A 144,179-nucleotide genomic window follows, 5' to 3' on the forward strand; every position below is an offset into this window, starting at 1 on the left:
TTTTGGGTATGTTCTCTGTATTTACAGTTGAATGTGTTACTGAGGTTCTGAGAATTTGTACTATTTCAGACAAGATGATGATGCATTTGTAGGACTGACACAAGCTTCTTTAAACATTTTCCTTTTCTAGCTTTTTGCTCAGCGCTCCATCTCACCCACTCATTTCTGCCTTCTGTGATCCGCATCTGTGAACAAGCGTCAAAGGGCCGTTGATTGAATACTTGAGCGAATGAGTGAATGAGAACACGATAGCATATTCAGGGCTGAAGCCACCAGCCACAATCTAATCACATGTGATTATTTTAAGGGAATCATTGGTGTTTTGTAGGGTCCTAGGGTTAACCTTGAGCATTCTAGCCATCGCTACTCTGAAGAGTTCAGACTGTTAAAATGCCAGATTAATTCCAAAGAGGTCCTTAGTTCACCTTGCAAGCATGTGGGTCTGCAGATGCATTACAGTAAATGCGCAGTCAGGTGGCTGTGGTTATCCTGTTCCCGGAGAGTGGGGTCTGGGATTTCTGCTGCCATCCCATGCCGCTTTGCTTCCCGTCGTGGTGCCTGTATTTCTAGGTGACTGTGCTTACCTGACTAAAGAACTTCACACATCGGAAGCTTCCTCACTGAGCCAAAGAGTTCCTGTGTTCGTATTTTATTATTTTATTTATTTTATTTTATTTTATATTTTATATTTTATTTTATTTATTTTATATTTTATTTTATTTTATATTTTATTTTATTTTATATTCTATTTTATTTCATTTTATTGTATTTTACTCTATTCTATTCTACTCTATTCTTTTTAGCAGTTGGCGCTCCGAAGCAACACTGAACAGATGATAGCATTGCCAAAAAGTCCCTGCATGACTTTGGATAATCACCAGCATATTCTTAATGGTACTAATAGCTTTTGATAATCACTAGCACATTCTTAGCGGTGCTAATCACTGTTAAATTAGCTTTGCGTAGGGCTTAGAGAGTACTTAGTCAAACAAGTTTATTAAGTACCTATCAGAACTTAGGCACTGAGGATAGAACAGAATTAGACAAAGTCTTTTCCCCAAGGTTGCTTTCAGACGAATAGACGTACACATAAAAGCATAATAAATTGTAGTTTCTATAAGAGAACTTTACACAGGGTGCAGTGAGGGCTCAGCAGATGAGGTGGCCAGTTAGCTCCAAGAGTCACAGAAGAGTCATAGGATGCACCCTACTTTATACTTAAGGTAAGATAGTTGGGAGTTCGTCAGGCAGGCACAGATGGGAAAGGACAGGCATTCCAGTAGACGGAATAGCATGAGCCAAGGCTTGGAGCTGTTAAGCAGCCAGGAAGTTTCCACAGACTTTAGCTTCTAAGAATAGAGGAGGCAGGTGGTCGGGAAGCATCATGGGAGATGAGGCTGATAAGGTGGATAAAAGGCAACACACATAGACCTTGAGTGTCCTGCAAAGGAAACTGGCCTTTACCAATTACAAAGGTACACCTGACCCCGTAGCCTGTTGCCAGTGGTGCTGATAAAACAACTTCTGATAAAACAACCACCGGGCGCTATAATCCCAAATGGGCATGTGGACGCCATAATTCCAAGACAGACACTCCACGTAGGCAGCAGAAATCACCCCGTCTCATCCGATGCTTTCCTAATCCAGGATCCCAGATCCCGCCAGCATCAGTCACCGCTACTCACACTTTGCTTTCTTCATATGGAGGCGAGACACTTCAAGGACTTTGGGTTTTACAAAACCCATCCCGTTTCTCCTCCCCAACCTCCCACGACACATCCTGGCTCTGCATTCACAGTCAACAACCTTTCCATTCATAGCTCACTCTTTGGCTTCTTCTAGTCAGGAAAAAAAAAATTTTTTTTTTAAACACCTACTGGGAATAGAGAGCCACTGAATTTTAAGCATGTGTGTGACATGATCGGTTTTTCATTTTAGAAAGATCACTTGATCACAGCACTCAGGCTGGGTTGGAGATGGGAGACAGTTGGAACCCTGCTGTAACCCAAGTAGGAAATTGTTCAGCCTCAGTTACACAGCAGGGGTGGGCGCAGAGGAGAGCCCAGGACTTGCTCCCTAGTCGATGCAGAAGCAGGACACAACGGAATGGCTGTAAGATTTCTGGCTCGAACACTGCCAGAGGGGGATACCTCTTCCCCACTCCTCTGCTTCTATGAAGAAGGATCATTTCCTACATGCTGCTGGCCTTTTGCCTAAACCTTACTCCTGTCCTGAGATAGAGCGAGTTACCTGGTTAGTGGGTAACAGACCTTTGTCCAGATTTCTTGGGGTGAAGTTCTTGGGGCTGAAGTTAGTGTGGAGGGTCTGGTTTTTTTCTCTTCTCCTCCATCCTCGCCCACTGAAAGGCAATGGCCTTGGTCCTCTCTACAAGTCTGATTCCCTTGGGGAGCCCGCAGTTGGAGGCAGGAAGCTTGGGAAGCCCATTCTTCTCATATCTAGTCTCCAAATTGCCGCTCTTCTGTAATAATGGTGATTATTAATTATTATTATTAATTACTAACATTGCACTGCTGACTTCTTGACCTAATTTGGGGGGAGATCTTTAAAGCCCCCAAACTGTGTTGATCTTAGGTGCCTAGGGGACCTCCAGATGAAGCTGTCCAGGAGAGATGGTTGGGGTGAGGGGTTTGAAAACAGGAGAGCCTGGCTAGAGACACACGATGCTGGTAACCACAGGCTGAGTGAGATCACCTGGGGGAGTGGATGAGCCGTGGTTCCTAGCCTTGGCTTGTGTCAGTCCCCAGTGACTCTAAAATGTAGATGGTCAGTCTCCAGTTCTGTAGATGGCACATCAGGGTGTCTGGGCTCGAGACGGGCATCTGTGTTTTCTAAATAAGCTTGGAGGACAATATTCTGATGCTCGCTGAGCAGGGTGGAGAATCCCGGTGGGAGTGGGAAGTTGGAAGGCAGAGCCCCAGGACCCACCAGCACTTACGAGGGGTGAGTATGTCTGCATGTATCAGGATTGTTGATCAAAAGCTACTTGGTAATGATCTATGACAAATGACATTACTAGTATGGGCTTCCTGCATTATACACACTAGGGCCTGGACAGTACACAGCCTTATTGTGGAAAAGATCAGCTCATTTCTAGCTATGAGATGTTACTTAAAAAAATACACTGAAAATGATTGTGCATTCTGGATAGCACAATGAATTTTTTCCCCGACAGGATGGCCAGAACTTGCAGTTCTAATTAACCTCCATTTCAAATATGGAATAAGTTGAGTATGGCCTCCAGGGAAGGAATATCTTGGCTTAAGCAGCGAAAAGAATTGTGGGAAATTCACTTGCGTCCATCTCAGGACACCATCCAAGGAAAAGAACTGGGATCCTTTGATTGCTTAATTTAAGGAATTTGATTTAGTTTAAATCCTTGATTTCAGTATAAAAATGAAGTTACATTTATACTCCTTTAAAGTGTTTGTGTGGCCCTGGGAAAATTCCTTGGGCCCTCTGAGTCTTCGCTTCCTCATCTGTAAAATGGGGAGAATAAGAACTTTGTGAGGATTAAATGACATAATACATGTAAAGCACATAGCATCGTGCTCCAGGCACATACCAAACATTCAATAAATACCAGCTCAAGAGGTTTTAGACCAATAACTAAACAGCACTACTACATACAAACGGTACTAACTTAACACTCAGTGCTTCTAATATGGGAGTACCACGACATGATTTAGACTTAATGCATATTACTCAGCCTCCAGGAACAGGGAATTTTTCCTGGGCTGGAGAACAGACCACTTTCATGACAGACCACATTCCTTGACTACTTGAAAGATTAGCTTCAAAGATTGCTTTGAAAATTTACCTCCCCAAGAGCTTATTAGAGGTGTGGTTGGGTCTGGCTGGGTCACAACATAGTCCAGCTTGGGAAGTGTCTGCCTTGCTTTGTGAAGGGGAGGCCTTGTAAGCATTGTTATCCAACAGCGCTGGGGAATGATACGTATTCTGGTGAATCAATCATTCACCCACCAGTTCAAGAAACGAGTGTGTACTTTGTGCTGGATAAAGTGCTAGTTGCTGAGGATACAAAGATAAATAAATTCCTTGCTTCCAAGAAGCCTACAATTTACTGAAAAGACAGGCACATAAATATGTGTTACAATTTAAATGATTTTTTAAGTTCATTTATTCTGAGAGAGAGAGAGAGAGAGAGAGCACAGGAAGGGCAGAGAAAGAGAGAGAGGGAGAGAGAATCCCAAGCAGGCTTTGCACTGTCAGCACAGAGCCCAGCGTGGGGCTCGAACCATGAACCCGAGACGAAACCAAGAGTCGGATGCTCAACCGACCAAGCCACCCAGGCACTCCTATGCGTTACAGTTAAGGACAATTTCCATGGTTTGGGGTATGCACAAAATTCCATGGTTGCAGAGGGGAAGGCAGCCCCTTCAGATCACCTTGACAATTGGATACACAGTGATACCACTCTTCCAATATGGGACTCCATGAAGAGGAGGAGGAGAAGTTTAGGGGAGAAGGTAATGAGTTGGGGTTTTGCCATGTTGTTTGCATTGCTTGTGCAACATCCAAACCAAGATGAATGGGGTCTAAAACTAAGAGAGTGGTCAAGGTTAGAGACCCAGACTTGGACGTCATTAGCCCACAGGTGGTAGCTGATGGGCACAGATGATAGTACCTTGGAAGAAAGTTAGAGTCAAGAGATACTGTGAAACACTATCATTTAAAGGGCAGGCAGGGAAAGAGGGGCCAGAAAGGAAAACAGAGGGAACAGAGAGGTAGGACAGGAACCAAGAAAAAATGCACAGGATCAGGAAAACCAAGCGAGGATTTCCAAGATAGTCTCAATATTTTCAAAGTATAAGTTTAATGGCAGTGTTAGTTGGCTACTATTCCATACAAGGATTACCCTATTTCCAAAGCATTTGCACCGTGTCTTACACGTGTTAAAAGATTGAGAAAATAAATTAGAACATTATAATGCACACTTACTGCTAAAACTATCAAGCACAATGTAACTTCTAGATAGTTTTGAAGGCACTTTGGGATTCTCTCAGTTCCTGAGGGCGCCATTATGAACTCTAGCTATTGTCCTGTGCAAGTGTGGGAGGGCTGACAAATGGAGCATTGGTTGACCTCTAGATAAACCAACTTTCAGTCCCCAAGGGAGGGCTCACTAGCAGCAACAGAGAAGGGTATCTAGATCCCAGTTCAGACTAGGAAGCCAGCTGACTCAATCAGGGGCATGAACCCAGAAGAAAAAATTAAAAACCTGTAATCCTCCCACTTTCCCCACCCCCTTGTGCATAGTGCAAGATTTGTCATCGCTAAAGGGAAGTTCAGAAAGCAAATCTGCCTCCGATCCCAGATCCTAACGTACTAGAAATGATGGTGATATCTGTACACATGGGGTTCAAGGCCTCCGGTAGCTATCCCAACACTTGGATCTGAGCTCATAATGGTCTCACCTACATTTGAAAGAATCAGTTTAACTGATTTATAAACTCGTTTCTAAGGCTGAGCCCTCCCTAAGAGAGAACCTCTTGCCTTGAGGAGGGATCCCCACTGATGTTCTAGGCACGGGAACCAAATGGATTAATTTCGGGTCTCCCTGGGCTCCGACTGTAAGGTCACTCTATGCTCGGAGTTTGCCAGCTGTCCATTCTGTTACCGTCACATCAAAGACAACAAGTAAACTTGAGTAGCGGTGTCAGGGGATTGTTCGACCAGACCACTGGATTCCTGCACTGCTACAGCCGCTGACGGTCTGGCAAAGAACAAGAGTTTTTCCAAGACAATCAAGACAGTCCACATGGCAATAATTCCCCCACTTGTTCCTGCTGAGTGGGATTACTGGGTTTAGAGGCATTTGCTGAATGGTACAGCTCCTGATGAGAAGGGGTTGGGTAAAGGGATGGGCAAGGGGGAAGGAGCTGGCGGGCGGAGGCCAGGGCTGTGTGCTGTCCCCCGCTGTGCTGTCTGCATGGTCGTGTAGCTGTGATTTTGCTTTTATCAGTCATCCGGGGTGGGGGCTACTCATCATCATCATCGCTGTCATCATTATCCTCATCAGAATTGTCGTCATCGTCATCGTCATCCTCGTCATCATCCCTGTCATCCTCATCTTCATTGTCGTCGTCTTCAGTGTTTATCTTCCCGGAAAGCACATCCTCGATCCAGTCTTCCAGCTCCTCAGCTGTGGGCAGGTCGTCATCATCTGGGATCTCCATCCAGACGCTGTCGGCCTGCAGCGAGGGACGGAGGGACCAAGGGACCGAGTGAGTGAGTGAGTGAGTGCAGGAAGGACGAGTCAGACCAGAGGGGTCCAAGCAGCCTGGCTCAGTTGTCAGGGACGTGTGCACACTGTTAAATGCGAAAGCCTCAATGCAGAACACTCTGGGTAGTATCATATTTGTGCAAGATAAAAGGAGGTGTGTGTGTGTGTGTGTGTGTGTGTGTGTGTGTGTAGTTTGTGCAGAACGGTTTCTGGGGAAGGAGGAAGAGTGTGGAGGCAGGGCTGTGGAGGGTTGGCAGGGGAATGGGCGGAGCCCAGCATGCTGAGACTGGCAGCTGCTTCAACCCAGCCCCTCCTTAAGATGCCACCTCCCCCCACCCACACACCCCGAATTTCTTCCTTGCTTCTCCACCCTGGAGTAGTTCCTCCAGATCCCCAGCACTCCCCACCCTAACCTGCCTGCTCTCCTTATCCCAAGCATTAGGTCGTTACTGTGGAAAGTGCTTGGGATGGGGAGGCAGGCCAGGATTGGGGCGGTTTCCAGGGGTATTGAAATCAAGTATTATTATGAGTTGTAATTATGTTTGCACTGTTTTTTTTTTCCCTCTGATTACATGAGCATATCTACAAGACACCTATTTAATAAGAACAAACATGTATATGACATTTCCGGTAGGATGGCCATGAAACCACTTACCAGTGGTTCCCTCGGGGAACGGGAAAAAGAAGAAGGTCAGGGCAGTGGGAAATACTTTTGCTTTTCACCTTATCGTCTGCTGTTTTACTTAAAAATGTTTTAACTTGAGCAAATTTTAAAACTTGTTTATTATTATTAATTTAAAAGGCAGTTTCGAAAATAAATAAGTACAGAATTCCCCCGGTGACCAGACGCCCAGCAACAGGGTAAAAGGACATTGCTACCTGGGCCCCATTCACAAGCATTTCCACCGCCATTAATTAGGGCTCTAATGACTTCTCTGTGACCATCTCTTTCTGTCCATTGTTTGCCCATTATCTGTTGTATCTGTACCCCTTTCTGGGTTTTTTTTGTTTTTTTTTTTGTTTTTTTTTTTTGTTTTTTTTTTTTTGGTGGAGTTGTATCAGACATCTGGGCTGAGATCTAAAATTCCTCCTGCTCTGCCAGTCCGCCACACCAGCTTGCCTCCCTGCCCTCAGTTCAGTGGTGCCTGCATGGTGAGAAGAGGCCCCCTCTTCCTATGTGATCTTCCTCCCCTTCTCCTGTAGCCCCCTTGCTGATCAGCCACTGTGCAATGGAAGCTTCATGTGTGGGTTCTTTTGCATTAAAACAGTTTGTTGTTGTGCTTGGGGAGAAAATTCACAGGAGAGGTTACTTGGGTGGAAAGCTCCAAATAGTAAAACAGGACAGCTGGCCCTGTAAGCAAGGAAACATGGCCATACATTTCCAAGGAAGTGCCCATGGAAGCGAATCATGAAACCATAGATTAAGACTGGCTCAGACACTAGGCTTGGGCCACACTGGCAAGTTTTTCATTTCAGGACAGGCTAGACTCGTATACGTGGTGGCCCAGTCAGGATGGGACAGTCTGAGGGTGCCTGAGCAAGCTTTCATGGGGTATACTCACATCTGTCACATTCACCACCCCAATCTGTGGCTTGAATAGATCAATCTTGAAAGTCTTTTCCCAATAGGCAACAAGCTGAAGCAACAACAAAAAAAAATGAGATTAGACAGCAGACAGAGGGCATTCCCTGTTAAAGCCACATTTTGTGGCTGGACCCACCTGCCATCCCATCATCATAGGTCACCATTGATTAAAGGTCTCCAAAACATCTGCGGGCACTTTGAAAACTGAAGACTTGGCCTCAGCCCTCAAGCACTTTAAATAAGTATGAAAACAAGATGTTATAACACAAACTATGAAAACACGTAATATAAAATCTTCTACAGCTGTAAGGAAGTATGTTACAGAGATGGTCTGACGTTGATTCCCAAATTACTTGTGGCTCTTTTATAGTTTATGTGTGGCGAGAGAGCCATTTTCCCCCACTTCTCTTTCAGTGGCCCATTTAAAAATCCCTTACCTTGCACTACTCTGATCCACGAGGTGGCTGGGAAGGTAGTGAAGTGCCATCCAATTAAAAGGGTTGGTGGCGGGGGAGGCGTACGTTGCCAGGCTTGGGATCCACATGGACTAGACTGGGGGGGGACTGAAGGAGTAAGGGGCCGTGGGGCTAAGACAGTGCAAATGTTCAGTGACAGAAAGTCTCCAAGGCAAATATATGGCTTGATGGGGACCAGGGATAGTCAGGAACCTGGATGTCGGGAGAGTCTAAAGATTTCTCCTTTGTAAAAACCAAGATAAACAAACACACAGGGCAGGTTGGGAGAACTGCTGGCCATCTGCAAGCCTGCATAACAAAACAGTCCAGGTAAACTAGAAATACAGTCTGGCAGAGGCTAACTAAAAAATGTCATAATATCTAGGATCTTAGGAGGCCATGACTCTGTTACGATTACCCAGAATGATGACAGTGACCTCAGGTGTCAGGAGAGTCTCTGCCTTCGATTCACTTACTCTGTATGTAGGGTTGGGTTTCAGGACCCTCAAACTCATGAAATCCCCTCCATTTTGACTATTTAATCATGATATGATCCGTCGTGTCCTATGCAACAAATGGTAATTTCGGGAAGAAGACAGGTTATCGTTTATAATCTAATGATAACTAAATGTGTACTGGTCACCAGCAGCTGGCTCATCCTAAAGTCCACTGACTAGCAGACAAAATTTTGGCATCACATAATCCTGGGTCAGGATATCACGTCTACCGCATCGTAGCTTCAACCTCGCCAGCTGTTTTTCTTTTCATCTGTCAGACAGGGATTATGATAGCCCCTACTTCATAGTGTTGTCAGGAGGATTAGATGAGATGGTCCGTGTGAAGAATTTACTATGGTTCCAAGCATACAGTAGAGTAAATTAGCTACATCCATTATCACGACCACTGGGCTCGTGTGCTGTATGAATTCTGTTTATTATTCTCTTTAAAAGTAAGCATAACCCTCTCTCTCTCAAATAAAATTTGAAAAAATTGGCTCAGGTCACGATACCAGGGTCGTGAGATCGAGCACCCCCATCGGGCTCCACGCTGAGTGTGGAGCCTGCTTGGGATTCTCTCTCTCTTTCCCTCTGCCCCCTCTCCTTCTCCCTCTCTCTTTCTGTCTCAAACAAATTAAAAAAATAAATAAAAATAGGCATAATCAAGGTTTTCTGGCCGTTGATCACTGACACCAGCAAGAGTTTGGGACTTTAATTTTCTTATACATTCAACATGTGCTAGATACAACAATGCTAGAACCTGGGAGAACACAATGCACGTGGCAGATGGTCTTTGCCCTCCAAGAACTTGCTCCTTCTCTCCATGAAGTTCTTAACTCCATGCAAAATGTTCAGGTCTGATTTTAATTTCTTAGTAACTCTGGTTCCCTTGGAATGACGTTCCCCCCTCCCCCAGAACATGAAGGAGGCGATAGCAAGGGAGGTGGTGGGATGGGGACAGCAATGGACGTGCTAGCAGAAGAAATTCACCCTGCTCACTCGCGTGGGTGGGCCAGAGGAACCCCTGGTCTCCAGGGAGGTGAGTGCTGGGTCTAATCGTGTCAGTGCGAAAGTCAGTGTTGCCCCAGTGGCCAAGGTCTCCCACACTGGATGGGGGTGGTCATCGTGTTTCTGCAAGTGCGTCTCCTGATTCACACCCTGCTTTGTGCTCCTGGGGCTCACACTAAACACAAGCATGAGACTGTGAAGGTGACCGCCAAAGGTGCCGGGGTCTGAGCCACTCACCAGAGGAAAGTCATCCGGGTCAATCCACACGATGCTCAGGTCAGGGTTGTCCGTGTTGTCCCTGGCAACCTGTTTCAGGATTTCCAGGAACTCGTAACCATCTGAAGCAGGATTCGAGAAGGCTGAGTAACCCCAGCACAGACATGGCTTCCAACACCAAGAGCAGGGAGTGTGGTTTTTCCACGAGGGTTTCTTAGGCCTATTTGGTGCATACCCTTAATTATAGGATTATTCTATAAAATGAGTCAGATGAGAACTCCAGCAGCAAAGCAGCTTCCTCAAAGGAAATGATAAAAATTTTAAATAAAAAAATTAAAAGTTCACAGGGAAGTGGCTGCTTCTTAACTCAAAGCTGGGCTCCATTGGCTAATCTGCACGTGAAAACTGACCAGGCTTGAGTCAGCAAGTACAATCCCAGATCAGAGGAACCCCTGCCTGGTCCCCGGTGCCCTGTGACCTCTTTGGAAACCAGTAATTTGCCATCCCTGAGTTCTACATACCAAGAACATGTAGCCTGGATGCTTAATTTTCTACAACCTGGAATTTCTAAAACTTTCAAACTATGCTTCTGATTTACAGCTGGTTTCATAGCTTTGAGATAGCAAATAGGGTTTCTCTTCCTCCCTCACCATTTCCTTGTATGTCTGCCTTCCCCCAGCCAGGCAGCAGCATTCATTGCCCCCAGGGGAAGGATGATTCATAAGAAAAGCAGAGACAAGCCTTGTGAGCCTCAAGAACACAGTTTTTTGTTTTTTGTTTTTTTTTTTTTTGTAATAAAAATAAAAAATTAAGCCTAAACCTTTAAGGACTGGGAGCATAAAATTTATACCAGAAACAAAAAGTTTTGGAAGAATGTTTAGTAAGAAAAAGCACACCCTAACCCCACTACATCCCCACCCGACTCCAAACTAGAAACAAAGAGTGGAGACTCTGGGAAGTATCTGAGAATGAGCTCTGTGCCTGTGCGTATGTGTTTGCGCATACGTGTTTGTATGTGCGTGTGCACAGATGTAAGCTGGTGTGTACATGTGTGTCCACACACAGAAACTCCACACTTCCAGGGAAAATCAGACCATAGGGGCCTCAGGCTTTGTTTCAGAATGAAACTCAGGAAAATGGAAAGGCCCCCGAATCTCCTGGAGGACCCCTCAGTGCAGGAGCACTGGGGCAGAAAGGTCTGTCCCGAGGCCCCACCGAGTTCTCTGTGGTTTCTGAGGAACATGGACGATGCCACCGTTGGGATGGACAGGACCAGAGGTGACCTGCTGGGAACAAGGGCTGGAGACCATATGCAACCACAGCCGACACCGACCAGGTGAATAGTGCACCTTGTCTGTGCCCCCGGGAAGCGGCAAGACCCCGGACCTCTAGGGATGGTGGGGTGAGGGTTGGGGTGGGGGGCATCGATGATCAGACCCAGTTCCCACTGGGTACAATTCAGGTTTGGTTCTAGACAATAAAGTTCCATGTCTGGCCTAGCTGATGTGTGGCCTGAAATGTACACCCTCTCTACAAGCAACTGGCCACCTGACTCCTAATTCAGTCTGGTAACTGCACTTTCATTGTAAAGGTTTCTTCTTGTGCTGAGGTCCCAGGCACTTTGTGCTCTTCTCTGTTTAACAAGCCTCGCCCCTCTCCAGGAGCTCTAGCCTTTGCTTGGTAAAGATTTTTCTCTGCCCTTCCTCATCTCCAATACATTCCAGGCAAAATGCATGCCATCCTTAGCAATTTGGCTCTGAGTGGGTGGAGTCACTCACACTGTCACTAGCTCACACTGCTAACTGTTAGATTCAGACGGGGCCCCCTCAGGCCTTGCTATCTGGAGAGCAGAGTTACTGCTAGTAGTCAAGAGGCCGCAGACTCTTCCAGCAGAGATATGCTCTGCCTGGGTGATTTTTCCACCTAGTTTCTGAATTACAGGTCTCCCTTGATATCCAAAAGTAGAACGTTCCTATGAACCAAAATGCTGTAAAGCGAAGAAGCAATAACATTTTATAAAATCCAAAATCCTCTTTGGATCTCTCTTCATTAGCAAAAGCAGGTATTAACACAGGACTTTTGTAAAAGCAATGTGATGTAAAGCAAATGTTCTGTTAGCGAGGGAAAACTGGAGATCACGAGTTACCTTCTAGGACAGACCCTTGTAAGGAATAGGGCCGCAGGCTTTAGAGTTCATTTTCATTGTGGGGATTGGATGGGGTTGGGTCTGGGGATATTACTTCTGGTGCCTGTAGGAGAGGCTGAGAAGGTCGAGCACTGTGTATTATGATACATAACCCACAGATTCCCTGTTCTGTGGCACAGTTCTATTTCCTGATATCTGGACACCACGGATCTCCCTTCTTTGGGGACAGAACTGTGCCACAGAACAGGGAATCTGTGGGGTATATATCATTACACAGACCACAAGGGGGAATTCTCCAAAAACACTTCCCATGACTAGTTTTAGCAGCCAGAAGGAAGTACTCTGGAAGGTAAGAATCAAATTTAAAAGTGAATTTGAGGAGCACCTGGGTGGTTTAGTAGGTTAAGTGTCTGACTCTTGACTTCGGCTCAGGTTGTGATCTCACGGTTTGTGGGATCAAGCCCTGCCTTGGGCTCTCTGCTGATAACACGGAGTCTACTTGGGATTCTCTGTCTCCCTCTTTCTGCCCCTCCCCCACACTCACTCATGCTCTCTTGCTCTCTCTCAAAATAAATAAACTTTTTTTTTTTAAAGTGAACTTGACAAATCAGAAATTCACAAAGAGGATGAAATTCAATGACACAGACCCTGATTCGAGTAGAAACTAAACTCGAGATACAAAAGATGAACTCACATAAAGGGAGGCAAGAAGCCAGTTGGACACTATATTGCAAAGGGGCAAGGGTGTCACCAGAACTACGACTAAACAGGGGCGCCTGGGTGGCTCAGTCGGTTGAGCGTCCGACTTCGGCTCAGGTCATGATCTCATGGTCCGTGAGTTCGAGCGGGCTCTGTGCTGACAGCTCAGAGCCTGGAGCCCGCTTTGGATTCTGTATGTCCCTCCCTCTCTCTCTCTCTCTCTCTCTCTCTCTCTCTCTGCCCCTCCCCCACTCATGCTCTGCCTCTCTCTGTCAAAAATAAATTTAAAAAAAAACTTAAAAAAATACGACTAAACACACAAGATAGCACTATAGTTTTCTGATGGAAAACCCTACAGAATGTTGGAATAAATACAAAGAAATGCTATGTACAGGAACCTTTTCTATTCTACATGCTAGAGCAGGCTTGGAGATAAAAATAAAAAAACCGAAGGAATAAAAATTGGGTTCTGCAAGAAAAATCAAATGGACTGGAGTTTTTACATAAACAAGAGAAGTGAAAGTTTTGGCTTAATGCTTCTTTTTAGGAATATAAAAGATTTTTGCATCTATAGAGGAGTAAGGAAATCTCAGAAAACATTCACAGTAATAAATGGATAAATGAGGTTGACATTAAAGCAAGAGAAACCTCATCCAGATCCAAAGGCAGCTTTTTGACTTTCAGGATGACGAATTCCATAATGGTCATAATCCTTCTCCTCCCTGGACAGAACAGACGGAAGGAGCCTGGCATGATGCTTAAACACACGGACCCTTGGGGCAAACAACCTTGGTCCAAATCCAGGTTCCGCCATTTTGAGTGTGACTTAGGGCAAGTCTTGGTTCCTCATCTGTAAAGATGGGATGATGATAATCATAGTACCTGTTTCATAAGGTGGTTGTAGGTTACGTGAGTTCATACCTCTAAAGCACTGAGATGGTGCGTGGCACATAGTAAGCTTTAGCCGTTATTCCTAAATCACCTGGATTCTTCTGCTTGAATACAAGGAATTTGACCATTCATCTCTCCATTCAATGCATCGGTAATAAATACAATGATCTGGGCACAAGTGGTGGGTTAGATACAGTCTTGGCCCCATGCAATAGAGAAGACAGACTCATAGGAAGTTACACAGGGAGACAGTATGTGATGGGGTGGTTCCTTCTGGCCCCTGTTAATGACTCTATGACTGAAGGCTTCAGGGTGGCTGTGCCAGTAGGTGTAGCTATGAGAATCTTGCCTCGATATGTGGGTTAGAGCAAGATTTGTCTCCTTTGTCCTAAAGTCATTAAGCTAACTTGGATATTCCTGATTCAAGGTTCACAGCCTGATAGATACATTCTCTCCCCTTTATCCCAGCCTTGAATGTAGACCTCCTGGAATGGATTCTCATGCATCTGGGAAAGCTGGGTTAAGGTAGCTAGATTGGTTTCCCAGGCATTTAGTTGCTAAAATTGTAAGTTACAAGTTCAATTTCCTCTTAGGGACAGCTTCTGTTTCTTTGTAAAACAGGTGTCCAAGCAGGTGTCTTGGGAAAGGGAAACAGCCATGATGGACCCTCCCTTTCTGACCAGGAAGGCAGGCGTAGGAAGACATATTTCACTTTTGTTATTCAATGTAAAGCAGAAGATGAGCCCACAATTGGAATCACATGAAAAATAGGTGGATTTGAAATGAATAAATGTTTACTTCATCAGTGATGCACTAAGCTTAGAGACCTTGTAAGAGTGTGGCTGTATATCTTTAATTGTTTTTTTGGGGGGGGGACAGAGAGAATGTGTGTGCAGAGTGGGCGTGTGTGTGCATGGGGGAGGGGCAGAGGGAGAAGGAGAGAGAGAATCTCTCAGGCAGAGCCTACGAGGGGCTCAATCTCACAACCGTGACATTATGACCTGAGCCAAAATCAAGAAGTGGATGCTTAACCGACTGAGCCGCCCGGGCACCCCCATGTAACTTTCAGAAGGAATAGTCCACGATTTTTTAAAAAGCTAGATTTAAAAAAAAAAAAAGGAGGAAATATTATTCTGTGCTTTTGGGGGGCCAGTAGTTATTTAGACACCAAAACAACTACAGGACTAGTCTCTGCATTTAATCTTCACATCTGGTCCTGATGGGGTTAGGAAGATCTTAGTATCTCCATTTTAAAGAGGATGGAATTGAGACACAAGGAGAGTATGTGGCTTGCCCGGCGTCACCTGAGAGCAAGGGGCAGAGCCAGGACTGTAACTCAGGTTTTGGGGCTGCACGTCTAGAGCCATTTCCGCTGTCGTTTTCCCTCTGAGAGTTCGGCACTCCTACCAAAGCTGTTGCCATCTTCTTCCCTCAAAGTTGTGCCTTAGATTTGCAAGCTGTGAAAGCTTCAATAGCAGGGAAGCACGGGGCTCCAGGAAACAGCATGGGGGCAGCGTCCTCTGGAGCAGGTGCACAGGGCCGCGCCCCTCTTCCTCCCAGCCCCAGTGTATTTGGTTGGCTAACTCAGCGGTGTCCCTGAGTGTGACTGGAGTCTCAGAGATCGACCTAAATAAAGAAGAGGGACCTGGCACTGTGAGAACTGTGACTCCCTCCCTGCCACACAGGCTTGGAACCTGACGTCCCATGACCCAGCGCTGAGGGCCAGTGTGGAGCCAGGTTTCCCACGGCAGGCGAGAGGCCTCTGGGAATCACAGCTCTGTGGGAGGGGAAACTGGTGATTATGCTCTCCTCCTCCCAGGCAGGGAGGATCTGGTGGGAATGAGGCTGGACCAAGCCCTGGGGGACAGTCCCAGCCATGACAGGAGCCAGGGCTCTGTCTGGCAGAGACCTGTGTATCTCAGAGCCAAGCCCAGGGGCTGGGGGCCTGGATTTGAGCCCCAGTTCGACCACTTCTTAGCTATGTGACCTGGTGACGTTATTTAAGTTCTCCATACCTTTGTTTCCTCATCTGTACATCAGGGAAGATGATAAGGACCATACCTAGTACATAGGGTTGTGATACATGCACAGTTAGCACTTAGCAAGAACCCCAAATGCTAAGTTCGATAAATCAGATTTGCATTTGGAAGCTCAAATAAGCAGTCAGCATGCCCACTGCAGACAACTGGTCTCAAAAGCATTTCGTAAGAACCTCAGGTGGTTGCAATCCGGTTGGAACAGGGCTTGGAGACGTTCATTCTGGGGCCAATCCGCGCCTGCACACGGCAGCCCGTCCTTGCGTTTCCAGCTTGTTAGTGCGAATATTCCCTGGGCCCTTGGAGGATATCCATCCAGCATGCGCTCATGTAGAAACGCCAGTCTGCGAACCTTTCAGCAGGTGTTATAAAGAAGATGTCAGCCTGATGCAGACACATCTAGGGGCAGCAGAGGAGAGGCGTTCGTTTTCAAACCTGTCAAACTGTGGCTCCGGGGGCATCCTGAGCGCAGGAGCGGGAGAGGCTCTGGAGGAGGAAGACGGAGCCGCACACAGGGCCTGGGATCTGGGGCGAGAGCAGAGCGCCAGACGTGTCCTTCCAGGGCCCAGAGAGTAGGCACTGAAGTCTGGGAACCAAGCTCACAGCTGGCATTGTCAGGATGGGTCGGAGAAGAGCCCTTGAGGGACCCAGATCACTAGGATAGACGGTCGTATTCCAAATCTGGGAACATCAGTGGACAGCGGGGAGGACGGCTGACCTCCCTCCTTTACTTGGCACTCTCTTCTCACTTCCCCCTTTCTCCTGCCCTCCCTGCCCACCCCTCCCTGCCCCCTCCCCATCTCCACGTTCCAGCTGCATTGCGCATGCTCAGAGCCCGTCTAGGGCCAGGTGGCCCGGCAGGTAGGGTGCTCAGCTGCGCCGGCAAGAAATCGAAGCTCCTGTGTCTGCTCTGCCTCTGGCCATGTGATCTCGAGCACACACTATGGAACTTCTCTGTGTCTTTCACATGGTGGAGGTGGAGGGGGTGGTGAAGGGCAGCAGAGAGGAAGGAGGGCGGGCCGAGTGATCACTGGAGGCCATTGAGGTGGTAACTGGGAGGGGCCCCCCAAGTCTGCAGCAAGGCCTTCCTGCGAAGGAAGCCTTCACAGCTCATTCCTGCTCTGCATCCCCCAGCAGGCCACCCTGGCCTCAGCTTCCTCAGTTGTAAAATGGGAACAAAACGAGGGACGCCAGCGTGGGGTTCTGTCTCATAAGCAGACAAGTGATCATGACCATTTATTTCATCATAATCAGGACGGATTCGGAGGTCAAGAAAGCCTGCTGGAATTTGAATCTTGGCTTAGATACAGCAAGTGATTTGGGTCATTTAACTTCTAAAACCCGCTTTTCTCATCTGAGCTGGGTTGACAATAATCGCACATATATCGTAGCGTGGCATTGGGGACCGGATGAGGTCATCTCCGTATAGCGCGTTTCCTCAAGACTGTTAGCTCTTTAAGGAGAATCGTATGCACTTCCTGGACGTATGTTCGTTCTTTGGCCAGCGGGTAAGGATTTGGTTGGGGCAATCGGCCATGTACAGCTTGTTAGCAAGAGCAAAGGTATATGAGCAACCACTGTCTGGGCAGGAATGAAATTCCTAGTCCTGCAGCCAGGCCCCTCAGCCCCGGGTTACACATCAGTGACCTTCGGATAATGACTGACTAGCCACACAGTCTGGCTTTCGCAGAAAAGCCTTTCCCTTTCCTAGGCCTGAGTGGGCCAGGCCCTCCCTTGATGAAAAAATCTGCTACGAGACCACACGCCCCCTCTTTCAGTGCATTTCTTCCCGCTTCTCAGTAACAAGCCCAAGCTTGGGCTCCTTTGGGGAAAGACACAGCTTCAGGCCCAGGGATATTTGTGCAGGGAGGAGGTGAAAGTAGTTTCAGGAGCTTGATTCATTACAGCAGCAATCTCTGTCAAACAGGTTCCTACAACTTCTTGGAGGCCTCTTTGTTCCATTGTTCCGAAGAGCCAGACAGGCTTCCCCCACCATCCTGGAAGGGAGCAGGTGGGGCAGGGTGGGGGGGGGGGAAGGAGGAAGCCCCCCCCACCCCCACCCTGAGTCTGGCCAGCACACTGCTGCTGATGGCAATTCCATCTCTGTTCACACAACACCAGGAATCCGACTCTGTTTGATTATACCTTGTAAACCCTGGGCAATTGGCTTCCTTTGCTATTTTCTCCTCCAGGGGCAGAGGGGTAGCCAGAAACTGTGGAGAGAAGCTGGAACCATTCGGGCTTTTCTTTTTCAGTCAAAGACTAGATATCCTGGGAGAGTTTTTTCAACTCTGCAAGTCAGTGATGGGAAAACTGAGACAGAGTGGACGTTCAGAACTTTTAATAAAAAAAAAAGGGAGGAGGAAACCCTCAGATAATTTGGAGCATACATTTGGTCTTGATACAATGGAACAGTGTTTGGCCCTAACACGGAGTGAATTACTGATGCATGCATGCTACATAATGGAGAACCTCGAACACATTAGGCCAAGCGAAAGGTGCCGGGCGTAAAAGGCCACAGATTACATAATTCCACTTCTATGACATGTCCAGAATAATCAAATCCATGGAGATAGAAAGTGGAGTAGTGGCTGCCCGGGCCTGGGGGAGGAGAAACGGGAGCCACTGCTGATGGGCGTGGGCTTTCCTTCTGAGGGCCTGAAAACATTCTGGAACTAGATAGAACACAGCTTTGTGAATATATTAAAGCTACACCGAATCACACACTTTAAAAAGGTGAATACTGTCGGGGCGCCCGGGTGGCTCAGTCGGTTAAAGCACCCAACTTTGGCTCAGGTCATGATCTCATGGCCCGTGAGTTCGAGCCCCATGTCGCGCTCTGTGCTGACAGCTTAGAGCCTGGAGCCTGCTTCGGATTCTGTGTCTCCCTCTCTCTCTCTGCCCCTCCCTGCTCCCACTCTCTCTCTCAAAAATAAATAAGCAATAAAAACAATTTTTTAAAGTGAATATTGTCATGTAGGGATTATCTCTCAAGTTTGATTAAAAATTGTATGATAACAACATTTAAGTCTCAATCTGCAAGAACTACGCAGGCTGATAATGTATTAACAGCATGCCAGTGGAGTCTTGGGGCTCAGTCTTGGTCAGTCACGTGCTGATCTGATCACCTCCCGACAGCTGTTTATTGAGTATCTACTATTCGTCAAGGCACTGCACAAGGACCAGGTAAGCACGGATGGCCAAGACCATCTCTGGCTCCCTCATGACCTACCACTAATTCCTTGTGCCCTCATGGGAAGTTTGCTCAGCTTCTCGGAGCTTCCCGGTCGTCTCTATGAGTATACAAGAGGCCCCAGGCAAAGGCCACAGTCCTACATTGCCTGGAGCGGCAGTTCCCAAACCCAATGCTGTGTTAACTAACTCACCTCGGAGTTCTGTGAAATTACAGGTTTCTGAAGGTCCTGTTATAACCAGCCCCAGGTGGCTTTGGTGCTTGTGCTTCTCTGTACTGGCAGGTTTGGAATCCCTGCCCGGGCACCTTATGGCCCAAGGCCTGGCTGTTTAGCCATCCTAAATGAAATTCCCTGCCTTCCCTGGTTGCAATCTGGATTTGCCAGGTCTCCCCAAACACACTTCAGAATGTCCACTCACACTTTCCCTTTGGGGATGATTTATCTCACAGGGCATTGCCAAAGGGACCTAGCATTTTACCGCCAGCAATATTCATTTTTCCTGCACTTCACTCTTCACGGATGTGAAAAAGAGTGAAGCCAAGGGGCATCTGGGTGCTCAGTCGGTTAAGCGTCTGACTCTTGATCACAGCTCAGGTCATGATCTCACGGTTGGGTTCTGTGCAGACAGCACTGAGACTGCTTGGGATTCTATCCCTCTCTCTGCCCCCAACCCCCACTCAAAATAAATAAATTAATTAAAAAAAAAAAAGAGTGAAGCCAGGAAATAGTCATCCAGGTTCCCAAATAAAACCAAGTTACTCATCCATTAATAGGGTTATTTTGCACTTTAGAAATTAACTGCTAGTTTTGTCCAGTTCTCATTATTTGAGGGAATATTTTCTATAAAGTTTCCCAAGCACATACAGGATTTTACAAACCAAAGGGTACATTTGTTGTAATTCTAACGTAGGATTGTTATTTATATAGGCTAGATCACAACACTGGTAAATGAACTTTCAATGTGAACAGAAGTTCTCTCTCTCTCTCTCTCTCTCTCTCTCACACACACACACACACACACACACACACACACCCTGTAAAGCTAGGATGTTTTCATATCCTCCCCAGTACTCAGTGCTCCTTCCTAGTTTGGCCAGCTAAGCAGAACAGAATGAAGTCCTACGCAACAAGCGACCACCAGGGGGTGCCCAATATCTTGCAGTGGCCTTGCAGACAGGAAGTGAGGGAAGAGAAAGGAATGAGGGCCGGCAAAGGTGAGAGGGCAGATCTTGCTCAAGGTGCAAAGGGGAAGATTGGGGGTTTCCTACCTGGGTCACTCCTCTCTGCAAAGGCCACAATGTGGATCCCATTCAAATCATCTTCCTGGAGGAGAAAAGAATCAAAGGTTACGCTCCCAGGGGGAGAGATACTAAGGAGCAAGTCAGAGACAGACAGGGAGGCTGGAACGGAAATGGGCAGCGGGAAGATGGCGGAGGGGCAGTGGACACGGGGGCCAGGGGAACAGAGGGGCACACAGTAAGGAAGGAAATATTGACGAGCAACTGGGAGGAACACGTGCTGTTTGATAAATGGGTTTGCGAGACAGGAAAACACCACTACACACATCAGCACTGACAGGGCCTCACTCCCATGGGCTGCTGGGTCCAGGAGAGCTGCAGTAAAAGGCACAAGGAGGAAAAACGTGAGTCTGGCCCGTCAGGCACTCTGAGGGCAGCAAGCACTCTGCACCTAGCTCAGTAAACGCCGTTGTCAGCCTGTGTTTCGAGAATTCACCGCCAGAACCAGCTATTAGGGGAACTTCTGAATGCTGCTGACGGACCCTGCAACCAGCCGCAAACTGACAGCAGACAGGACTCTGAGGCAAATTAGGACGTGGGTCTGTTCTGTTCACACAAGAATCATATACAAGCGTAGGGCTTCTCCGCTAACACACCTCCTGTTGAAGAACATTTGTAGTCAGTAAGGGGCACCTTGCTGACGTTGACTTTCCGGGTTTCCTTCCTTGGGGTCCTTTCTGCTTGAGTCCCAAAGCTTGCCGAAGCAGTAAAGGCCTGTAACGGATTTCTATGAGTGTCGGGGGCTGTGGGAAGAGTGGATGTGGGAGCTAGCAAAAGGTGAGGGTATGACACTGACAAGTGGGTGTGGCTGTGGAGGCCCGGGCCAGGCCAAGAATCGAGCAGTTATTTCACATTTGTGGGCAAGTGGCACTCCATGTTTCTACATCCTGGACAGAAAGGACCATACACCTGTGTCTCCTTCGCATCAATCCATCCCATCCCATCCATAGCAGGAGCTTTGGAGGACCCTCTGTGATGAGAACCGTGATTCCCCAAAAAACATGGAGAGGAAGATGTATAAGAAGGAGGCACCGGGGACAAATCTGAGTGAATACTAATGAAAGGGAGTCACTGGGCACCCTGGCTGTCACACTAGAATCATCCTATAGAAGAAACTCCAGGCATCTCAACCCTCCCATGATCCTCTGTTTTCATTTCAATTGATTTTAATGCTGGTGCAATCCTATCTAAATGCTAATTTTTTTCCCTTTGAGTTTGGAATGGACAAAACCTCCAAAAATTCTAAGAGAGATTAAATGGAAAATATTATTGTTAAAAACAAGAGAGTGGGCCTGGGCTTGGTCAGATGCCCTGGGGAATTGAATTGTACGGATATATACGTGTGTGCGCGCGTCTGTGTGCAAGTTTATTACACAAATCCGACAGCAACCAGAAGGGGAGTCTGAGGTTTGACTGTTTTACATTTGCTATTATCGCCAAAGAGAATATCCTGATCAGTTCTCATTAGGCGATCCTGTGTCTCTTGTCTCCTGCCATCAGCTGGAAGTGAGCAGTATTAACTCTGTGGAGCAGGCTTCATTTCTGTGTGTGCTTCTGGAATGCATTTGGAAATTGGTTTTGGAATTAAGAATCTATATTTGTTTGCTAAGAGTCTGCTCATAATATGCCTGTCACTCCCCAGGCCTAAGACGGTGCCTGGATGGCGGACTGATGGGGCTCAAAGATTCAGCACACAGCCCTGTGCTTAACACTTGCAAAGAAGCGGGTGCATGTCGGCTGCCAGATATTTTCAGTAATAAACTCACAGAGCGAGAATCCACGGGCAAGTCTAGAAATCAGGGTTGCTCAGTGAGAACCCAACATGCATGAGTGAGGAAGGACCAAGATGGCCACCCACACGACTGAGACCACCCAGGGGCTTTCTCCGAACCCCACAGCCTTCGCTCCAGATCACCCATTTGGTCTTTGGATCATATTGCCTTGGAAACTATCTTTTTAATAGCACCAATATTCCCTTCTCAACCAGATGGCAAGCTCTCGCAGGGAAGGAATTATGCCTTGAAATAACAATGGTTAAAACGGCCACAATAGTATCTGCCACTTGCCATTTTTTGTATCAGTACTTTGTAAGTACATTATTTCGAAATCTCAAATGAAAGTCTTATTCCTGTTTAGTGCTTGAAGAATTGAAGTGACTTACCTAAAGCCACAGAACTAGCATGGACATGGCTGGGATTCCAGTCAGTTCTGTGTGGCCCCACATGCTTGTACTTTCTCACTGAAGGAGGTCCAGAATAAGCCACTGTGGCATAAAAATTACTTTGAGCCGAAGGCATATGAATTCCTGAAATCCTTTACCTACCTAAAAACAGAGCCGCCCACAAGAATTCAATTGTCATCAACCCGCTCCCCGAAAGTAGCTCTAATTTCTCAGATAGATATTATCACAAAACTATCAAATCTCCCATCTATTCCCCAAGGGCCCATTTCTCTTTCAAAAAAAGTCATTTGTTTTTCCATAAGTTCTCTTTTACCTCAACCTTCTAACAGGTCACCTATTCTCCCAGAACTGCCCCCTGCCTCTTCCATTTCCAATTAAGATGCTAAGCCCCTTCTTGAGTCACATTTCCTTGTAAACTTCCATGCATAATCGGTCATTAAATCTGTTTTTTGCTCATGCTAATCTGTATTTTGTCAGTTTAATTTGCAGGCCTTCAATACTGAACAAAAGAGGGTAGAGGAAAGTTTTCTTCCTTGACATCACCTAAAGCAGTAGAATGGGTTCCATGAATCTGTTGTCCCCTGCAGGGTGTGTAGGTGTTTCAAACTCAGATTAGTGACTCTTAAGTTAAAGGAGGCTGATAAGGGGCCTTTATGTAAAGTGACTGAGCCCCAGATCCCCCAAAGAACTGGAGATCTAGAATTACTTTGGTGAATACTTTACTCTGAATTCTCTTTCACTTTGTATGTCCATCTGTCATAGCATCAACACACTGGACTGGTTTATACATTTTGAGACTGTTTCATTTGCTCAACCTTGAACTCCTAAGGACATGACAGCAATGTTCATTTTTATAACCCCTGTGCTTAGCACAATGTAATAGGTTCTTATTAATGCCCATTGACTTTAAAAAAAAAAAAGAATATGGTGATGAGAATCTTAAACACTTGTTGAAAAATCTATAAAATATTAGATTCCAAGAAGAAACTAGTTACCCACCAACCAGATAAATTAATTACCACTGTTCCTGTTTTGCTCTGTTTCCTTCCAGGTTCTGTTGAAGGTTTGTTACTCTCGTTGAGTGGAGAGATGCAAAGGAAAAAAACATGCACTTAAAACTGAAGACTCCCTGGTGCAATGGGATGCTCCAGGGGCTTATCTGGAAGTTTCTGCCTCACCCCCACCCCTTTTAGAAGTACTACTTTGTTACTGCCACAGACAGAGGATTATTTTCTAAGGAACTATTGACTCCCATCCCTGTGGGCTTTTTCCCGGGACTCTGACCACTTGCCAGCATGGCGAGCCGGTTGGAAGATAAAGTGTCAAAGAGGAAGGACACGTCAGCACTCAGTCTGGACCACCTTGCCCCACCTTGATATTCTTTAAATATTCTAAATAAACAAATAGCTATTCGATTTATACACAGCAAGTATAGCTGGCCACCAATTTCTTTAGTAATATTCAATTCTGTGTTTTTTATGGCTTGCTGCTTTAAAAACCCGCACAGCTGGGGAAAGAGAAAAGCCGCTAGTTGCTCTAGCTTGACTTAGTTTTTCTATCTTATTTAAATATTTTGCAATGTCTAGGGAAGTGGGTGGTGAAGTTAAAGGCTTCCAAGTTCATTAACTGGTCACTTTCTCCAGCATCTGTAGTTTCATTTGCTGCAGCCAAGTGGCCCATGGAGGTGCTGTTCTTTGGAGCAGAGCTCTTCTAGGTGGGCAAAGGTAGACGGGGAAGGTGCATGGAGGGTGGCTCCCCAGAAATCCCTCTGACTTCTCCTTTTTACGGATGGAAAGATGATGCTGGAAGGGTCTGTCCTGGCTTCCCACCCTAGATGGAGACTTGGGACTGGTTAGGTCTGGTTATGGCCTCTGGGGAAGTCATGTGGGTTTTCCATGAAGGGGTGTAGGAAAGAAGGAAACCAGTCTAGCTGCCCTTTCCTCTAGCAGGTTTAATACACAGCCCTTTCCTGATTAGAAAACAACTGAATATATAATAATGTAGAAAATACCAGCCGTCATTGTTATATCATAGCAAAAGGCTGTAACGTACCTTTTTCCTTAAGTGAAAAGGAAGCAGAGAATGACTTCCAGTGAAGCCAGACGGTGGAAGGGTCTTTCTGAACATCTGCCTCTGACATAATGAGAAGGAGCATTTCTACTGGGCGGCTTGGGGTGGCAGGGTGTTTGTGGTCAGGGGGAGGGGCAGGACACAGGCTCTTGTGCCATAGCACGTGGTGTCTTGGGTGTGATATGCTGTGTCAGTGAGAAAAGGCTTGAAGGCAGGGCATCTCTTAGGGATGAAGAAAATAAAAAGAACTAAGAATAAAGGCCATAGCACAATAGAACAGTGAGAATCACTCTCAATTTAAAATGGTACTTTGTGGGGGCCCCTGGGCGGCTCAGTGGGTTAAGCATCCAGGTTTGGCTCAGGTCATGATCTTACGGTTGTGAGTTTGAGCCCCGTGTCGGGCTCTGTGCTGACAGCCTGGAGCGTGGAGTCTGCTTCAGATTCTGTATCTCCCTCTCTCTCTGCCCCTCCCCTGCTCACGCTCTGTCTCTCTCTCAAAAATAAATAAACACTTTTAAAAAAATCATAATTAAAAAATAAAATGAATAAAATAAAATGGTACTTTGTGGGGTGCCTGGGTGGCTCAGTTGGTTGAGCCACCTGAGTGGCTCAGTTGGTTGAAAGCATCCTGATTTCAACTCAGGTCATGATCCCAGTGTCATGAGATCAAGCCCCGAGCTGGGGTCTGTGCTGAGCATGGAGCTGCTTAAGATTTTCTCTCTCTCCCTCTGCCCCTCCCCTGCTCACGTGCGCTCTCTTGCTTTTTCTCAAAGATAAGATGAGATGAGATGAGATGAGATGAGATGAGATAAATAATAAAACGAAATAAAATAAAATAAAATAAAATAAAATAAAATAAAATAAAATAATAAAATAAAACAAAATAAAATAAAATATAAAATGGTACTTTGTGTCATGAAATATAAACATCAAGAGCCTATTTGGGATTAAAGACAATTTAGAGAAACATAACAACAAAGTATGAATGTGAGATCCAAGATCAGATCCTGGGCCAGGAAAAAAATATATAGGTATATATATATATATTTTGTGCTATACAGGGCACTAGTGAGACACTGGTCAATTTGAATACGGTCCATAGATGAAATAGAATTTTACTAATTTCCTGATTTTGGTAAGTATATTGTGGTTATGAGAGAAATTTGTTGTTTTTAGAAAACGTCTGAAGTATTTAGAGGTAAGGGGAGTTGTATCTGCTACTTACTCTCAAATAACTCAGCGGGAAAAAAGTCTATATCTGTATCTGTCCAGAAGTGTGTGATAAAGCAAAGGAGATAAAATGCTAACATTCGGGGAATCTGGTAAACAGATCATGGAATTCTTTACATTATTTTTTGTAAGTCTGAAATTATTTTAAGTAAAAGGTAAAAATGTTTTTAAAGGAATATTATTTTTAAAGCACTGTTATACACTTTTGTTATTTTTAAGTCTTGTCACAAGACCTCCTAAAGGTTAAATTTTTGAGGGGCGCCTGGGTGGGCTCAGTCGGTTAAGCGTGCGACCTCAGCTCAGGTCATGATCTCACGGTCCTTCCATGGGTTCGAGCCCCGCATCGGGCTCTGTGCTGACAGCTCAGAGCCTGGAGCCTGTTTTGGATTCTGTGTCTCCCTCTCTTCCTCTGCCCCTCCCCTGCTCATGCTCTGTCTCTCTCTCAAAAATAAATAAACATTAAAAAAAAAAAATTTTAAGGTTAAATTTTTGAAAGGTTTAAATGTTAGGAAAATATGTTGCCAAAGCACTGGGTTGTTCTTAAATAGGCCGCTCCTCCAGACGGGATTATTTGCTCTTCTGTGTCCCATGAAATGTTTGCTCTGCCCTCAGATGTACAAATAAGTTACCAGGCAGTAAAACACAAAGTGTTAAGTTACTCCATGGTTCTGTTCATCTGTCACTTTGGGCTCTGAATTAAAGAATAAATAAATAAATAAGTGCCTCCATATTAATTCCTTTCTCCTCCCCCAACAGCCCCTGACAAAATGGTGCCTTATGGGGACATGGCTTCCTCCAGGGGACTCTACTAAAGAGAACATGAGATTTGGCTCCAAACGATCTAAACTGAAGTCCCAAGATCTAATGCTTATTAGTTTTGTATCGTTGAGTAGTTAACTTAATCCACATGACCACCAGTTGCCCCATGTAAAATGACGTTAAATATGACCTGTTCTACATCACTCTTTGGAACTGTTGAAACATCCAGCTTAAGAGGATACATGCTTTGAAAAATGCTCCACAGACTTTGGTTGTTACCGTTTAGGGAATTTTGTGTAAAGCTGAGGTAGGAGGGGAGGTGCACCTCCATGGCCATCTTTCAATATCTATCTTTTTGACCCACCTGACGCATCATCTATGACACAGACCCAGGGAATAATCTGAATTAGCGCTTTCCAGCGCCTTGAGTTGACATTTATGAAAAGGGCTACCGTTGACCGGCCAAACACCTACCACGCTCTGGGTTCTTCGCACTGCTCGTCCCTAACAAAAAGCCCTGATTTGAGAAGCAGAAACTAACTGAAGCTCAGAAGGATAACATAACTTGATGCAGGATGCAGACCTACCAGGTAGCAGATTCTGGATTTGAACCCACGTCTCTATCACCCCCACAGCCTGAGCTCCTTCCATTATATGACCCCGGGTCTCTGGTTGCCAGTCAACAGAAGCCAGTAGTCACTGTGGGAAACCAACTCAGAGATGGAGTAATCTTACCTAGTGGGTGGTACCAAAGACTCTTCAACCGGGTCCATGGAGAACCGGGCTTTAATTTAACTTAATTTAAATGTTGTCCACATTTCAAATACTCCACCCTCCAGACATCCATTCCAGCACAATAAAACTTGGTTTAAGTTTGGGGACTCCCCTCTTGGGGAATATACTCGTGTCTAAAAAGGCAGAAAGGGTTTGCCACTTTCTTACCCATGTTTCAAACATATCTTCTGGGCGCAGGCGACGTAAGGTGGGTCTGAAAAAAATAAAGGTGAGCTTCTTTGAGGAGGGATTTCCAAGGCAGACGCTGCAGCCTCAGCCCAGCGAAATGTACAATGAGATGCAGGTTCATCTGCAAGGGCATGAAGGGGGTGAAGAGCTCTAGAAATCTCCCCTAAGGAGACAGAGCTATTCTACCCTGCTTGGTCACACACAGAGCTGAGCCTGAAGCTCCCAGCCTTTTCACAGACCCATGTGATCCAAGGATTACAAACAGTGGGTCAGAGGGCTCAGGCTGGGCTCATTCCCTGGGCAAGAAGCCATTTCCTTCCCCATTGACAGGGGACACTCCTGAGAACCCAGAACAGGCCCAGAATGAGGACACCTGGGAGAGAAAACAAAAGTCTTGGTTTTTCCAGCCCAGAACTGCATTGTCTTGTCATTGGGTCATCACCCAAAAGCTCTTTAGGGATGTTTAGGAAGAACAGGCAAAACTCTATTTTGCTCATGGTTTTATGTCTTTCTGAATGTTGGCAAATAGTGCTGGACACGTTGATATTTGCTCCTCCAAATGCCACCTCCCGTGGGGACCAGGACGACCGGGTGATGCAATCATAATGCTCCAGGTTCAATGAACAATGTGGGCACGTGTTGGAGAAGGTGGGTGGTGAGGCGGTGAACCCACCCCCATGTTCCGTGTTTCAATATTGTCCCTCCCTCAAGAGCAGGGGTCAGCAAACTAGAGCTGGCGGGCAAATCCAGCCAGTGCCTCCTGTATTTGTAAATAAGCTTTTATTGGGAAACAGCCACACCCATTCGTTTACATGCTGTCTACAGCTGCTTTCACACTACAACAGTAGAGCTGAGTATTACAACAGAAACCATCTGGCCCGGGGAGCCTGAAATATTTATTCTCTGGCCCTTTATGGGAAAAGTTGGCCGATCTGTGCTACAGCGACTCTAAGTCGTATCAAATATTCCTCTCCCAGAAGTTCTGTGTATAAAATGTTCAGCCATGGCTAAGCTACTTAACTACTCGTAGCCCAATTCCTTGATCTGTAAAATTGGGATAATACTAATTACTCCATAATGTTGAATGTTAGATAAATAGTTTCCATAAGCACTTAGCATGGTATTTGGTATTTGGCTGTCACTAAATCACTTCTGTCATTATTGTGGAATTTGACTTGTATCTTACTATGGCTTAGGGGGGATTTGCTGATTGTGGGGAGGTGGTCTAACCCCATTTGCAGGTGTAGACCCATATTTAGAAAAGGTAGCAACATCCCTGCCCAACTGATCAATGACCAACAAAGCCATACTACTGACGTCAGTTCTACTGGGGCAGTAACTCCAGGTTGTTGTTCTCGGGAGGCCCGCAATGTTAGGACCAAGAGGTTCTTCTCCCTTCCCCAGACCCTAGACCATGACCACCACCACCACCACCCCGTATCCCCTGCATGCCATCTGGGGCACCTTTGGTGCTCCTTGACAAACTCCACGAGCTCCTCTTCTGTGTAAGGTTTGTCGGGGATGGCAATGGGCTCTTCCATAAATGGCTCGTAGAAGTCAACCTCATTCATCTTCAAGGATAATTTCTTTGCAACCTGCAACATTCAGAAATCCAACAATAGTTTCCTTAAATGTCAGTTTAGAGTGGCAGTGGGTTGCCCATCTGTAAGGAGTGCGTGAGTTTTCTGGCAAAGACATGACAGTGTTCTTTACAGTTTTAACTTAAATGTTGAAGTAGTAGAGGGGTGCCTGGGTGGCTCAGTTGGTTAAGCGTCCGACTTCAGCTCAGGTCATGATCTTGCAGTCTGTGAATTCGAGCCCTGGGTCAGGCTCTGTGCTGACCGCTCAGAGCCTGGAGCCTGCTTCGGATTCTGTGTCTCCCTCTCTCTCTGTCCCTCCCCCACTCATGCTCTGTCTCTATCAAAAAATGAATAAATGTTAAAAAAATTTTTTTAAATGTTGAAATGGTAGAAACTCATCGCCGATGCTTAGCTCAACTGACTCGAGAAGGACCGACAGGAAGGAAAAAACCTATCTGGCAGATGAGGTCCAGGCAGGAGCAGGGAGCAGTGGGAATAAAAAGTGTGAAGTCTAATTGCACAATCGTCATCACGCCACTGTATTTGCCAGGGCTGGGGGAAGAAGCAAATGTCAACAGAGCAAGCTCAGTGTTCTGGGATGCATGGATTTAACTGAACCAATTTTGATAGCACAGGCAATTGATGGAAACCATTTAGAGCATACAAGTACTCAGAATCAGAGGTCAACCCATTAATCCGTCCTCAATCAGCCCCTACCCCCTCCTTTCGATTTAGGCTGAAAGCACTGGCCCTAGGGTTCTCTCTCAGTGCAGGGCTTGTCCTACGGGTTCTCAGGCTCTGGGAACTGCCCGCTTTGTTGCCAGGCAGAGGGTGACCAGCCATCCTGGTTGGTCCAGAGTGGAGGGCTTTCCCAGACTTCAGACTCTTAGTGCTAACACTGGGCTAGTACCCGGCAAGCCAGGGTGAACTGCTCACCCTCTACCAAATAACAAGCTCGGGGAGCCAGCCTGTAGCCCGGAAGACATCGGTGCTCTTGATTAAAGTGGCCGCACGGTCTGCTCTCAGGGCAGAATGGTTGCTGTGTTTGCCTGCAGAGCTGCTGAGCTCAAATCTCTTTTTGTGAAATGATTTGAGAGGGCTGGAATGTGCAACGCTTTGTAGAAAATCAAATGCCATTCTTTTCTAGTTCAGAGCTGTGGTCCAAGAAAGCACAGGGATGAACAGTGGTTCCCTTGAAACGAAAGAGGAATTGCCTAAGAGCTGACGCCCTGTGGTGGTAACTGATGGTACAGAGGCCCCGGGCAGCCGTGACTAATTGGGGAGGGGGAGGAACTGGGTATTACATAAGCTGTTATACAAGGAGGGCCATTCTGAGCCAACACTGGTGTCCCTATGGCTTTTGTCATCAATTGCTATTAATTCCAGGTCACTATATTCCAAAAGACATTTCTTAGGAACTACAGTCAGTCAAAAGAGATTTATGGTCATGTTGATTTTGAGGGACAGGGAAGTGTGGAGTTTTTTCTTACTGATCCCCCCCTCTTGTACGGGGCCGGGGGTGGTGTGGATGATGGGGTGGGGAGTGCAGGAGGGACCCAGCAACCACACAACCAGTGTCTGGGTTTTCAAACTGTTGTTTACAAAGCTGGGCCCGTCAGAGAATGGGCTTAAAATGACACTGGATTCTGGGTTTCTGACTTCACTTACTACATATGTTAGGAACCAGGGAACTGTGCTTATAGGAAGTGGGAATTGACAGGACGCAGGAAAACAGTAATAGTAGCAAGCACAAGGGGTGCTCACTGTGTGTCGGGCACTCGTGCAAGGTGCTTTCTGTTGAGTCCTTTATGAATCCTCACTTGGATTGCTGAGGTGAGAACCATCATTATACTTATTTTGCAGATAATGAGCCAGAGGCACAATCCGTGTATGCAATTTGTCAAGATCACATATGTGGAGGGGGATAGAGTCTGAATTTAAATCCAGGCAGTGTGTGTGTGTGTGTGTGTGTGTGTGTGTGTGTGTGTCCGGTCCGTGAGCGCCAGTGTCTGGCGTTGTGATGTTAAGATCATGAACGTAAAGTTGGATTGTGATGTTCTTAAGTTTCAGTCCTGGGAAACCCGAACAAAATTTTCCAGATAGTCACCATATCCCCGCCACCACCACCACAGAGTGCCCGCTCTGTATCCCTGAGAAGCCCTTTCTTCCACTCTTGCAGTGGTATCTTGGAGAGTAAGCCTGCCATCCTTAGCTCTTAGATTCTCTTGCTCCATTTGCTCCAGAGATGTTGTGGCTTGGTTTAGGATCAGGATGCGTAGATCAATCAGTACTGGTCCCAAACCTGTGGGCCAGGTAAAACTCCCCAGGGAGCTCTCTGAAAACACACATTCCTGGGCCTGGGCACAACCATAAAAAAACACCAACTTCTAGATGTAGGGCTCAGGAACCCATGATTTTAAAAGCTCCTTGGGGGATACCAATATGGACAGAGGTTGGAAACTACTAACTCCCAAATTTACATCAGCAGCCCTGACATCTCAGTGTCTTTATGGTTCTCTTACTCATATATTTAATATAACATATTTATTGGTTTGTTTATTTACTTTCTGTCTTCCCGTCTTCACCTCACCTCCTCCCCTGCCACATTAACTCTAAATTCTACAGGGACAGGAATCTGTATTGCTCGATGTTGAGTTCCTGGCGTCTAGAAGAGCTTCTGGCACATAAAAGGCACTCAATAAATATTCTCTGAATGAGAAAATGAATAAATAAATGAAAGCCATCTCTAGTTACACGTCTTCCCTGCTTGCAGAAAGAAAACTCATCAACCCCATCCTTATGTTGCTCAGTAGATTCTTCTTCCTAGATCCCCTAATGTTTTCAGTAGCTTCAAAGTCTTTGCTGTCTCGAAACAGAGACTTGCAATCTTATTTTTGAGTCTTCTCTTGGCTTTCTCTCCCTCACCTCAATAGTGGCCAAGTCCTCTTGTCATCTCGACCTCTGCCAGTTGGCTTTTCTTCTTTGAGACTATATGAATGCCTCCTTGCCCCTGGACTCTCCTGACTTCACACCTCTACAAAGCACCTCCGCTCTAGTGTGTCCCTCTGGGCTGCCATGCTGTCTCAACAAAAGGTTCTTCCAGCTCCCTCTTCTTCACTAGCGCCCCGTGCTGGACACCACTGAGGCAGCTGCTGGGAGCAGCCAAGCCTTCTGGACTTCACCATCTTCTTCTTGTCTTGGGCTCTGTCTCCCAACTGATGGGTGCAATTTTCAAGCCCCAAGTGACACTGAGTCCTCTAAGTGTGACTGCTTTTCTGTGTCCCATGTAGAGGAAGACAGGGTGTCTTTCTCTTTTTAAATGTTATAAAATCCAACCAGGCTATGTGAACGGGGACACTTATGACTCAGTGTCTTACAGAGTTTTGAGTGAAGAGGTTGCTGAGTTTTTAATTATAGCCTGACCTCACCTTCTTCATGGGCCACAGACACGAAGCCATATGGTTAGGCTGGGAGGCACGTCTGAAAACAAATACTACCCTGAACACAGCGTTGGGCCACCCTTCTCAGAACTGAGGCTTTGTTGCTTGGCCAAGCCCGTCTGCCTGGTTCTGTTCCCTCAGATGATTTCTTACCCAGGAGCCACGTCAGTCACTGCTGGCCTATCATAAATGAACATCAATGATGTATTCAGTTTAGGCTTCCCTGTACGTCCCCTTCTCTCTAAAATTATCTTCCAACCTCCATTTTCCTGGGCTTAGATGGCTGCCTTTTATGCTCAGCAGGACTAACATTTACTGAATGTTTACCATGTGCCAGACGCCAATGAAGTGCTTCACATGTATTGTTTCTTTCTCTGATGTACAGTAAGTAGTATATGGCATTGACTTTGAAGTCAGGCTGGGCTGAGGTTATATCAGGCTTGACTACTAACTCACTATGTGACCATGAGCAAATCACTTAATCTCTTGGTGCCTTGGTTTCATTCTGTGTTGACTGAGAATATTAATCCTCCCTTTATAGGCACGTTGAGATAATCGAAAACAGCTATGTAAAGCTCTCAGTACAAAGCCTGGCATGTAAAAAGTACTTAATAAGTGATAGTTACTCTTCTTCTTGGCATTCTTGCCCAAGATCTCTTTGGACTCTAATCCAACCAGTTACGGTACATTTTCTTCAAGTTTAGGTTACAAGACTCAGATTATAGACTCTCTTCTGGATCCTTTTTAATCCATAATTTTTATCCATAGAGGTGGTTCAATATACACATATACAAAGATTGAATACGATCTATTTTTGTCATACTCCTTCCCTGCTTCAGCACCTACAGGCTTCCTTACAGGCTTCCTCTTGTTCTTCACAGAATACTTGAACTTCTCATAGTATAAAGGTCCATCAGAACCCCTTCCCCCACTACGTTATTCCTCAGTAGGCCACTCTCTGCCTAACTTTTACTTGAATGTGATCAGGATTTAGTCTGTCCTAGATTTATTTGTTCTAGTAAATATGGTGATTTAGGGTTTTTAGTTGGTGTGTGTGTGTGTGTGGGTGTGTGTGTGTGTGAGAGAGAGAAAGAGAGAGAGAGAGAGAGAGAGAGATTGAGAGAGACAGAGAATCATATATGTGGAGGTGTGGATGTGAGTGTGAATGTGTGTATTGAGTATAGCTAGGTAAGTGTGGTGTGCATTTGAGTGTAAGTGTGTGTGAGGAGGTATGTGTTATGTTTGTGTGTTGTGTGAGTGTGTGTGTTGTATGTGTCTTGTGTGTTGTGTGCTTATGTGTGTGGTGTGTTATGTATGTGTGTTGGGTTTGTTGTATGTGTTATATGTGTGGTGGGTGTTTTATATGTGTGTTACGTATGAGTTTTTGTGTTATGTGTGTCTGCTATGTGAGTGTGGGTGTGTGGGCATGCACTCTGAATCTCAAGGGCAGGTACAGGGTATTCTGCTTAAGTGTGTGGTACCAACGAAAGGGCAGGGGTTTGGGGCATAGGCGGGGATCGCAGCACTACCATTAATTCACTGGAGACCTTGGTTATTACTGAATCTTTCTAACTCTGTTTTGTCATCTGGGACGTGGGACTTCTTACCTTTCAAAGTTGTTGAAATGATTAGAGATCATACAAATGCAATATTGCAAGTTGTACTCAATATATGGAAAGCCCTTGATAAATAGTAGCCATTGGAGTCAGAACTCCAACCACAGTAGACCCCAAATAAACTACCCATTGATTCGAAGTCCCTCACATAGGCCGTTCTTTGGCTTATGAAAGCACTTGCCACATCCAGAAAAGAAAGAACTGGATTATAGACAAGTACATCAAGGACTTCTCTTGAAGATGTAGGCAACTTACTGAAGCGCGCGAGGCTCCAAATGACCAGTGGTCCTCCCCATTCCATCCCATCCTAACTCAACAGAGCGGGGAGCATGCAACCCTGGGAAGGGGGAGAATCGCTCTAAAAACAAGGAAGCAGTGACCAGTGTCCTGTCACACTCCGCTGATGCATCTCCCACTCTTAGTGATCGAGGTGGCAAAGAGTGGTCCATCACTTTTCATGGACTGTTTTCAGAAATACTTTTCGATCCTCTGGATTTATCATCTTTGTACCCCTCTCCCATTCAAAAGTGATGTCCTGCCATATATCTAGCACTTCTGGAGAAAGTATTAATGGATGGAGGATGGTTAATGTTTCCAAAAGAAGAAAACAGTACTGTAAAGTTCAAATTTTAATCCTACTTGCCTACAAAAGTATTTAAATTGGGGTTTCACAGGTACTTACCCCTTTGTCGAACGTAGCAAAAAATTTGATGTAAGGTTGGAAGTGTTCAGCTGCCTCTTCAAAAGCCTTGTAATCTAAGAGGGAAAAAGATCAAAGAAAGAGACCTTTTCAAGATGCACACTGCAGACATTTATCTCTTTAAATAATGTCGAGAAAGTGGGGGGCCAATTAATCCTGACTGGATAATTATTCAGAAGATATTATTTAGATAGATAATGATTTAGTACTATTTAAACCCACAATTTCCCCCCAAGGAGTTTGAATTGACTGGTATTCACTTGAACTAAAGAAGAACACTTTACCACATTTTTATGTGTTTTTGGGAATTGGTAAATGGGAAGGAGAAAATGGAGGAAACTCAGAGAGGGAGGAAAATAGAATATTAGACTCTAAACCCAAGGGAAAAGTTCTTCCACTCAAACTCACCACTAGTTGTAAGTGTGCCCTCTAGAGAGAGTGCAGCTTACTATAAATGAGTGCTAAGAAGAAAATCCACCTTAGTATGTAAAGCAACCTCAATTAAAGATGACATCATGAAGGTACTTTAAACTTCTTAGCAAGAATACCCCTTTTGGTAAATCCTCATTTTTCTTTCCCTCTCATTAATGTTTTATTTTATTTTTGAGAGAGAAAGAGAGAGAGAGAGCGTGAACAGGGGAAGGGCAGTGAGAGAGGGAGACACAGAATCCAAAGCAGGCTCCAGGCTCCAAGCTGTCAGCATAGAGCCTGACGCGGGGCTCAAACCCACAGACTGTGAGATCATGACCTGAGCCAAAGTTGGATGCTTAACCGACTGAGGCACCCAGGCACCTCTCTTTCCCTCTTTTTAAGTTTTTGTTTTTATTCTGACCCCTTGGGAGGATGATTTAAAATTAATCAAGCCTATGCTTGACTCTGGTCCCAAACGTGAGTCCAAACTGGTCAAGAGAGGCATGAGACACATGAGGATGGCCATACTGTGCCTTACTACATCGGGATAGCTACCTGGCAAATACACTGGTCTTTCAGCCTTAGAGGTGAAGGTGATGGTGATGGTAATGATGGTGGTGGTGGCTCTGCATAATGTCTATAATCCTGAAAAGTGGTCATCCTATGATTCATTCTTAAGATTAGCTTTCTCCCATTTTGTGGAATCCCCTGTCTCTTAATCATTAGAAGCATAGGCTTTGGCTAGGATTCTAGGAGCATGCAGACTTCTCTAATAATCAATCAAAAACATTTCAAGAATAATACTGGCTCAGGGAACACCAAGATGTAAGACAAAGCCACTGATCTCAAAGGCTCACAACCCAGAGAGGGTATGGATCCTTAGAGAATCACAGTGCAATGTGGTTGCTAGAATAGAGGTAAACACAATAAACACAGATGGGGGGGGTTGAAAAATTTACAAGAATGCCTGTACAGACTGATACACATTCACACAAACCCACCCCCATAAAAGTAACTGGGTAGCCAGAAAATATATCCTATAGACTGATAGTTGGGGTAGAGAAGGGGGTGGAGGGAAAGAAGATGGGTGGGAGGTATGGAGAATGCATAAAGAGAAGGTGGGAGAGAATAGAAGTGTTTAAGCTATACCGAAGTCATTTATGTGTATCTAAAGCTGCAGTGGGCTCCATCAGAATCCTCCTTCCCTGACCCCCTTGTCCCTGATGAATCTCTCCCCACTTCCTTAACTTCTACCCTGATGGAAAGAATGGCCTAAACCTGTGTCCAGAGAATGCCCTTCTTCCCCTAGGGAACCAGTCTATATCCCTTTTAAGATGAAGAAGGTTAGATAGAGCAAGGCAAGTCCCCAGGGTGGTGCTTCAAACTGTGGCTGAACCTTTAACCTTGCCCAAACAGCAGCTGTCTTGCAGGGAACCTGGTCTAACCGCCTGCTCGGTCTCACCTCATGTGGTCCCAGGTATTTCCTGCCCTCACGTCCTGTTCTGATGCTGACCAGCTCCGTCCTGGCTCCTTCAGTTGGACCCTCCAGTTTCCCCTTCTGGAATAGGCTCCTCAACATTCAGCCTTCAACCTCCAGCTTACTGCAGCCTTATCTTAGCATTTCCTCACCTTTCTTCCCATCTCTCAGGGGTTTCTGTTCTGAGTATTGTACCACCCTCCCCCGCCCCCGCAAGCTCCAGATTTCCCCCAGTTTGGAATTCTTAACATCAGCTGAATTCCCCCCAGAGAGTTCCTATCATGCTCTTTCAACACTAGCATCCATAGCTACATGTTAAAGCCAGATGTGAACCTTTGTGTCCAACTTCCTTGGTAGATGTAGCCCCCCAGTTCTTCCAGGTCCTTTCTAATTTGGTCCCAAATCACTTAGGACCCTCTTCTCCCAAGACCATTCCAGTCTAACTATGTGTGAAACCCCTCCAATTCTCCATTGTCCCTCCATCATTCTTGCTCTATAGGATGGCTTGGGATCATTTGTAGGGCCAATGCTCTTGGTGCCATTAAAGTTCCCTGACCAATCACCCTCAAATTACAGCCGAAATACAGGACTGCTTCCCTTGGTGCCTTACCAACTCCTAGCTTCCCCATCCACGGACTCCATCCTCTTTTGCAGGGCAAGAAGAAACAGAGAGATGTGGATGCCTGATAGAACGTCGTGGTGCTTTCAGTCAGTGTGTGGTAGCAACCGGTGCGTCACAACAGCCTTGAAAGACATACATTTTCTTGTGGTGATAAACTTCCTACGTGCTTTCCACAACCATTCAAAATTCTACAGTAGTTAGTATTATATCTGAAAGTCATGGCCCCCTCTGTAAACTTCCTGCATTCTGGAACAATTATCTTCTGCCGAAGACGTCAGCAAGCATCACAGCTAAGACAGCCTTGGAGAGGCCACTCCCCTGACTTCCTCACTGGATCTTCTCAGGTGTTGTGATTGTGACCAAAGTCCACGTTTGTTCGTCATCAGTGATGTTTTTTGGTTTGTGACACTCTGTAAAATAGTCCATTTTTTCGGTTTTGATTTAATATACTCTAATGTTTGTATTTTCTACTAACATCAATGGAATGAATGTATGATTGCTCTTTTTTACTGTGTTCATCATCATCATAATCAGTATTATTAACCTGGTCTGGTATCAGGTATTCCTAAAGACAAACCGTGTCAATTTAAAGACAAAAATTCAGCCTTACAAAGGAGATTGAAATGGCTCACTAGTGATTTTATTATTTGAATCTTCAGGGGAAAAAAATGGTAAGACCAGGAGAGCAATATCTGTGTATTCCTAAGGAAATGCTTCATCATTATTTTCAAATATATAATATGGAAAGCTTTGAATTTGAAATCTATTCAGATTATCATAAGAATATTCCATTTATCGATGAAAAAGAAAGTAATGCCATGAGGGCTAAAAGAACGCTCACACCTTGGAAGGATAGTTTAGAGATTAGATTTCCTGAATTCTGTTCAGTGGTGAGAAAAGACCACTCATCCATCAAAGACAAAGCAATGACCATTGTCCTATCATTTGCCACCATCCAAAGTCTCTTGTCAATTGTGACCATCAAGAACAGAAGAGATCATTTAAACCCTTCACCGGGAATAGCATGTTGCTGTTTCAAAAGCTATCTCAAAAATCTAAAAATATTTTATTTGAAGGATTTATGCAATGCAATATTTGATAACTTTTCTCTTCTTTTATTATTATTATTATTATTATTATTATTATTATTGGTAACAGTAGTAGTATATAAAGAAAGCAAAAGAATGTTTTGTTTTGTTTTTCCACTAAGTCCAAATCCTTTCCAGTTTACTCCTATGGGCTGTATAAACATTCCCACGTTTTGTGTGTGCCATGGCGTGAAAAAAGTGTGTAAGTCTTGAAAGTACAAAACAGTGTTTAAGTGTGTCAGCTATAAAGTCATCGTGGCTCTACAGTTTACTTACTAGCTGTGGCTCTACAGTTTACTTACTAGCTGTTTAAGTGTGTCAGCTATAAAGTCATCGTGGCTCTACAGTTTACTTACTAGCTGTGTGACAGTGAGTTACTTTAACCTTTTTGTTCCTTTCATTTCCTCACCATTAAAATGCGGGTAATACGGTAACCACCCTACAGGCTAGTCATGAGAAAGAAATGAAGGCATCTGTATGGAGCTCCTGGCATAGGCCTTGGCCCATGACGTGTGTTTATTAAAGGAAGCTGTTTTTGTCAATTGGTTTAGTAGGGAGAATAGGAACTGAAAGATGTGCTCTTTATCCCAGTCTGGGCCTGGCCTCCCTCCTTATCTGCTATCCTGAGCTTAATGGAGGAGAGAGAAACAGAGGACAAAACAAACAGAGGGGTGGGGACAGAAAAGGAGAAAGTGAAATAGAAGGAAATTAAAGAGAAAGAAGAAGGGAGTAGGCAGAGCACCCCCACAGTAGTCAGCATCTAAAAGAAACAGAAAAATCGAAGTGAAATCACCCAAAGGACAGCTGGGCAAACCTCTTTGGCTAGCCACCTTCTGCAGGCACGCTGCTAAGGAGGGCGAGTGGAGAGGCTTTTATATAACACATGAGGAAACGGTTACGTTTGGTTACGGGGGAGGGAAAATAGGTGGGTTGATGGTGCAAAGACCAAGGATGCCAGCTGGCAGACGGGTAACAGCTTTGCAAAGGATTTTCAAAATATTTTCAAAATATTTTGGACTTTCCAGAAACATCATAAGCAGCCCTCCTTTGCATGTCCCCCATGCACTAATGCTACCATGGTTATGCCCACTCCTTCTATCACTCTCCTTCTCTCCACGGCTGAGACTTCAAGAAAAGGATTACTTCATTGGGTCATGCTGCCAAAGCTCTTTGGAAAGAGGTACTCCAGTAGTAGCCTTGCTGGTCCCTCCTCTTCCTGATTCCCCCTTTCTACCCTCTCACCCCTGTATGGGTGGCGGTAGCGCTATGAGGCATTCCTGTGCCCACCCAAAACCTGACCACAAAGCGTTCAAAGGGATTATACCCAAGGGTGAAGCTGTGCTGTTGCAGGGAGCCTTGGTGGTCAGCTGTGGGGTTGGCCAGCAATTTTCCACACTGTGCGGCAGCTGCTAAGCCCCGCCTACTCAAATTTTCCTCTAATCCTGTCCAAGTGACTGAGAAGCTCTCCAACCGGTGACCACAGGAGGGGCTAACATCAGGGAGAGAGAGCCTGCTATTTACTTATTTTAGGGGAGAGTCCCTCTGGTAGGTGGCCAGGTGGAAAAAGGGGAGGGAGACTTTTCTCTCTTCTGTAAAGCACTCACCGCCCCGCTTCAAGATCAGGGAACATGGCCCCAACCTTAATGCTCTTCCAGTATCCTTGCCTGTTTTGCATAATTCATGGACATGGGTCCCACCCATGGCAGAGGGTGCAAGAAAGATTCTCCCTCCATCCTACCCAGCACAGGATATGCAGATAGCCCATCTTCTTTATGGGTGACATGTAACATATCTGGTTGGGAATCTAGGCTTTAGACTCCCAGATGGGGCTGACAGACAACTTACACTCTGAGTCTTCACTCTTGAAAAAGCCAATGAGCTTGATGTGGTCCTCAATGCGTTCAAAGGCTTGGACTTCCAGTTTGCTGTTGATGATCTCCACGGGATCCTCAATTAGCTAGAATGCCACACACACACACGTGTATGGAATATGTTCCAACAAGAGAACTGTTCCTTCCTCAGTGGGGAAATCAGGCACACAAGTAAGCTACTTTGGCAGGAAGCTGTGGACCCCATGCATCCCCAGTGAGCACAGCGGCAGCGTCTTCTGAGGAATGGACTTGACTCAGGAGTAGGTCGACTGGGCAATTCTCTCTGTCTCCTCCTCTATTGAGTTTGGAATAGTCTGTGACTCAATTCTGGCCAATGGCTCTCGGGGTAGATTTGCTAAAAGCTTTGGGAAAGTTCTCCTTTCTTTTAAAGAGAACAAAGGAAGCCAGATCCTCCCCGCACCCCCGCCCTTACCTCCCATTGCATATAAATGAGATGTGAGTATCAGCTCCTGCCACTGGCTTTCTTGTAACCAACCTGAGAAGAGTCAGCTGGAGGACAAAACCAACACTATGAAAAGCAGACTACCTGTGATTTGTCAATAAGTCTAAAATCTGCCCTCTCTCTGCCCTTCCATTTGTGCTTCTAGGTAGCTGAATTTGGTTTCCATTATGTGCATCTAGAAGCCTCCACTTGGCTGACAGAGATGGGCCAGTGCTGGGTTGACCAGAGTTTTCTGTTGCCTCCTTCACATTTTTAGGGCTTGTAGGTATGGGTCCATGAGCGAGCCGAGAGACTCTTGGGTGCTTTTTTGCAGGAGGTGGCCTTCAACTCTCTTTTGACTCACTCTTTCTGGGTTTTTGAGGCCGTGAGGAAAAGGCCACAGGCCACTGTGCACTAGCTGGTAGAAAGGAAATCACCAGCGTAGATGTCATTTACCTGTACAGGTATCTGTTTGAAAGCATTCGACTTCACAGCTATTATTGAAAGTGTGAGTTTGTTTATGGATAACATATTTTTATAATGTCTGTTCCTCTATCTGCCTGAGCATATGGATCTATAGTGTCGTGCTTCTGTGGCTGAGAGGGAGTATGATATCGGGGGCTCATTAGTCCTGCCACCCTCAGTTGATTGTTATTCTATCTCTAAGCGATTACCCATCTCTCTTTCCCACTCTCTCCAGAAGCCCTGAAGCAAAGCCAAGGGGGCGTCAGGGGCTCCTGGTGTATAACTGCTAAGAAAACTAATGTGTTGCCTACACGATCCCGATTAGTGACCCTCTGGTCACTAATAAAACAGTTTCTAAGGTAACTTAAGGGCCGGCTTCCCAGTAGAAAATAGCACTGTGAAGTAGGTACTCCCAGATTTTTTGTGAAGCATGAGGAATCTGTCTTAGACCAGGACAGATTATCCAGCTTCTCTGTTTCTACTTTGGGGTTTTACATCCCCCTGTAGTTGAACCCAAACAGCTCCAAGCAGGGCCACTGTGCATAAATGCTTACGTCCAGGAGAAACTCCACCAGGACGTCAGCTGCAAATTCGCCATCAAACTCAATTGTGCGATCGCCCTTAAGAACATACAGACTTCCTTCTTCGTCAAAACCTGGAAGAAACAAAGAGTCCCCAAGACAAGGTCATCCTGATGCAAGAAAAATCATCCCCCGGGCTGAAGTCTGGCTCAAGATCTATGGAGCTAGCATTAACCTCAGGATCAGTTCCCCTTGAAACCACCCCTGTAAAGGACACCCTAAGTACACATTTAAAATGAAATAGTCAAGAACCAATGGCCTAACCTGGACTTTAACTTGATAGAAAAATCTATTCTCTACCCTACCACTGCTTTCATTTTCCAAATATGCTGCCAACCTCATTCTCCCTATAAAATGTTTCAGTGCCCACTGCACTCCCTATAAAATGTTTCAGTGCCCACCTGACTCCTTTTAGCCGGGCATTCCAGTCCCTCCATGACCTAGTGCCAATCCTACCCTTCACATTCTCCCTTGGGTAGACTCGCCCTCTTTGTGTGCTTCCCTCCTTCTTGCCCTCATGCTGATGTGAAAGAGTGTGTAAAGAAAAAGCCACAGAGTGTGGTTCTTTACACAGATGTTCTCCTGGTTCCTCAAATTTGGAGTGACCTCCAACCCTGCTCTCATCCTGGTCAGTTCCTTTGGATCTCGGCTTAGGACTCATCTTTCCCAAGAAGGCCACTCCAATCTCTCTCACCATCATTACTCTTCTCTCAGCTTCATTTACAGGTACTCACTGGAACAGTAAGGTCTCCAAAGGCAGGACCACTGTCACCTTGGTGTCCCCAGAAGCTTGCACAGAGCCTGGACACATCAGGCACCCCATAAATGTCCGTGGCCAGAATGAGTGGCTTGCTTTTCTATCGTGGCTGAATTCTGCACATCTTTTCCCAGTTAGCTGATAATGCTGCAAGGGAAAGTTCTGCCTCTTTTCTGCCCTCCATTGCTGCTGGTGTAATGCTATGCACTTTAACAAATGTTTGCTGGAAAACTATGTTTCCCTCCAGGAATGCTAAATAACTCAGGCTGGCATTTAGTCTAACTGCATGGCATCCTTAATTCCTTAGACAAATTGTTTTCAAACTCTCTATTAGCTGGAGAATGCTTTCTCCAAAGGAACTCTCCTGTAGAGCCTCTAGAGAAGAGGGCACATCCCAGGGCACATCTGAAAAACCCCAGACACATTCTGGAGCACCATTTGTAAATCTAAAGGGTCAAGGTGTCAAGTATCCTTGAAGCCAGCAATGACCAACAACAACGGGTAACTTGGGAACATCAGCCAGTGTCCTGATGTTGGAGTTTTCTCTGAGTGAAACTAGTTAGGAGACTTTTGTAGTAGTTCAGGCATAGCCTGACGGAGACCAAACTCAGGCAAATGGAAGGAAGGATGACGAAGAAAGAGCAGGTTCACAAAATACCACTGTCCTGTAAACTCTGAGAGCCAAACAGTCCAAAAGAATCTGCTCCAATTCCTCCAGGCTGAATGTAGAGAAAAGTTCGTTTAGATTTTTCAAGCTCTGTCCACTTGAGAATACCCACTGGTCCACTCTTATAAAAGCCTGTCCAGCATTTGCCTCCCACCGCCCTAAATTCTTAGATCACTGGAATACTAGTATTTTCCCCTAATTAAATTTACCGCAAATTCTCTCAAATTCAACTTTCCATGAAAGCAATGGGAAAGAAGACTAGGGTATCAATAGAATCTGGGGGCAGAGAAACAAGTCATTAAATTGCTTTTGACTAGGGAAACAGTTTAACATACTCTGTTCCCCCGACCAAAGGGGGAAAATATTCCTTAATTTATCCCCAGGGAAAGAGATACCCCAGACATTCTTAATAATCTGCTATCGTTTTATAACCATGAGTTCTTCTTTGTGTCCAACCTAAATACAATCTCATAAAATTTAAATCTTAAAAAAAAAAAAAAAAGCTGGTCTTCTTGAAAATAAAATAGAGAACAGTTGTTTGTAATGCTCTAAGATAATGAACCTTCGTGTACCTGAAGCCACTAATCTTTTTCCCCCCTGCGTTTACTACCCCAAATCCAATTAACCTTTCTTCAAAGGTCCTGTTTTATAAGCTCCTGCTATATTTAAATAGCCATTCTTCACTGGTCATGCAGAAAAGGCAAAATGGGCAGTACATGTGTGTGGGTGTTGGGAAACCAGAGGAGCTACCCATATTGTCTCTCCTTGGGATTAGGGGTGTGAGCGTCTTAAAGTGCACTTGAACTTGAGCGTGACGTATTGACACAAGAGATCACAACACGCACCGTGTGGTCACTTAACCATGCTGCGTCTAAATCCTCCCTCTCGCCCTTAATGATAATGCCCAGCTGGGGTTTAGCTTTACATTTAGAAACCACTGGGACCCCAGGGTCACTACTATTAACGTTATCTTGTGTTGGCTGCTTCAGCCAAGAGATAAGGAAATAATAGATGATGGAAGAAGAGATTTGCTCTCTTCCAGAGAGATAACCATGGCAGTGAGATGAAGAGGCTAGGCTTTTAGCCTGTTCTAGGAGCTGAAAAGAAAGGTTTGACTTCTTTGGTGTCAATTTCTATGGTGATACAAAGATATATTTGATGATTCATGTGAAATTCAATTCAATTCAATTCAATTCATTCACTACTTTCATGAAACTCATCCCCAACCCAAGACTAAGGTGTGCAGAATTGTTTTGTATTCATTGAAAAATAGTCCAGTTACCATGCAAGAAGAAATGAAACTGTACTTTTTTTTTGTTTGTTTTTTGCAAGACACATTTGTTTCTTCCTGGTATGCCTAAAGAAGTCCCACTTACCCAGTTTCTTGGCAAGCTTGGCTTCTTTCTTGGCATCCACCATCACAAAGCCTATATCTTTATGTTCCAGGACCTGGGCCACAAGCTGAAGGGAAAGACAAGCCAGACAGTAAGGGGACCAAGGGCAGAAAGATGGTACAATATGTTACGGGATAATATTCTGACATAACGACAAGAAGATTGTCCTCCATACATCCTGTTACTCTGACAATTCAAGCAGCAACAAAGAGATTCCATGCCATACCCCCAGGAGAAGGATGGTTTAGCAGAATGCTGAGAACCTAGGAGAAAAAATATGAGGACCAGACCTAAGATACAGGATTTGGAAGTACATCCACTGTCTCACACCCTCCTCTGCCCTTGAGGTAGATCAAGTTTGAACTGAGAGAAAGAAAAATCAAAAAGGAAGCAAGGAGTATTTGGACAGCCGCAGGTACATGACAATGGGCCCAGAGCCCTTCCCTTGCCACCAACCGAACATGGAGTCAGGTGGGGACACAAGATATCACAAGGTACACTTTGTGGTCACTTAACCATGCCTCATCTAAATCCTCCCTCTCATCCCTGAAGAAGCTGAGGAACCTTAAAATGAAGGAGACCTGTATCCCCAATACTCAAGCATGGTCCTTGAGTTCCTTCAGCCCCTGGGCTTGTGGAGTTGAAATGCCCACTGGGTGTATCTGGCCAATAGACCCAAGACGGCTTCTGACGCTTTCCCACAGCCCACTGAGAAAAAGAACCAGTGGAGGACCAGAATGGAACCATCAGCCCCAAAAGTGAAGAGGGTGCAGCAGGGTCCTAGGTGGACAGATGGTTGGACACCAGCACAGGACTGGCATCACGTTAATCTTCCTGACACTCAGATTTAAGGAAGCAGGGAGACCCTCAACTGACTGAGATCTATGTCCTGCCATCTGGTGAATGGGAGCTTAAATAGAAACAGTGAAGGAGATACTAGAGAGATCATGAAACATTAATGTCACTTTTCTTTAAATTAAAAAAATATGTTTATGTATTTATTTTGAGACAGAGAGTGAGAGCCAGAAGGGGGCAGGGAAAGGGGGGGAGAGAGAATCCCAAGCAGACTCCATGCTGTCAGCACAGAGTCCCACATGGGGCTCGATCTCATGAACCGTGAGATCATGACTTGAGCCACAATCAAGAACCGCATGCTCAGGGACGCCTGGGTGGCTCAGTCGGTTGAATGTCTGACTTCGGTCAGGTCATGATCTCACGGGTTCATGAGTTCTAGCCCCGCATCCGGCTCTGGAGCCTGCTTCCGATTCGGTGTCTCCCTCTCTCTTTGTCCCTCCCCCCCCTCGTGCTCTGTCTCTTTCTCTCAAAAATAAATAAATGTTAAAAAAAAATTAAAAAAAAAAAGAACCGGATGCTCAACCGACTGAGCCACCCAAACACCCCTTTCTTTAAACTTTTTAGAAAAGGTAATTATAGATTAATGTGCAATTCTAAGAAATGATACAGAGATCCCTTGCACATTTTACCCAGGTTCCCCCAAAGTAACATCTTGCAAAACGATAGTGCAATATCACAAACTAGACATTGGCTTTAATGTAGTTAAGATACAGAACATTTGCATAACCACAAGGACCCCTCATGTTATCCCTTTATAGTCACATCCTCTTTCTCCCAAACTCATCCCCTCCCTAAAAAGATTTCTACAACCTTTTCATTTGAAGAATGTTACCTAAGTTCAATCACATAGTATGTAGCCTTTTGGGAGTAGTTTCTTTAACTCATCATATTTCTCTGGAGATTCATCCAGATGCTTATGTATATCAAAAGGTCATTTGTTTTTTATGTGCTGAGTAGTATTTACATGGTATAGAAGTACTACAGTTGGTCAATTATTCATCCATTGAAGGACATCTGGGTTGTTTAAATTTGGGGCTATAATGAATAAAGTTGCTATAAACATTAACGTACAGGCTTTTTGTGAAGGTTGGTTTTCATTACTCTAGGATATATGCTCAGGAGTGTGGTTTCTGGGTATAGCAACTGCATGCTTAATGTTTAAAGAAACTGCCGAAGTGTTTTCCTGAGTAGCTGTACCACATGACATTCCCACCAGCAACGCAGTGATGAGCTGTCTCATTCTTCCACCTCCTTGCCAGAATTTGGAGTTGTCACTATTTTTAATTTTAGCCATTTTTACAGATGTGTAGTGATATTTTGTTATGGCTTTAATTTGCATTTCCCTAATGTCTAATGAGGCTGAACATTTTTTTCATGTGCTTATTTGGCATCTATATGTCTTTCTCCATGAAATCCTTATTCATGTCTCTGCTTATTTACTAAACAGGTTGTTTTTGATTGTTGAGTTTTGAGAGCTCTTTTAATATTAGTCCTTTTTCAGAGATGTGGTTTACAAACATTTCTCCCACTCTGTAGCTTATCTTTTTATCCTCTTAATAGGGTCCTTCACAGAAAAAAACATTTCAATTTTGATGAAGTCCAATTTATCGGTTTCTCCATTTATGAATTGTGCCTTTGGTGTTAAGTCTAAGAACTCTTTCTCTAGCCCTATATCCTGACATTTTCTCCTAATTCCTTTTCTAAACATTTTATAGTTTTAATTTTACTTTTGGGTTCATGAACCATTTTGAGCTACATTTCAGTAACGTGTGAGATTTATCTTGTTCTTTTTTGTTTTTTGGCCAGCACCATTGTTGAAAAGGCCATCTCTCCCCCATTGAATTGCTTTTACACCTTTGTCACAGATCATTTGACACAATTATGTGGATCTATTGCTGTTTTCTCTCATATGTCTGTCAATATCATATGGCCTTGATTACGGTAACTATATAATAGCTCCTGAAGGTGAGTAGACTGCCTCTTCCCACATGATTCTTCTTTTTCAAAATTGTTTTAGCTAGTTTAGTTCCTTTGCATTTCCATATAATCTTTAGAATAATCTTGTCTCTAATTATAAAAAAAAATATTTCTAGGATTTTCATAGGAATTACATTGAACCTTTTTTTTTTTTTTAATGTTTATTTTTGAGAGAGAGACAGAGCATGAGCAGGAGAAGGGCAGAGAGAGAGAGGGAGGCACAGAATCTGAGGCAGGTTCTAGGCTCTAAGCTGTCAGCGCAGAGCCTCACATGGGGCTCAAACTCACAAACCGCAAGATCATGACGTGAGCTGAAGTCAGACGCTTAACCGATTGAGCTATCCAGGTGCCCCTGCATTGAATCTTTAAATCTGTGTATTAACATGGGGAGAAGTGACATATTTACTATGTTGTCCTCCAACTCAGGAATATGGTATGCCTCTCCATTTATTTAGATCTGCTTTGGCTTCTCTCATCTGCATTGCGTAATTTTTAGCACACAAGATGTATGCATGTCTTGTTAGATTTATACCTAATTATTTAAATGTTTTGAGTGATTATTAATAGCATTTTAAATTTTGGTGGTCATGTGCTTATTGATGGTAAATAGGTATATAATTGCTTTTTCTTTTTTTTTTTAATTTTTTTTTTCAACGTTTATTTATTTTTGGGACAGAGAGAGACAGAGCATGAACAGGGGAGGGGCAGAGAGAGAGGGAGACATAGAATCGGAAACAGGCTCCAGGCTCTGAGCCATCAGCCCAGAGCCCGACGCGGGGCTCGAACTCACGGACCGCGAGATCGTGACCTGGGTGACCTGGCTGAAGTCGGACGCTTAACCGACTGCGCCACCCAGGCGCCCCTATAATTGCTTTTTCTATGTTTATGTTGTATCTTGCAACCCTGCTGAATTATGATTAATGCTAAGAGGTTTTTGTTTTGTTCTTTGCAGATTCTTTTGGATTTTTCTAGGTAGACAATCATGTCATTCACAAAGAGGGACAATTTTTTCCCCATATCTGTATGCCTTTCTTTTTTTGGGTTTCCTTATGGCACTGACAAGAGCTTCCAGCATTATGTTCAATAAAAGTGGCAAAAGCAGACATCTACACCTTGTTCTCAATCTTAGGACTTGGTCTACTTTTCCTTTCCGTTCTATCAGTTTTTGCTGCACACATTTTGCAGTTCTGCCCCTTTGTGCACATCCCTTTAGTATTTCCTGTTTTCTCTGTGGAGTGATCCTGGATCTATTTGGCTCTGCAGTTTGTGCTATAAATCCCTCTACTTCTTCTTCTGTGGTTGCTTCTCTCATTTTCTCTTCATTCCTACATCTGCCTTCATTTTTCCCGGCATCTCTGTCTTTTCCCTTGGATTTCCTTTCCTCTTATAACTTGAGGGCTTTCTTTGCCTCTTCACTCTTCCTTGCCATTTTCTTTCTTTCTCTCTGCTAACTACTTCTGTTCCTTTAAAGCTAAGGATATTGGTGGGAAGCACAGAAGCTGCTCTGTGGAGTGTCCCAGGTGACCAGGGGTGGAGGGGCAGACAACAAATGGCACCACCTGCCCCTAGGGCAGTTTTCTCTCCTTTCTTGGATTTTGGCTGAGAATAGGGAAAGCAGGCTTTGGATGAAAGACATCATTATCAGTGTTTATGTTATGACTCATCTTGATCTTTCCTGCAATACTTAAACAGGCTAATATTTCTGGAAAGTCACTTGGCTTTAGCCTATTGCATTCAATTCATTAGACAAGGTCGTTTTTGAAAGAGTTTTCTGGTTGTCATTACAAGCCACTCTGTCCTACTTAGTGCTATCAAAATGTTGATTTAAATGCCCCCTTGTCTATCATGCAAAGTTAATAATGATACTATTAAGTTTCCCTACTCCTACCGCAGGAGCCGTTAGCAGTGGCTCTTAAAGTATAGCATGCATTTAAATCACCAGTTAAAATGGGGCTTCCTGAGCCTCAGCACCAGAAAGTAGAGAACAGAGTTGGGTGGGGCTCAGAAATTTACATTTTTACAAGCCACACTACCACATCTCATGATTCTGACACAGCAGATTTCACACTACACTCTAGAAAGCACTGCTATAAATGATTGTCAGTTGATCCAAAAGTGATACGGTGTAATTTTTTTCACCTGTGACCCTCAGGCCCACATGTGGCTCTGTTGACCCCTCTACCTCAGGCATAGGAGAGACATATTAATAATAGTAAGAATATAAGAGATTAACTATGAGAATGAAACAGAAGTTTTAACTGACCTCTCCTAGGTATATGCCACCATGTTTTGTTGGGTTTTAAGCCGATGCAAAAACCCAGGCATGAAAAGCATAGCCTCCAATTACTTTATTGATATTTATATGTGACTTTTGAACCTATATGAGTGAGAGGTGCTATCTCAAATAAGCTGAGTTCTGTTTCTTGGGTTTCCTGTTTAACTAAGCATAGCCGGTCACTGTCCTAGGATCGGATGGATGGACAGAGCCGGCACTCACAGATGGGCCAGAAACCCGTGCTAGCTGAGACCTGCCCACCTCTTCCTTGGCACAGTCCCGACAGTGTCTGTCACTCTCGCCTCCCACCCTGATTAGGCCCAAAGCCTGCCCACTTGAGCTCTGTCATCGCTCCCATCAACCCTCGCAAGCACCCCTCATGGGCTGAGCCAAGGGTGGCCGGGGCTGGCAGCAACCCAAGAGAGAACAGTGAAACTGGGTTGGGGGGAACGTCTGTGGTGAAAGTCCGGGCCCCCCTGGGCTGAGTCCTGACATGACCCAGTCTCCCCAGGACCAAGAATCCCTGCCAGGCTGATGGGGGCTGGCCGGACATCGTTTGCCTCTCGCACTTGGCAACATCTTGCGTCGCCCTTGCTCCGATCCTAAATCTCCAGCTCATATGTTCCTTTCCCCACTCTCCCGCAGCCCAGCTCACTGCGCTCTCTCAGCTGCTGCCAGCCTTGGCGCCCCTGGCTGTAAAGCCAGCTCCAGGCTCATCTTTCACTCCAGCCTCCTTTCTGTGAATTCCAATAGCCCATGGCAGGGGCGTGGCTCTCTGACACTTATTTTGCAGTCAGAGTCATGTCTAAGTCTCTTCTGTTTTGTCCATCTCTCCTCCCTAAGGGGAAGGACCCCATTTTGTGCCTTGGGTCTCTCATCTAGCTCCTTAGAGATACTCGGCATGCTTTGGATGAATGGATGGATGGGCCCCTGCACTTCTTAAGTTCAAGGGACTGCTGAGCCAAAGTGGGAAGAGGCAATTGTCACTAATTACAGTGATTAAGAGTTACAAACATGAGGAAGAGAAAAAAATAGAGTCAATATGTCTCCTAAATTCCAAGAAAAATGGAATACTCTCATCCCATCTGACTGCAATTTTCTCCTGTTGACTTATCATCTTTCCCCTGCTGGTTTTGTTAGTTTGGTTGGTTGGTTACTTCTCTGTCGTCTGTCCTAGAGACTGGGGTCATCTCTTTTTGGTTGGCATATGCAGTCCTGGGCACTGGTGCAATGCTTATTCTTTCCAGAAACATTAGGATTTGCTTTGACCACAGATGATTCTATTTTTTTTAATTTAATTTTATTATTTTTTTAAGTTGGCTTCACACCCAGCACAGAGTCCAACACGGGGCTCAAACTCATGACCCTGAGATCAAGACCTGAGCTGAGATCAAGAGTCAGACGCTTAACTGACTGAACCGTGCAGACATCCCAGATGATTCTTTTGAGTACAAAACTAACTTCATAAAAAAAAAAAGTTGTACTAATTAATATGCACAATTCAGTGTAAATAAGCATATATGATAGTATACCCTTTCTCTCTAACTTTATATTGCATTGTATAGATATTTATTACACCAGTGTTACCTCTGTATTGATGGAATCAAAGTAGATCTCATCTTTAAATGAATTAATGAGTCTCTTCTTTAAATAGTTTATCCCAGTCATTAAGAATACAGCACTTGGCATCAGCGACCTGGATTCCTGACTTGGCCCTACGTGCTGTGACTCTGCTATAAAATATGGATGATTACAGCCTATTTCACAAGGCTGTTGTAAAGATTACATGAGATAATGCATGCAAAGTTGTTGACACAGCTTTGGGCATGCGGTAAGTGCCAAATAAATGTTATATTTTGTTCTTAATATTATGACAGCTGGATAAGGTTCTGGACCTTGTGCCAATTCCAAAGGATCAAAGCCGAATGGACTGGAATGGAAAGAAAGCAAGAACTATGAATTGAGGACCTGCTATGATCAAGGTACGTGCTAAACAAAAGTGTGTAAGACATGTTAGAGCATCAAGGACCGTGTGATTTCATTAAGGGAGAAGCTAATGAAAAATTACCTGGTAGGTACTAAAGAAAACAAGGGTTATGGAGACTTAGAGCTTGTGAGCAGGGAGGTCAAACCATGCAGAGCCTAGTGGGGGCTGTGATAAGCATCGTGGATTTAACTTCCACACACTCAGAATGAACTCTCAAATCCCTAACGTGGCCAACAGGGCCCTGCCCAGTTTGGCCTGCCTGCCTCTGCAACCTCATTTGGGGCCACTCAGCCTCTTACTTAATACCCTCTTCTTCAGTTCCTCAAAACGTCAAGCTGTCTCCTGCCTCAGGAGGTCTTTGTACAGGGTATCCTCGTTCAGCTGTGTCCCCACGCCCAAGGCTGGGCACCGGCTGCAGCTGTCTGCCAGAAATGCCTGGTTCTAGTCACACAAAGGCACGGAACGTGCCCTGCTTCCACGCCCCCACCCCTCTTCCAAGAAGAGCCTTTCCTTCATATTTCACCAACTCTTACTAGCCTTTTTTTTTAAATTCTTTTTTTTTTTAATGTTTTATTTATTTTTGAGAGAGAGAGAGAGAGAGAGGCAGGGGCAGAGAGAGAAGGAGACACGGAATCCGAAGCAGACTCCAGGCTCCGAGCTGTCAGCACAGAGCCTTGATGCGGGGCTCAAACCCATGAACTGAGAGATTACAACCTGAGCTGAAGACGGGCACTTAACCAACTGAGTCGCCGGGCACCCCTATCAACTTCTACTATCCTTGAAGTCTACACGTAAATGTCAGTTTCTCAAAAGGCATCCCCTGACCCCCAGTCTGAATTGGGTGCCTTCTGTACTCTTGTCCAAGGAAGCCTGGGCTTCTCCTTCATACCTCTTTCTCAGTTCATAAGCATACCTCAACCTACACAATCATTTGTCTATACCTACTCATTTGATAGCCTGTCAGCTCTCTGTCCACTTCTGTTTTTCTCCCCATACTCTCCTCAGTATAGTACCTGACCAGAATGGATCTCAAAAACCATTAGTTCCTTGCTTTTGGTATGATCTCATCTAAATGTAGAATCCAAAAACAAAACAAAACAAAAAACAAAACTGAACTCATAGATACAGAGAACAGATGGGTGGTTGCCAGAGGTGGGGTGGCAGGGAGGGGGGGTGGGTGAAATGAATGAAGGGGGTCAAAAGGTACAAATGTCCACTAATAAGACAAATAAGTCCTGGGGGTGTAATATAGAGCATAATGGGTATAGTTTTATATATATATTATACATATTTACATATATATTATCTATGTTTATATTATATATAATACTATATTGTATATATATATAATACTGTACTGTATATATATATATATATATAACTATATGTATACAATACTGTGTTGTATGTCTGAAAGTTGCTAAGAGAATAAGATCTGAAAAGTTCTCACAAGGAAAAAATTAGCAACTATTTGTGGTGATGGATGTGTTAACTAAACTTACCATGGTGATCATTTCACAATATATACATGTATCAAACCATTATATTGTATACCTAAATCAAATACAATGTTATATGGCAGTTATATCTTAATAATAATATATCTTAAGATTAATATATCTTAATAATTGTTTCATTGAATATTTTCATAAGACAAAAATAAGATATATTGAAGTCATCTGGTTACATTAACTGATGGATGTGTTATATTACTGAATTCATCTGTAAAATGAAAATATGATAAACACTGCCATACTTTTCGCCTATCATTTAAATCCCAAATTCATAGGATATCACATTCAACTCCTGATTTTCAGGAAAATCTATTTATACAGCCAAAATCTGTTCTGAAAAGTAGAATAGTTACTGTCTTTTGTATCCGCACATTGAATGTTACTATTTCACATCCATGTTGCACATGAAGTAACCTATAAATTGCAATTTTAAGGGACTATGGTAGGTACCATCTTTACAATATGGTGCACAAATTTCTAAATTAAGCACTTTCATATGGAAATTGAGATTTCTGACTTTCCTTGAAGTATCAGAAGAGCTAGAACTACATCTCTACTTTTTAGTAGATAAAAACACCATTTGTTTTTTAAGTAAATGAACGAATGAAAGAGGAGGCTCCTTGGAAAAGGAGAGGCCCACTAGACTTTGAACAAGGAGGAGTGTGTGGATAGGCAGAGGAGAGCAGCGAGGGCATCTCAGGAAGACAAAATGGCAGAAGTGGAGGTTTGGAGATGCAGACGTGCAGAGTGATGTAGAAGAGGCTGACTTACTTGAACAGAAAGCTTATTTGAGGGCACTGAATGGAGTGGTGTATTTAAGGTACACGAGAGAAAGAGTGTAAAGGATGTGAATATTAGGACGAGCAGTTCTGAGTTGGGGGTGTTTGGGTAAGAGAACGATATGGCTAATTTGAGCTTGAGGAGGGTTGATCTGAGGGCATAGCCCGGACAGACAGAAAGAAGAGTGGTGAGGAAAGGTGACCAGCTGAGAGGCTGATGCCATTGTCTGCATGGGAGATGACTGATCTCAGACTGAGGCAGCCGGAGTGGTGATGGAGTGGTGATGCCACAAGCGAAGAGTCCATCAGACTGGCCACTCTTCCATGGCTTTGGAGAGAGAAGGGAGGGAGACCACACAAAAAGAGGAGGCAAGATGACTCCAGGGTCTCCAGCCAGGGAACGGGGTGAAGGACAAAACAATGGCATCAGGAGGGCATGCCAGAACCGGAGGCAGGGTTCTCAGCTTGGATTTAGATGCAATGTGTTCATGGCAAAGTCCAGCCAAGAGCTCGAGGTGCCAAGCTGGCGCTCAGGGGGAGAGGGCCCAAATGGAGTGGTGGAGGTGAGAGGTGGAAGTTTAAGGGTGGGTGGCATCTTCAGGGACAACAGTGGGTAAGGAAACCACAGGGTCAAAGACTGACCACCTCATAGGAGGCAAGAGCAGGAAGAGAGAGGAGCCCGCTCTGGAGGTGGAGAGGAGTGGGGGGCAGAAATCAGAGAAGACAGGGAGCGTAGTGACTCCAAAGTCATGAGAGGAGAGTGTCTTGAGAAGAAGCAGGTGGTCGGTTCGAATATTGCAGGGAGGAGTCACGGACAGTAGGACCACCATGAGGTCTCCTATCAGGACTGGTAAGTCACTGGTGACCTTTTAGAGAAGAGCTGGGCCAGGAGCCAAAGCACTGGGAGTTAAGCATTTGAGTGGGTGGCAAGGACATGTTAGAGCAGGTGTGGATCACTTGTTTAAGAAGTTTGACCATGAAAGGTAGGAGAGAGTGGCACAGCAGCACTGGGAGGCACGTCGTGTGGGGCACGTCCCGTGGGCCTCAGGACACCATATGCGGAACACCAGGGCCCCATATTTGTCCCTCCAAGTCCAGTCCCTTTGTGGCATGCCTCAACTCCAGGGACAGATTGAAGAAAGTTACACTCATACTGCATTTCATGGTCAGAGGGAAGATGGGGAAGGCATGGGGTAGCAGAGGAAAGACAGTGGCTCCATTAAAGGGAACTGAGTGTGTGTGGGGGATACCTTCTGCAAAGTCAAGAATCCGAAGAAAAGGGAGGACTGAGGAGCCTGGGGAAAAGTATCACTGATCTTTGCTCCAAGTGAACGTCCCTCAGGCCAGTCATTAAAAATACCTTGGCTGCAATCCTGTTCTTCCCATGTAAGCCAAGAAGCAAACTGTTTTCACCCACTGTCCCTGATACCATCTGGCAACGTGTCAAGCAGTTCAACAACTGTGTGTCCTCCCTTGAAACCGGAGAGCTGATGTTTATCCCCGGTAATCTCCTGTCACTTTCCACCACCCTCAAATGAGGCCCGGGCTATGTATAGCTGGGCATTGCACGTGATGTCTCCACGCGGGGAGCAGGCAAGGGAATGGAACAGCTATTTTATGAGAGTGAAGTAAATATTGGGGCCTGTTGGGGCTGGAATGGGTGGCCTCTGATTACTGGGGTAAGAGGGAGGCTGTTGACTGTTTTATTGGCACTGTGAGGCTCTCACTTTGGTCAATGCCAGGGAAGAAACCCAAGGGCCAAGGCTGTGTGTTTTACACTCTGTCATGTTGAGAGCAGTAGAGCAACTATAATAAAAGTATCACCCATTGGGTGTTTGTTCTATGCTCCAAGGCCTTGCATGAATTATCTTATTGAATCTTCCCCAAACCCACATAAGAGTAGAAGTTTGCAGATGAGGAAGTGGAGGCATAGAGAGGTCAAACAACTTGCCTAAGGCCACACAGTGCTTAAGTAACATAGCTGGGTTCCCAACCTGACACTGTGGCTCCGGAGCCCCGGGTCTCCCCCATTACATTCTACTCCTGCACCTGGGTCTTAGAGAAACCCAGGCTCCAGTCATCAGCTGTGAGACTCTGAGCAGGTCACAACTTCTCCCATCTCAACTTTCTAGTCTACAGATGAGATCTCATTCTTGTAGAGGTTACATGGGAGCAAGTGCTTAAGGAAGGTTTGTTCCCTCTAAAGTCACTTGGGGCAACACCATGACATTGAGCTGGTAGTTAGTGAATCCGAGCCCACATCAGCATTACTTGGAGGAAGGTCTCGTGAAAACACAGATTTCCTGGGCCCACCTCAGAGTTTTTGACTCATCAGGTCTGGGATGGGATTTGTGACACGCACTTGCATTTATGATGAGCAATGCATCCCTGGCGACCCTGATGCTGCTGGTCCCAGGCCCACACATTGAGAACCACGGCTTACAACGGTCTCTAACCTATAATCACAATCTTTTATCACATAGCATCTTGCGATGTCCATACAGACTGAATGAGAAAGGCCAGGTTTTTCCCTTTTCACACTAAAAACATTGCTGGAATGGAATTTTTTTAAAAAAATGGCTTTGACTGACATGGGACCAGGCCGCGCCCTTTAACCTTGTTCTCAGTGGGGTTCTGTTGTGCCCCAGAGGCTGTGAAAATGACATCTGGCAGTCCGGGACCTGACCTCTTCTGGTAGCTCCCTCCTCAGCCTGCCTTAGAAGGGAGTCCCACAAAGTAGTCACTATGTTCTGGAAGCCAGAGAGACACCAGCCCTTTTCTTTTTAAAATTTTTTTTAACGTTTTTATTTATGTTTGAGAGAGAGAGAGAGAGCACGAGCACAAGAGGTGGGGGACAGAGAGAGAGGGAGATAAGAATCTGAAGCAGGCTCCAGGCTCTGAGCTGTCATCACAGAGCCTGACGCAGGGCTCGAACTCATGAGCCATGAGATCATGACCTGAGCTGAAGTTGGACGCTCAACCAATGGGGCCCCAGAGACCAGCCGTTTTCTAACTAAAACTTCCATAGTTTGGTGCACCTCATCCAAAAACAAACAAACACACACACAATGCAAGAGGTGCGTCAGCTGACGGAGAAGCTTCCTAAAGATAAAACAATGAGCAGACCAGGAGCTCTTTGACTTGTCGCTCCCAGAGCGCGTGGTGAAAAGCAGAAGAGAAGCCTGTTGCTGCTTGGCTGAACCATATCAAATGTCTGACCACTGTCTGTTCTGCTAGCATCTGCTAATGACAACAAATAGCATGGATATCCAAAGCGTGGGGACAGCAACATGCTCTCACGTACCCAATAGTTTCAAGAACAGCCCTTTGTTGTGCGCCAAACATGTTTCAGTCGCCTTACACATCCCCTTGTTTCTCTTTGTAAGAGCTCTGTGCTGAAGGTATTGCGGTTTCTAATTTTACAAAGGAAGGCTGGAGGAGTGAAGTGACCTGCCTGTGGTCACACACTAGTGCAAGGACTCCAACCAGGTGGGTCTAACTCCGAGCTGTGTGCTTCTCTGCCAGGGGATATTGAGGGCTCCCGTTTATGTGTTGTGTCCACTTTTTTCTTTGAGTCTGGGGGATGCTCTCATTGTCTTCATAAATAAATCGGGTGAGTGTGGTCAGATACGTTTGGTGTCCTGAGCCAACTTGGCCATGTGTGTCGGTGTGAGGTACAGGCAGGTGAGCATGTGAGGGAGTACCTGTTGGCTCGCCTGGCCCGCCTCCATGCCCAGCACACAGCAGATGGTGAGGAGAGGCCAGTCTGGCGTGGGGCACCGGGCAGCAGGCAGGCACTCCTGGAACAGGCTCTGCGGGCACTCAGAAGCGGGTCTGGCCGGCCCAGCCCAGCATGCTGCAAGATGGCGCACTGGCCATCTTCCTGCATGGCTGTCCAAACAGAAATGGCTTATCTGGATAAAATCACATCCAGTTTTCAGAAGAGGGAGCCTCTGAGGCTTTTTTGTACAGACTCAGTACTCTGGACGGCTGGCTTTCTTGGTGGAAGAAGTCATTTTAGATGTTAAGGCCGAGCTGTCAATTATACAAAAATCCTCCACACCAACCACTGAGACTCAAACTACAGGAGAGTGGGGCTGCTGCTTTTAAAGAAAAACTGAGTGATTATGAAACATTTTATTTTTGACTTTTTATTTTACTGCTTTATCTTATGATAGTTTTATAGTGGTGACTTTCATGGTATCTCACGTCTCCATTTAAACATGTTTAACTTTGGGAGAAGGTCTACCTAAGGGATTTGATGGCCAGACTTGAGTAACATAGTGAGAGAAGAAACTTCCAGTGGTTTAGAAGTTCTGAGTCAACAGTGTGTTTTCCATTTTGTGAATCTCTATTCCAACTCTATATGGAAGGAAGAATTTCACTGTCGTCAACTCAAGCCATGATCTTATAATAGCACTTCTGTCTTTCCAACATCTGCCCCTGGGAAGTGCACAGCAAATTCTCATCAAATATTTGGGCGGCACTTGGGCTCTAAGGAGATCTGCAATTTAAGAGTGGGCATGGTTATACATCGTGGGAGAGAGGACTGGCTTTATGTGAGGGTTCGTTCCCAAAGCCAAACCAAAATAAGCCTGACCTCATCCAGTTTTACAGAGGGCAGCAGGTGCAAGTTTGGAGAATGCCATTTTTGGGCAGTGAACAGTTGGAAGAAATACCTGAATCCTGTGTGTGTTGCTATTCTCTGCCCACAGCTCCCACATCATTCCATCTGTAGATTTACTCGACTCCAGCAACTTAATTTTGCCTTCCTCTCCTGGGGTTTAGGAATGCAATCATGGGGACATTTGCCAGTGCTAAATAGGTTTGAAGGCAGGGTCAGCCTCACAGAGCCCAGAAGTTTCTGCCCATGCTGGATATATACTTGGGACTGAGAGTCCCGTGGTTTAAAAAAAAAATCAGTTTTACCCCTATGTCAATGGGACTAAGCAAAGATGACAAACAGGTCCCTGAATCTGACAGAGTCAACCTAATTTTATACTATTCCACTCAATGCTTTTTTGGAATAAATTTCATGTTAAAAAGAGATCAAGGACAAATATATTTTCAATATAGGCAACACATTTATAATTGCTTGCCTTTCCCTCTCTTTCCATCCATCCATCCATCCATCCATCCATCCATCCATCGAGTGTTTTCTGGATTTTTATTAAATCCCAAGTAGGTGCTAAGCATTAGCCCATTTGCTCACACTGGTCATTTTGGTTCAACATAATCCAATTGTACAATTAAATGTTGCTCAAGCATGGGTGAGAATCCAGAATACAAGCTAAAGACTCTTGTCCCTTTTTAAGTTGGCCTTGCTTACAAACACAAAGCAATCCCTTTCAGCTGTTCCTTGGTTTAGTGGAAGGAACATGTCATTTGGAACCAAACAGACATGAATTCAAATCCTGAAACATGCTCTGCCATTTTATAGCTTTGTGACCTTGGGCAGTCTACTTTCAGGATCAGTTCTTTGCAGATGATGTGAACAAATGTTGTTAAGAGTTAAGCAAAGTAACATATATAAAGCGCCCATACTGGGTACGCTTCATGGCAAATTCATAACAAGTGCTATCTCCCTTCTCCTCCTTCTCTTCTGTTCACTTAACATTCACTCAACAAACACCGCTGAGTGCCCACCATGAGTCAGATGCTAATGTAGGTGCTGGCATACAGCAATGAAAAGAACATTTTGCCTCTGCCTTTGTGGATTTTACATTCTCTAAGGGCGTCACACAATGGGCACCGTGCCAGCCAAGCTCTATGGAGAAAAGACAGAGTAGGGAAGACAGGTCAAAAGGAATGCTCAGAGAGTGATCTGTGTAGGAGGTCAGGGAAATAACTTCTTTCATAAGATGCCATTTAAGCAAAGAACTAAAGTTCTTTGAAGGTGAGTTCTTAGCATTAATGAAAGAACATCTCCTTAGCTGTAAGGGGCCATGCCATCTGCATTTTGTAAGGAAGTGGGTATGAATATTTGATGGATCAATGAAAGGGTGAATGTTTCTCTTTGGGGAGCCATGGGCTAAGTTTCACATTATAGAACACTCACGAGTTTGCTGTAACCAGTTTTCTCATAGTTTCCTGTTAAACATGGTAACACCTTAGTATCCCCTATTCTCTAGGGTTCTCTGATTTGTCATTTCTTGGCAGAAAAGGGCAATGCAACACAGCAACCCAATAGATGTTTTTCGTCTTTCTGAAGGTAAATGCTGGACCCTGACTGAAGATTACTTTCTGATCTGACCTTAGAAAACCCTGTAACTCAAAGGGAAACCTCTCAGGTAGGGTAAGGCTTCCCATGAGCCCAGTCATTCCCTTTTAAGGAGGTCCAAAGTGTGAATCACTGACTGTTAGAGAGGACAGTGGGAGTGCACTGGGAGGCTTGGGTGAGACCCAGAGCAGATGTGAATCCCTACAGCCCCAGTAACCAACTTATCCCAGCAGTTCAAACCAGAGGTGTGCTAACCGGTCCAATAGCACTGGAGAGAGGCAAGAGACAAAGGGTCAAGCAATTACAACACGATTCTGGTCATCTAGAAAATTTCTCTAACCCAAGAGGCCAGTACTATGCTTTGGAAACTTTAACATGCCTATGAATCACTTGGGAAATGCCATTTAAATGCAACCAGCACCCAGGTGATGTCACTGGAACAGCTCTGGGTTCCACATTTTGAGCATCAAGTCTCAAGTGCCTGTAAACTTGGCTGCACACGAGAATCACCCAGGGAGCTTTTAAATTCTGTAGTACATAGATATCATCTCTTACCTCATCATCAATGAAATCAGGATCTGGGGGGAGAAGACCCAGGCACCAGTATTTTTAACAATTCTGTGGTGATTCCAATATGCAGCCAAGGTTGAGACCTATTGCAACCGGCCAAGAACACGGTCTAAATTTCGAGCAACAGGTGAAGAGAATTAGCAGTTGATAAGCACTGGGTATATATTTCAGACTCTCAATTAGGCATCCTACATAGATGAACCTCCTAAACAGTAATCAGCATAACCAAATAATAATACCTGATACGTGTACAGCTTCTTATAATGTTATCAGAAATTTCCATTCACCTGCTTTCATTGAAGTCTTCTCATTCACTGATAGAAACTACACGACTGGTTTAGCAGAGGAGCAAAATGCGGGGCTCATCTGTGACTTGCCCTGGATCCAAAAGCAAGTGTCAGGGAATTTCGGCACTCTGAACTCCAGTTGTCTGCTTTTCCTGAGCATGGCTCCCTCAACTGAGGTCAGATGTAAGGGGACGGCCATGCTCAGAAAGCGCACACGAGAGTCACGTCAATGACGCTGGGCGCACTGGCGGGTCTGAAGAGGTTGTGCTCCCAGCCAAAGATATTTCACCGATGTGCAAATCGATTAGGAGACTAGGTTCTGAATAGAGAAGGGAGCTCGGTCTGTTAGGGACCTTGGTAGACTCAGAGCAGCAGCAGCAAGAGATTTGCTTAAATAGTGGCAGAACCCAGAGGCTGACATGGCCCAGGATTCTGATCCTTGATTCTGCTACAGATGGTGGAACCGGCCTCCCCCAGCCCCATAGGGCCTCATGCATAATCTGTGCCAGAGTCACCATCTAAAATTATTGGAAAATAATCTGCTTACCAGTCCTGGAAAATTGGTCATAACAACAGGGTGTCTTCTTCCTGGTGGATAGGCCATTTCCAATAATTTTATGTGACCATCCTGCAATCAATATCTAAGAGGGCCCAGGACAAAGCCACTGGGCAGGTTGTGTGCGGATGGCAGCAACTTTCATGTGGTGAGTGGAAGTCGGACTTCCATAAGCAGGAAGAAGAGAAGGTCCCCAGGGGGGGACACAGAGGAGCAGCCTCGGACCTCACACCCCAGCTGAGGCCTGTTGAAAATAACAGGAATAGCAAGTCAACCTGGCATGAAACTACCAGGATGGTGTGGCTGTTCCTGCAGGACCCTGGGCTGCCCACCCTAGGGACTGCCTAAGGGACCTAGCTCCCCCTCAGCAACTGAACCGGTTTTCACTGTTCACAATGAGGAAGGCACAGCTCGTTCATCACTCGTTCACTGGCTCATTTGTTCATTTATTCATGCTAACGTTACTCAGAGTCTGGTAAGAGCAGTGGGTATTTGGTGAATTAATATTTCTGTTCAGGGATTCACGATACTTATTTTCATGTTCCAAATCGCTCAGTAACTTGCCTGAGAAGATCCCCCAAGGCTTCTCCTAATCCAATAAATATATATCGGTTATGGGTTGGCCTGTTTGCATGCTCCCACAAAACACATGTACACACTTAATAGTGTCAGCTTTGAACATGAGGGGTGCCTGGGTGGCTCGGTAGGCTGAGTGTCTGCACTGTGACTGAAAATGTGGAAGGGGTCTAGTTAATAAACGGTGTTGGCGAAGATTAGTGCATCAGGCACGGACTTGGCAAAGCCGGGGAGAGCAGAGGGAGAGCTGAACATGGGGAGGGGGTGCTTCAAGAATCTGTGATCATGGGCAAGCCACTCGTCCTCTCTGGGGCTTAGCTGCTTACGAAAAAGCAACATGGCACCGTGTCACAAATCCCGAGCTCTCTGAAAATGGCCTGGTGTCCTCAGTCTGTGAAGTGATAGGGTTAGGCTGGGGCCGTCTAAAATCGTGACTCAAGAGTGGAGTGCGGACTGCAAGTTGCCGGTATTTGTGAAGTACTTCCTGTTTGCCAGAAGCTGTGCTCTTGCCAAGCCACCACCGCCGTCTCTACGTCACCAACATGGAGCCCGAACGCAGAGGGGCATCTTCCTTGGGAACGGGGCCCCAGGTCTACCTGACTCGGAAGCCCATGTTAGAGCGCACCACTTCTCAAGTATTTCGACCCAAGACAGATGGGTGATGTTGGAGGACTTTCTTGTGACACCCTTTCTAGAGTGCGTGATAGCAGCAGTAACTTGCACGGCAGTTTCAAGGGAAAAGTAGAAGCAAGAAACAAAAGGACAAGGAGGAATCAAAATCACTGGGCACGTCCTCCTCCTGTGCCTGAGTCCGGTGAGGCTAACAGAATCTGGCTGCTATGGTGTAACTTAGTTATGGTCTGGGCTGAAGCTGGAGGAAACAGCATACAGCATGGCAACTCCCTTTATAATTGTGTTGACACCTCAACAGGAAAATGGGGGAAAGGCACCGAAAAATAATTCATGGGAGAAAGAAATATAAATGGCAGATAATTTTATGGGAACATTCCATCTCGCTAAAAATCAAAAAATTTTCATTAACACTACAATGAAAACCTCAACAGACAAAGATTTTTAAAACTGAAAATTATGTCAGCATCCCCAAATGGACAACTTATCTTAAGAATATGCATGGTCATACCATGGAGTGCTAGGCCAGCCTTAACATTGTTTGTCAAGAATATTAAACTCTTTCGTGACACAGAAATACAATGTACTGAAGTGAAAAAAGCAGGAAATAAAACTGTATTATTGGTATAAACCCACTGAAAACTGTACATTTACATATAGACAGAAAGTACGGGGGAGAAATCTATCAGAACGTGAACCGTGTTGCTTTCTGGGTGGATGCTTTTATTGCCTTCTTTTTCCTTTTCCATATATTCCAACATTTCTAAGTGAGCATGTGCTATTTTGTGGATAAAATGCCCAACCAGGAATCGGGATTCCCAGCTGCCTGAGTCCTGTCACTACAAAGCCACGGCTATGAAGTAAAGGTTCAGAACAATCTAGATGGTGTTCAAAGAGAACGTTTCATTGAACATGGCATCCATTCAGCCAGCCTCTACAGAACGTCTCTATAGAACTAGCTACCACGCACTGCCCCTGGTGCCCTCCAGAGCCAGACCCCGGCCAAACTGGAATACAGTTTGAGCTCGGTGTCACCTGGTGACATTTAATTTGCCCTTTCTCTGCCCAAGCTTTTAGTGACTTTCTATTCTTTCCCTACTCCTCTTCCCCCTTGTCAAACCCTGTTCCCGCACGGGACTCAAACGTGGTCAGATGCAGGTATAAGTGACTGGCAACATTTTAAAGGACTGCTACTCTCAGACGGGCTTAACTGTGTTTGGAGAAAAATCCTCCCCTAAAGGAATGAGATTCTCATGGGCAAATTTTAGGAAAATCGGGTGGGAAGATCCTTGAGGGCTGTCAGAATCCTTGCTCTTGCGGTTCCCTCCCCAGCCCTTGCTTATTGGCCTGGTAAATTTTCCTCGTTTTCACAAACCAGTTCTTCCTTGTTATACCTTCCGTGTCTCTCCTGGGAAGCAGGGCCCTTGTTCTTTGTGCTCTGGGAGTACCTTCTAAGTTGCTCTACTCTTAACAGTGACCCCATTGCATTACAGTTTTTTATTTGCCCTTCTTCCATAATAGGTCAAGAGCCACCTGAGGGTCTCATTTTCCTGTGTCCACAGCATCTATCCCAAGACCCAACCTCTAAGTAACAGACAAATGACTGATTGATCAGCATTCAAGACCCTGAGTCAGGGAGTGACCTGCTCACCCTGTGGAGGGGGATGTTTCTGGGTCATTTTTCTTGTCATCCCTTAGAACGGCAGGCAAAATATACACATGACCATAGTTCCTCTGGGTTTTTAGCAGAATGGGGTGGCCCTTACATGACAGGTCATGAGCTCCTAATCCCTAAAGATGTCTCAGGTGTTTCAACTGGGGGATAGCAACTAATAACTGTAGAATGAAATCAACTTAATAGGTTGGAATCAATATATTTTTTTTTAATGAAGACAAACAGAATAGACTAGAACAGAAAGAATAAAACAGAAGACAAAAGAATTTTGTTAAAAACCCACGTATTTCTCCAAATAATAATCAGTATTGTCCCATGAAATCTGTGTTTCCGTTGTGTATGTGTCCCTGAGTACTAGGTTGTGGCGAATTATGACACAGAGATACCAGAAGCCACCTTCCTGAACTGGCTGGAGGAGAGGAGCCAACTGTCCCCTGCACTGTCCACCCATGGCTGAGACCTCACTTCCTGTGGGCATTGGCTGGGGGCTGCGTCCTTGCCTCTTATCCCTCTAAAGCCACCGCGCTGGAACAGGCAGCGTACTTCCCTTCATGCAGGTCTCAGGTCCAGGGAATTCAGAGGACAAAATAACTGTTTTGACTATGAAGAAAATGCAGAGGCTTAAGTCACTCTCTTTCTACCCATGGGATTCTTGGAATCAGTTTTGTCCTGGACTCTGAGAAAGAGCCTGCACCTGACAGGTACCCCCAACACCCCCAAAACCTCCCTCCATTCCCACCCCTCACCTCCATCCTCACTAAGGGAGCATGGTCTCCTGCCTGGTCGGGGCATCTGCATAAGTAGTGCCTCCCTCCAGGGCTATGCGCTTCTCAACCGTGAGTGTGATACAGCTGGCCTCACCAGGTCTGGGCCCGCGGCAGAGCAACTCTAAGGCAGACTCAAAGCGATCCTCAACAGAGTATCTAGCAGCTACCTGAACACTGTCTCATTTGGTTCTAGCAATATTGCAGTGCAGGGGCTAAGACCACCTTTGCCTGCACTAGTTGGGTGACCCTGGGCAACTTACCTTCTCTGTGCCTCAGTATCCCCCTGTAAAATGGGGATGGGAACTGTACCTATGTCACAGAAATACTGTAAGGATTAAACTAGCTAACATATACAAAGTGCTTAGAACCGTCTCTGTAAACAGTAAGCATTCACTAAATCTTAATTATCGTTACATAATTATCTCTTAGGCCTATATGATGGTTTTTTCTATATTTATAGATGAGAAAATGAGACCCAGAGGAATTAAGCAACCTGCCCTATGTCATGTGCCCAGGAAAGGCAAAGCCAGAATATAAATCTAGATCTCCCAACCCCAAGTTCTGTGTCCTTTTCCCCTAAGGATGCCCACCTCAGCTTTAGCACCCTGCAGGGCACCAACTATGTCCTATGGGTCTCTGCCAGGCACTCTTGGATCAAAGGGGCGTGAAGGGATGGTGAGCCCAGGGGAAAGTGCCTTCTCAGGGCCCTAGGTCTTTGCGGGAGATACATTCTTGGGGGAGAGTGTGTGTACGTGTGTGCATGTGTAGGTGTGTGTGCACATGTGTTTTAATATGATGGGGCATCAGAAATGGGAAGTCATTGCTTGTACTGGCATTCTTTTTGAGTTCCAGGCTGCCAGACAGTGATGAGCATATAGGGTAGGATCTTTATGCCTTCAATTAACTTTTTCAGTCTCTCAATAACTGAGTATGGCAGTTTGATACAGAGACAATGATATGAGCAAGGATTTCAGGGGCTGAGTAGCAGCTGTGCTATACGTCCTGGTTTTTTTCCAGCCTGCAATGTTCCCATAGATAGCACAAAGATCTAAAAACTGTTCCTGCTTTCTCTTTGCATGCAACCCACAAGATGAACGTCCACTTGCAGCCCCCAGGATAAGCCTGAGACAAAACATAATGGTAGTGGTGATATTTTCTAAACGCTTAGTTTTTTGTCAACCTGAGCTCTCTGTAATGACCAGACCGCCACATATAAGTGCTCTGAGAATAGGTGCTTGTATGATGATCGGGAGACACTGAGGATTCTGAAGCATTTTTTAAAGTATCCAACATATTTAACTATATGTCACATGGCTTTCATGGAGTTTATTTGAATCTTTTTTTTTAAGATTCAAATCTATATGAGTTTCATACATGGTAACTCTCGTAATCACAATATTTGATTAAGCTGAGCTTTCTGAGGTGCTAGTTAACAAGCTGCTGTAATTCTCAAATGTCTCTTTCCACAGGTCTGTGCCTGGGCTGGGCACGGGGCTGATAAGGGATCTTGGTGACTACTAGAATTCCTGGCACTCACAGGTGCTCCTGAAGTGTAAGTGACCTTACACTGTCCAGGAGGCGCTGCAGGAATTGGCCCTGGAGCCCTCACCAAGGATTAGAGGATGGGCCCCACAGTGCCAGGCTTAACAGACAGGCCATGTAATGCAGATAAAACAAGAACTGACTTCAGCATCTGCCCTGAACTCACACCAAGAACTTTCTGAGGCAAAAAAAAAAAAAATTCCCGTTAATTAGTGAATGTGCAGCTAAAGATCTTCACACATGTACACTGTGCAATGTTGACTGAACCCAGATCACAAGAGACGAAGATCACTTAGTGATATTCCCCGGCTGACCCGTGGAGAGGAGCAAGGTCAAAAGCCTCCTGTCTCTCCAGGATTGCGGCAAAAGTTCAGGGAGCAGAGAGTGGGGAGTTAGCACACCAAATGAAACCAAAATCGTCTCTGAATTGCATTTCACCAAGCCACTTAACCAAACTTTTAAAATTATCTCAGAAAAATAGTTGCTGGGACTATTGCCCTTGAAAACTCAAGAGGACCATCATGGGACAGATTTTAAATCAGACCCATGCATTGTGCAACACATTCGATTGTCCCTATTTTAGGAGTCAGGCCCCACCCTGCGTTGTTCACACACCCCAGCTTTGCAACAAAAATATCTTCAGATTCACATGAGACTAAAATGCAGACGGACTTCAGGACACAGTCTCTGCTCCTGCGTTCCCACATCCCCAGGCCGCTGGCCAGCCCGTGCTTGCTGGGACAAGGTGGTCAGCATGCCCCCTGCTTACCTCCAGCACAATTTCTTTCAGTTGGAACTGTTTCTGCGCGACTTTGTCTGAAGACACGGGCTCGTGGTAGTAGAGGCAGAGCAAGTCGTATTTCTTCAAAACCTGCTTGAAGTTCTTCTCAGTGAGGCTTACCACGCGGTCCTTGCCGTCATACGTGGGGAAGTTGAGTCCCTCTTCTGCCCTGCAGGAGGACAGCAGGTAGACCCCCACGATGAACAGGTGCGTTCTCTTCATCTGGGAACAGTTTTCGTTTCACTTTCCCAGAAAGACTGAGGGCAAAAAAGTGGCCGGAAGACTCTCAGGGGTCTGGTTGCAAGAAGCGGGGGAGCAGAGAGGCAGATTTGGTCCCTCCTCTCTATCCCTCCTGGGCCCGGAGGACCAACTCTCCACTGCCTGGGCTCCAGCTACTAGTACTCCTGGGCACAGGACACAGGCGTGTGGAGACTGAGGGCCGGGCCGGGCCAGGCCCCAGATACCTCGCATAACTGGGCCCAGCCCCTGTCTCATCAGGAACTCCATTTTTAGGATGCAGTTGTCTCAGGCTAAAAATAAATCATGCAATGAATTAAAAAAAAGTTAGATATGACACTGTTGAGGGATTCGCTGATACAGTTTGTCAGAGGGGTAGCAAGGGAGGAGGCAGGAGGGAAAGAGGAGAACTCGTGCACAAGGAATAAGGAGGACAGCAAGGTCAGGGAAGAGAAACTCAAGGAGGGAGAAAAGATGAGAGGGGAGAGAGATGGGACCGTAAACGAGACAAGCTAGTGGAGACGTCTGCATGTACACAGGGCCACCCAGGCCTCAGAATCGTTCGATTAAGGAGAGAAGTCAGCCTGTTCCCTCTGGGTGGGCTGCCTGTCCCCCTACCTACTTACTGCTCACACAGTCCAGTCCAGGCGGACTTCACGTTCTGCACCTGCCTTTCCCTGCCCCCCATCCTCTCTTCTTGGGAACTGGGCCCCGGGTGGCCTCTGTGCCATGCTCACATGGCCTTGACAGGCACTGGGCAAGGGATACAGGGACACCTTCCCTGTCAGACCCCCCGCCCTGGGGCCTCAGTTCCTCTCCTTCCACCCCTGCCCACAGCTGAACACTGCTGACACCAGGAAAACCCATCTCCATTTTAAAATAAATTTAAAATACTTTAAATAAAGTAAAAGTTCAACAGTCTTCCTCAGAAACTCTCTTAAACTCTCTTAGATTATGACAGACCATCTCTGTTATATCTCTTTTTTTACCTTAACCCCTAATGTGTCATTTTGGTCCCTTTCCTCTTCATTAAAGACAGACTGGTAAACAGAGTCTGGAAGTTGGACAGATGACAGCTCCAATCCCCGTTCTGCCTTTTAATGGCTGGATGCACTTTGAAGCGTCACTCACTCTCTCTGGTTCTCAGTTCCTCCCCCTGCCTTGTCACATGAGGATAATTATGACTATATTGTAAGGTTTGGAACACAGAGATGGAAAAGCATTGTACAAAGCAGGTGCGTGGTAGCTATTATACTTACTTCATTCTCACTGGAGATGGTGGAACATAGGTTATTATAAGACTTGTCAGTTTCTAATAATAGTGGTTTGTGAATCCTTTCCGGTCCACTTTCTCCTTGAACCAAGCAGGCAATTGGGGCAGAGTTGATAAGCGCTCGTTTCACAGGTGAGCTAACTGAAATTCAGAGAGATCAGCAACTTGTCTGAAATAGCCTTCCTAACTGCCAGTGTGAGGATTTCAGGTGCTGCTGGCTGCTTTCACTATGACTCAGGGCAATTTCTTAAGTGGTTCCTCGACCATCCTTTCTGGTCAAACAACAGCCCAGTCATGTCTCTCCACTCTTTAGAGTGGTCTATGGCTCTTAAAATTTGGACCAAAGTTTTGTCTTCCTTTGGTTGGAAAATCAGCTTTGGAAAGAGTGAGGACTCATTCATGCACAACATTTACAGAGGATTGAAGGAAAAGAGGTTTGTCATCCTACTCGAGGAAGACCAGGCCCCTCCTCTACATCCAGAGGGCCTTATGCTGAGAAGTAGGGTGACAAGGAGCTGTCAGGACACTTTCATGTCCAGGAAGCCAGGACCTTGGAGAACCCATCAGTGAAAACGTGAAAACCTTCAGTTCTTTCTAAAGGTGAATTCTCTCTGCTTTTAAAAATGGAGCCAAAAATAGCCATTCTAAGGCGTGGTTAACTTTCCAGGTCATTGGCAAGCACCAGAGATCTCTGCTTTCTTTAGAAAATTTCCCAGGAACAAGATTTCTGAGTGAAACAATGTATGTCTTGTCTTTTCCAGGTCAGTTTCCCAAACCTGTTCCCATTGTCTCAATCTCACCGGGTTACCTTTATTTAGAATATGCCCCACTTTTCTTAATATGAAAGGTTTTTAAAATTTTACTGAAAAATTTGGAAATATTTAAAGTCAGAGTCTTTGAATTTCTTGACTTGAAACTGATAAAAAGTACCAAGGAAAAGAAATACATTTGGAAAATGTAGTTTAAGCCTTCAAGTCTGGCTTCTGACCAACTGCATGTTAACAGAAAGAAGCTCTAGTGTGGAAAGTTCCAGTCCCCAGATCCTGGACTCTACTGGGGGCTTTGCAGCTCAGCCCCGAGGACACATGTTGTAGAAATCAGGTTTCTCGCTGTCCACGGTCTATTTTTTAGGTACCAGTCATTTCTCTGGCTGCTTTTATTTTCCTCTTTTTGTTTTTCCTTTGCATTCTTGCTCACCAGCCTTAATTAATTCATTTTGTAAACAGGGAATGCTTCTGGACATTTCTGAGTCAATTTTGTGTCTATCTACGAAATCAGCCCTCTCATTCGGGTTTTAGCTGCTGCCCCAGTCAGTGTGTCACCCCCACACACTCCTAGTTTGTGATTGTGCAGAAGTGTGTGTATCCTTATGTGCCTGTAGCAGTATTTTCGTTTCGTTTTGTTTAAACCGGAAGGGATAAAACAAACAAAAAAAATGCAAATAGATGTTAATTATTATCACAATGCAGGCCCGTTGTTCTTGCCAGTTCTCCACTTTGTGAGAGGGCCCTACCTACAGTCCTTTAATCTAATCTAATCCCTTTCAATTCTTTATTCTCGTCAGGTGCCAGAGTGATTTTGCATATATTATTTAATTTGATCTTTACAATAATTTATTTCACAGATTAATCAGGACTTGAAGCCATGGTCTTCCCTCTATTTGTTAATTATATTTTTATTGGGCATCTTCTACTTACCAGACACTTCTCTGGGTACTGGGGATTGGTCGCTAACCTGATTTTACATGAGTTTATAACCTCGACGGACGATGATCAAACAAGCAAAACGTAAACGCGGGGTGTGCGCACGCATGCGCAAGCACATGAAGGTGTAGGTGCGCGCATGCGTGTAAGCCTGCGCGTGCGCGCATGGTGTGTGCATACGTAAGGACAAATAGAGGCACATGCTCTGAAGAACAACGGAGAACAACGGAGAGTCCGAGACCGTGGGTAAGTGGAGGCACCTTTGAACGGGTGGTTGAGGAAAGCTCCTCTGGGAGGGGACGTGGGAGCAGAAGAGAGGGAGCCGCGAGCAGGCTGCCCAGGGGGAAGGCGCGAGCCTCCATGCTCCAGACCTGGGGGACTCCACCAGCGGAGGGCTGTGTCCGCCCCCCCCCCTTCTTCCGCGCTCAGACTGCACCTCCCAGTGAAACATGTGGATGGGATCTCACCTGCACTGGAAGGTCTACAGGGCAGAGACCCCGTCTGAACGACCCGGAGGCAGCCCAGCGAGAGAGCTTCGGCAGACGACAGGCGGCCGGGGGACCTGGGTTCGGGGCTGGTCTGACGCAGCCTGGCAGTGCGACCTCGGTCAGGACTCCTCCCTCCCGTCTTGGCCCTCATATTTCTCATTTGTGGGGGGAAGGGTCAGACTCACTGGTCTCTCCTGGTCCCTCTTTGGCTCTCAAATTTTTAAATTTGCTGAGGCTCGTAGAGGATTTTCTTTTACCAGGAAAGGCCTTGGCACAGCCCTCAGGTTTGAGAAGTTTGATGACTGACTGCCTGCGGAGGAGGGTTTGATGGGCGTGACTCTGGACAAGTCTGGGCTTATCTTTCTCCCAGGGACTTCACTGCCTCCAAAGGTCCCTTCTTTGGCTAAAATACTCCACCCCGTGGATAAAGCGGAGCATGGCATCTTTCTTTCTTTGATCCGGTTCTTCCCTCCCACTGGGCTGGGCCAGTGGCCCGGGAGGTCAGCCTGCTGGCCTGATAGTCCCAGAAGCGCTTGTGTCTAGGGCCCGGTGCTCCCCGCTCTCAGGCTTCCTCTGGTGGATTGGAACAGGCCTGAATTCAGGCCGTCCCAGGAGCCTTCTTCCCAGCACCAGGAAACTCCTACTAAACAGCATCCAGCAGAAAAAGACCAGTGCTGGTTGAAAAAGAGCCCCAAAGTTTACCAATAATAAGTCCAAGTTGTAACTAATGACACGTCGTCAGGGAAGCGCCCAGTGTAGACCCCTGGCTGACTCACTGACCTTACACAATAGTTCTCCTTGGAAACATTTCTACCCTGGGGATTTGTTTCCCCCAGGTAGAATGAGCCTTAAAGTAGCCGTATAGTAGCATATTATTGTTAACAGTAATCCTCAAAGTCAGCCTGGCCTGTCACAGTTCTCACTAAATAGTCATTAAGTAAATTGGAAGCACTTAATTTGTGCTAGGCCTTATTTTAAAGTACTTTACAGGGGCACCTGGGTGGCTCGGTTGGTTAAGTGTCCAACTCTTGATTTCAGCTCAGGTCATGATCTCATGGTTTGTGAGTTTGAGCCCCACATCAGGCTCTATGTTGACAGTGCAGAGCCTGCTTGAGGTTCCCTCTCCCTCTCTGTCTGTTCCGTGCTTGTGCTCTTTCTCTCTCTAAATAAATAAGTAAACTTTAGAAAATTAAAAGAAAAAGTACTTTACAAATTTAACTCATTTAGTCTGAATGCTATGAAGTTGGTAATTTTAGTATCCCCGTTGAACAGATGGGTAAACTGAGGCACTGGGAGGTTAACTATAGGTGTAATTATCCCCATTTGACAAGGGGGGGGACTGAGAATCAGAGAATGAGTGATCCTCGAAAGTTTATTCAGCCATTAAAAGGCAGATTGGACAGAAACTCTCATCTGTCCAGCTTTCTAGACCCCGTGCCAGTCGTTTACGAGAATGTATGGAATCACATATTATCTGTTCTTTATTTTTTTAATCTGGCTTCTGCCACTCAGCATAATTATTTTTTTAGACTTGGTCATGTTGTTGCATATATTAATACCTCTCATTTTTATTGCCAACTAGAGTTATATTGTATCAGTATACACAGTGTGTTTATCCATTCCATATTGGTAGACATTTGGGTTTTTTTCATACATAAACCCTTAAATTTAGGTCTGTGATTTGAGTTAATTTTTTAATAAGTAATGGTGTGAAGTATATCAAATTCGTGGTGTTTTGTGTGTATGTGTATGCGTAAGGATATCCAATTGATTTTGCACCACTTAAAAAGTCTGTCCTCCACTGAATTACCTTTGCACCTTGTCAAAAATTAGTTTTATGTATACCTATAAGTCTATTACTGGGCTCTGTTTTGTACCTTTGATCTGTTTATCTTTTTAAAATATCGATACCACATAGACTTGATAATTGTAGCTTGGAGTGTTTTGAAATCAGAGTAGTTACCTTCCAACCTCCTCTTTCAAGTTGTTTTGTCTTTTCTAAGTTCTTTTCATTTCCATGTGAACTTTAGAATGAGCTCATCAAGTTAAAAAAGCTCATCAGAATTTTGATTGTGTCAAATGTATAAATCAATTTGGGGAGAACTAACATCCTTACAATACTGAGTTTTCTGGAACATGAATGAGCAAGGTAGATCTCTCCATAGATTTAGGTCTTTAATAATCTTTCAGCAGTGTTTTGTAAATTTCAGTATATTGTCAGATTTATTTGCAACTATTTCATGTTTTTGATGATTAAAATGATAAGCTTTTAAAATTTTGATTTCCATTTTTTGTTGATAGTATATAGAGATATACTTGGCTTTTGTATATTGGGCTTGTATCCTATAAACTTGCTAAACTCAATTTTGAGTTTCTAAAAGCTTTTTTTATGGACTCCACTGCATCTTCTGCATAGTCATGTCATCTGTAAATAGAGATCATTTCATTTCTTTATTTGAAATTATGATGCCTTCTGTTTCTTTTGCTTGCTTCATTGCACTGGCTGGAACCTTCAGTACCATGTTGATAGACATGGTGAGAGTAGATATCCTTGCCTTGTCTCTGATCATCTGAAAAGAGAATTCAGTCTTTCAGTGTTAAATATGACAGTAGCTATAGATTTTTTTTATAGATGCCCTTTATTAGGTTGAGGACGTTCATTTTTTTTTTTTTTTTAGTTGTCTGAGAATTTTCATCAGAAATGGATATTGAATTTACTTTTGGGGATAGGTGTTGAAAATATTTTTTCTGCATCTATTGAGTTGACCATATGGTTTTTCTTATTTACTTTGTTGATTAGGTGAATTACCAAATTGATTTTCAAAGTTAAATCGACTTTGGATTTCTAAGATAAACCCCATTTAGTCATGATATACTGTCCTTTTTATAAATTTTGGATTAAATGTACTAGAATTTTGTTTAAAATTCTTTCACCTTTGTTCATGAAGGATATTGGGCTGCACTGCTTTGTGAACATCCAGATTGCACATCTGTATTTTCCTTCTGCCCAAAGGACTCCCTTTGCCATTTCTGTGGTATCAGTTTGTTAACAATTGTTTTAGCTTTTGCCTGTCTCTAAATGTTTTCATTTTGCTTTTGTTTTTGAAAGATATTTTCATTGGATAAAAGTTCTAGGCTGTCAGTTTTTTGTTTTTGTTTTTTGGTTTTGTTTTTTTTTTTTAGTACCTCAGGGTTAGTCTGCCGTCATCTTGCTTGCATTGTGCCCTACAAGCAATTGCTGTCATCCTTGTCTTTGTTCCGTTGTACATAATTTTCTTTTTTACCTCGGGCTTTTCTTAAGATGGTCTTTTAATCCTTAGTGTTAATGCCATTTGGTTCTGACTTGTCTTGATTTAGTGACTTGGTGATTTAGTTTTCTTCATGTTCCTGGTGCTTGCAGTTTGTTGAGCTCTTTGGAACTTTGAGTTTATATTTTTCATCTAATTTGTTACATATTAAGCCACTATTTCTTCAAATATTTTTCTGCCTCCTCCCCTCTGAAGAACTCCACCCATACAAATAGAGTCACTTGGGTTGCCTCACAGCTCACTGATGCTCTTTCCATTTTCTAAACTTCTTTTTTCTGTTTCCTTTTGGATAGTTCTATTGCTGTGTCTTCAAGTTCACCAGTCTTTTCTTCTCCAAGATACAGGATTTGTTAATCCCAGCCAGTGTATTTTTCATCTCAGATATTAATAGCTTTCATTTCCTAAAAGTCTGGCTTCACTCTTTTTATGTCTTCCTTGAATTACTTTTTTGAATACATGGAATACAATTATAATAATTATCTTAATGTCCTTGTCTGCTAAGTCTAACATCTGTGTCATATCTGGGTCAGTTTCAATTTTCATCATTATGGGTCTTATTTTCTGCTTCTTTGAAAAAGCCAAATATTTGACCTGATGCCAGACTTTGTGAATTTTATTTAATTGGGTGCTGTGATAAGTCTTCTTGAACTTTGTTCTGTGATGAAGTTAATTTTGGCGGGGGGGGGGGGGGGTCGTTTAGTCTCCATTATAGTCTCAGTGTTAAGGTATTTTTTTGGCAGGACCAGAGCAACACTTGACCTGAGACTAATTATTCTCCATTGCCAAGGCAGGATTCTTCTGAGCAGTCTACCCAGTGTCTCACCATTACGAGGTTTTTCAGTTTGGCTAGTGGAAACTGGCCTTCTTAGGCCATATGAGCACTAGGTACTGTTCCTCCTAGTCTAATCCTTTGGAAATGTTCTTTTGCCTAGTCTCATGTGTTCTCCTTCTATACATGCACTCATCAGTATTCTGCTCAGGACTTGAGAAGGGCCCTCAGGACTTGACCTTCATGGTTCTCTCTCTGTGCAGCTCTCTTCTCTGCTGCAGCGGCCTGTGAACTGTGGCCTTCTTGCCGACCTGGACCCTCAGCTCCTCCTCCTCAGTGCAGAGGCCCTGCTCTGGTTATCCTTCCCTGTGCCACCACCTAGAAGCTCTCTCTGCAGGCAGTATATTGGGGCAGTTGTAAGGCTTACATCATTGGTTTCCTTTCTCGGGGATCACACTCTTTCATCGCCTAATGTGTAGTGTCTCAAAAACTATTATTTCCGGTGTTTTTATGGATTGTTTGCTGTTGTTTCAGGTACAAGTGTAAACTGGTCTTTGTTACTCCATTTTGGCTGGAAGCAAAAGTCTTGGAAAATTGAAATTAAGCTATGGGGTGTACAAACAAAATAGACAAAAACTGTTTTTATGACGTGATGTTGATCATTCTCATAGTTTGCAGTTAGCTCATTTAGTTTTTATAATTTTTTTTAGTTTGTTTCTAAATAGGAGAGCTAAAGCTAAGATTATGTTAGGATGCAAATAAGAAAAACCCAGTGCAAGCTGGTTTAGCTTGTTTTACTGAAGTGGGGAGGGTTGTAGGGTTGGTATGATTCATCTGCTTGACAGTGTCATCAGGATCTCTTCTGTTTCCATCTCTCTGTTCTACCTTCTCGTGTCTTCAACCATATTCTTATGGGCTGTGCCTGGTTGTTAAGAGATGACTGCCCACAACTCCTGGGCTCCATGTTTTCTCTTCCACTTCCAGGAGGACAGTGTGAGTTCTTTCCCCCCAGAAACCACCAGGAACCATCTTCTCCAATTTCTGAAGTTAAAATTAGGTCATGTCCCCACTTCTGAAAACCAGAGTCCAGAGGATGCACTTATACTGAATCACTGAGGCTCTGGTGGGATCAGCTTCCCCCAAAGCCCTGGACTGCCAGGAAGGCGTCATTGTCCGAAGTCAGAGAGGAATGGGGGGAAGCAATCACAGTGTCCACCTGGGTGAGTGCGTCAGGCTGTTTGTAAGCTCTTTGGGACAAGTAATACAACATAGTAGTCTCTTTAATCCTAATAAATGAACAGTTAAATTCACTATGATAGTATATTTCGGACTCTGACTTGAGAAACGTTGGCTGTATCTGGATATGTGAATTGGGATTTGGGTTGAATAAAGTAAACTCATGGATTTATGAAGATACATTTGTAGAATTAGTTAACATTCATATGCTTCCTCTTGTGTCTTAGCACCAGTGTTCCTTGTATTTTTTGTCTTTGCACAATAATGTGTTGTAGGCACAGGTTAGAAAACATGATGACTAAGAGTAAAGATAATTGAAAGCTCTGCAGTAGCCCAGACTGCTGTGGCAGCTGAGTGATAATCTGAGTGCCTGAGTCAGGAGCTGGCCTGTCTGACCCCACTAAGGGCCATGTGTACTCCTATTTAATTGGAGGCTCTCAAGCAGTTTTATTTTAAGTGGCAAGATATTTAAGTTATTATTTTGGGTACTTATAAAAAAAAAAAAGGAATCTTTGTGCCGTTAACGTCATGAACACTTGAACACTTGGAACACCGTCACAACCCGCCCCGACCGCCCCCCCCCCCCAGCTGACAAGTGCTAGAATAGATCATCTTTAGGGCTCACCATTTGCCAAACACTGTTCTGAGTGCGTCACATACAACAACAAATATATATCCTCAGATAACTCATGAAGTAGTCCCTGTGATTATCCATAGTTCACGGATAAAGAAACTGAGGTACAAAGAGATGAAATTCCCTTGCCCAATGCTACGCAGTAGTAAGCGATGAAGCTAGAATCTGAACAGCTGGGATTGATGCTCTGGATGGTGTGTAATTAACCACTACACTCTGTTAAGGGCTTGGGGCAAATTTTTATATAAGTAATGGCTTTTTGCTTCACAGGTATCAGTAAACCTACATAAATATGGGATTTTGAGCAGAGGTTCCTGTATTCTACACTGAGCTCTGAAGTCAGGAAATGTGATTGCTAGTGCCGTCAGTTTTTCTAAGGGCTAAGTCCAGAAGGCCAGATCAGTGGTTCTCAACCAAAGGCAATGTGACAACCCAGGAGCTGTTTGGCAGTGCCTGAATACCTTTTCAGTTGTCTCAAGTCACGGGGAGGGGATTGGCGTGTACTGGCACCTAGTGGACAGAAGCCAGTGATACATGAAACTTTCTACAATGCTCAAGACAGGTCCCCACAACAAGGAATTGTCTGTTCCCAAAATGTCACTAGGGCTAAGGTTGAGAAAACCCGGGCTAGACCAAAAGATTCCTGCTGATGTGCTGATCGAGACTCCCTCCATCTGGACATTACCCAGCATTGTGGTCTTTGTGACTTAAATAGCAATGGTCTTCATCTTGCTCACAGAATCTGAAGAGTATGTGAAGAACCTGAAGAATTGGTTCCTTGTTTGGTATGTGAGCACTGGCTTTGCCTCTGTCTCTAGCCTCACGGCTCGTTGTACAGCTTGTTGCTCTTTATAGCTCTGTCTCCTTGCCTCACAGGCTGCAGGATAAGTTTAGACCGGGAAAGACACCCTGTCCTTAACTGTTCCAAGACAAGCCCCCCCAGCCTGCCTGGTTCTTTTACCTTTCCTGTGGCCCTTTGATTAGTCCTTCTGCCTGTCCTGTTTGCTGGGTCCTTTGGTGGTAGCCACCCATTCTCTGAAACTCCCTGATTATCCCCATTCAGGACACAACCAGCCTGCTAGAGCGAGATGCTGAGTGTGTGTGAGATGTTGTCCTGTGGAGAGTTCTCAAGTGCTGAGGAGGGTGTGGACACATGACCAAAGAGGAACATGGGGCAGAGCCTTCTGCTGTTGTTGCGGTGGCACCCTGGGACTTGTGGGCTCTCAAGAGCAGGAATGACATCCTCTAGATCATCATCTCAGCAGTGTTCTGGGAACAGGCCACTGTACCTTGCAGTGTATGGTCTGGACTTGTAGCATCCAAAAACATTCCTCTGCCACTCCTTCCGAACGCAAAGGGACTGCTAATCCTTCCTCTGACTCATGACTAAAACCAGCTTCCAAAGCGGTGAGGTTCTAAAACTTGAAGGAGGGGCCTCATGGCCACAAATACCTCTTCCATCTGTTTGCTGCTCCAACAAATTCCTGCCCATTCAGTGAGCATTATCACTCAATCCCATTTTATAGGTGATCGTTCTTACACTCAGAGAAGTTAAGTGACTTTCCTGTGGTGACACAACTAATAAGCTGGATGGTCCACATCTACGTATTTCAAACTCCCTACTCTGTGGTAGGTTGTTCTAAGAAATTCCATGGCCTTATTAAGTACTGGGAAGGACCAGTCAAATTATTTAAGGGTCTAAATGACAAGAGTATGTCCCAGTAAAAAACTCAAATGGAGCTTCTAGACATGAAAAATAAAATGTCTGAAATGAAAAGTATACTAGATGGGATTAAAAGCAGATTAGTCATTGAAAAAGACAGTAAAAACTCAGGAATTAGAATAAGGGGAGGGATGAGTAGGCAGAGCAGAGGATCTTTAGGGCCGTGAAGATACTCTGTATGCTGTTATAATGACGGGTACGTGTTATTGTACACTTGTCCAAACCCACAGACTGGGCCACACCAAGAGTGAACCCTAATATAAACTGTGGACTTGAGGTGACTGGGGGTGTCAGTGTAGCTTTGTTACTTATATGTACCACTCTAGTGGAGAGTGTTGATAACTGGAGAAGTTATGCATGTGCAGGGGGAAGGGGGGGATGTGGAAGTTATCTGTACCTTCCCTTCAGTTTTGCTGTGGAGCTCAAACTGTTCTAAAAAATAAGGACTTTTAAAAAATACAGTGCTAGAAAACCTCTTTGGTCTTGGCCACAGCAACTTCTTACTCAACACCTCTCCAGGGGCAAGGGAAACAAAAGCAAAAATGAACTACTGGGACCTCATCAAAATAAAAAGCTTCTGCATGGTGAAGGAAACAATTAGCAAAACTAAAAGGCAGCCAACAGAATGGGAGAAGATATTTGCAAATGACATATCAGATAAAGGGTTAGTATCCAAAATCTATAAAGAACTTATCAAACTCAACACCCAAAAAACAAATAATCCAGTGAAGAAATGGGCAAAAGACATGAATAGACACTTCTCCAAAGAAGACATCCAGATGGCTAAGAGACACATGCAAACATGCTCAACATCACTCATCATCAGGGAAATACAAATCAAAACCACAATGAGATACCACCTCACACCTGTCAGAATGACAAAAATTAACAACTCAGGCAACAATAGATGTTGACAAGGATGCAGAGAAAGAGGATCTCTTTTGCACTGCTGGTGGGAAAGCAAACTGGTGTGGCCACTGTGGAACACAGTGTGAAGGTTCCTCAAAAAATTAAAAATAGAACTACCCTACGACCCAGCAATTGTACTACTATTTATCCGAAGGGTACACAAGTGCTGGTCCAAAGGGACACATGCACACCAATGTTTATAGCAGCACTATCAACAATAGCCAAAGTATGGAAAGAGCCCAAATGTGCATTGATGGATGAGTGGATAAAGAAAATGTGGTGTATATATATATATATATATATATATATATACATACAATGGAATATTATTCGGCAATCAAAATGAAAGAAATCTTGCCATTCGCAACTATGTGGATGAAACTGGAGGGTATTATGCTAAGTGAAATTAGAGAAAGACAAAAATCATACGACTTCACTCATGAGGACTTTAAGAGACAAAACAGATGAACATAAGGGACGGAAACATAACATAAAAACAGGGAGGGGGACAAAACAGAAGAGACTCATAAATATGGAGAACAATCTGAGGGTTACAGGAGGGGTTGTGGGAGGGGGGATGGGCTAAATGGGTAAGGGGCACTAAGGAATCTACTCCTGAAATCATTGTTGCACTATATGCTAACTAATTTGGATGTAAATTTTAAAAAATAAAAAATAAAACAAGTTTAAAAAATGCAAAAAAAAATACAGTGCTAGAAAAAATTGGATGTTTATAAGGGAAAACGGACCTCAAACCTCACTTCATACCATACACAAAAATTAAATAGACTTAAACATAAGAGCTAAAAAATAATAGTTTTAGTTATGTGGGGGAAAATATTTGTGTCTTTGGGTTGGGCAAAGATACTATTAAGAAAATAAGAGCCACAGACTGGGAGAACATTTTTATAAACCCTATATCTGATAAATAACTTGCATTCAGAATATATAAATAACGCTGACAACTCAGTAATAAAACAACTCCACAATAACAACCCAGTTGACAGTTGAGCACAAGATTTGAATTGGCACTTCACCAAAGACAGGTGAATGGCAGATAAGCACATGAGAAGGTTCTTAACATCAGTAGTTGTTAGAAAAGCGCTTATCAAGATCAGAGTAAGAGATCACTACACCACCTGCTAGAATGTCTAAAATTAGAAAGACTGATCACACTAAGTGTTCGAAAGCAAATGGAACAGCTGGAATTCTATATTCCTGATATGCATGCAAAATCGTAAGTGCACTTAGGAAAACCTTTATGTGGTTCCTTTTAAAAAATGTACACTCACCATAGAACACATCAGTCTTCTAGATATTTATCCAAGACAAGTGAAAACTTACGTCCACACAGAGACCTGTATGCAAATGTTTATAGCAACTTTATGCATAATAGTCAAAAACTAGAAACCAAAATTACGAATGAATGAAAATTTGTGGTGTTATTCACGTGATGTATACTATGTTTCATCAGTAAAAAGTAACAAACTACTGATGGATGCAATAACATGAATACATCTCAAAAGCATTATGCTTAGCAAAAGAAGCCAGATACAAGACGACTTACTGTATGATTCTATTTAAAAATGTGAAATTCTAGAAAAGTCAAAACCGTAGCTGTTAGTTTTCTAAGAATTTTATGAGATGATAATTAAACACTGCCAATATTAAAATAATATAAACTTTCAATTAAATTACATTAAACACAAAGTTAGTAAATACTCATAACTCGTAAACTTTCTGGGGCTCCTGAGTGACTCAATCGGTTAAGCGTCCAACTCTTGATATTGACTCAGGTCACAATCTCACGGTTGTGGGATCAAGGCCCACATCGGGCTGTGTGCTGACAACCCAGGGCCTGCTTAGGATTCTTTCTCCCCGTCTTTCTGCCCCTCCCCTGCTTGCATTCACTGTCTCTCTCAAAATAAATAAAAAAAATATGTATTAAAATTCATAAAGTTTCTAATTATTTTACTACAGTTTATTAACATATATGTTCTTGAGATTAGATCTGTTGTATTTGTATGGTGGGAATGCTATGGGAATTCTGTGTAATGTTGCTGTATTGCACACCTCTTTCCAGCTCTGCATTCAGTGACTGTCATGCTGAGAGCAGGAAATTGACCGTGGTGGGAGTAATTACACCATGGAAATTGACAAATGAAAAATCAGGGTTTTGTTTGATTCTTCGTTTTTCAAGGGAGCAGTTTTAAAACATTTTCCAACACACCACTGAAGGTACAGACAGGAGACCCTTTCTCCTGGAAAGGAAAGAATGTACAGGTTGGAAGAAGAGGCCTTTCTGGGGGAGTTTGAATTTGAACTATCCCTTGAAGAATGGTGAGATCGTAGACCAGCTGAGAAGGAAGGAAAGGGCATGTTAGGCAAGGGAGACAAAACAAAAGGCAAGAGACAGCCTAGTTTGGCTGGAGCGGAGGCTGTGTGCAGCCTTAATGAGCAGTAGTGCTTAAACACACAACGGACCCACACTGAGGAAGGTTCAGAATGGCAGATACGGTGGACATCTGCTGTTTTTCTTTTCCTTTCCTCTTTTCTTCCCTTTTCGTAACAGCCACATTGGAGCCAGCCATGTGGCTCCGGTGGATTCTACCCATCACAGAGGATACCCTGCTTTTGTCCTGAGCAGTAGATCCCAGGGAGGGATGCCCAGCCTAGGACGGTCCAAGCAGAGTCCTCCCTTTGATGTCCTTTAATGGACATGGTATGTCAGTGGGTATTTTACTCTTGTCTAATTACTAAGCTTGAAGAATGACTGTCCAGAACTGATGCTGCTTACTTCAGGAGGTGATAATGGGATCAACACATAACAGAAGCAGAGATAGAGGGAAGAGAGAGAAGTTTTGAAAGTTGCTTTTAGATCAGCTCCTCCTGTCCTTGAGGTTGGATATGTGAACCAATAAATTCTCCTTTTTTTGCCTAACATGGATGAAAATTTGTTTTTTGTCCCTTGCAAACAGACATTAGTGAACAGTACGCCGTGATCAGGATTTTGTTATCATGTATTCTTTTTTTTTTTTTTTAGTTTATTTATTTATTTGAGAGAGACAGAGACAGCACAAGTTGGGAAGGTGCAGAGAAAGAGGGAGAGAGAGAATTCAAGCAGGCTCCTCACTGTCAGTGCAGAGCCCGACGTGGGGCTTGATCTCACCAACCATGAGATCATGGCCAGAGCCAAAACCAAGAGTCAGACGCTTAACCTACTGAGCCACCCAGGTGTCCCTATCGTGTATTCTTTATTCCTGAAGACCTGAATCTATGTGTATAAGAGCAAAAAGGAAGGGCCCAAACCTTTCACAGACAGGTGTCCTACTGCTGGGAGAGCCTTAATTCCCACCTTTTATGCAGTCTTAGAGGGCATTCTTGCAAATGAGGTGATCTCTCCAGCTTGGAACAGGAGGGACCTTTGAGGTCATCTAGGGCAGAGGTTTGTTTTGGTTTGCAGACTGTGTCTTTTCAGCTGTTGGCTTCCACAGTGCCTCATGGATTGTTAAGGACCCTATAGAAAAGTTCTAGGCTCCCTGCTCCAATGAGAGAAGCTTTGCTTTTTTTTTTTTTTTTTTTTTTAAGTTTATTTATTTTGTGGTGAGGAGGGGCAGAGACAGAGGGAGGGAAAGAATCTGCACTGTCGGCGCAGAGCCCGCCACGGGGCTCCATCTCCTGAACCATGAGATCATGACCTGAGCCGAAATCAAGAGTTGGACACTTAGCCAGTTGAACCATCCAGGTGCCCAGCAGCTTTGCTTTTTTCTATTGGGTTCATCTTTAGACTTTATTTGACGAAAGGCTTCCACAGCTTAAAAGACAGGAAAACAAAGCAAAGGGATCGAATCCAGTTCTCTAATGCCCTTATGGGAAAAGTGAGGGTGATGGCCTGTCCGAGACAGACAGCCATCCAAGTGGCAGGCCCAGCATTGGGGCCCACAGGCTCTGGCTCCTAGGGGGACACTGTCCTGCCTGACTTGCTGGGTCTCTTAGACTTTGTTTCCACATTACCCCACGTGAATTCTTCTAGAGCCAGTACCCTGAGGTCAGTGTGCAAAACACCAAGGTTCACATCTGCCCCCTATTTCTAAGAAATGTGTGATTGCCTAGGAATACAAAGTCTGTGAGGGAAGACGGGGTTAGAATGCATTCCCATTGAATGCAGTGCACTGCTTTACAGCCTCTTCCATTTCTGAGCACTTCACAACAAAAATGATAAATCACAAATTAGAATCATACCTTGTACAGAAACCACATATGCAGTCTAAAATAGACCAAGACCTTGAAGGTAGGTGGTCGGTCCTCTGGTCACCTTCTGCACACAGCTGGAACCCTCCCTGCCCTCTCTCATCAGTAGTCCCTTCACTCCTTCTCTAGCACCTTCAGGAGCAGGAAGTGCAGTACATCAGAAACAGCCGTTTCATTGGCAGACAACTCCGGTTATAAGTGCTTTATAAGCAGATAAAGGTTAAATGAATTTAGTGAGGTTAGATCAGTTGAGATTGAGCCTGAATCCGCTTCTAAATAATGTTTCCCCTTTTCCCCGATTTGACTGGAAACCATATGCAGCCAGTCCTGACCCCACCAAAGCCTGACAAAAGGTTATCCCGTACTTTGACGTTTTGATACACCTAAAGTAGCAATTTCATTCCCTTCATTTCCTAGAAGGAACAGAACGAGGTTTCCAAATCCTTTGCTACTCAGAGTGTGTTTGATGGACTAGCAGGTCAAAACCTGGGAACTTGTTTAGAATGCAGACTCAACCCACCCCAGGCCCAGTGAATCAGAATCCATATTTTAACAAAACCCCTAAGTGATTCCTCAGCCCATTAAAGTTTGAGGAACGCTCTTGCAAATTGCAACCACTGGCTATAAGAAAGAATGGGGAGAGGTTCTGGCTACCCTTTGTGACACAGAGGTTGACCTGCGTTTTGAGTGTTAGTGACAGATCCTGACCGTCTCCAGCACTCCCTCTCAGGGACCAGTGTGGGAGTGTTTTATCAGTTTCCAGAGTTTCACTTTCTAAAATAAAAGTGTTGGTTAACTTCACTTGCCCTAGCTGGACATGAAGACATGCCTGAAACCTGGTGTGTAGGGCCCTGCCTTGATGGTTGGAGCAACTGGCAGTACTTATGGAGGCCTGTCTTGCTAATGGCAAGTCAGCTGGAAGCATTTTGGTTTAGGATGGATAGCACGTTGTTTCTACCATGCTGTAGCCTGACATGTCATGTACACTGAAACTGTTTTCTTATGAACTCAAACCCCAGAATCCTCCAAGGAGTGAGCAGAGAAGAATGCTGGAAGGAGAATCCATGCAAAGTGTGTGTGGGGGGGGGGGGGGTGGAGGGGGGAGGGGGGGTGACTACTGAACAAGAATTCTTAGAAACTGTTCCCCCGTGTTTCACCTCACTTGGGATTCTCACCCTGGGGTCCTTCAGTTCCATTTAAAATTCAGGCTCAAGGGTAGACAAAAGTGTTTCTCCTGGTTCTTCATAACAGCTGAGACAATCTGACATTTTCAAAAAGAATTTAACTAAACACTAAGGGAGAACAAAAAGGAAATAATAGCAGACAATACAAATAGTGAGTTTCCAGAGCACTAGTTTCTGATCCTAAAATAACCACATGCCGGTCTTAAGGATGGTGTAATAATTTGCATTATTGTTAAGCAAATATTCATTTCTTACCCTTCCCACTGTGTGTGCAATATACATCCTTGTCACATTGGTGTTGACTTTCACTATGTGACTTTCTTTGACCACTGGAATGTTAATAGACACAACATGAACAGAGGCCTTAAATGTGCTTGCATGGCTTGCTTTTGCATCCAGTGATCTGCCGTGACAAGGACATGCCTTGGGTAGCACTGAGTCTTCAGCCTGGATCTGAGCATGACACATGGAATGGGCCTGAACCCAACCTGAAGCCAGGAGCCCTGCTTGACCCACAGCCTGAAGCAAAGCCTCCCATGTAGCCCATTCTAGATCAGCTGAATAGCAGAAAAACTGTAGACCATGAACATAAATGCTAGGGTGGTGATGCACTGAGTGCCGAGCTGACTTGTTTTTCAGCATCATTGTGACAATAGCTGATATGGATGATGCAATGTCACAGGCCCTGTCCAGAATCCCTTCCGTGGAGCAAGTCCTGCCCATCTCACTGGCTGCTACCCACAAGCTATAGCAGAACCTCTTGACCTTGTTCCTGTTACCCAGACAGCAGGGTGAAACACAGGACCTGCCTCCAGCCCCCTTTGGAGGGTGACATTTACCATCCTACTCAGGCAGAACCTCTCCCTCATCACCCACCTCCATAGTAGAAAGCAGCCTTGCCTTGCAGCTAGCCTGGCCCTCTTCTGTTGACCTAGAGTATAAAATGTCTGAGCCACACAATAATTGATGCAGTGAATAGTAAGACCTACTTGCAATTGCAGAAGCCTTTTTTTTTGCCCACCTGTCCCAGCAGCTTGGAACGCTCCTCGTTCCCTTCCACATGGAGTGAACCCTACTTGTCCCCTCAACTCTCAGCTCTGGTGCCACTCTCTCAGGGGCCTTTCCCAACTGGATCAAGTCCCCCACGGCCAATCCCATAGCTCCTTGCTTCTTCATGGCACACAGAGATGCCGTTTTACATTTACTCGTGGGAAGATGCCGTGGCTGTTTGCCCCCCAGACTATAAGCTTCAGGAAAGCAAGGGTAAGCTTCTGGTTGTTTTTGCTCACTGCAAACTCCGTGCACAGCATGTACCTGGTATTCCAAGTCCTTAGTAACTACAAATCGAGTATAGCAGCCTCATTCTCCCTCTAAGCCTCAGAAATGCCCCTTTCCTAGGGAGTTATTTGATTTCTGGGCTTTCCTTCCTTCCTCTAGCACTTTTTATCCCACAGCTCATGAACTTACATGGTTCTCTCCTAATTTCAAGGTCCCTTCCAGCCCCCTAAGGACACACACATGCAGGAACAGAAATGGGATCTTCAATCCCAAGAAGATCTTAACCATCTGGATCTTGGATGTGAGAGCACATTCCTCTCAATTACAAAAGAGGGAAACTGAGGCACATTGTTTCTTCCAAGTTTACTCGGTCGGCCATTGGCAGGCTGTTGACAGGAAATTGGTTCTGCCCCTTTTGTTGTCACTGTGGGCATAAATTGTTTTCCTCCTCTAACGATGACTTTGGCACCAAATACCTTTGGTCTGAAACGCTCGCTCCTCATTAAGCAACCCTGGCTTTAGAGGGTCTGCGGGTTGAATAAGGACGGATTGGGAGCCGTCCACTGGCCAGGTGTTTGGTAGCAGCTGCCACTTGCCTTCTTTTGTTTTTTTCCACCATCACTGGTTTGAACCCTCATCGAGAAGGCCACTTTGTCCGGGACGGGAAGGTAATTTAGTCTCGCGTCTGTTTGGCAGCTCCCTGATTACCAGCTGAGCCTGATTACACAGTCTGTGTGCCTGTCCCCAGGACAGACGTGCTGCTGCCATGCTGGAGGAAGAAGGTGGCTCCAACTGTGAAATTGCATTTTGGAATCTCACTTCCAGTGCTTTTCTGTGGCTAACCCAGACCCAGTTCCCGTGGGGAAAGGGCTCCCAGTCCCAAAGTTAATTTCAAAGCTGCTTACTTGCACTCACTTTCTCTGTCCAGCAGGGGGTCCTAGTGGATAGACCAGGCTCTCCTGTCTCTAGACCTGTCTGCCCCTTTCCTTGGATTCCCTGGAGCTTCTTCCCTTTCTCCAGCAAGAACAGCTTCCATTCATGAGTTAACAAGTTTAAAACACTCAGCAAATATTTATTAAGGACTTCTGTGCCAGGAACCTGAGGTGTAGGTTGAGTAAGACACACTTCTGACCGCAGGAGCCCTCACAATCGAGATGGAGACAGCCACGCGGCCTGTTGGGAGTTACGGTAGTGGGAACGCAGAGGAAGAGATTGGTTTCCTCAGAGAAGGGATAGAGCAGAGTAGTTCCTGGGAAGGCTTCACAGAAGTGGCACCATCTTGATGGGGCCTTAAAGGGAATGAGATTTTGTTTCTAAGTGAGGAAGTAATGGCAGGACGGAAGGAGCGTTGTGAGTGACACACAGAGGCATGAAAACCCCAGGTGTGTGAACAAACAGCGTGGGTAACCAGTCTGGTGGCGGCGGGGTGGGGGGGTGTTGGACGAAGGTGGGGGTGTGCCTGTAGGAGACACTGTGAGGAGCCTGGGCAAGAGGAGTGTGAAAGATGAGAGGCTGGAAGGTTGGGCTGAGATCAGAGAGTGAAGGGTGCTGTATGACAAGCTGGTCCACCGTGAGGCAGGCAGAGCCACAAACATGGGTGCCTGTTCAACATGGAGCAGGTAGGTCATCAAGCTTCTGCAGGAAAAGATCACTGGTATATGGTAGATTAAAGATTTTTCCTAGAAATGCCAGTTTCTGGAAGGTAAAACACGTGCCATAAATAAACCCAGGAAGATTGTTTTTGAAAGGTCATTTGATAAAGGGGCATTAGGGATACATTGTGAATAATTGTCAAACAAAAAGCTGTGGCTGGCATCCTTTGAGCACTTACGGTGTACCAGACACGATACAAGCACTTTATGTATATTTCTTTCATTTGACCCTTAGATGAGGGTCAAACATGATGAGGCAGATCTTGGTTTCCCTGTTTGGTAGTTGAAAGTGCCTGGTAGTTGGTAGTTGAAACAATGGGCATTTGGTGAGTCAGGCAGTTTGAAGCCGATCAGTCTTGACTCCAGGGATGGTGCAGTAACTTACATGCTCTTTAGGAGACAGCCAGAATCCTAAGTTAAGGAATGCCAATTTTCTACAGGCATTTGGGAGCCACGGAGGGTTCTGAGCAAAGAGGAGATCTCCTCAGTTGACAATGACTTCTCTGCTGAGCACATAGGGACAGCTTGCAGAACTTGCAGGGGCAGCACTTCAATGAATGGGGCACTAGCAAAGGGAGGCCAGGCCTGTGGGTAGCTCTTCCTGAAGAAAGGCTTTGTGTACATCTCAGGAGCCAAGGTGCACAGAGTGACAGGCTCTGAGGACAGAGGGCTGCCTGTGCACATCGAAGAATGGCACGGACCTGGTTGCCTACTGGTCTTTTTAATCATCCATATGCCTTAAATCACCCCTCAGCAGGAGCACATGCAATTATGAAGGCAGAGAAGAGATCCTAACTTAAATTCCCTATGTCTTCTTGAAACTGAATTCAGCAATCTAAAGACCATCTCGCAGACCTTTACCTTGCCAGTCCGAACACCCAAAATGTGTGGCGTTCCTTAATAAGCAGGGGTAAAACTTGACCACTGCCAGGAAGCTCTCAGAATTCCTGCAGCCTGAGATGCCTTTCACCTGCTGCAATGGAGTTGTTGCCCTGGGATTCCCCATTTCACTGCTTTCCAGCCGCCTTTGTTTTTTTTTCTGACCACCTTTCCAAATGAACCTCTGAATTTCATTCCTGCTCTTCCTGGGGTCTGCAAATCCTCCGTAATGAGTAGCCATCTGCAGATTTCATTTTTATTCAGCCTCCCCTCCCCCTTCAGATTGGTAATAAAAATATTAAATAGGACTAAAGCCAGTGCTGACCCCCACGGCGCCCTGCAAGACAGCCCCCCTTGGGACTGGCTGCCTTTTATCACTGGCCTTTTTTCCCTGTGGTTGTTTGGCCAATTTAGAGCCATCTTCTCTGCCCTCAGCCTGGTCCATCTGAACCGATTTTGAAAATAAAAATATTGAAAGATATTCCAAGATTTTCTAGTTGAAGTCCAGATCTGCATTTTTTTTTTTTTCTATACAGCAGGAAACAATTATGGTATACAACAGAGTTCTTTTTTTCTTTTTCCCTAACAGGATATTAAATATCAGCATGTTTTGATGTGATCTGGATAGTTGACAAAATGTTTTATTTTCAACAGGTTCTTTTGAATCCTGTGTTCCTGAGTTAACAATTGCTAATAAGGAATAGAAATTCTACTCAATTTCTCTTTTTGATCACAAACTCAGGCCTGGAGCATTTTGTGCTTTGGTTTCTTTGGGCATAAAAAAAAAGTAAACTGGCGAATTTGTGTTCATAACAAACTCCAAGGAAATATTTGATAGCACTACAAAGGATCGTTTATCGCCTAGAGATGCTTGTCTTCTGATACAAATATTCCCCTGTGTTTGGGGGATCCCACCAAGGGACATGCCACAAATTCCATTTAATTGAAAAAAAAAAAGACTGTTTTTCTTTTTTAGAAAATAGACTTTATTTTTTAGGGGAAGTTTTAGGCTCACAGGAAAATTGAGAGGAAAGTGAAAATTTGCCGCGTACCTTCTGCCTGCACACACGCGTCGCCTCCCCCACCAGAGCAGTACATTTGTTACAGTCGTTGAATCTACATTGACACATCATTATCACCCAAAGCCTATAGTTTACATTAGGGTTCACTCTTGGTGGTGTACATTCTGTGGGTTTTGACAAATGTATTTTGACAGATGTTTTGACACGTATCCATCATTATGGTATCTCACAGGATATTTTCACGGCCCTAAAAATCCTCTGTGCTCCACCTACTCAGCTCTCCTTCTCCCCAACCCCTAGCAACCCACTGATCTTTTTACCATCTCCACAGTTTTACCCATTTCGTGTTTATTCTACACATTCCACACCTTTAGAAGTCCTAGAAGAGTAAAAGTAGCGTCCTGCTCCTTGGGGACTGCACTTTGCATGTATGAATGTGCTATAAAATATAAATGCATCTGTTCCTGGGCATTTTCTTTTTTCGCTCGCCCTCCTGAGACCTAGGGCTCGTGGAGTCAAAAGCCCATGTGGTAGCATCTGGCCATGAGAAGACATCTTTTCAGGCTCTGTTTATCTTTGCCTCAGTACCCTCATCATAGTAATGAGGATGGACGGAGATTTAAAAGCAAATATGATCTAACAAATAGGCCAGACCACTTTCTAATCCAGCATCCAGAACAAAAGATAGCACTTCCCGGCATTAGCTCACCAGGGGGGAAACACCCTCAGCTCTTTCTGGAAAGCCTTTTACTTTCTCTCAAGATATATATGTATCTATTTCTTAAAGTCTTTTATTTGTATAAGGACCCCGGAAGAGAGACCTTGAATACTTGGACCCATATTTTTAAATTTTTTTGTGACATTTTTCTTGGTCAAGAGCTTTAACAAACAAGACCATCCAAACTAGAAACCTTAATAAAAATTTTTACGCTACAGCTGAACAAGAGAGCATGAGATAATAGGAACCCCACCATTCTCAATATATTTAAGCTCTATTCTATAGATAGAAGACGTGATAAAGGGGGAAAGGATTTTATAATTCACAGAACACCATTATATTTCATCACAAATATATTTGTACTCAAGATATCACCATAGCTGATAAAGAAATTTCTGAAAATACTATATTATATATACTACATGTAATAGATGGATTTTTCTATACACGTGATATTTGCTTGTGTTATATAGACACATCTTTTTGAGAATGTACTTATAAAAACGTATATAAACATAATTTTACTGGTTAGCAACCTCATTGAAATGGTGATGTGGGCCCTGGGCCTGGCTTTCTTTGTATCTCAGTACATCAGGTCTCAATGGCAATAGAGTGGGAGCTGTCCCGTTTCAGAGTCCCTGAAGCCCAGGTTTGTGTTTGTGTATGGGGAGAGTTAATGAGAACAGAATGGCTTTCTTTCCCTGCTTCCCCAATCCCATCTGTTCAAACAAAAGGCTGAAAGGGAAAGAGAACGGAGACCCTGCTGGTCAAGGGGGGAGGAATAATAACACATATCCTTGGGCAACATTTCAGCACATGCAACCCTTTTATACTCTGCTAAAGCTTTTATTCAGACAAAAGGAAGTCAGGCCAATGTAGGTTCCCTTTTAAAAAAATCATTATTAAAAAAAGTACATTAGGCCCAAAGGCTAGTTGGTTTTTTTTTTTCAGTGACTGCATTTGTAAGTGTAGATTAAAAAATGGAAAATATGTAACGAAGGAGAAAGCAATTTGGTTGTAGAGAAATCTGCTGTGTAACCCATGTGTGTAGGGAGCTGTAGAAGACCAATTTTACTTTGCATGAAGTTCAATTAACAGTATCACAAAAGGAGTAAAAGAAGGCACTTTCTGGTCTTCCTAAGGAGAGTCTATGAAAATATTATAATTTCCAGTGGTGAACAAGAAAACACAATGCCCTCTGCCCCTCAGGTCAATGGCTTGTCAGCAGAAGCCCAGCAAGGAACTCAGTGGAAGGTCAGAGCTTTCCCTGGAGCAGTTCATTGAGCTTGACTGGCTCCTAAAGATGGCTTCTAGAATACCAGTGGGGGCACCTCGAGGTATTATTTTATAAGGTTTGTTGATACACAGTGCTACTTAGCAAGGCAGAAGAAAAGGCTTTCTGGGGATTACTCCACTACATATAGGTCTAAGCTACTGGGCGCTACCACAGAGGGGAAAGCGAATTTGCCATCAAACAATTAATTTTCTTGTATCTGTACTATAAACCTTATGTTTCAATAAATCAGTCCTCACAGTAGCTGTGTTGCCATCATGTACAGACAGCCTTATCATTCTTTTGGAGGTGTGCAAAATTAATGCTATCTTCTCCTCTCGAGTTAACTCAGATGCTATCACTCCAGTGACAAGGAAGATAAGAGGTGAAGAGATTCACAGAGATTGCCAAGGAGTGAAGAGGTCTAGGTCACTATATATTTGGGAAAAGAAGGAGACCACATCTTCAAAATACTCACCAGGGGTGCCTGGGTGGCTCAGTCAGTTAAGCGTCCGACTTTGGCTCAGGTCATGATCTCACGGTTTGTGGGTTTGAGCCCCGTGTTGGGCTCTGTGCTGACAGCTCAGAGCCTGGAGCCTGCTTCGGATTCTGTGTCTCCCTCTCTCTCTGCCCCTCCCCCCACTCACACTCTGTCTGTCTCTGTCTCTCAAAAATAAATAAATGTTTAAAAAAAAAATACTTTTCCAAAGGATAAATAAGAGAAAGGAAGAGAAAAGGCAAGTATGAGTGTTAAGAAATGTCATGTTCAGATCTCCTGGGAATTGTGGATGTCTGAGGAAATTTCATAAGGAAATGCCGTTAAGAATCCCTAATAGGCTAATAGGGACACACCAAGGTATAGAGAGCTAATTCCCTAGAAGGTCTACCGCCTATCCATGAAAGGCAAACTAGACCTAAATTCTAAGGGGGCACAGACTCTGAAAACGAGACATTTCCTACAAGGGAGCCTTGAAGGTTAGTAAAGCACAAATTTAGCCACCCTTGGTCATGGTGATGGCAATATTTTCTCCTAAGCGTTCCTTTTCATCAAGTAGGCAACATTCAATTATGCATGCAAATGGCAGAGAAAGCAGGGAAAAGGCAGTCCAAAGCAGTGATTGATCAAAACCGTATTATCTGGCTTTCACCTGCTTCATATTATTCTTTTTTACAGTGCATTTTCTTCCCTCATTATTTATTTTTGCTTGGGCTAATTTTAAAATGAGTTTTTATTCCCCAGGTACTTCGGTCAGTGTTGGCCCAGAATGAAAAACACACCCCTTATAATCCGCGGAGGATGTAATCCACGACATTAATAACTGGTGAGCTGAATGCATTTGCCTACTCCATTTCCCTCCTCTATCCCTAAAGGAAATGAGGAATATAAATATACCTACTTTACAGAATAGATGAGCTTTTAAAGGTTTGGCTACAAAAGGAAATTTTTGGGTAACAGAATTAGATTTTGCCATGGACGTTCATCAGAAAAGTAAAGCTGTGTACCAGATAAACAGTCTTGTTCGAGGGGATAATGGGAACCATACTTAAAAGATAATAAGGCTTTAAAGATCACACATTTGAAGGAAAGGTGGTCAAGGCTACCCGTTAGGGTGTGGCTACCATTATACCATCCACGCTAAGTCAGAAGAGAAATACAGTGTGGTTGGTACAGACTCCTTAGTTAGCACAAGGACTCCTCTGCCCCCACCCCCAACCCTACAGTTTCAGGCACCTTTAAGGAATGTTTGGCTCATTTTTGCCATCGTTTGGGTAAGGTTGTCACACAAGTACGTGGGACCCCTTCTCTCTACCATCCTTGACAAAGTGTGCATACATTTAGAATGAGCGGTTGTCTTCTGTGCATTTGACTTCAACTCAGATACATGGATGTATTCCATAATCATTCACTGTGAGGAACTGAACAGAGGCTGCAAGTGATTTGGAAAGGCTGGCGCCCAGGTGCATATGAGGGAGCAGATGACACGGTCTGCCAGGTTTGAGGCTTGGATATTTATTTATCCTGAGGGCGGTGAGGGGCTTCTGGAGGTAGTAAACAGGTGACTACAGCAGTAGCGCCTCTCTTCTTTATCTGGTGTAACTGAACTTTTCCTCAGTAAATGAATGCGTGGCATTAAGAGATTCCTGTAAAGAAGCAGCAGGCAAGCAATCAAGAGAATGGTGGGGCCAGATCGCCTACTCTTGGCCTGAGCTCTCAGCCACATTTTGGGGTAAAAACAAAATGGATATACTTAGCTCTGACAAGAAGACAAAATAATTAAGATTTGTCAAGACACTTTGAAATACGGGTTAGTAACATTAACTACAGGGTACAATCCATAGGCTTATATTGTGTTTTCATGAAATGAGGTATCTTTTTGGCCAAGTCTGCCATGAAAATCTAATGGGGAGAGGGGTCAAAAGGTACAAACTTCAGTTATGAAATAAATAAGTCCTGGGGATAGAATATATAGCAGTATGGTGACTATAGTTAATAATAATGTATATTTGAAAGTTACTAGGATCTTAGAAATTCAATTGCAAGAAAAAAATGTGTAACTGTGTGTGATGATGGATGTTAACCAGACTTACTGTGTTGATCGCTTCAAAATATGTATGAATATCGAATCATTACATTGTACACCTGAAACTAATACAATGTTATATGTCAATTATACCTCAATTTAAAAAAAAATCTAGTGGGGAAATAAACCAGGCATAGAACTCCCAACTCTGAATTACTGCATCGTGAGTTGTTTGTTTGCTTTTTAATGAAGTATATCCAGCTATGTTGCTCTCACTAAACGTATCGTTATGAATGATAATATTAAGAGTATAAAGAGTTTTTATGCCATTGATAAAGTAAGATAATTTAGAAGTATTTTACCTCATCTTTGTTTTTTTTCTAGTTACTGTGGCTGTAGAACACATCGCTCCCAAACTTAGCAGTTTAGAGCACCGACAGTATTGATCCCACTTACCATTTTACAATGTGGGCAGAGCTCAGCAGGGATAGCTGGTCTCTGTTCCACATGGTGTCACCTGGGTCAGTTCAAAGGCTGGGACCTGCATCATCCCGTCAGGGAGTTGATGGGGACTGTCAGCTCCTGTCTGCCTGGGCCCATCTACCCTTCTGTTTCAGCTCAGGGCCCCCAAGGCACACATCCCAAGAGAGAAAGAGCCAAGCAGAGTGGTATCTCCTTTTATGACCCTGTCTAGCTGGGGTAGCCACAAACTTGCACCCAGGTTCAAAGGGAGGGAACACAGACATCACCCCTCAACGAAGGAGTGTCAGAAAGAATAGGTGGGAACAGATGATGTTGATAATAGCCATCTATGGGAAATCCGGTTTTCCAATTGGTCATTTTTATTATCTTGCTGTGTTTTATGTGCTTTACACAATACGTCAGTATATGTTCACATTTCACCCGTAGCCATGTATATATTTATGAAATTGTCCACATGTTTTATAAATTAGGGCACATGATAAAAATCATTTGAAAACCCTTAATTAGAGGATTGAAGGCAAATAAAACATTGTGTATTTGCATAGCATGGCAGGCACTCAGCATATTTTAGCTTTTGGGTTCTTCCTCATCGGCCTTTAGATTAGCAGAAAGGTTAGTACCCTGTAGAAGCAGTGTTACTAGGATTCCTCACCTTAATTAATCTCTCTTTCCCCTATATTCTGATGGTATACTACGCCTTTGGTGCCACATTTCTCACATTTTTTTTTCTCATTCAAGTTATGTATGTAGATATATAAGACCAAGTCTTACTCAGCTCTGTGTACCCAGCAGCTACTAGGATGCTTTGTACATGGTGGGTGTCCCCTCCTCAAATACCGAGTAGAATGAAGTTGCCAGAGATTTAGGACCTTTCCTCCAGGGAGGAAGGTGGTGGTAGGAGAGCAGATTAGCTTAGGAGAGAAGGGAGAAGGGATGTCTGATGTCTGTTCCTCTGACCAACAGCTCTCGCTATCATGTCCTATATGTCTTCCAAGCCAACTCTGAGGGCCATAATAGTGCGGCAGAGGAGAATGACTAGGCCCTTAATCCAAAGAACAGTAAATATCTACTTTTCACCTTTGGCACAGTTGCTGAGGTCTCTGATCCCATAGCTCATGGCGAATGGAAATAGGTACAGATTATCAGTCATGCATTGTGTCACTGACTGAATAAAACTTTGAGCCAATTGATTCTTGGTTTCCTCATCTGTAAAGGGGTGGAGTTGTTTTCATAAGTTCTCAGGTGCCCTGCAGCCCAAAAAAGTTGTGGTTCTTCAAACCCTTAAGGTATGGTTCTGTGTGGGTGGTCATGATGGTGAAGTAAAGGTGCTGATCCTGAATCCTGGTCAAGGCATGGTGCTGTTCTGAAGGCTTGTGGCTTAATGAAAACCATTGAAAATACAGATTATTCCCCAGTGCCTAGCATAGTACCTGGCCCAGTGTAAGTGCTGGAATATTTATTGAGTATGATATAATAAAGAACACAGCTGGTCTTTGTCCCTGGTTCCTGGCACAGAGTTTCAAAAATCCTTGGAATTTCCCATGTGATAGTAGAGTCTTTTATTATCCTAAGAGCCCCTTTGACCATACCTGAGTTTATGCTAATGAGGTGACTCTTGACGGGCCTTAAATAGTTTCAAGGGAGGGACTGGTTATGTCAGAAAAACCAAGACATGGTTATGATTAGAGTATGGAACTTTCTTTCAACCCCACCCCCTGACCTCTGGGGCGAGGAGCAGGGCTGGAGATCGAGTTCGCTCAAGCGGCCTGTGATTTAATCAGTGGTGATAGTACAGTGAAACCCCAGACAAAAACTGAAAACCGGCACTGAGGAGAGCTTCCTGGTTGGTGAAGAAGTGGATGTGCTGAAAGGGTCACATGCCCAGAGAGAGCAAAGAAGTTCTGTGCCTTTCCCGCAAGAACTTACCCCATGTACCTTCAGTGTTTGGCGGTTTCAGAACTGTAGCCTTCAGTCATTCTAGTGAATTGTCAAACCTGAAGAGGGGCTGGGACATTGGAACCCCTGAATTTGTAGCCAAGTCACACACAAGTGCAGGTATCTGGGGATCCCCCTTGCAACTGGCATCTGAAATAAGGGCTATCTTGGAGACCTTGCTCTTTATCTCGTGGGATCTGGTACTACGAGTAGTTAGAATAAAAGGACTTTACCCTTAACTTCTTGGGTCTGTGCTAACTCTGAGTAGTTAGTGTCAGAATTGAATGGAATCATAGGACACCCAGTTAGTGTCAGAGAATTGGTGTTGGAACGTAGTAGGTATTTGTATCAGTGATAATAATGACGTTAGTGAGCACTTACTCTGTTCCAGGCGCTCTTCCGACTGCTTTACATATGTTACCTCATATGACCCTCATGACAAAATGGTGAGACAGAAGACATTATTATCCCCATTTACATGTAGGAAACTGAGGCACAGAGGTGGTAAGTAATTTCAGTGTCACGCAGATGGTAAATAGCAAAATTGGGATTTAAGCCCAAGCAATTTGGCTTCAGAGCCCACATCCTAAACCACCACCCCCACAGTCTCACTGTTCAGCTCTCTTTTCTGCACCCTCAGGCAGCTAGCTGATGCAAAACTAAAAGTCAGACTTGAAGATGTCGGGCATGTCTGATGGCCAATATTCAGAAACATGGAAAGGATTTCTTTTAAGACACTTTATAAAAGAGGCTGTGATGTAGTTGCCGGTTCCCTGAGAATTGAAATGATGCCACATGCCTCATCTCAACTCAGATATTAAGTGTGAAATTCCTCAGACCCTATTAATCAAAGCAATCACCAGAATCAATATTCATTAAACAGCCATGTGCATGAACAAAAGTTAATCACAAAGAAGGCATAGACACTGCTCCCAAGTTGGCTCTACCCAAAAGGGAAGATATCACTAATGGAGACAAACCTTCCTTCCTGTCTTGGGTAAATAGAGGGTAGAAGGGACTCCCACTTATCTGGATGGATTTGAAGCACTCCACATCTGCCCCTGTGCCCTCCTCATATCTCCTCATATGTAAAGTATTTTCTATTCGGAGGACAGAGCAAGACTAGATTAATAGCAGGGCTGGTGACCCCTATCTGTAAAGGGCCTTGGCCTCTCATAAAAATACTTAATAGAGTTCTTTCCCTTTAATTGCATGCCACAATCTTTGGGGGCCCATCCATCTCTACGGCTGCTCCAGGCACTGGCCTCCCTTTGTATGGTGGTTCTGCCTAAGTGTGGAATCAGCTGATGAGGCCAGGGGTCCCAAGGCAGTACACCATCTGGTCAAGGTCATGGGTGGCAGATTACCAATTAGGAAGCATGGCAGGGAGGATGTTGTGTGGCTTGGGGCCAGGAATAGATGGTGGATCAGCCATTAGTAAGGGAACCAGTGTAGGTGTTGCAACAGATTAATACACAAATCTTTGCTCCCAGGGGATCCTGCATGAAATCTTAGATTTGGTCACTAGGAGCTTTCAGAGGTGGATAATGAAGCAACTTTATTAAAAGATGAGCATGCGCTTAGAGCAGTGAGTCTCAAATTTTAATGTGCAAATGAATCACCTGGGTGTTTTGTTAAAATATATTTTCTGATTCAATGGGTCTGAGATGGGCCTGAGATTTTGCATTTATAAAACACAAGAGATGTTGGTGCTCTGGGCCAGGAACCACTCTTTGAGTAGCAAGGTCTTAGAATACATCTTACCTGCTTCTCTCTTCTCTTCAGAATACCTCTTCTGCAGTAATCAACATCATTGGAACCTGGTTTCCATAGATGTGCCTTCTACCCAACTCCTTAGATTAAATGAGGTCCCTCTCATATGTTATGTTGAATAAGAAAGACCTGGTTTCTACACTTTATTTTTTCTTTTACTTCTCATTTTCATTTTAATTATACAAATAATGTGCGAATATATCTGGAATATTTTAGCCAGCTCAAATATCATTTAATCTGAGAACCCTTTTAAGACTAAGAACCATGATACCATTATTATTCTCAGTAAAGGTAATAATAATTCTTTAATATCATCTAATCTCTAATTCATGTTTAATTTCAGGTAATTTTCCCCCAAGCGTCCTTTTATGGTTTGAATAAAGATCTAAATGATCTCTACAAAATTACATTTGGTTGGTTTGTATCTTAAATTTCAATTTATCTTCATCTCTAATAGCTCTTATTATTAACCAATTATTATTAGTATTAATAATAACAATTATTATTATTATTTTGGAATTCATCCCATTTATTTGTTGAAGAGACTAGATTATTTGCACTGTACAACTTCCTTCATTCTGAATTTGTCCGATTGCATCCTCTTGGTGTCATTTAACCTGTTCCTTTAACCCCTGTATTTCCTGTTATTGGGTAAAGCTGACTTAATTAGATTCAGTACTTTTTTTTTTTGCCAGTAATACTCCATAAGTGGTGCTATGTGCTTTCTACTCTGTCACGTTGGGAGGAACGTATGACGGATTGTTTCACTTTTTGAGATGTTACAATTGATTGGCCACTGGGTTCAGATGATGTTAACTTGACTGCTGTGAAGTCCACCATCAACCTTTTGTGCCTGGTGTTAGCCTTCATTGATGACACTTGTCTACACTCTGTGCTTCCCTATCACACCACTTTATTTATCAGTTTTCTCTGCTTTATGTTGGATCCGTTCAAGGCAGAATTATGTCTCTCTCTTTAGCCCCTAACCAAGTACCTGGCATATAGTGGGTACCCAATAAATAATTATTGACTGAGTGAATTCTGCCTCTAACATCTCCTGAGATCAGTGGATGCCTGCCAGAGATCGGCTCTCAGGTTACATCCTTTCTAGAAGGTATGCAGGACTTTTAAAGGCTTCGTAATATCAAAGGCATTCCTTCTAGCAAGGCTGCCACTTTTGAGTTTGATGTCATGTCAGAGAAAAGGTATTTAAGACATCACTGGAGTTCTCAGGCCCCCTGGTGCCACAGAGGAGATAAGGAGAGAAAAGGAAGAGTCTTTGTCAATCTTTGAGTCAAGAAATGGGTTTGGGGGTCAGACATATGGTCACAGGCAGAGCCTTCCTGAGGGGCACAGAGAAGGGCTTGCTTTGGGAGAGAACCAAGGGATATTCCAGGCAGCAGTTTCTTACGTGACTGTGTGCTCATTTGAAGCATGATAACCTCTTTTCAGAGTGGAGGAATCACTGATGCTCTCATTGAACTTTTTTCTCTTTCTTCAGAATGTCTTTGAATTCAACAGCTTTTGTGTGGAACAGTTCCTCCAAACTGTTCAACTTGTGCAGTGATAGATAACCTTTGAGCTTTTTTAGTACATTTGTTTTTTTCTTTAAACTTTTAATATTTATTTATTTTTAAGAGACACAGAGAAACGGAGCACAAGTGGGGGAAGGACAGAGAGAGAAGGAGACACAGAATCCTAAGTAGGCTCCAAGCTCTGAGCTGTCAGCACAAAGCCCGACGCAGGGCTCGAACTCACAAAGAGCAAGATCATGACCTGAGCCGAAGTCGGACGCTTAACCGACTGAGCCACCCAGGCGCCCCATTCTTTAGTACATTTGTGACAGGGAATAAGGGGTGGGGGTTTGCTAAAATATCCTAGCTGAGGGGGCAACATCTTAGCTTTTGGAGACTGAAGGGGAAACCACAGCATGTCCAGTAGGAGGAGCCCTTATCAATAAAGATGCCGCGGTATTTTAAGATGAAGAGGAAATGCCGAAAGAAGGTCGAAGATGGGCAGTGGTTCGATTTAGAACGTTCAACTTTCCGATGGGGCAAAAGCAATATGTATTCAGTAGAAATTATACTTTGGACTTTGAATTTTGATCTTCTCTTGGGTTAGGGATATGCAGTAGGATGCTGGAGCTCTCAGTTGGCCACATGATCACGAGGGTGAACACCCATTGCACTGATAGCCATTCTGCATGCAACCATTCTGTTTTTCACTTTCAGTTCAGTAGTTAGTAAATTACATGAGATAGATATTCAATACTTCATTATAAAATACACTTTATGTCAGGTGATGTTGCCCCACTGTAGGCTAATGTAAATGTTCTGAGCATGTTTCAGGGAGGCTGGGCTAAGCTATGATGTCCAGCAGGTAGGTAGGTTAGGTGTATTAAATGCATCTTTTGATTTAATGATATTTTCACTTTATGATGGGGTTTATCTCAATTTAAACCCCCTTGTAAGTCGAGGAAGGTCTGTATCAGCTGAGGTCCTGAAGTCACCGCCTAAAAGAAATATGTGAGATTAAAAGAGAAATGCTAACTTCCCAGGTTCTTCCCCTGTTTCTCTCTCTCTCTGATTCACAAGTTTAAACTTTAAATGAGTGGTTCTCAACTGGGGATAGTTTTGTCCCCTCCCACCCCCGCCAAGGGGCAGTTATTAATGTTGGTGACATTTTTGGTGATGAGGACTGTGGAGTTGCTACTTGCATCTGAAGACTACAGGCTGGGGATACCACTAAGCACGCTACCATACACAGGACAGCCCCACAGCATAGTATTATCTCGTCCAAAATGTCAGTAATGTTGAGGTTGAGAAACCCCTGCCTTAAAGCAGTCTTTTGTCTGTTCACCAGTTGTCCCTTTCAGTGGTACAAATTCTCCGGCTCTTCAGTTTAGTGTCTTCTAACTGAATTCCTAAATTCCCACTCTCAAATTCCTTGGAGTCTTTCTTCAGAGTTATCCAAGGACTGGAATATCCAGGAAGTTCTGGAATCTTCAAAGTCAGGTGTCCCAAAATGCGTTTCTCTTTTACTAGCCAAATCTCTGCCCCTCATGCCCATCCCAAAGTACTGTATTCCTCTTTGTGTGTATTTTTTTAAAACTCTGTTTTTCATACCTCATATTGTTTTAGGAAATAGAGAACAGAAATATAGAGAGCAACTAACGAAACAAATGAAAACATCTCTGGTTTGGGCGCCTGGGTGGCTCAGTTGGTTAAGCGTCCAACTTTGGCTCAGATCGTGATCTTGTGGTCCGTGAGTTTGAGCCCCATGTCGGTCTCTGTGCTGACAGCTCAGAGCCTGGAGCCTGCTTGGGTTCTGTGTCTCTCTCTCTCTCCCCCTTACCCGCTCACCCTCTGTCTCTCTTTCTCTCAAAACATTAAAGCAAGCAAGCAAGCAAGCATCTCTGGTTAAAATATATATTCTTTCTGAATACTCCCTATGTTCTCTATATCAGAGTTAAGGAAGGTCCCCCTAAGGTCCAGTTAATCAGGGCCTTTGGGGGACCACTTGTATTCAAAATTAAGAGATTAACACTTGACAGGAAAGGCTAGGACGTTTTAACCTTTGCTGAATTGAAGAGCAAAAAGCTATGGCATCTCTAGCCATAGCTGAGTTACCTTAAATATTTTGATGAAGGTAGTTGAAGACCCAAGTGATAAAGTTGGGAGACTTACGGCAACTCTCAAGTTTCTAGCTCTTTTCCTTTAAGTAAAGGGTTGTTTCTAGAATCTCTTCCAGCTTCAGACTTGGAGTCATTGTCGACTCTTAGCAACAGGGTCTAGACTGAAAGTAGTCAGAAGAGACACAAGCTAAGAGGGCAGGACTAGTTGGAAATAACTTCTAAGCAGATTGCAGTGGAAGAGGAGATGGTAGCAGAAGGCATACTTTCCTCCTTTATGTCCTTCTCTGGAGATTGTTGTCTTTTCTTATTCAGGATCCTGGTCATACACGGAATGTGAGATCTTGAAAACACCTTAATAGCCTGCAGTGGAGTGCAGTGTATCTCCTGACTCAAGTCTCCACCCTCACCTAGTAACGTTTCCTGTACTGAGAATGCTGGAAAAATTCCTAACCTTCCCTCAACAGCTGGGGTCTGGCATCCACCTTACGTGCACGAGCAGGATTTGGATTGTGGAAGTGAGGGAGGGGCTGTCGTCTTGCTCCAGTGGTGGTTGTTGCTGAGCAGGGTCAAGGACAGAGGGAAGGCCTGCAGCAGTGTCATTCTCTAGCTTCCTGATGTAGAAAGGTGGTTTGGAGGAAGTAGCAGAGGATGTAGACCCTTGGTTAGCAGGCATGGAAGTACAGACTTGAACTCTATAGTTCTAGTGCGGGCTTTCCAGAACCCAGCCTAGAATCCAGTCTTCTAGCCCTTCCAATAACTTGCTACCACTGCGTTTCTTGTATTACCCATATTTCTGCTGTCCACATTGAGCCGTGCCTCATACAAGGTCATAAGCAGGTGAAGAACCTCCTGTCTTGCTTCCCACTGATCTAGGTGCAGTACTGAGGGCCCCGGTGTACTGGAGAGAGGGAGATAATGAAGAGGAAGCTAAACCAGGACATGGCAGGGCCTGGGGAGATGCAGAGTGGCTTTACAAATGTGTATAGGGATGTATTCTGAAAAGTCATTCATTTAACTGAAATACTGTAAAAAAGTTCCTGATGCCTAGGCTTGGAGTTGAAGCCAAGAATGGGTTTGGACTGCAAGTTGAGCAGAAATACATATTGGTCCAGATCCTTTTCTGGATAAATGTGAAGAGAAGGTGGGTGCCACTTGTTCGCAACATCTCACGTTCTGTCAACAAACCGAGCAAGCGGTAAAGTGAGGAGGAAGGTTGCACACAGAAAGCTCGTATTCACATCAACTCGAACCTCAGATTTCCTGGCTGTAGATCATACACATTGCTGAGAAGCTTAGTTTCCCTGTTGTATCACAGCATGTTATCTGAATAACCTATAAATTTACACCATAGTGATGTATTATGTTTCTAGGGCACACTGTAGATTCTCACATCTGTTGTTCAGGGCAAATTCTCTTTTACAGAATCTGGAAATTGCCGGCAGTTTTGACACAACTATCTGGCAAAAGAAACAAACTGGAGGGGCAGAGGGAGGATATTACACTTTTTGCAAAAGCTGAAAACAAAAAGGTAAAATGCTTTGTTGGATAATAGAGGTCAGAACCAAAGCAAGCTCCTAGAGGCCACAGGGAGAACAGCAGAGCGACCCTGGATTCTGGAGAAGCCGGAAAATATTCTCCCAGCGTTCCAGGTGTCCTTTTGCCCTCTGTGTGGTACACAAAGTATTCCACTTAGGTTGTTTTTGCAGGACCTGACTCTAAAGTTGCCTCCTCTGGGGTGAAATACTGGGTTTTGGGCTGTGTGCTTTTCTGCTGTCACCCCTTGGTGGGATGTGTCAGGGGTACCCAAGACCAGCCTCAGGCTCTGTGGTTTGTTAGAGGAACTCCCAGCATTCAGGAAAGCTCTTATACTTGTGGTTAGAGTGTATTACAGTAAAAGGATGCAGATTAAAATCAGCAAAGGAAAAAGGCATATGGGGCAAAGTCCAGGAGAAACCAGGTGCAAGCTTCCAGATGTCCAGTCCCAGTAGAGCTGATGGGATGTGCTTAATTCTTCTGGTAGCAGTGTGTCAGAACATATGCGAAGTGTTGCCAACCAAGGAAGTGCACCCCAGCCTTGGTATCCAGGGTTTTTATTGGGGAGGGGGGGTCTGTCATGCAGGCATGCTGTGCTGTGTGGCTGACCTCAGCTACTCAGACTCCATCCCCAGAGCAAAATAGGTGTTCACCACAAATCACATTGTTAGCATAAACTATCTGAACAAACTGCTAACATATGGCCCAAGACTTCGGGCATACAGAAACACTCTTATCAGGCAGAATATTCCAGAGACTCTAGAGCTCATCTCCCAGGAGCTGGCCAGGGGCCATGCCTAAATCAGGTGTTTCTTGGGAATATGCAGAGCTTGAGAGACTCAATCCTCCTGAACTAACCTTTTCCTGCATGTGGAGAGGGTTACACCCCCCCTTGGCTGGTGGCTCCAGGACTGAAGCCTCACTCCATAGATACTTAGCACTCCCCCAAAAGCAGTGGTTTGGGAACCACAGGTATCCACACAGGCTGTGTGCATTGAGCATAAGGATTGACTGGTATCCACCTACCTGCAGAGAGCCGTTTAGAGTGGAAAGCCTGCTGGTGGAAGAAGCTGCGGACATGAGTCATCCTTGAGGGTGCCCCAGCCCTTTGCTCCCATCTGGAATACTTACTAGGAGTCCCTGTGTTACCCGTAAACATTTTCCAGATCTTTTTCCCACTCCTTGGCCTCTCTGTTGTCCCAAACGTGTACCTGTAGCCTCCTCCCTCACCTTCTGACCCCCTGTCTCTTCCCCTCTGCAGCCTGAGAGAGCTTTATTAAATATAAGTCTGCCCTTCAGTGGCTACCCATGTCTTGACTCTGAGTGGAACATTCTCTTTCCCCTACTCTACAGCCTCTGCCTCCTCTGCCTCTCGTCTCTGCCTTTGGCAACCCAAGTTGCTTCTGGTCCTCAGTTCAGAGTTCATCATTTCTCAGGCAGGCCTGTGCATTTGCACCAGCCCTACTGTCTGGAACACTGCTGTCTTCTCACTTCCTCACCTGAGCCCAGCCACCCTTCTACTCCTTCCAGATTGAGCCTACATATCACCTCTGAAAGTCTTCTTCAGTTCCCCCTTCACCCCCACAAGCCAGGTTAGCTGCCCTCCCCTGTTTGCTTGTCTGCCTCCCCTTCTAGACTGTTCTCACTGAGGGCAAAGATGGTGTCTTGTTAATTTTTTTATTCTGACTACCCAGCACCCTCCCTACCACATAGTAGGTGCTCAGTAATGGCATAATATATGAATAAGTGAGTGACTGGACTAATAACTGAATGAATAGATGTGAGCGCGAACCCAACTTGAGCCAGACACATCTTGCCCACCCTGTGAGAAGTCGATCTACCGTGTAGGCAGTTTCACGCACCAGCCAGAAGCATCGACTTTGCGAGCGTGCGTGTCTCAGCGCTGCCCCTTAGTAGCTGTGTGAGCTCAGGCCGGTTACCTAATCTCTCTGAATCTGTTTCATTATAGTAAAGCAATATAGTGATACTTTGAACATTAAGTGACCTGAGGCCTATGAAGCGCCCAGTACGGGGCCTGCCACATAGTTAGTGCTTCATATAGGGAGGGCTTTTATTGCTCCCAGTTCATTTGCTTCCATGTCCCATCTGGTCTCCCACCTGGACCAAGTGGAAGAGCCCTCATTGCTATAACTTTCCTGAATTTCCAAGTCTCATGGTCAGCGGGTGGGATAGTGTCTTGTTCTCCTGAGACTGGGATGTTGGTGGAGAGGTAGGGGAGCTAAGTCTTGAGACTGCTGGCATTGTTTACCTGGAGCCTTTCCTTCTAGATCTGGTCACTGGTGCCCTTGACTCCAGGAGCTAATTGACCACCAGGTCTTCTGATTCTACCTGCTCAAAATTCTAATGCCAATTGTCATTGCTGCTGCCAGTAGGCTTGAACTCAGGCCCTTCTCCCTGAGCTCTAGTCCATTGAAATCATGTCCTCTCCTATTGCCTCTCCCCTAACCATTCTGCCCCTGACCCATCCCCAAACTGCTGTCCCAGTTCACCGTCCTCAGGGGGCCATCATGAAGGCTAAGTAGGTGAATGCCTGTGAAGTGTTTAGTGGGATGCCTGGATCACAGTGAGTACTCCATAAAGGGTCAGTATTATTAGATCTGATACTATCATTCCTCTGCTTAAAGCCTCCACTGGTTCCCCACTGTGTACAGAATGAGCTCCACGTTCCTGACCACAGCATTCAAGGCCCTCAGTGATCAGAACTCCACCTACCCTAACCCTTTTCAGCTTTGTCCTTGTCTTACACCACTGCTGCCCTATGGAATACCTTTTCCTATTTGGCCTGTTGAAACCTGCCCACTGAGGCCCAGTGCAGATACAATTTCCATGAAGCATTTCCTGATTCACTTGGTTGTAATTAATCATCTTTTCTTTTGGACTCCCATAGGGTGTAATTTATATTTCCACTCTACTCCTTTTGGCTCTGTGTTTGCTTTGGTTAATCTGTCACCAGATTTCTTTCTTCCATTCAACTGGAGGATAAACCCACAAACAAATTGTTAGCTGAATTGTTGACTATAGGAGATGTTGGCACCTGGCGGTAGAAAATACCTGGGTGGGGACAGAGCATGTGTGGGAAACAGCTGCAGGAGAGGCTGTTGGAGTTGAATTGAGAGAAGGTGTGTGGGGGCAATACGCCAGGGCAGCTTGTCAGGGCGACCATGCTGGCTTTCTAGGCGCTGGAGATACACGGCAGCCAATGGTCCTGGGAAGGCGTCTGCTCTTTAGAGAAGATGTGTACCTCATCTGAATGGAGTCAGATTAAAGATTAGCCAGCTCCACCACTCCGTGGGCCGTGCTGCCTCAGAGACACAAGACCATGGTGGCACTCCCTCCTCTCACTAAGGGGTCACAGAGTTGAACACAGGCTCCAATGCTACAGTTGGCCGGCCGGCAGGCAGGCGAAGGACAGAGTGAGAGGGAGGGAAACCCCTCTCTATGCACCCAGTGTCTGGGGGTGCGGCGGGTGTTTCCACCTGCACATGGCTTTGAAGGGAGTCCTCTGGGCCTGTGACGGGCAAGAGAGGCTAAGTCTTGGGGCAAAGGAAAAACGTGTCCAACTCATCCTCTGTCACAATTCTGTCTCAGATACAAAGCTGCTCCCTCTTTCTTGCTGGCTTTTCTCTTGTTAATTCCTTCTCTCCTCTTCTTCCTCGCGTGTCTGAGTCACCTTACGCCACCTTGCCTTTGGTAATTGTCCCAGTGCCCAGACAGCAGCTTCCTCGTTCCAGGCTAATGTTCACAAACATAACTTATTTTTCTAGAGTAAGTATGTGGTAATCCCCGATGACAAGTATCAGGAAAGCCACATAAGCGGTGTTTCTATCACACAGGATTTGGGAATGAAGGATCAGAGACGTGATTGTCCTGATACTGACTGTGTCTACACTCTCCCATCACAGTTGGGGTGGTAATGCAAAATGCACCATTTTCTTACTTTGGCTTGGGTCGACGTCCATAGGAAATTATCACTGTTTTACTTGATTTCTTTTGATGGATCACTTTTCTGGAGAGCTAACATGTAAGGTGCCCCATGAGGCCCAGGGAGGGGTTCGTATTGCAGAATGTTTCTCTGTTCATGAAAGAGGGCTGTCCTGTGGCACTCTCCAACTTTCTTTGCTTTTATTCCATAACACCAAGCACACCTCATAATTCTTTATCTCGTAGGTTCACCACAGGAGATGTGGTGGCCAACAGACCTGAGAATCCAGCTACTCAATAATCATATTTCTCATGGTAAATCTAAAACTTGGAATGTGCCTTGGGAGAGAAAGGAGAGAAATGACAGGAGACTGGAGGTAGGACTACATACTCGTCTCCTGTTCCCTGGTCCCACCCTCTACCAGTCAGTTCACACGTATTCTTATCTAAATGAATAAATGGAGAGCCCTAAGGAGTAAAGATAAAAGCACAAAAGAGCAACCATTGGCCAGACAGGAGCAGGTGGAGTGGGGAGAAGCTTTGCTGAGAAACCATGGAAGGATTTGAGGCAGGTTGTTGATGGAGCCTGAGGCTTTTTGAGGCCCTAACTGGGGGAGCCTCATCCCTTACTCCATCGTCTACCACTGCCTGTGATTGGAGATTGAACTCAGCCCACTTCAGTAATTTATAGTCTACTTCCTGTTCCCTAGTATGCATGAGTAATCAAATCAATTAACCCCTGGATTTTAATAAAAAGAAAAGAAGTCCCTCTTGGGGCACAGGGATCAGATGGAAAACACAGAAAGACGGCTATAATCTAGTTATTCTTTCCTCACCCCTGGTGTGGCATGCTGCCGCCATGGTTGGGGGTTGTTGCTCGTGAAGTGGTAAGCAACTTTCCGTCTGCTGCGCAGGGGGAAAACCTCCAAACTAGAGCTGGGTCTGTGGGTGTCTGATGAAAGGAAGGCAGCAACCCAAGTTTGAGAGCTCAGATTGTTTAGGGTGTCTTCCTTTCCATAGCTGTCCATTAAATACTCCTATTCCCATCGTCCTCCAAATCATCAGAGTATCACTGGTAGACCTTCCCTGTTAACTCCTGTTAAGGTGGACAGTGCCTTAGCTCTATACACCTTATTGACCCTTCTTCCCTCCTACAACATAGTAACATTACTGTGGTTTAATTTCTCTAACTTCCGTAAAAATAAGTACACCCTTTTCTTGTTTTGTCATTTCTGATTTCTTACTTCATGAAGGCTAATAAAAGCCCTACACTTCTTTCTGCTCTTCCTCACCGTTCTATCCCTCAACTATAATCAGCCATGCTTTTTCTTTTGCATTTCCAAAATTGGCAACATTCTGTTTCATAACTGTTATGATGTCTGCCATAATTTGTCTATAGCTTTATTCTGTAAGGTAAAAATCAATAAACCAAATAGACCTGAATCCGTGAAAAAAATGTATGTTCTTGAACAGGAGGCCTCAATATCATAACGATCTTTTCTTCCTAAGTTAGTTTATAGATTTAATGCAATAATAAAAATACCATCAGACTTTTTTTTACAGAGCTAGATAAATTGATTATAGAGTCCACTTCGAGGGAAAAAAGCAATAGCAGTTAGAAAAACCAAGAACATTGGGGCCAGATTGAGGGCCTAAATCTACTAGATATTAAAAGCACATCACAAAGCTTCTCTAAGCCTTAATAAAAACAGGATGGTATTTGCCCATGAATAGACAGAACGAAGAAGAAAAGATTTTATAAAATACAGTAATATTCAATTGCATTTGGAAATTTAGTATATGATTAAGGAGAAATTCTATTAGGGACACGCACATTTAGGATTATGTCTTCTCGGTAAATTAACCTTCTTAACTTTATGAAGTATCCCTCTTTATCTCTGGTAATAGTTCTTGTCTTAAATTCTACTCTGTCTGAAATTAATATAGTTACATCAGATTTCTTGTGGTCGCTGTTTGCATAGTATATCTTTTTCCATCCTTTTGCTTTTAACCTTTTGGGACCTTGAATTTAAAGTGCGTCTGTCTTTGAACTTGTCATTATTTGAGCTAGGAGGGGGTTGGGGTTGGCTGCAATTTCAGATATTTTCACCTTTAGATTCTATTCTGATAAGTTTCGAGAATGCGGTCATTGTGAAAATGCACAGAACTGGAGGATTTCTCTGCCTACCAGCCTGTCCTTTACTGGAAAAAACTTGGGGAAAAATCCCACTTCCAGGAATCTGCCTGGAATAAATAGTAAATATGCACTGGCAGAAATACCAAATGACACACGCACAAAATTATATATTTACTATATAAAAAACTAAAAGCAACCTTAATGTCCATCAACAGGGAACTATCCTATAAACTATGAAACATCTGTGCAAAAGAATATTGTGCAGCTACAAAGTGGCATTATCTAGGAATGGAATGATTGAGTTATATGCTTAAGTGTGTTTAGTTTTTGAAGAAACCAACAAGGTTAAAGTCCACACAAATACTGGTACATGAATGTTCATGGCAGCTTTATGTGTAATAGCCCAAATCCGGACATAACCCAAATATCCATAAGCAGGTGAATGAGTAAATAATGTGATTTATCCATTCACACTGGAATACTCTGGAATCCATTCACAAAAGGAATACTACTCAGCAATAAAAAGCAACAAACTACTTACTGATAATAGCAACCACATGGGTGAATGGTTAAAATCGTTGTGCAGGGTGAAAGAAGCCAATGAAAAAAAATACATATTATTCCATTTATATAAAATTCTAGAAAATGTGATCTGATCTATAGTGACAGGAAGCAAATCAGAAATTGGTTGGGTACAAGGGTCACAGAGGGATAAATGACACAGAGGCACAGGGACACTTACGAGAGCAGGAAAAGTGTTTGTTAGCTTGACTGGGGTGCATTACATATGTAAAAATGGATAAAAGTTTGTATTTTAGGGGCTCCTGAGTGGCTCAGTCAGTTGAGCGTATGACTCTAGATTTCCACTAGGTCATGATCCCAGGGTCATGGGGTCAGGCCCTACATTAGGGCTTAAGATTCTCCCTCTCTCGCTCTCTCTCCCTCTGCCTCTCTCCCCCACTCGTGCTTTCTCTCTCAAATTAAAAAATAAATTAAAAATAAACATTTGCCATTTATTATTATCTTTTAACTATACCTTTAAAATTTTTTCTTCAAAAGGAATGTGAATATTTCTATGTTTTCCTATGGAGTGATGTCCAGGATACATTAAATGAAAACACGATATGAAAAGAAGTACATCTAGTATGCCACCATTTAAGAAATTGAAAGATATGGTATCTATCTGAAAGATATGGTATCTATCTGTATTTATATGTTTATTTGCTTACATAAAAAAGTAAAGGATAAACTGTAAAAGCAAGTTTTCTATAGGGAGAGGAAGGGAGTATAGTAAGAGGTGGTGATGGAAATATAAGGTCAATTCTTTACATATATCTAATTCTATAAGTAAAGCTATTGAAACATGTAAATCGTCTATATAATTCTAAAACAAAATTAAATTTACAGAAGCAATTCTGGAAAATTGAAAGCAAAATGAAGCAAGTTATCCCAAATATAAACCCAGTTGGTAGGTGGTATTACCACGCAGAGAAAAACTAGTTCAAGTAACTTTAACCATAAATATGATTATGTATCTCTAGTGGTATATACCTTAAGAAAAAAAGAATTGCCAAAAAAAATTCTTAGAATGTTTCAGTTATATTTTTCATAGTAGTGTTATTTCTGCTATTCTGTATTGTGTTTTTATTTTTTTTTATTTTTTTTTTTAAATTTTTTTTTTTCAACGTTTTTATTTATTTTTGGGACAGAGAGAGACAGAGCATGAACGGGGGTGGGGCAGAGAGAGAGGGAGACACAGAATCGGAAACAGGCTCCAGGCTCCGAGCCATCAGCCCAGAGCCTGACGCGGGGCTCGAACTCACAGACCGCGAGATCGTGACCTGGCTGAAGTCGGACGCTTAACCGACTGCGCCACCCAGGCGCCCCTGTATTGTGTTTTTAATGTAGGATAAAGCAAATAAATAAGTAATTATATTTTTGTCATTGAGAACTGGTATATTCAGCCTAGAAGAAGGAGATATAAAATTAAAAAGGGCAACAAAAAGCCCTATATAGTCTTGAATTTCAATTGGAAGTAGTGCCTTATCCTAAAGCAAAACAAGCAAACAAAAATATTTTCTAGCTCTTTAAACTGTAGGAGTGTAGTAACAATGACCTGGCCAGTAGTAATGAGAATCCCTATACCCAGACCGTGATCTTGTAAGCACCACCGGGCACTAAATAGAACTATAGCATCTTGGAGGAAAGGCTGGTTTAAGAGCTAGGGAAAGATATGTATGCAATGTTGCTAGAACATTCTGCCAGGTCAGAAGGAAGAATATTGTGAAATATACTGAGGTCATGTCAAAAGCATATAGAAGCCAACCTGAAAAGGCTCTCATTGGTCAAGGATGGGGCAGTGTATTTTTTTTTTAATTTTTTTTTAACATTTATTTATTTTTGAGACAGAGAGAGACAGAGCATGAACAGGGGAGGGGCAGAGAGAGAGGGAGACACAGAATCTGAAACAGGCTCCAGGCTCTGAGCTGTCAGCACAGAGCCCAATGCGGGGCTCGAACCCATGGACCATGAGATCATGACCTGAGCCGAAGTCGGACACTTAACTGACCAAGCCACCCAGGCACCCCCAGTGTGAGTATTAATAAGGATAATAACTGCAAGGAATGGAAACACATCAACTACTTTAGATCCATGATTTCATAAACATATTTTTACGACACAATAAAAATTCTTATTAGTCATTTTGGTAGGATGCTAGAGAATTAACTTGTTAATAAAAATGGGTAAGTAAAGTGAAAGAAACAACAATTTATCCTATCTTTCCTATCTGAGCTATGCTTCAGGTTAATCAAATGGTTGATGACAGGAAGTTTGTCTCTACAGAAGTGTCTCAAATAATAAATGAAGAATGACAGAAGTAGAAGACCCAACTAATAATGGCTAATTAATGACCATCAAAGGCTGCTAATATCACAAAAAGAGACCAGCTAACCTCCTAAAGGAAGTATACACCACTGCCTAAAGAGCAGGCTAGCCAAAAATTCAAACCTGAATCTGGCCAAACTTCTGGATCTACTTCTAATTTATAGAAAATGCAAAAGATGAATGATAACAAATGGAGATTAATTAGAAAAATCCAGATCGCAAGAAACTCATTGAGAAAAACAATTTGGTTTCTATAAAAAATAAATAAAAATAAATGCAAGAATGGAGGGAAATCCTACAAATTAAGGAGACTTGAGGGACATATCAACCAATGTTTAAAGCTCATTTGAAAGAAGAATTATTATTTAAAAGTAAAAACTGAACTATTTATGGATGTAATGATATAATGACTTGGCTATATTTCCAAACAATATAGGAGGTGAGGAGAGAAAGAAAATATCAATGAAATAAAATTTGCCATGAGGTGGATCACCGTTAAAGCTGGGTGATGATAGAGGCTCATTGTTCTACACCCTATTTTTGTGTATGTTCTGAATTTTTCATAATAAAAAATGAAAAGCAAACTGCAAATAACACATTTTATGACCATGAAAATATTAATCCCAGCAAAGTTGAATAGTGTGCTATGGTTTCAGAGTCCCAGTCTGTGGACTCTGCCAAACAAATATAATAGATAAAAACATAAATAAACAAACATAGATACTCTTTTTCTTACAGTATACTAATTATTACTTTTTTGGGGTTACGTTTTAATGTTTTATATTTGGGCCATGTCTTTCCTAACACATTTCACCTTTCAGAATAGATCCCAGATTTGTTCTTAAAGTCCACTGACTTCTTGATTGTATTTGGGCTGGTTGCCTCATATTTGAACTTTGACATTTTAATGAAGCTTTGAATTTTTTCTGACATTTCTAATGACCCTTCTAATTGCTTTAGCATAGTCTCAAGTTTGTTTTTCCTCAGATATCAAGTGTATGGTGTCTCTTTTATAATCAAAGGCATCCTTCTTGATATCTTCCAACTTTCTGCTCCAAACTGGATTATTTATTTGCTTTCAGGGTTAGCTGTACCATTAACCATTGTCATCTGGACTTGGCTGCTTTGCTGTCCTCAGTAGGACCTCTTCTTTGTTTTATATTATCTTTTTTGGTTGAAGCTCTCACTTTTCCTGCAGTTATGTATTCAAATAATTCACTTAGAAAGGATATGTGGAAGGCAAGCTTTCTGAGGTCTTGCATGTTTAAAAAAGATTATATTCTGTCTGTACACTTGATTGATAACTTGGATATAAAATTCCAATTTCAAAATCTTTTTTTCATCAAGTCTTTGAGAGTATTGCTTTACTTTCTTTTGACATAATATAGTTTCTTTTTAAAAATTTTTTTAAAAATTTACATCCAAATTAGCATATAGTACAATAATGATTTCAAGAGTAGATTCCTTAATGCCCCTTACCCGTTTAGACCATCCCCCCCTGCCACAACCCCTCCAGTAACCCTCAGTTTGTTCCCCATATTTATGAGTCGCTTCTGTTTTGTCCCCCTCCCTGTTTTTATATTATTTTTGTTTCCCTTAGCTTATGTTCATCTGTTTTGTCTCTCAAAGTCCTCATAGGAGTGAAGTCATACGATTTTTGTCTTTCTCTGACTGACTAATTTCACTTAGCACACCCTCCAATTCCATCCACGTAGTTGTAAATGGCAAGATTTCATTCATTTTGATTGCCGAGTAATACTCCATTGTATATATATATCACATCTTCTTTATCCATTCATCCATCGATGGACATCTGGGCTCTTTCCATACTTCGGCTATTGTTGATAGTGCTGCTATAAACATGGGGGTGCGTGTGTCCCTTCAAAACAGCACACCCGTATCCCGTGGATAATGCCTAGTAGTGCAATTGCTGGGTCGTAGGGTAGTTCTAGTTTTAGCTTCTTGAGGAAACTCCATATTGTTTTCCAGAGTGGCTGCACCAGCTTGCATTCCCAATTATATTTTCTTTTGACACAATATAAATCTTGTTCTTTTATAGGACATCTTTTTTATTCCTAAAAACTCTTAGGAGTTCTTCTATATCTTTGAAGATCTAAAATTTCCCAGTGATGCCTTAGATGTGGTGTTTCTGCATTTATCCTGCTCAACACTGATAATATAATAATCACAATGAAATAAAATTTACTCATTAGATGTTGAGGATTGTTGGAAGTGCTTTATATGTATTATCACATTCAACAACCCTGTGAGGTAGGTATGATTGTTTCTCCCACTTTACGTATGAGAAAACTGAAACAAAGAGAGGCTATATGACAAGGCCTTTTTAATTCAAATAATGTTGTATACTTTCATCTATGGAAAATTTTATTGTATTACTTCTTTATAATCCCCCCCTTTCATTTATTTCATTTTTTCTTCTGGAATTACTATTTTAGATCTCCTGAAATGAATCTCCATATTATTTATTTTTTCTCTTATATTTTCCATATTTTTGTTCAATGTCATAAAAGATGGCCTTGTTTTTATTCCCTAATACTTCTATTTTTTTTTCCTTTAGGAAATACATTGTTTTAGCCCCCAAAATTATGCTGTTCTCTGGTTTTCCTGTGAGTACCTTTATTAGTATAATCTCTCAGAGATACTCCTCAGGACATTTTTAAAGTTATTATTATTTTCTTAATTATCTTTGTTAATTCTGATGTCAAATTTATTTATCTTAGTGTTTCTCTTTTATGCTGTAGCTGTCCTTCAAATGTCTGGTGGTATTTGGTTATTTGTACATATTTTTAAATGAGGAAGTAAAAAGGTTAACCATGAGCTCTATATATGTGGGTGATACTTGTTGATCGTTGGACTATTTCAAAGTTAAGTGGTGAGAATTTCATATTATATGAAATTTGGACTATTTGGCCCCATAAATCCCAAAACAAAAAAGAGTTTACTTGGGCTCTTAGCACCCATGTGAGGTAGTTCTTTTCTAAAGAAATTGAGAAGAATCCTATTTTTTCCTAAAAGTGCATGTCTAGCTGCCTTTTCCCATGGTGGTAGGAGTGAAGGTGGGAATGGCAGGCAAGTTCATTTGTTCCACATTTAAATCTTTAATCACTTTCTCAATGTTTGACTTCACTTCTCACTCCCAACCCTCATTATGTCTGCTATTCACAACTTGAAACCTTCAGAACTTGCTGGACACATCTCTGACGAAGTCTGCTCAGCACATAGTTTAATTAGGCTAGGGTTTCCCCAGTTCTGCTCATCTGTCAGCATGCGTCCACCTTCTACCAAGTGTGTTGAGATTATTCTTTTGCTGATAACTTGCCTACTGTTTTCTTCATTGTTTTGAGCTTACACCTATGTTTATTCTTTTACTATAATTCTAATGAGGCCTTGGAAGAAAGGAGACAAAATGTGAGATCAGTCTGCTCTCTTAATCTGGTTGCTCCATGACTCGTTCTTTTTTTTTTTTTAAGTTTTTATCTTAATTATTATTAGTTAGCATACAGTATCATATTAGTTTCAGGTATACAATATAGTGATTCAGTGATTCCCTACATCACCCAGTGCTTGCTCCATGACTCATTTTATTCATTCTGACCTAAAATATACTCAATATCTAAACTTTAAATATTATTTTATTAGTTTTTTTCTTAAGCAAGGAGAAAATAATTCTGTAGAGATAAGTGTTCACTTATCGACCAAAATCTCCCATACTTTAAAAAAATCCTAGCCCCTCCTCAAGTTTAATCATTATTAGAATAGTAAAAAATGGGGTGCCTGGTGGCTCAGTCAGTTGAGCATCAGACTTCTGATTTCAGCTCCGGTCATGATCCCAACCAAGGTCATGGGATTGAGCCCTGTATCTGGCTCCAAGCTCAGCATGGGATTCTCTCTCCTCTCTCCCCCACCCTCTCCTCCACTGAAGCACTCTCTCTCTCTCACTCCCTCTCTCTCTCTTTCTGTTTCTTAAGAAAAAAAAAAAGTAAAAAATATCTTCAACATTTATCAACATGTGAGACTCTCCCAAAGGTAGAGCCTGAAATCCCCCATACTCTGTATTGTGGGAGGGAAAAAGAGAAGAAGAGAGTGATGGGGAAGGTGGCAGGGGGGAGGGCAGAAGGGGAGCAGTGTTAACTTACTACATCTTTGTCCCCAGTAGTGGGAGGGGGAAGCTTTGGCAGCTTTGGCTCCTCAGTCTGCCTGGATGTCAGGCAAGCATCCCAGGACTCAGTCACCCTTAGACTTGGGATTTGGGGGTTTTTTTGGTCAATTTGATAATCCATTTAGCTTAGAAACTAAGGAATAGGAGCTCAAATTTGAAGGTATTATATAGGAAAGATGTTGATTTTGAATCTGTTAGAGAGGGAGATGAAGAAAGACACAATCTAGAAGACGATTTTTAAAAATAGATACATCCAAAAAAAGCGTGTGAAAAAAGTAAATTAAAGTTACTTTTACATGGCTTATTATTGTTGAAAGTGTGCCCACTTTTGTGAGTAATACCTCTTTTCCCAACACTCAAAAACCATATATAATAGATTTTAAAACTTTATTGGGACTTCATGTCACCTGGGTCATTCTACAATCCAATAATTTTCTTGTTAAAAATTTGCCCAGCTACTACCTTGTGCTAGGTCTATTTCCCTTCATGATTCTGGAAAATTCATCTGTAACAAACCTTCAAGTTTCTGGAAATTTTCAGGATGCTAGTTTTTAAAAGTTGGGTTTAAGGATATAATTTGCATTCAGTAATATTTGCTCTCTTTAGATGTATAGTTTGCTGCATTTTATATAGTCGCATAACTACCACAATCAAGATATAGACTATTTCCATCACCCCAGAAAGTGTCCTCATTCTTTGCAGTCAGTCTCCACACCGTCCCAAACCCAAGCAACCACTGGTCTTACTTCTGTCTTTATATCTTTGCCTTTTCTAAAATGTCACATGGATGGACCAATATGGTGTGTAACCTGTTGTGTCTGACTTCTTAGCATAATGTTCTTGAGAACCACCCGTGTTAATGTGTGGATGGTTTATTCCTTTTAATTGCTGCATAGTGTTCTGTTGTATGGTTGTACTGTAACTTGTTTATCCATTCACTGGTGTGTGGACATTGGGTCCTTTCCACTTTAGGGCTATTGTGAATAAAGCTGCTAAAAAAATTTATGCATATGTCTTTGTCAACATACGCTTTCATTGCATTTGAGTGAATACCTAGGAGTGGAATTACTGAGTCATGTGGTAAGTGTATGTTTATAACAGATTGGCAAATTGTTTTCCAAAGTGACTGTACCGTTTTGCATTCCTGCTTGCAAAATATAAGAGTTCTAGTTGCTCAGTATCCTTGCCAGTACCTGGTATTATAAGTTTTTGTTTTTAATTTTTTAAGTTGTCCTAAGAGTTGTGCAGTGATATCTCATCATAGATTCCGTTTTTATTTCCCTAGCAACTAATGACATTGAGCATCTCTGTGTGTGCTATTTGCCATCCTTATCTCTTCTTTGGTGAGGTGGCTCTTTAAATCTTTTGCCTACTTGTTTCCTTTAATGTTTGTTTATTAACTTTATTTTGAGAGCGCACGAGAGAGAGAGTGTGCACATGCACATGTGCATGTGTGAGCAGGAGAGGGGCAAAGAGAGAGGGAAAGAGAAAATCCCAAGCAGGCTCCTCACGGTCAGTGCAGAGCCCAACATGGGACTTAATCCCACAAACTGAACCCAACTGTGAGGTCATGACCTGAGCCAAAATCAAGAGTCCTGCACTCAACCGACCGAGCCACCCAGGCCCATCTTTTGCCTAGTTTTCAATTGGGTTGCATGCATTCTTGTTGAGTTTTAAGAACTCTTTATATGTTCTTGGTGGATTCTAAACATCGTTCTGAACACCTTACCTCTTTCAACATTCCCTTGAAGAAGTTGCTATTGTTACACCCATTTCATACACTATAAAAACAAGGTATAGAAAAGCTAAGTGACTTATCCTAAATCTCATGGCTAGCAAGTAGCCGTGCACTGGGATTTGAAACCAGGTGTTTTGATTTTAGAGGTCTTGCTCTCACCAGTGGTTTTAAACTTTCTGTAAGGAGCCAGATAGGAACTATTTTAGGTTTTATGGAGTATAAATTCGGTTGCAACTACTTGATTCTGCCATTGTAGCTCAAGGGCGGTCATAAACAACAAGTAAACAAGTGGGTGTGGCTGTGTTCCAGTATACTTTTATTTATGTACACTGAAATGTGAATTTCAGTAATTTTTACATCCATGAGTATTGCCAACCCTTGATCTAAACCATACGTCACTGCTTTCTGTTTGAACTACTTACATTTCCATTCATATGTCCCCAAACCCCAGTCTTTTTTTTTAAATTTTTTTTTACTATTTATTTATTTTTGAGAGAGCAAGAGACAGAGTGGGAGCAGGGGAGGGGCAGAGAGAGAGGGAGACACAGAATCCGAAGCAGGCTCCAGGCTCTGAGCTGTCAGCACAGAGCCCGATGCGGGGCTTGAACTCACGAACCGTGAGATCATGACCTGAGCTGAAGTCGGACGCTTACCGACTGAGCTACCCAGGCGCCCCCCCAAACCCCAGTCTTAAGCACTTCTGCAAAACATTTATCTTCTTGTCTAAAAAATGTATATTCCTTTTAGCATGTAGGTACTCAGTAGATACCTGTTGAATTGAATTCAAATAGCTGAATTGAATTGGCATATAGACGAGATAACACAGTTCATTCCTAATCCTCTCTCCAGCTATTTTTTAAGTACCTTCTCCAAGGCTATTGTTCTTTATATGTCCTCCACAATAAGGAATTTATTATATCCTCTATAGTAGTGGGTTTTGTGATTTCATAATCATTTGTCTTCCTCTCTGGCAATTTCTGTGTCAAACCCTCTTTAACAGTTTGCAAAGCTTTCCATGATGTTCTTTTAGTTTATTATTCACGTATTAATTGAGGGTACATCCTAGGTGCTTATGACTCAGTGGCCAATAAGTCAGATTGCCTGCCTTCAAGTAGCTCAAAGCCTAAGGGAGGAGTCAGAAAAATAAATAAGCCAGTACAGTGTAGTGACATCAATGATATGACAGAGGCTGGCACAAGGGGTTATGGGAGCATTTAGAAGTCTCCCGGGTTAGGGGAATCACAGTCTACATTAGTTGACCCTTGCTAAGTGCCTTGCATTTTGGTATTGTAAGCCATAACCTCTGGAGGCAGGGATGGAGGGGATCTTCAAAACCAACTTTGGAATCACCTGTTCACTTTCTGAAACCTCCTCTTTACCCATTTTATGACTTTCAAATGTAAGAGGCAAAAACATCACCTGTCCCCTGATCCCTCTAATCGTATTCAGGAACTTCATATATATTAAAAACACATTTTGGCTTCTCCTCACTGCATCATTCACTCTTACCTGGGTCAGAAAGATGACCAGCAGGTCTGGAACCCTGGTGAATTTCCACTCAAATATTGATACCTGCTCTGAAGGGAGAGCAGACCTCTGGCTGGCATTGTCAGGCATGCTGTCCAGATCAGCAGATTTGCCCGTGGGTCTCCTTGAGACTGGTTTTCTGCAATTTGCCATTGCCTCTTAGTCTTTCCCAATTTGGATCTCAGGTTGTGGCTTTTTCCTTTTCCTTTTTTTTTTTTTTTTTTTTTTGTTGTTGTTGTTGTTCACAATGTGGTCTTGGCCGAGATGCCTTTCTCCTTATGTTTATCAGTGGTTGAGAATATTGTTACCTGTGGTTATGCAGTTGATACCAGTACTAATGACCACTGTCTGTGTTAGTGTTTGTATTGTGGTGGGGGTTGGGGGGGGAGGAGAGGAGGGCCTTGAGGAGGAACAAATTGCCGTATTTGGAAAAGAAAGGCAGAATGGGATGGGGCGAGTGTTGGGAGAGAAGGGTTTCCAATCACTGGCTTGTTATAGACACCATCTTGAGATTACTTCCTCTTTTTATAGTCATAATTATTATGTGAACGTTTTGCATATTGATTGTACCTCTGTTTGCAGGAGCTGGAGACTGTGGCTTGTTTCTGCAAACCCCATTGTGCTTTTAATTCCAGAGGCCATCTCTTAGTATCACTATCTCTTTGAGGGGCAAACCACCAAGAGATCCAGGCTGTCCAATAGAAAAGAAAGCCTGATAAAAATTCCCTTGTTCTTTGTACTAGAAAATAATTTTAGCATCACATTCTGTCCATCTGGACATCATTAATATTGTCAACCACTCCCTTCAGTAGCCTTTAATGTCTAAATAATTACTCCCTGTGGCCATAATCCGACATGATGTCACTCCCCTCCTGATTTGCATTTCATAGATAACAGACAGCTTGGGAATTGCAGGGGGCTTTGTGAGCTGTTCTGAAAGCCTAACACTTACTCCCACCATCACCTCGATCACATCATGTCCCCTCCTCTAAATCTGTCACCGAACCGCACAACCTCCCCCTCCCCCCCATCAATTACCCTTGTCCTTCTGTTACACCATCCCTGGTTGTGCCGATACCAAGCTCATCATCCTGATTGATAACTGGAAGTGAAGTTGACTACTCGGGACACTTCAGTGCTTTTCTGAACGTGGGCATCTTGACAGGAAGTTCAACTCTTCATCCTGTGGGATAACCACTTCCCCCACCATGCGGATCACTTTTCCACTTTGCAGTCCCACCTCTCTGCAGGTGCACAGCCACCTGCCTTGAGTAAGCCTCGAATCCCGGCCCGGACCGCTGCTCCAGGCCTGTTCACGGGTGTCTTCCCGATCACCCCCTTGTGCCCTTTACCACCCAGACACCGGCAGGCAAAGCTGCCTGTCACGGAGCCAGGGGTGAGTGACGCCAAGGTGCAGGCCATTAGGAAACAGAAAACTGTTCTCTTTTGGAACATTTATTTATTTATTTATTTGTTTGTTTGTTTGTTTTTATCTTCTCACTTAAGTTTTTCCCTTTCATTTCTCTTCTTCTTCCCCCATCACCCCGCAATCGCCCTTCTCTCTGTCCCCTGACCAACTTTTGGTGCCTCTCTTTCCAGGTAGTTATCTTGCTTCTCTGTGTCCAGGTTTGGCCTTTGTCTACACAATACCAAGCATCTGGATATATGGTAAAAACATGCTGTCAAGTACCCAGATGTTTGGGAACATCTGGGTATTTTGGCAACCAGCAGCAACAACAGCTGCATAATGGAATTCATGTTTCCCTTTTCAGTCATCACTTGACATCGGGTGGACAGAGTCTCACCAGCCACAATCTAAGCACAGCCACTCGCTGCTGGCAATTCTGTTTTTCATCTCACATGGGGAATTATCTCTGTCAATCATTTTATTGTCGAAGAAAAGGGGAAGAAATTTGTCTCTTCTTGGGCCTGCAGTACATCATCACTCTATGCCTCAGTTCTTTTCTTATTGAAAGAGCTAGTAGGAGCTGACAATTTCTTTAACCTTTCCTACCCCAGAGGCAGGGAGAGAGAATAAGGCATGTGAAACGCTGTTTTCGCCACACGAGTCTAGAGAATCTGACAAGAACTTGTTTCCTATTAGAGTCACTCTCTCTGGTTTGAGATCTTCCCCCCCCCCCCCCGCCCATTCTCTCTTACATTCTTTGTACCACTCTATCTACAAGAGAAAGCAAAATGATGGTAGTGTATTATTCCTGCCCACAAAAGGCCCACATTATCTGTTTGTATTTTTCTCAGGTAGCTTAGAATAACACTGCTCTGCCCCAGCGGGGCCTTCAGTAGAGGGATGATCTCTAGAGGCTGCCTCAGACAGCCAAGTGTTCATTGTTATCTCTGGTTAGACCTAGCAGCCTCAGTCCCCTCCAAAGGGTTCCTGAAGCTGTAGGACATCACCACGGCAGGGTGGGCGTTAACTCTGGCTGCAGGACAAATCCTGGCAGTGTGGTTCAGTGGCTGTGCCCACCCGGGGCTATAATCAGGGTGGCGCATCTAGGTCTGCACATGCAGATTGGCGCGGCTTGATTGAAGAATGCACTCGTGAGCGAGCCACTTTCTAGATCAAAAGATTAAGGCAATGGATGTGTTGGAGGTTTGTTTTCAGGAGATGGGACGGAATAGAGACACAGACCCCAAGTCAGTGCAGTCAGAAAATACGTCAGTCTATTTAGTGAAACCAATTCCAGGGTGAGTGCTCGCTGGTGCCGCGTAGACGCGGCCTGAGTGGCGGTGGATCTCAGAGGGTCAGCAAAGAGCCACGGGGTCGCGAGCCTACGCGGCGGCCCCCAGGGACACAGTGTCATCCCCACGCCACGTCCCCGGCGGTGCTCGCTCGCTCCAGGTCCTCTTCGCCATCCTCCCGCAGCCAGAGCCGATTCTGGCTCTCTGTTCTCCTGCAGTGAGGCCTCTCCCCTCTCCCCCTCTCCCCACTCTCTGCCTCCTTCCCTCCCTCCCATCCCCCTCCCTCCACCTTCTCCCAGAGGAGGTGACAGACGGGCCTGTAATTTGGTTCCATTCGCTCGACTGGAGCAACACCTGCCCCCCTCCCCTGGGACCAGAGGGTCTCATCCCAAACCCTACAAGAAGCCAAAGACAAATCCGGGCCCACATGCAAATACAATGACTCCAGGGACAGGGACACAGAGCCCGCAGCACACACCCCAGCCGCCAGCGTCCTGGCTTCTGCCTGCAAACCAAGAAAACCAAACACCTCTTGAAGTCCCAACTACCAAAAAAATCACCCAGAACTTTAATTGGGGTTTCAGAGTTTTTAAAAAATTAATCATGAGCTACTGTAGTAAGTACCATTTCCTCTTGCTCACACCACAGGCCAGAACTAAGTGCCTGGCTGGCATCAGGGGATCTGGACAGCAAAGTCCAGAAATAGAACTAGATATGAAGGACAAGGTGGGGAGACATGAGCAGGTGTGTGTGTGTGTGTGTGTGTGTGTGTGTGTGTGTGTGTGTGTGTGACTGCCGTCGGCCCGTGGCATCTGTCACACCAAGGACGCAGTAGACGTGCGATTCCTGGGTGGGCTCATTTTCTTTGTGCGAACCTTTAGTGTCTGCACCTGCCTGTCTTGTGGGAACACTCGTTTCTGTTTCCACTGACTCAGAATCGTGCAAGAGCACTGACCACAGAGGCTTTCTGACCACTTCCCAAAGTCTAGGTGTTGTCAAGGTCACCCTGCAACCGTGACTCCTTGTGGACCTTTCCCAGGCTTGGCCTGGGGCCATGCAGCTTGATGCTTTCAGCACCCAACTTCCCAAAGCCAAGCCCAGAACCACACCCCACACTTGGGCCCTAGCCACCTGCTCCACACTAGAGGGCAAGTCCAGTGGTCTGGGCCAGTGTCTGCTCCAGGGCCCAGGATGCTTAAGAGAAAATGTGTTCTTTCAATTCCTGTAGTTTTGGGTGGTGTTTTGTTTCCCACCAAAAAAATAAATTCTTGTATTTTTTTCCTTTTTCTCCGTTTTCAAAGTATAAGGTTTTGAATTTTACTGGCCCCGCCCCAGCTTCATTTTCCATTCAGAGCTTGCCAGCTGTGTGACCTTGGGCATGTGCCTTAATTTCTCTGTGTTCCAGTGTCTTCATCTGTGATTTAGGAAAAATAAGGGCTCCTAAGTCACTGACTGTTGGGGGACCACGTGAGTAATCATCGAAAGTGCCCTGCCCAGGGTAAGTGCTAAAGTCTGTGCACTTCTTGCTGTTTTGCTGTTAGTCGCGGGGCTACAACCCAGGGAGGACAGTGTGGGCTGTCTGGGAGTCAGAGGCTTCTAGGCGGCTCTGCTGCTGACAAGGTAGGAGACTGTGGCTGAGCCACTTAAGCACTCAGGACGTCAGCTGGCCATACCTCTGTCCTGGGGGCCTGAAGGACTCACAGAGCCGGCATATGTGACAGACTTTGTGAGCTGGAAGGACCATGCTGGGGGCATTTGTTGCTGTTGTTAATAATCCTCAAGCCTCTGCAGATGCTACTGTCAGGGAGGGCTCGCAGGTCCTCACTTCTAATTCCCCAGAATTCTTCCTTCTCCAGAGCTCCCCCTCACCCCAGTTCCCAGCCAACAGCTAAGAGAATCCACCTGGTTTTTTGTTTTTAAGTCTTTGAAATCTGCCTGAGTTGGGCTCTGGCAGTGTTGTCTTTTATCCTGGGTTGTATGTAGTTAACCAGCCATCACCCACTAACTACCCAGGTGGTACCCCCACAGCAGCTCCTGTGTTAAACTGGCCAGTTCTTGGGCATGTCCCTCCATTGACAAGGCAGGGAGAGGGTGGTAAGAGGGGCATTCATGGTGTGTGTGTGTGTGTGTGTGTGTGTGTGTGTGTGTGTGTGTGAGTGTGCGCACGCACGCGCGTGCACGTGTGAGAGAGGAGAGAGAGTGCCAAAATTAAGAATTTTTAAAATAGAGGACCATCAGGGGCACCTGGGTGGCTCAGTTGGTTAAGCGTCCGACTTTGGCTCAGGTCATGATCTCACGTTTCCTGAGTTCGAGCCCCGCATCGGGCTCTGTGCTGACCGCTAGGAGCCTGGAGCCTGCTTCAGATTCTGTCTCCCTCTCTCTGCCCCTCCCTTGCTGGTGCTCTCTCTCTGTCTCTCTCTCAGAAATAAATAAACATTAAAAATAAATAAATAAATAAAATGGAGAACCATCAGAAAGACGATCCAACTGGCTGGAGGAAAAGATAATTCGGAAAGGTGGGTTATGCCAGCTGTAAAATTCCCCCCAAAAATGTAGGTACTCACTGATGATATTCAGAAAATACTGCTAATTTGTTTCACACTAATAATGGTAATTTAGTTATGTTAAAAGAAGGTCCTTATCTTTTAGAGATATTTACTGATGTATTTATGGATGAATGATGTGATGTTTGGAACGTGCTTCAAACAGCCCAAAGGGGTAGGGGGAAAGTGTGGATAAGAGTATAAATGAAATGTCATCATATTAGAACGCAGTGTACTATGCCCTTTGCTTTTGTAGATGTTCTTAAACTCTCCATTAAGAGTGGTTTTTAATGTAGTTACTCAGAAAATTCATGCTGATTGATTTTTACTCACCAGGCCCCAATCACTCACTCCTGAACTGAGGCAGCCTCCCCTCATAGCAGACCTCGCCTGCCTCCAGCGCAGCTCACCTCCCACTGCTCCAGGAATGACCCCTAACCCTCACTACTTTTATCCCCTAGGAGAGGACTCACCAGGTACTGCTCCACAGACTCAGCTCCTTCCCTTGAGTGTGTCTGACCTCCTGAGCCTTTCAGGCAGACTGATCCCCATGTCCTTTCCCCTCCCAGTTAGCCCATCTGGACCCCAGGAGATCCTGAGAGAACCTCCCCTTTCCTACATGCACCACTCTTACACCTGCCCCGTGATTCCTGATATCCTAATATCCTGTCCCTTTTTCCTAGTGTCTTTCTGGAATGATCATCAAGGAGGTGAGGAACTTCCTTTCTGATCTGGAAATACTTAGCAAAACTGGACAGGAAATTCCAACAATTCCTCTCTTCATTACCTCAAAAATAATTTAGTTGCTTAACTTTCAAAAAGCTCACCTGCTGTAAGAGCCATTATAGTAAGTGCTGCTGAGCTCTTAACATGCACCGGACCTGTTCTAAGTGTTTTACATGAATTAACTCAATCTTCCTAACAATGCTACAGGGTAGGAAATGCTATCGCCACCACCACCCCCATTTTACAGGTGAAAAAACTGAGGCAGAGAACTAAGTAATTTGTTTCAGGGTCACTGCCAGGTAGTGGAAGAGCTGGGGTTTGAACACAACCATGCTTTGTCAGAGCCCGCGCTCCTGACCACTCTGCCTGTGACAGCATCAGTGCTGAGGGCAGAAACCACGATGAGAAGATAAAAGGCGTGGGACAGGCCTCGCACATGGGGTGGCGCGGGGGCTTCAGATGTATGCGTCACTTGTAATGTCTGCATTTATGTTTCATTCCATCGCATGCTGTTTACTTCCCTGTAATGTTTTCTGTCTTATAGGACAGGGATTTTTGCTGTCTGACCTCTTGTAGACCTAGCAGTGTGTCCTATGCACATGAATACAGGTGGTAGAGACCACAGATTGTTAATATACTCATGAACTATTGATGTATTATTTTTAGTTTCTCCTATACAGTGTCCTATGCATACTATAAATGCAAACTAATGGTAATAGTTCGCATTTATGCGGCACTTACTGTATCCTTGCTCTTCTGACAAGCACTCTACAACATCCTGTGGAAACCTCATGATATGCATTTGAGATAGATGCATATATTGTCCCCTCCTACACATCTGAAAATGACAGCTTGAGGAGGTATGGTAACACGTTCCACATCACACATCTAGAATGGGTTGGAGCCAGAATCTAAACCTGGCCCCAGACCCCTGGGTTTCAAACACAGGGATAGGAGAAACAAATTCTGGTATAAGGTTTGTGCGTGGGACTCAGGGAGCTGAGTGGCTAATGCTGCCCAAAGAAACCGAGCAAAGTGTTGTAAAGTGGTTACATTTGAGTTAGGTGACAATGGAATGATTGGAAGTTTCTGGGCAAAAAATAAGAATGGAGGAGAGCATCCTAGGGAGAAGGAGAGCGAGTACAAAGGCACAGATTATAAAGGACCAGGCATCTCCAGAGAAGAGAGGAAATCTGAATTTGGCAGGAACATTTAACCTCAGGGAGAATGGCTGAAGATGATGCTAGAGAGTGTCTGCAACAAGCTTGTGAAAGATTTCTATGCCTGGAGAAAAAACTTGAGCTTTATTTATAAGCAATGGGAACTCAAGGAGAGCTTTCAGGCAGGGAATGGCAGGCTATCTTTAAAAGCTGTTTCTCGGGGCATCGGGAGAATGGACCTCAATGTGCTAAGGAGTGTGGGTGGGGTAGACTGAAGAGCCAGCCCCACCGTGGTGGTGAATAGTAATGTCGCAGACAGTGTCCTCCTCCAGGAGGAGCCTGTCCACAGCTGCCACCTGCCTGCAGTGTCTTCCTGCAAAGGAGAAAGAGGCTCTCCTACCACCCGACGGCTTAGTCCCAAGCCCAGGCACATGCTGAACTTGGCAAGCAGGGCACAGGCTCAGTCTTAGCCTCCACGGGTCCACTTGGTTGGGGGGCCTGCACTCCTTAGGCGTTACCTGAACTGGAGCTTCTCCTAAGCACATGCATGAGAAGATGGGGTACAAGGGCCAAAGGTAGGGTGTGTGCATGGCACGGCCCCCCTTTAGCAAAGGAAAACCACTGAGTGTGACCCCTAAAGGCAGGCACTTGGATAGACCGACAGACGTGGTTTCGTGGCCCTGAGAAAGTTATGTAATTTCTCTAAGCCTCAGTTTCCTCAACTTGTTAAATGGAAGTACCTACCTCAATGGGTTATTGTGAGGATTAAAAGAGCTAAGAATGCACGCAAAAACAGGATGTGAGGGCAATCTGGCCACGACATCTGTCACCCCATTGATCACCAGGGTTGATTCCGCTGATCTGGCTGGCTAGGCGGGGGTCCCCTTCCTCCCTCACCGCTCCACGTGTGTCCCTCCGGAAGCGCGCTCGGTCGAAGAGGACGACCTTCCCCGATAGAGGAGCACTGTTCTTCAGTCAAGGGCATACGAGTAGCTGCGCTCCCCTGCTAGAACCTCCAAACAAGCTCTCAAGAATGCACACAAAGGTCTTGGCGCAGTAAGCGCATAGTTCACACTGACTACACGTTAGCTGTTAATATATCTACCACACCAACAATGAGCGAGAGCCCGTCCAGGCCTGGGAAGGGGTATTGGCTGTACATGCACTTGAGTTGGCTGTCCCCTGCCCCTCATCCCTTGCTACCCCAGACCTCAGTGGGAGGAAGATGGCAACCAGAGACAGATAGCAGTGACAGGGACTGGATACACCACAGCACTCCTGAGGTGGGCTCTGTCTGCTTACTTCATCCTAACAGACACGTGGTCATGGGGCGGGGCCACGGGAGGAAGCCCCAAGAACAGGATTCAGAGGGGGAAACAGGCCTTCCGTCCTCCTCCATCCAGCTCCATTTCTTTCCATATACACCCCCTGTCCTCAGTCTGCTCTTCCTTTCCTAATCTATGCCACCACCCGTACTCTCTGCCACTGGCCCTCCCATTATCCTCCCTGCCCCCCTGCCCGGGGAGGGGTTTTTTGCTCAAGACTTTTGCCCCTTTTCTCTGGATGTCTCTGGACAGTGGCAGAAGCGAAGCAGTCATCTGGGCATAGAAATACCCAGCACAGGTGGCCTCGTCAGCTGGGCCAGGTGGGGCTCAGTTTTCTGGGGAGTGGCAGTGCACTGGCCAGTTATTGGGCAGCTGGGACAGAGGGCAGAAGGTGAGAGAAACATTGGGAGGTACTGTGGTCCCCAGCGTGTCTAGGGAGGGAGCGAGCTGGGGGTGAAGGACAAGGCCCCTGGCAGTGGGGAGTGGCGAGAGATCGGCTTGGGCTGTTTTGGGTGGCTTGCGCACAAGACACGTTAACAAGATGTGAGAAGACGGCCCTCCAAGTAGCAGTGATCTTGGAAGCGGCTGGTTAGGTGGATCCAGGTGTCTGCCTCTTCTGAGAGGCCTGTCCTAACAGCAGTCACAGGGCAGCAATGCCCTCAGCTGCCGTTCTCAATTTACCCTGCTGTATTTTTCTTCACGGCAAAACTTGAAATTAAATATTGTTTACTTGTTGTCTTTTCTCCAGTAGACTTGGTCCCATCTGTTGCTCTTTTCGTGGCATCTAGAACAATGCTCAGCACACAGTAGGTCCTCAACAAATATTTGTTGAATGTAAGATTTGAATGATTGCCGTCATTCTACAGACAAGAATTATTACTCCCTTACCTGTGGCTGAATACATGTCGCTGAGCCCCTGCTACATGCCAGGGGTGAGTCAGTTACCTTCTGGTGTAGCAGAGCACCACAGTGCTCCCTTTCTCTTTGGAGGGTGCTGAGCTGCCTTGGATCTGAAATTGCACAATCCTCTCCTGGCCTCACAGGGGCCGTGTGCCTGGGAAAGGATGTTGCCCTTTGCCCTTGGTTCATGTCCGCCTTACTTAACACCAGAGGTGAGGGCCGTGGTCTGGGAAGTGAGTAAAAAGATCCCCCCCTAGCTGTCAATGGGAAGTCTGTGTAGGTCAGTTGGAAATCGAGCTCATAAACCAGGAAAAGGGGGCTGTCAGAAGGTTCTGGAGGTCAGAAGTTGACTCCATTTCTTGGCATGGGAGCAGAGCCGATTTTTCTGTCATACAAGAGAGAAGTGCCATAAGGACTGAAACTGTTCCTAGAGGGGGGGGAGACCTCAATTCAAACACTCAGTCCAAAGACAGCATGTCTGGAGGCTGGAGGAACCAGCCCCTGCTGCAGTGGCCAGGACTTGGTCCAGGTACAAAGCCAAAGCAGGTTCCATTCTTTTTCATGCCCTACAAAGTGTGTTCTTACTATGCACCTCCATGTGAAGAAGAGAATGAAGTCTCACTTACTAGGTATCTGTGAACTTGACTATAAGATACCTGGGTGAAAGGCGAAAAATGCTCAGAATCCCAGATATTTCACAGACATAAAACGAAGCATCCACATAATTATAATTTTTACTTGGCAACCAGAGATTTGGTGTGATATAGACTCATGGTTCATAATATTCTACACGTGTGTGTGTGTATATATATATGTTGTACATATGTATAGAGTTTTAAAGTTATTCACGTGTTCTGTTTATACACGGACTATTTCACATTTTTATAGGCTTTTGTAGATGACATTCTTCACATCCCAAGGTTGGTCCAGGACTTAGTTTTTTTTCTTGTTTGCAGGTGTCATGTCTGGATTAGATGTTCGAGTGCTACAATGTACACCTTGTTCTTAACAAGTGCCACGAGGACTCAGTGTCATCATCTTGGGGTCTTCTTACTGCCAGTAAGTAGCCGTGTGATTTAGTGTAGGGCACGTAAACTCCCTGTGCCTCAGTTTCCTAAATCAAATTTGAAGAGGTTGAGTTAATTACTAAGACTCCTTTTAGAGCCAAAAAAAACAATGATTAAATAATATTTTTCTGTAAGCATTATAATTTATTCCTCATTGGGAGGAACATGCTCTGTGTCACCATCACATGTAGGATATCTATAGATGATCAGTATCCAAGTTTAGGAAAAGTATCAAATACCTCAGTACATAAATTTGTTAATGTTTGGGTTGTTGGGGGGTTTTTTTTGTGTATATTTTTTAATTAGTTCCTTTCTGAGGATTGTGTCCATTAAGATACTTCACGCTCAGCCAGTATGTTTATTATTTTTCAATAGTATGCTTTAAATAAAGGAGAGAACTTTATTTGATACCTTTATTTATATGCAAAACAGCGCACCATTCATGAGATATGAAAAACTCGTCAGATAGAAACCAGGTTATATCTATTTTCACTACAAAATATTGCATTATATAAAGCAACAGAGACACAAAAAAACCCTGAAAAAGACTAAAATCTTTGGATAGCAGATGTGTGTTTTTTTTTCCCTTGTCTCTAAAATACACTCCTTGTTTTAAGAGTTTCACAGCTGAGAACATGAAACATTTTCAGGTTATAGACTTTTCTTTTTGGTTGTCACAGAGGAAAGTAGTTTTGAAATCTTTTTTTTTTTTTTTTTTTAGGAAAATAACTTAATTTCCTAAAATCATCCCACGCACAAACAGCACACACACACACACACACACACACACACACACACAAAGAAGCTACTGTCCTTATAAACAGTTTGTAAAGTACTTTTCAGACATAACTACACATAAGAATAACAACACTTACTTTTTTTTTAAAAAACTATAATAGTGAAGTGCTAATGTTGCTGATCTCACAACAAAAGAACCTTTTCAAGAACAAACATCTTAATATATAAAATATGTTTAGAAACAGGGAGAAGTGGGAAATTTGTTATACAAGTGCAATATAATTAGAGCAAAAAAGAAAGACCACAGTATAATCTCAACAGACACATAAAAAGTTAGACATAATTATTCCACAGGAAAAATTGTAAACACTTGACTATAAATAAATTGGCACAGAGTATCCAAAGTAAAATTATCACCACTCTGAAAAATAAATGTCTTGAAAAAAATACTCTACTTCTTCTAACATAAATAAAAATAGGTTGTCTTTTGCTAACTGTACCTATGGGTCCACATGTTTAAGGTCACAAATAGATGTTTTTGGATATATAAAGGGGCACTTCGCCTGAAAAAGCAATCAGATATTAAAATTTCCATTTAAATATGGATTCTCCTGTCTACATCAGTGTCCTACCTTGGGGTTAAAATCTCACCAAGATCAAATCTTCCCACAGTGTGTCTGTTCTTTATCTTTTAAGCTTACCAATATTCAGGGTTTGTCTATTTTATTTGGATCCTAATATAATCTTCCCTTCCACAGCAGAATGGAAACTTTCCTGTTCCACCGTTCTGTGCCTTAAATCTCTACACTGGAGGAGAGTCCCTCCCACCCCCTCCAAATGTTAGGTGATTTGTCAATTAGAAAAATCCCAGATAGTCTAAAGTTAGGAGGCTTTACTCTGAGCTTCTGAGCTCCTGCCCTCATTCTTTCAAAACGTGAAGATCTGTGGGAGATAAATGGAGAACTCAAAGCCTCCAGTGAGCTAAAGCAACCACCCTTAAAGGGATCCTAACACACGGAGGGGAGGTTTGGAGGCTGTGCGTTGCGGGTGCCTCGGGGAGGCTCGCCTGGAATAATGCCCCCTGCAAACCCGGGGGCTCGCCAGACAACCCCACCTTCCCGAGTTGGAAACCTTCCCTCGACTCCCCGCTGACCGGAGAGAGCTCGAACGCGTGGCAAGCTTCCTCCCGCGTCCAGGCCTCTCGCGGCGGCTGTCCGGCTGGGCGGCCCTCTCGTCCACCAGCCCTGCGGCTGCCCCCCGGGGCCGGTGGCGCTCCCCCGGCGTCCGGACAGGCGGCTTCCCGCCGCGCCCGCGGCCCTACACGTCCAGGACGTGGTTGAGATAGGAGATGTAGCAGATGGCCAGGCGCAGGATCTCGATCTTGGAGAGCTTCTTGTCCGGGGGCAGCGTGGGCAGCAGTTTGCGGAGCTCGGCGAAGGCCAAGTTGAAGGCCTCCACGCGGATGCGCTCGCGGGTGGCGTGGGCCGAGCGGTACTTGGCGGTGGCGCGCCGGCGGCGGCGCTTCTCCTCGCGGCTCAGCTGCTGGGGGTGCGGGTAGAGCGCGGCCCGGCTGCCGCCCTTGCCGTCGCCCTCGGCCTCCTCCACCGGCTCCAGGTCCGACACACTGCCCAGCACCTTGGCCTCCGCGCCGCCCAACGACTCCGGGTCCGAGTGCGCCGAGCTGGGGTGGTCCGAGTCGGCGGCTTGGTCCGGACTCAGCATCATTTTGGAAGCTGAGGGGGAGTCAGAACATCAATCAATAAAAGGAAGGGTCTTCCTTGGATCCGAGGGAGAGCGGGCGAGGGCCTACCGGTCCGGCCCTCGGCGCGTCCCGGGTCTCCTCCCCACCCCAGGCGGGCGCGCTCGGCTGAGCTGGCCCCGCGGGCAGGCAGCGCGCGGAGAGGGGCAGACCCGAGGGCCCGAGCCGCGCGCCTCCCCGCGCCGGGACCAGCGAGGTCCCGGCTGGGCCCCGGCCGCATCCCGGACCCGACTCCTCGGCCTGCGGGAGGCCGAGACCGGCCTGTGGGCCCGGCCCGGCCCGGCGGGGAAGCGGCAGGCCCAGGAGGCTGCGCGCGCGTCAGGTGCCTCCTTCTGCCAAAATACCGACCCCGCCAGGCCGCCTGCCTTCCTTCCCCTTCCCTGACAAACGAACGATGCCGAACGGCGAGCACTTCTGGGGTGTACGCGGGGCGGGGGGACGCCGTGGGCGCCCCGGCCCCGAGGGCCTTGGACCAGGCAGCCGGAGGCCGCGGCGCCCGCGGGCCTCGCACCAGTCTGGGGCGTGCGGGACGGCCGCGGCCGTGGAGGGCGCCCCGCGCTGGAGGGGAGCCCCGGTCACCAGTGCGGACGGAGGGCAGGCGGCCCGGAGCGGACAGCTTCTCCGTCCCCCTCGCGCTTCCCCGGAAAAACAAAGCAATGACTGAACAAACGCGAAGGCTCCTTTCTCCGGAAAATTGACCCTTTTGCCCTCGCGGCCCCCCGAAGCACCATCTGTCACGCAGACAGCCACACACATCGGGGACCTAGGGACGCGGCGACGTGGCATGAGACAATGCGCCTAGCAGCCGGCAGACCACCTCACGGGGAAAATGCCGCCGGCGGGGTAGTGGCGGGAGGGGAGGCTGGGAGGGAAAGGGAGACCCGGGGCGGGAGGACGCGACCCGAGCTTCCTCTCCACGGGCCAAGCCCGGTGCTGGGGAGGGGGGGGTGGGGTTCGGAATCGAGAGCCCCGCAGCGGCCCCGGGGCGGCCTGGCCCAGGCGGAGCGGGGCTGTGCTCAGCTCTCCTGGAACGACGCCTTCTCGGGAAGGCCGTCCCGCCGGGCTCCTGCCGGGGCCTCGAGCTCCGACACCGACCGCGCGCCTCCTGGGAGGGGGCTGCCCACAACCCCCGGGGCTCGGGTGGTCGGCGGGGGGGGGGGGTGGTCCGGCCTCCAAGAAAGGGGCCGGCACCTGCGGGGCAGCGCGCACCGACCGCTGGCGCCAGTGGGAGAGCACCAGGCCGCGGGCCCCGCGCGTGCAGCCTGAGAGACGCTCGCCGCGGGAGAAATCCGTGGCGGCGACGAGTCGGAGGGCTCGCTTCTAGAGAAACAAAAGCCAGGGAGGTGAGATCCTCTCCTCGCGCCGCGCTCGCCCAGGAGCGAATGTGTCTCCAAGCTGGCTCGTACTGCGCTGCGAGGAAAGCGGGTCCTCGAAGGCAAAATAAAAACAAATGCTCCAAGTGAGCTACATGTGACTCCCTACGGGCTTCTCTCGGGTACGTTTATAAAGGAGAACAACTTGCACCTGTACATTCGGCTTGAAAGGGCATAAATAAATTGGCGAGTGGTGGAAAATCACAGTAAGCATCGACATAGTTGTAGTGCGGCTAAAAAGTTCCCGGGTTGCCTTCAAAGCATGCTAAATTCTCCTCCAGATATCTTTTTAAAATAGTCACAAATAGCATGTCGTGCATACATCCATTTCACAATTAGCTGAAGTACATCTATGAAGACGGTATGAATAATCTAACTTAGTTCCAAGGTGGGAAAAAAAATTACTTAAAGGAGCCTTACCTTGTAAAAGCCTTCTCGATAATCTTTTCTCCAATCTTTTAGAGCTACAAATCCCAAAGAATAGAGGGGAGAAATTCCGAAGTATATATTAAAAGCAGCAAATATTTATTACATTCGAGTGTGAAAAAGCAGCTGTCATCTCGCTGGTGTCCACAGCGAGGGACGATAGTGTCTCAGGATGTGGACGATGTAAATGATCACTTAGTTGATAGACCAAAAATGCCTTCTCCTTTTAATTGTTCTCAAACATTTCGGGAAATTCGTTGTTGATTTTTTTTTTTTTTTTTAAATGAGGTGTTGAAAAGTCTCCTGCCTTTTTTCCTCTTCTGGGTCTCTATAAATAACAAAAGAGATGCAGAGATAAACACAATCACATCAAAGGGCTGATTCCTCCACTTTCTAATAGTGGAAGAATCAATAAGAAAGATGGTTACATTAGATAAGATCCCGCTCCTGTAGGACTCCTTTCCTTCCCTTAATACCGTGGAGAAGAAACTGGGAAGAGCAAGGCAGAGATGCGATCTTCCTCAGAAGTGATTTTTTTTTTTTTTTTTTTGAGATAAGGCTTTGTTCAGCTGATGTCTCCCCAGTTCCCAGGAACACAATACTGTAACTCGGGGCTAAGCTTGCCTCTTCCTCTCTCCTCATTTACTTGTAGATTGTATAAACAGGCACCTATTTGCAGTTTCAAAGTCTTCCAAGGCTTGCTAACACCTCCCACCCCCACCCCCTCCTTTCTTTACCTTATAGCAAAATACATATAGTCTGGCTTGGAGACGCTTGGAGAAAGGTTCCTGGAAAGTGAATGTCTCCCGGAGTAACAGTGACAGGGACGCGGAGAAAGACAGGAGAGGGTGGGAGAGCCAGAGCAAAGAGGCAGAGATGCGTGTGTGTGGCTTCTTGGCTCTCCTGGTACCAATTGATTCAGCCTGGAGATGGTGGAAGAGATAAAGGCTTAAGAAGGGGGATGGAATTTTTTTCCCCTAAATTGATATTTAATGGGAAATCCTATTGGACAGAAACCTGGACATGAGTCACTTAATTGGACTTGACATCTGTCACAGTGTGGGAGTTTTCACAGCCCAAATATTTTAGCAGATCAGATTCCCACTGAATCTGTGCCATAAAATATAACAGTTGAAAGCAGTCCATGATAGAAACCTTAGCCTCTAAACAGAGTCTCTAGCCATTATCAGACTATTTCTCTTTTTCCGATTATTGATGCAGTCTATAAGTGCAAATAAGCAACATATTGACTGTGGAAAATTTCTCCTCACATATTAGAAAACCGGCATCTTCCCCTAATGTTTGGGAAAGTATTTGTGTCCAGAACATGAAAATATATACTATATATGGTACTATAATAAATATATTCACGTATGTAATGACCAACATTTATTAGTGATCATCAGAAGATATTTGATCAAGACTTTATGAAGCATATTCATGTTTTTGAAATATATCCTGCCACTGGACTAATTTTCCAATATGTGGTTTAAAAAAAAAAAAACCCTTTCAATAGATTAAGTCATTGGTGGAACTGGGAACAGAATCCAGGCATTGTAATTTCAGAGAGCACTCTAGGAGACCATCCTACTTTCCTAAACATGTTTGTTTTTCTCTTTACCCATTCGTTCATTCAAGTTAAAGTCTGGCATATTACATGTGTTGATTATTGCACTTCATTTTTGCTTATTTTACCATGTGAATATTTAGCATAGGGGCAGTGCATTGGGCCAGGATGTAAACACACACAAATCACCAGTGTATTGCAGCACATTATGCCTTTGCTATACCCGACCCCGTGGCCCTGAATTTATATGCCTTATAACAAAAGGGAAAATCTAGTTCAATTACTTGGCCACTTTATAAAGACACTGTTAGTCTCCATCAACTAAGTATTATTTGCAATCATTTTGGCTTTTTTGATTGTGTAAGCTTAAAAGAAATAAAGAAATACTGTAGCCTTATTCTCCATGTCAATAATTCCCTGGGGGAACATTTGTGGAGAGAGGACTCCTCATTTTTCCTTCTTTTTCAATTTTGCTCTAAAAACAGGTTTTATCATCAGGGGAGAGGATTGATCAGCCTACCCCTGGGAGTGACCCTCATGGCTGCCACCGGTCCTGTTTGCCTTTGCACACATATTTCAGCCTATGGGAGATGCCTGGACCGGAATGGGGTGGGGGTGGGGAGAGTAGGAAGTGTCTCCAAGGAAAATGGGCACCAACACTTTCCAGCTTTGCCTCTGCCCAGCCCCAGCACAGAAGCATGTTTTAGATATCCCCAGGACGTTTCAGCAGAGGCAGAAGCCAGCTGCATTTAGGTGGCAGTGGAAAGAGGTGAGTGGAGGAACTCCCCAAGGTGTAAAGATGAAGGGAAAAAGGAGGTTTCCCCATTCTGGCCAAGCATCCACACATAGCCAGACCTGTGCACCCAGATGCGCACCCACAGATACCTTTAGTCTCACCCCCCACTACTCATGTAATCTGGCTGGCTCTGTTAGACTGCTACACATTCAGACTGACAAAGTGAAAAACCTGGTGAGTCTAATCACCATAGCTCATGAGACCATTGCTGCCGTGGGAAGCCACTGGTATCTCTAGTTACCCTGGTGTTGGAGGAAGGAAGGAAGTGGGGGGAACATACCAGGGCAGGTCAGATCCTGCCAATGTGTGTATGGATCCAGATACGTTCTTTTTTACATTCAGGCTTACCGATTCCATACTGACAGCCTGCGTGTACATAAAGCCCTTGTAAACAGGTACACGCTTAGACTCATACATAGCCATGGCTGGATGCACAGTTATGGTCACAAACATGAATTCATGCTCACATACGTGTGCATTCTCTCTTCCAGGAAAGCCTCCCCCTCTCCTACTGCCACCTTTGCCTTTTCTAAGACCTCCCTAGCACAGATGGTCCCTCCTTCTGTGCTTCATAAGCACTTTTTTTCCTATCCCCCTTAGAGATTACATATCGTACACGGTGATTCTCGGTTTCCATACCTGTGTTTCCCACTAGGCTGTGACGCTCCCAGGGCAGGTCTGTAGCTCATGGCCCCAGCACGGATGTCTGAGTTTGACACATTGTAAGTACTCAGTACTATGGTGAATGACTCTCTATGTACAGAGGCAGCTGGAGTATTTGTAACACAGAAACATTTCCATCAAAAGACCCTTAGTTTCATCTGTATTGGTTTCCTCCCCTATAAAAGTGAGGATAATAATCCTACCCTCCTCACTTCACAGGCTGGTTATGAGACTCACCGCATGTGAAAGTATCTTCTAAAATACCAAGCATCATACAAATGAAGATACTATGGAGTATTAAGAGTAATATTACCTAATATTACCTAATATTAAATCAGTAGGGAGGTGGCAAGCAGTGATTTAAAAAGCCAAACTTCCTGGCTCTATCATAGGCTAGCCATGTAAACTTAAGGGATTTACTTTACTATCCTGGACCTCAGTTTTCTGTCTATAAAATGGGAATGAGAAAAGTATATCATGTTGTTATGTTATGTCATTCTTTTTCTAAAGACGAACAAAGATAATCTGTGTACTTAACTGAATGCCTAAAACTCATGCTCAATCAAGTTGACTATTCATATTGTTAATAATATTACTGTTATGGTTCAAAATAAATATTGTGAACCAGAAATACAAAATAAAATTACATGAAATATAAACATATTCGTATACTCACCCCAATTGTGTGTGTGTGTGTGTGTGTGTCTGTCTGTCTGGCAACTAACCTACAGTGTGCACTTTCCATGTCAAATATAGGTCTAGGGACTTTACACATATTAACTCATTTTATCTTCACCACAAAGTGTTGAGACGGGTACTGTTGTTGTCCTGGTTTTGCATATTAAGGAAATTGGGACATAAAACATGATCTATTCAAGGGTGTACAGCTAATAAATTATGGAGCCAAAATATAGACTGAGGTAGGCTGAACTCAGAAACTGCCACCACTGTGCATTTACTGCTTCTATGGTCATAGTATCCTATACAAATATACTCAGGTAGAGGACTTATTCACCAAAAGAAATGCATATTCTGAAGGAGAAATATATACACACGCACAACATATATAAAATACCACATTTTGCATTCAGAGGTGGTCAGTGTGCAAACAGTTTTAAATACTTACTGTGCATCTTGCATTGTGCCAGACGTTACTGGACTACAAAAGCTTTATAATTATTTGTTAATTCCACTAGACAGCTGTTTCCAATCTATTTTCTTCCATTTTGCACCCTATCAGCAAAAATTTTGAGCATACACATCCAGTATATGTATTTTATTGTTAACAAACTTTATGCAGAGACTACTGGCATATTCTATAATTATAAAGCATAAATGAAAAGACATTTTTAAGTAATGCTAAACATAAAAATAATTTTTGTTAAAAATTTGTATTAAAATACAAAAGCCTATTAACTGCAAAAAATATTGATAATATATAGTTTTTGGAAACAATAAGCTTCATTTTATTGTAATCATTGCTTAACCCTTTGTGATAATGTGATCTGATGGTCTGGTTTTTAAGCCCAACTTGTTTAGAATCTGGTTTTATGGCAAATACAACAGAAAGGGATGTAATACAAAAATTCAAAGATCCAAATAGTAGTTCATCATTGATTGTTAACTAAATTCTATTTCTGATTTTTCTGTGTTATCTACCAAATGTGCCAAAGTTTCATTGAAATTTGGCTAGCAAATTTCCTTCTAGTGGGAATTTATTATTCTTTTAAGAAATGAGTTCAAAATCCCTGAAACTCTTTATTTGGACACTTTTTTTTTTAACAGTTTAGATTTTTCTAAGTATTTTAAGTGTTCACATGTAAGAGATTTTGACATACAGGCACATTTCCATTGTTTTGGACATCAAAAATCACATATAATAGAACAATTTCCAAATATCTCTCTTTAAAATGCCTTTACCGTGGCACAAATTTTCTTTTTAAAAATCACTACTTAACTCTTCTAAAAATACATACTTGAAGAGACACATTTAAGGTGTTTTGTTTGTTTTTAATCTGTTAGCTTCCAATTGACATCCTTTAGTCATAAAAAAATAGATTTGGAACACTTAAATATGAACAGATCTTTTAAGAGATTCTGTAAGAGCTTTGCTACGTACTAATTGATTCTTTGCGGGACATTAGAATTTCATGGTCTCTTCTGGTTTCATGTATTGCAAAGATTCTACCATATTCTAAAAGACTCGTATTTCTAAAACTACATGGGTATATCTGGTATACTTCTTCAGCTTCCTTATGGAAAATTCTTGCCTAGGAATTATTTAGTGAATAAATTTTGTTTGTGAGGTATTTCTGGCCCCAGACTCTATATTTGAGTTAAAGAAGCCATTTCCTCAGTGGTTATACGTCCACAACTTTTCCATAAATCATTCTTCAAAAAAAAATTTTTTTTTAATGTTTATTTTTGAGACAGAGAGAGAGCATGAGCAGGGGAGGGGCAGAGAGAGAGAGAGAGAGAGAGAGAGAGACACAGAATCTGAAGCAGGCTCCAGGCTCTGAGCTGTCAGCACAGAGCCCGACGCGGGGCTCGAACTCATGGACTGTGAGATCATAACCTGAGCTGAAGTCGGATGCTCAACCAACTGAGCCATCCAGGCACCCCCATAAGTCATTCTTTTATTAAAGATCATTTCCGTTGTGAGTAGCTCCTCTCCCATACATTTTACCTTTAATGCCCTCTTAAAAAGAGAAGTTCTTGGGGTGCCTGTGTGGTTCAGTTGGTTGAGCGTCCAACTTCGGCTTACGTCATGATCTCACAGTCCGTAAGTTCGACCCCCGGGATGGGCTCTGTGCTGAGAGCTCAGAGCCTGGAGCCTGCTTTGGATTCTGTGTCTCCCTCCCTCTCTGCCCCTCCCCTGCTCATGGTCGGTCTGTCTGTCTGTCTGTCTGTCTCTCTCTCTCTCTCTCTCTCTGTCTCTGTCAAAAATAAATAAGCATTAAAAAAAAAGAAGTTCTTTGTGTATTTGATTATTGAAACAGAATCTGTGAAGTACTGTGAGCTGAAACACGTTAGAAATAGCTGCTCTTTTTTCTCATCCCACTAAATAGCAAACTTCCAACACTACATGATTTGGTCTCATACTTGTTTCTTCAAATCTCCAGCAGTGTGTTGTGTCCCCATGTCTATCAGTGAAATTTGCTGACATGGGAGTGCATTTTAGTTTGTTACCTTCTTAGTGTTTGTGTACTATTTCAGCCTTCTCCCCAAGAGTGGCTTTTGCTATAAAATATGAAACCTTAAATAGGGCGCCTGGGTGGTTCAGTCAGTTAAGTGTCTTGACTCTTGATTTCAGGTCAGGTCATGATCTCACAGTTCATAGGTTTGAGCCCCACATCGGGCTCTGTGCTGACAGCACAGAGCCTGCTTGGGATTCTCTCTTTCTCTTTCTCTTTGCACCCCTCCCCCCACTCTCTTTCTCTCTCAAAATAAATAAATAAATATTTTTAAAAAGCTTCTAAGTATTTACCATTATATTTAGTGAAACGTTTAAAAACTTTTTTTTAATCTTCACTTATTTTTGAGAGAGAGTGACAGAGTGTGAGCAGGGGAGGGGCAGAGAGAGAGGGAGACACAGAATCTGAAGTAGGTTCCAGACTCCAAGCTGTCAGCACAGAGCCGGATGGGGGGCTTGAACTTACAAACCATGAGATCATGACCTGAGCTGAAGTCAGATGCTTAGCCAACTGAGCCACCCAAAAGCCCCAGATTTAGTAAAATGTTTAAAAGTACTAGATTATGACATTATTTTAATTTTTTTATTTTTATTTAATTTATTTTTAAATTTACATCCAAGTTAGTTAGCATATAGTGCAACAATGATTTCAGGAGTAGATTCCTTAATGCCCCTTATCCATTTAGCCCATCCCCCCTCCAGTAACCCACTGTTTGTTCTCCATATTTAAGAGCCTCTTATGTTTTTCCCCCCTCCCTGTTTTTGTATTATTTTTGCTTCCCTTTCCTTATGTTCATCTATTTTGTATCTTAAAGTCCTCATATGAGTGAAGTCATATGATATTTGTATTATGATATGATTTTAAATGTCACTGAAAAACTTAAGAGGTTTGCTCTCATGTTTTGGATGGTTAATTTTTAAAATCAGTTCATTGAAGTTTAATTTATACAAAGTAAAATTCACCCTTCAGAGATGGTTCAAATTCTATGAATTTGACAAATGTATAAGTTCATGTAACCAATATAAGCAAAATCTAGAACATTTCCATCACCCTAAAAGCATCCCGGTCTCCCTTAGTAACCAGTTCCTTTGTCCCACCCAACCTCAGATAACCAGTGATCTGATTTCTGTTCCTATAGTTCTGCCTTTTCCAGAATATTGTAAAAATGGAATCATACAGTGTGTAGATTTTTGAGTCTGGCTTTTTCCCTCAACATAAGGCTATTGGGATTCATCCATGTTGTTGCATGAATCAGCAATTTGGTGGTGGTGGTGTTATTTTCCTGGATAGTAGCCCATTGTATGATGTAGCACAATTTGTTTATCTATTCTCAGATGAATCGGCATTTGGGGTGTTTCCAGTTGGATACTAAGACTGCAGCTAAGAGAGGCACCTGGGGGGGGTTTAGTCAATTGAGCATCTGACTCTTGATTTCAGCTCAGGTCACGATCTCATGGACATGAGATAGAGCTTAAGATTCTCTCTCTCCCTCTCCCTCTGTTTTTCCCCTGCTCACTCTCTCTCTCTCTCTCTCTCTCTCAAAAAAAAAAAAATACAGCTAACAAATTTGGTATAACCATGCCCATACAGGCATGTGTGAGGGCATATGTATATACAGTTCTCCTGTAAATAACTGGGGTGAGATCATTGGGTGGTATGGTGTTTGTTGATCTTCATGAGAAATTGCCAAACTGTTTTACAAAGTAGTTGTATCATTTTACATTTTTGCCAGCAGTGCTCCAGCTGTCCAACAAATTCCCTAGTATTTATTATGTTAGTTTTTAAAAGCTTATTTTAAGCCATTCTAATAGGTGTCTGGTGGTATCTCATTGTAATTTTATCTTGCATAACCCCCACCCCCTTTCAGCATTACTGAGGTATAATGCATTTAATAAACTGCATGCATTTAAAGTGCACCGTGTAATAGAGTTTGGAGATATGTGTAGAGCCGTGAAACCATCACCACCATCAGGGCCATGAGCATATCAATTATAATCTTATCCATCCCCGCTCATCCTCCCTCCTGCTCACCCCACAGGAAACCATTGGTCTAATTTCTGTCACTAGAGATTATTTTGTGTTTCTAGAATTTTATATAAATGGGATCAAATATTAGGTTTTCTTTTTTGCGTGCCTTTTCTCAATGGGTCATTATTTTGAGATCCATCTGTGCTGTTGTATGTATCAATAGTTTGTTCCTTATTATTGCAGGGGAGTACCCATTTTACCACTTTCAGAACTCCTTATATGACTGCGGAGATACAAGTTTCTATCTGGGAACATATTTCTTCTGCCTGGAGAACTCCCTTTAACCTCAGGTCAGCTGGCACTGAATTTTCTCACCTATTGTTTTTCTGAAAGTATCTTTACTTGCTTTCATTTTTGAAAGATTTGCACTGGGTATAGAATTCTAAATTGACCGTTGTTTTTATTTTTTTTTTTTTCGTTTTTTAAATTTGTGGTGGGTTTTTTTTTTTTTGTTTGTTTTTTTTTTTTTTTTTTTTTTTGGCTTGTGAAGTTTTTGACGAGCAGTCTGCTCTAGTCCTTATCTTTATTCCTCTGTATATCATGTATTCTCCCTCTACTCCTCCAGCTGCCATCAAAACTTTTTCTTTATTTTGGCTTTTCAGCAGGTTAACTATGATGTATGCAGGTGTGTGTGAAGTATTTTGGTTTGCTAGTTTAATGTCTATCCTCTTTGGAGTTGTCTGAGCTCCTTGGATCTGTGATTTATTGTGATTCATTACTTTGGGGTAATTCTTGGCCATTATTTTTAGATATCTTTTCTTTCCCATTCTCTTTTTCTTCGCCTTCTTGGC

The 144,179-nt window shown here is 44.2% G+C and overlaps 2 protein-coding genes across 2 annotated transcripts; both read right to left on the bottom strand.

Annotated features, from left to right (window-relative positions):
• Positions 1-4,827: 4,827 nt before the first annotated feature.
• CASQ2 (calsequestrin 2) lies at positions 4,828-68,057 on the bottom strand. The gene is made up of 11 exons (XM_030324881.1): positions 67,585-68,057; positions 44,588-44,672; positions 41,761-41,861; positions 40,274-40,385; positions 34,813-34,886; positions 28,959-29,089; positions 27,474-27,519; positions 20,261-20,315; positions 10,048-10,148; positions 7,828-7,902; positions 4,828-6,233 (listed from the first exon to the last, which is right to left on the bottom strand). The coding sequence occupies exons 1-11, from the start codon at positions 67,816-67,818 to the stop codon at positions 6,021-6,023; spliced, it is 1,227 nt and encodes a 408-aa protein (XP_030180741.1). The 5' UTR covers positions 67,819-68,057; the 3' UTR covers positions 4,828-6,020.
• Positions 68,058-132,899: 64,842 nt separating this feature from the next.
• On the bottom strand, positions 132,900-133,307 carry NHLH2 (nescient helix-loop-helix 2). The gene has a single exon (XM_030323922.1). The coding sequence runs from the start codon at positions 133,305-133,307 to the stop codon at positions 132,900-132,902; it is 408 nt and encodes a 135-aa protein (XP_030179782.1).
• Between the last annotated feature and the right edge of the window lie 10,872 nt (positions 133,308-144,179).

This window comes from Lynx canadensis, chromosome C1, assembly GCF_007474595.2.
Source record: "Lynx canadensis isolate LIC74 chromosome C1, mLynCan4.pri.v2, whole genome shotgun sequence".
Lineage (NCBI taxonomy): Eukaryota > Metazoa > Chordata > Mammalia > Carnivora > Felidae > Lynx > Lynx canadensis.

Bases quoted from the DNA above. Each gene is read 5' to 3' on its own strand.
- NHLH2 (XM_030323922.1), bottom strand. From the start codon at position 133,307: ATGATGCTGAGTCCGGACCAAGCCGCCGACTCGGACCACCCCAGCTCG.
- CASQ2 (XM_030324881.1), bottom strand. From the start codon at position 67,818: ATGAAGAGAACGCACCTGTTCATCGTGGGGGTCTACCTGCTGTCCTCC. The intron at 40,386-41,760 runs GTAAGCATTTAT...GTGGCATTCTAG, and splicing joins TGGTGGAGTTTCTCCTGGAC to CTAATTGAGGATCCCGTGGA. The intron at 6,234-7,827 runs GTGAGTATACCC...CCCTCGCTGCAG, and splicing joins GGGTGGTGAATGTGACAGAT to GCCGACAGCGTCTGGATGGA.